This window comes from Athene cunicularia (genome assembly GCF_003259725.1).
Source record: "Athene cunicularia isolate RWA chromosome 5 unlocalized genomic scaffold, athCun1 chr5_part1, whole genome shotgun sequence".
Taxonomy (NCBI): domain Eukaryota; kingdom Metazoa; phylum Chordata; class Aves; order Strigiformes; family Strigidae; genus Athene; species Athene cunicularia.
Genome location: NW_020799101.1, coordinates 5,216,231 through 5,351,131, shown reverse-complemented (window position 1 = coordinate 5,351,131; position 134,901 = coordinate 5,216,231). Strand labels below are relative to the sequence as shown.

Sequence of the window (134,901 nt, the reverse complement as noted above, 5' to 3'; positions counted from 1 at the left end):
GCCCTGCAGACCCCGCCGGCTTAGCCCGGGAGGCTCGGGACAGCCGCTCCCGCGGCCGCTGTGGGGGTCGCGGCCTGGCCGGGTGAGGCCGGCACTGAGGTCAGGCTCGGGCCTTGGGGCCCGCTGGGCCTCGGCCGAGCCCCGGTGCTCACATTGTGCCTGGGCGTCGGAGTTGGTGGAGGCAGGATACATCCGTTGCACCGATGAATACGCATGGCGGCATCACTGCCCTCAAACGCCTGCCTGTGCTACCTCCCCTGCCCTCGCTCACACCCCATGAGATGCGCACGTTAGTGTTTGTGCTTTGTTTTTGATCAGTCCAGACCTGACCAGGCACAGGCAGTGCCCACGAGGACGCTGCCAGCAGTGTTTAGTCTAGGGACAGGCACCAGCGATGTTTTGGTGACACTGTTGCAGATAACAGCGCAGGAGTTGTTGCTCTTTCAAAAGCAGTGTGAGGGACATAATTCCTTGTCTCGGTAGGCAAAGGCAGGCCTTGGGCTGCCTTGTACAACTGATAACAGTGGAAATGCCACAAGGCTGAAAAAACTACTCTCAAGCAATCTCTGCTGCTGTTCTGCGTTAAATAATCTCTGTTATAAGAACACGTTACTAGATACCACAGCAACAACAGGTCCTTTAGATGTGAGGATTAACGTGCACTCATTGCCCCTCAGAATGCAGAGAAATAGTGGGTTTGTCCTCACATGAAAACCTTGCCGGGCTGTTTTAGGACTTCCTCATTTTCATTTGCTACAGTTATTTTTCAAGGAAGTGACAGGTCTGGACTTAAAAGGAAAATCCAGCAACTACTCCACAAGTCCTAACAGGAGGATTCTTTAATTAGGAAGAAAATAGACTGTGGGGTTACAGGCTTGTGTTTATGAATTCCTGAGTTCTGAAGTAAAGTAGGAAAAGAGTAAAATACCTATTTGAAAGTGAGTGAATTACAAGGCTTTTATTCAAAGTAGTTAATGATGGAAATACTTAAATTCTGAGAATAAAATGGGTCTCTGTATCCTTTTAGATTTATTTACTCTTTTCCAAGATTCCATTCAGAAAGATTAATGCATTTTATCTCTATTCATGTTGGCTTTATGTGTCCTGCAGTTGCTTTGTTTTCAGACACTTTTGTCTGCTCTACAAAGGTATTCACATACACAATTTTTTCAAGGGTTTAATGGGGTTTTGTGTGTGGTTTTGGGCACCAGAGGACACTTGTGGGCCTGGTCAGAACTGTTCTGGCACACTGGCAGTGCCGTTAGGTTCACTGATCTCGGGTAGTTTGAAAAGAGCAAACAAAGGCCTTGACAGTTTAGGGATGGCCCAAATTCTGTTCTCATTTGCCATGTTGTGGCAGTGTGACTGAGAGCTTCTGAGCCAGGTGTTAAGGTGATACATTGTTAGGGTGAAAATGATCGAACTTACCATGAAAACACTGTTACCTACAATGAAGTTATAAGTACCATGGAAAAAAAACCCTTTTGGGTGCACTCTAACACACAGGTAACATTTTGAGTACCACTTCTAATACCTGTTGAACCACTTCCAAACTCAGAAGGTCCTAGTTCTGATGTTGATCTTAACAGTTCACTGCCCATAGCTAGAATCTGTCTGACTAAAGATAGACATGGGTAGGGCAGACACATCTGAGCTGGTTCCTTTGGTTCCCCTTAATGTCAGTGGAGAGGAAAAGGCACTCTGGTGGTGGGATCCAGCTCATGTTAAAGTAGATTTCTAAAGCAGATCAAGTGAAATGTGCTTTGGAGGTGCCATTAAATAAAACGGCATAATTAGTTACTCTCAGGCGGATACCCCCACTGCCACTCTCTGCAGTTAGGTGGCAGTGGTCCTATGGCCACTGTTGAGATATTCTCAGTCTCAGTGCCTACTGCGCCTCTTAGTTGTCTTATTTCTCGTCTTTGTTATGAGAACAGATGCTTTTTAAACAGATGTTCTGGACCAGAAGCAGCACCTTCTTTTTTAATAGCCTTAGGTGCATTTTATTCCTTAGATTTCCTCTCACTGCTTTTTGAACCTCCAGCAGCCCTGAACGCCCTCATGCCCTAGCAAACCACACCTCCTGAAGGAGGGATGGGCCTTGAACACAAGCCTCATTGTTTCTAGTTCTTTCTTCAGTAGCTCTGTGACCTTGGGGTTTTCTATGGCTTATTTATTTGATAAATAAACATCACACACTTAGGAAACTTAGTTCCGTTATCTATGAAAAGAAAGGGAGTTGTAGATGTCTTTCCTCTTTTTCTCTTAAGTATTTAAGGGAAGTACCTACATGCTGATTTAACTTCACAGCTGCTCTGCATCAAATCTGAACTCAAGGAATCCTGGGTAGAAAATGGACATCTAAAGATGCCACATTTCCTGTCACAATAAAGGTGACATCCCAGCTGCACCAGAAATAAGGATGTTGGAGACAGAATATTGAGATGTACTTCATCTGTGCTATAAACAACAGGAACAGGTCAATGCTTCACAAAGAAGTGTTGTTGCTGTTTTTTTCTCAGGAGGTAGTAGTTTGACATGAATGTTTGACATGGAAGTAAAATTCCATCCAACTAAAATGTTCTCCATTGTTTTCCACTTATCAACAATGATTCTTTAAAAAAGAATGTAACAGTGACTGTGTTACTTGAACTTGATCGAGTTCAGCAGCAAAGCAATAATAAAATTACGTCTCTTTTTCCTTTCCACTTGTCCAAGTCAAAAATAAATTAGATATTTTGGAATCTGATTTTTCAGGTAGGCACATGAAAGTTTTTCATGGGCCTTGTCAGTGTTATGGCCCTTAGGGCATTGCGCTTCCTGGGCATTTGCCCCTTTGGGCTCAGGGACAGCTTTGCAGTCGATGGCTGACCAGCACGACTGCTCCTGCTTCACCTCGCATTGCCCCCTCGCCATCGCCTTGCCTGCCTGTCTGGACTCTGCTGAACCTGGTCACTGTCACCAAAGTGTCTCTGCTTGCTTTGCTCAGGCACAGCTGGGCTGTGCCTTTGTCGGGGAGATCACTCTGCTGTCCTCATCTCTTCCACCCAGCCCACTGTGCTCAGTCCCCGGCCCCCCTCCCTTCTGGAGCAGCGTCCCACACTGCTGTCCCTCAGCAGCTGTGTGTGTCAGCACACCTGCACCTCACGACGGAGAGCAGGGACCCCCACGCTGATCCCCTTGTCATCTCTGTGATGCTTTAGGGATAAGCAGAGATTATGAACAAGTGCCCAGGGTGTGCAGATTTGTGAACCCAACTGAAGCGGGGCTAAATGTCCGCAGCTTTAGTAATTTGGGTGCTGTTCTCATGCACCTGTCCTGGGTCAGGAGCTGGTCTAGCATCTCCCCAGGGCTGCACCGGCTGCTCTAGCTGAGCTGTGATCTCTCCAGAGATCCATGTGGGCAAAGATGCTGTCATTCAACTAAAGTGGCTTGGCTTTGGTCCTTCGCAGCTCAAATAAATACAAGGTGATAGCAAAGATGTGCATCCAAGTCTGAAATTTCTGCACTGAACTCTGCTTTTAGAGAGGAGATGCAACATGTGCTGGCAGAGATGGAAATACCAGGTCTGTCCAAGTTCCTGAAGCAGCAAATATAGAATCATACAAAAAATTATGCAAGCTTATAGGCACAAGAGGAATTCAGTAAAAACAAAATGCGTTTGTATGTATCAAAGAGTTTTGTTCAGTTCGTACTGAGGAAGCTGGCTGCTTAATGGTAGGATTCGTGCTCAGAGAGGGAAACTTGCATTTAAAATGGTCAGTCTGGAAAAACTGGTTTACAAAGTGTTGTAACAAGAGAAATCACAAGGGGGTAGTGTTGTACAGCGCTCCAGCCTCTCTGCCATTCCTACAGCAGTGACCCTCTGCCGTAAACCAAGTTTATTTTACCAGAGGAAGATACAAAAGTCAGTGCCTGCATCTCTTCTGACAGCAGTCCCTGGGAGGATAACATATTTCTCCGTGCGAGACAAGGACTTGTAGTGTCAGGATCGATACAGCAGCAGAGTTGCCATCTCGCCTTTGTAGCTACATTGAAACCAAGTGTGAAATGACAATGAGAGAGGTTTGACAGGTTAAAAAAATCCCCCAAAACCCAACAGAGATCTGTGAAGGATGTCAATCATGACAATATTTATTCAATTTCTTGCTCTTACCTTATATTTTTTTCCCCTACTATAGGTGAAATCATGTTACTCCTTCATAGCTAAGGGTGACTTCTCTTACCCACGCCTGCTCTCAGCAGCAGGAGGAAATCATGGCTCAGCAGGAGGAGTAAAAGGTGTGCCCGTAACCTCATTCAAGAATTCTTCTAATAAGGAGCTGTTGAGCTTTTCAGGAAGAGTTTTTTTTTCTGCTAAGACTCCTCTCCATCTCACGGGGACACTGCAGCCCTCACTAGTATTGAAAGAAAGAACATAAAGAGCAGAGGGAATGTCCCCACCTTTCTGTTGAACCCAGGCTTGAAGGGTGCTTAGAAACCCAGTGAAAATGTACTTAAGAGCAGAGATGCTTATTTAGAGATGATTTCACAGAAGGGGATTGATTCCACTATGCCTGGCATCTGGGGCTAATGGGGAATGATTCATTTAAAATGATGTGCTGCTGCACTGTGAATAGCCAGAGACAGCTCTTCTTTTCCCAACCCTTTATCGAAAAGGGGCAGAAAAGGAAAGGTTCAGGGGGCAGTTGCAAATGTGATGTACGGGAAAGCTCAATGTATGGCTGCAAAGCTAAAGTCGGTAGCTAAGATCTCCACTGGTGTATATAGACCCAACTTCACTGAAAACAGTCCCTGGCACGGAAGGGAAAGTGCTGTGAGAATTACGTGTGTTTGGCTTTCTCATCCAGCTGGTTGCTCATTCCATCATTGTTTGGTGCTCTCAGTATTGCACAAGTTGATATTTTCACTTGAGCAAGTCAATATGTTGATCTTGTTGCATGAACTGCTCACCCACGCACTCTGACCCATCCCACTTTATTGTGTGAAAGGAGCACACTGGCAGGAAATTCAGGCATACTTTCTTGCCATAACACCCATCAACAGTTTTAGGCTCAGTTTGACCACTTCAGCTGGCTTTGTTTTATAGCTGTCAAGCAAAAGGAGAATGTAGTTACAGCATATTAAAAAAATCATGTGACTTTTTATGTGAGCTTGCTGAAAGCTGTACAATAGAGACACATCAAAACTATAGTTTTTTGAAAGAAACAGTAATAATGTACCTAAAACTGTTTAAAACATCATTTAGCATGTTTGGTCATTAAAGTATGATAATCTTTTTAGAAGGTCCTTTGCTAGTTGCTGTTTTGCTGATAGATTCCCTGTGGTATGAAATATTTGGTGGAATAAGTACCTTTAAAAACTGTGGAGGATGTAGAAGACAGGGATGGAAACTTACTGAAAAAGGGGAGTGTTGTAAGGAGGAGTTAGGGAATTATAGACACGTCAGCTTATCTTCAATTTCCTGAAAAATCCTGGAACAAATAATCAAACCATTTGTAAGCATTTAAGAGAAAACAAGGAGATTAGTGACAGTCAGCATGGATTTGTCAAGAACAAATCATGTCAAACCAATCTCGTTTCCTTATGTGGCAGGATAACAGGCGCTGATATAGAGGAGAAACAGCCCGAGTCATAAGTCTTGACATTAGTTCGACTTTTGATGGAACATTCTCATAAGCAAGCCAAGAAAACGTGCTATATATGAAGTTATATAGGGCTGAGTGCAGAGTGTTTCAGAGAATAATTCTCAGTGGTTCACCAGTAAAGTGTAAGAGACATTGTGTGAGATCTGGTTTATTACTCAATATTTTCAATGGACTAGAGAGAATATTTTCTATATTTGGAGGCAAAGCCATGCAAGGATGGACTACAAAGACAGGGCCAGAGTTGCAAAGGATCTTGAGAAATACAGAAAGACACTTTGATAAGGACAAGCACGAGGTGCTGGGCTTAGGAAGGAACAAAGAGCTACACAAATACAGGCTGGAGCTCTTTGGAAAAGAGCATGACGAGGAGTCCTTTCTCTCCCCTTAGCTGTCAGGAAGCACCAGCTGGAGCCCAGCTCTGGGCTTTGCTCCAACGATGGGGGCTAATTCAAAAGTGTGCAGAGTAGCACACAGCAATGAGCAGAGGACGTGAAAACAGGACCTGTGATGGGAAAATGAGCATGCTGGGGTTCTTCACCTTATGAAAGAGTCAACTAACATGGGAGACCATCATCTTTTCTTCATGTCCATGGTGGACAGGACAAGAAGTACTGATCCAGAAAATGATGAAAAAATATGTTAACTGTGTGGGCGGGGAAGACTTGCAATAAGCTCCTGGAGAAGGTTATCATGGAAAGCTTTTAAGAACAGACAAAGTACAGCTGATCCAGCCTTGTTACAGAGGAATAAATTAGAGAAGGTTCTTGAGGTCTTTTTGTATTTTGTTTTTATTAAAATACTTTTATTGTCAAAAGTGGATTTTACATCCCAGACACGTGTGTCAAACGGGAAGCTAACATCCCACCACTCATAATATTCAGTGGCAGGGCACTGAGAACAGAACTAGCGAAGTATTTTGTGACTGCTGATCTAATTATATTAAAAGTTACATTACACTGAGAAACAAATGTTTCAGTGTAACGTGGTGCATGACACTGTTGCTCTCTTCTCACATATGACACTACAAGGGACAAATATCCCCTTTAACAGGACTCCCTCAGGGAGCAAAGGGGGAGAATATCTAGCCTGGGATGTGAAACTCCCACTTGCTCCACACCACGCTGCAGCAATGCTGATCTTGTCACTCTCTTTTCATCATGGTGTAGATATTTATGATAACTAGAAACAGAGACTCCAAAATGCTGCAGGGAATGAAGTGACTTAAAACATCATCCTTTTTAAAATTTATTACTGTGCATGCATAAACCCATTTTTATTCACTTAAGACTAGTACATCCAGTACTTGTATTTGATTTGGGACTATTCACGATCTTAAGCTTAGATGTGGGTTTAAGGACATTGCTGGCTGGGATCTCATAGTTCTGCCTTGATTTTTTTCCCATTCACACTGAATCAAATCCTGATGCCACTGAACAATAACTCAGCTCTGATTTCCCTGGGGCAAGAATTCAACTCATACTGCCTATTCTACACTGAGGTTTAGTTGGCTCATGCAAGGCCAGAGATAGGCAGTGGTATTTTGCTTTTGGTGAGGAAATAGAAGTTTCCCCATTCCTTTCTGAGGCAGAAAAGTGCTGCCTGCAGTGCTCAGAATAGTTCAAGGGATTTTTTTTTAGTGCTTTCAAAAATATCCTCCAAGTGAGCCTTGGCAGTATCTCCTGCACCACCTGCTACTGATACTCAGGAAACCAGGAGCGGCTGGAGGAGGATGGCTGGAGTAAAGTTGCCTGGGAACGTCACCTTTAGACTTGTTTTGATGGTTGGCAGAACAAAGTTTCAGATTTAGCTGAATGTTCTATCTTGTTTTGTTGTATATTTTCCCTGAAAGGAAAATAACAGGACCCCTGATGCTCTGAATGCTTTTACTCTGTTCTTTCACTGATGCCCTGTCATGACTGTGGACAAAACTGTTTCAATTATGGTCTTGATCTAAAAGTTGTGCATTGGGAAAAACAAAAACAGAAACAAAACAAAACCAAAAAAGTCTGGCTGCTACAGCCTTTGCAACAAACAGATGACATTTAATGGTAAAACTGTCAACATGGCAGTGGACTTCTACAGTGGAAACCTCTTTCTCCATGACGACTGCTGGTTTTAATCTCTTCCCTGTCTTTATTTCTTCTTTCCTTTAAAATGGGGACAGTGACTTCTACCTTCTTCATGGAATTTTGAACATATATTCCATGTTGCCTAAGCACCGAATGAGCACTGCTAGCCAAAACCAAAGCCGTGGGCATTTCAGGGGCAGACCCTGGAAATGTGATGGGGACACATAAAAGGGGAACATAGCTCGTTTTGGCCCATGCTAACAATTACCCTGTATTTGCGTAGAAAACCTCCACCTACTGCTCTCTACTACAGCATGCATCGCACCCTCTAATTCAGCAGAAGATTAAATAAACAAAAGTCTGACTAGAGAGGTGTTTAAGCAAAAAGCTTCAGGACAGAGGATGGCTTCCTGGATGATCTCTCGGTACTGGCTCTGTTTTGTGCAGACACAGAGTAACCATCTAGCACAGGTAGGGCAGTGCTTCTCCCCAGAACATGTGAAACACGTGCCCGGTGAGGCTGAAGGGCAGCGGGCAAGCTGTGAAGCTGAACTTTGTTGTCTTGGCTCAGCAGGCAGGAGGTGGGGCTGAGGGCATGTGTGGATGGAGAGCAGCTGTTGGTTAGAGGTCACGCTCAGTGTGGAAGCTGGGTACAAGTTTGTCAGGATCCTTCATCAAGAGTAGTTTGCAGAAATCCCATGAAGACCTCAAAATCCAAGTAACTGATAGTTCCGCATGGAGAAAGAATGTACCTTTGAAGAAGTGGTTAGAAGACAGCCTTATTCCAGAGGTAGAGATCTCTTAAATCCCTCTTCTGTAATTACAACTGGGAATACAGATTTGGATGCAAGTTGGTCTATGCATCATTTTCACATTTTCAGGTAATGATTATTCTGTTCTGCAGATGTGCATAATGATAACAGTACCTCTTGCTCCGTGGCATAGCAGGAAGTCGTCACACAGCAGATATAGCAGAACAAGGGATAATTTATCCTGCAATATAACCCGCTTACTGGGAAACTCATTGTCAAAGTCTCCTTAGATCCACTGGGAGAGTGTGGAGGAGAACTTCGCAGGCAACAGGGTTGTGGGACTGCTTGAGTCTGTGTGATTCAGTACTCACCGCCGGGTTGACTGGAGGGAGCCTTCAGGAGGGTTCAGGCTGACATCCGGGCAGCGGCAGTGGGAGCCCTTCCTCCCTCTGCCCCACCACTCTGCAAAGACAAAGATTATGGATGGATATTTAGATCAGCCCTTTCTACTCAAGGCTGGAAGACGGGGCTTCCTCCAAACAGATCCTCATTGGGGTTTATCCTGTGGGATGTGCTGAAAGGGGAGTCTGCAGAAGCTATCCTTGTGAGGCTTCAGTGCATGTTCTGTATCCAGTGTAAGTAATTAAACTCCAGCACGACACAAGATAGGTTTTACCTGTGCCTATGTGATAACCTTGCTTACACTACAAGATAGCAGTCGGTCTGGCTTAGGCCACGTATTGACTATTATTTGGCATGGAGATGCCTGAGAATATTTTGAAGTGAGATCAGGAATTGCAATTTCCTGACAAGTGTAGGGTGTCCGAGCGCCTGCATCAGGACTGGCCAGGCAATTTGGCACGATGAAGGAGCATTGGATGCCCGAGGCACCGGCCCCAGCTGCACAGAAGCTCTCAAATCCTGTGTCTGCAGGCTCACAGCCCGTCTGAGCTCGCCCCAGCCGCCGTGCTGAAGGATCCTTGATTATTGCCTAATTTGAGCCTAGGGAATCAGCCATAACGAGTAGGTGATTGAATGAATCATGCCTCGCTTTCTTTTCCCCAACACAGCAATTCACCCACATTTGTTCATTACTCAGACTTGTTTGCCAAATAATTTATGCACATAATTTCAGGTCGGTAATTCATTCATATGCAGCCCGGGTGAGTATTTAGCAATTGAAATGAGAAAGTGAAGATGTTTTGTTTGGGCTCACAAGTTTTTGTTTCTTGATTAAACTCTCAGAATCATGTTGTAGGGGTGAGCGCTCGTGTCAGTGAATTCAAAATGTAATTTCTGCATTTATCTGCTAATACACACATATATTCACGATGTCTTCAGTTGCTAGTAAACATATTGATTGCAAAGCCTGTGAAAAGAAAACACAAAAGGAGCCTAAATTAAACTAATTATTTAAAACAATAAAACATATGCAAAACTAACCTGTTTTATGATCTTTTAATTTTGCATGAAAGAAAAAAGGCTACACTGAAATATGGCCAAAATGTAAAGTGATAAAATAAGTACTGGATGTTTTCCAGCCTCCTCTGAAACATTCAGGGTAGAAAATGTCAAACTTCCTGAATTTGAATCTTGCAAAGAGAAAAAATAAGCATCAGAAATGTAAGCAAAAAATGTTATGAACACAGTGATACTTATCAGAGGAATGGAAAGTGGTAAATGTGACACCAGATTTTAACGTTGTTATGTCATAATGTAAATTCATGACTCACTCCATCCTAAATACCTCAGTTCTGGTTCCTTTATGGATATAGAGCAGGGTATATAGATGTATATGTGTAGAGGGGTGGTAAAATGCTATAGATAAAGTGGAATTGTGAATGACAACAATTTATGTGGGTTCAAGTGGCTGGAGAAAAGCATCAGCTGACGGTTTCTAACTGTCTGCAAGCATCTTTGGCTCAGGAAGTTCCCAGGAGGCAAACTGTTGGAGACTGAGATCATATCGGCGGAAACATCGCTTTATGCTCATCCTGTTCTTGTACTTTTCCTAGATGTTCGCTTTGGCCAGTGCTGGAGACAAGATAAAAAGCAAGTGTGGGTTGAATCAGTCTGATTCAGTGTGGTTATGATGCTGGGTGATGCAAAGGGTACCCTGGAAACCACAGACTGGCAGGTCTTGTTTCTGTGGCAGACAAATTGGCAAGACATATCATCTAATATTACACTAGGAAGCTTGGAAAGATTGGAGACCGGGGAAGATCAGTCACTACAGAAAGCTTTTTCGCAGGTTTATTGTAATGAATTTTTAAAGAAATGACATTATCGTACGGTAAAAGGGAAGCTCTGTCAGGAATTTCTAGTTGTTTAAAGAGAGGAAAGGAAATATAAAAATAATGGTAATTTTTCACCACAGAGGGGTTATTGAGCAGCATCTCCTAAAGGCCTACTCAAATTATTCAGGAACTGGCCAGAAAAGGATTTCCAAGGTGCTGCAGCTTGCTGGTAGTACACAATTACATGGGGTAGTCACAGCTAAAGATTTGTGTCAAGGGAATAGAATAGATCCCAATACCTAGTGACTGTCGGGTACACTCCAGGGAAATTCCGTGTTGGTAAGTACCAAATAATAAACATGGGGAAAAGTAATTAACTATATATATATATATATGTAATGCTAGACTCTAATGGCTATTACCTGCTTGGGAAAGAAATCTGGGTGGCAGTATTGATAATTCTATGGAAACAAGGATTCAATTCCCAGCAAAACTCAAGAAGATCGGTAATACACTAGGCAGACAAAGAGAGGACAGAACCTGTGTCCTCACTTATTTGTCAGCCTCGTTTATATTCCAGACGCTGTTGAATATAACTGTTGTTCTAGTTCAGTGCTGTTGACAGCAATACCTCATCTGTAAGGTGTAATTCAACACATTTGAAACTAATGTGTACTTATTTATATGGAAGATTTTTTTTTCCACTACTTTTGGTTTATTGACTACAATATTTGGCTCTTGATTAAGTGGGATGAGGGAAAGAAAAATTCTCCAAATCCATCTTTTGTTGGAAGAGGCAGATCAGAGCTGGAAAGCCTGGTCAGAATATGGTCGCCAAGTCTGTTGCACCCCAAAATAGAAGGACAGAACATTCAAGTGCATGCACAGAAGCCATCTCCTTTCACGAAAGGCCCACAGAAAAAACTCTGCTGAATTAATACAACAAAAGCTGCGGGAGAGCTGAGCACTCACACGACCAATGTGATCGAGCAATGCCCGTTTATTACAACTAATTCAGCCCTTTTATAACGTTCTCCCGCACACGTGAGTAACATGCACTACAAGTCCTCAAGACTGGACAGTTAACTTAGCCCGCACTTTAAACCTTCTTATGATTGAATAAAAGGTGCCACATCAGCCGTGCCAGGCTTCCCTCCTTGTGTAACTGCCTCTTCCGTCCCAACCCCTTCCGGGGGTTGTTTGTCTCGTTGAGTTTCTCCCCCCTCATTCAGGGTCACATCCTTATCGCATTCTTGCTCAGGCTGAGGCTCTTATCAGTCTTGTTCTCACACAGGATTGCTCACGTGTCCGTTCTCTCGCAGAAAGCCCTCTAGAATCCCAAAAAAAAGCTGTTCAAAATGAGCTTATTTGAGAAGGCACATAGATGGGGAGCCAGGAAACAACTGCTGATGAAATAGCCAGGTAGCTTCCAAAACGTTCTTTGCTCTCAGGTTTTCATAGCATGTTCCATCCTCCCACCTAGAGGCATAAGAAAATGTGATGTCAGGACCAATGAACAGGTAGGGGAGGCCACCAGTCCCACTTTGGAGAGGTTAGACAGTGGACCAGGAGGTACCTTGTCCTTCAGATGAGCAATATGTCATTTTGCTCCTGGTAGGCTGTGAGCACTTTTTGAACCAAATGTTTATCTTGGCTGTCTTATTTTGACTGGGTCCCATGCAGAGAAATGGCTGTGTCCAAGTCGGCTGACACAGATGGCAACTGCCGGCAGAGTTTGGTCTTCATTCACAAATGGAAAATGACACGGAGCTACTGCCAACCCGAATCCATCTTCTCCATCACCTTTGCTTTGAGGGAGCTCGGCTTTGCACCAAGCCCAAGACTTGGCAGCTTGGCTTGATTCCTACAGTGGCTCCGAAAGAGCTCCATCCAAATACCCATGGACGTGGGAGTGTTCAGCTCCAAATCAGACCTCAGATCCTCAGTGTGAGCCCACCATATGGAGCTGGGTGCTGTGAAAACTCTCAACCCTATGGAGGTCAGCGATCGCTTTTATCAGTCTGGTACCTACGTCACCGTGAATTTAAAGGCACAGAGCTTTACTCCAAAGCTCATCTTCTCTCTCCAGACATAAACCTCTTGCCTATGTGTTGGGACTTGCAGCTGGTGTTGGCTGCAGAAGGCTGCCCATCTGTGCAGAAGATGAAGCCATGCAGCACTGACTCACCGCTTCATCACCTCCTACTTTTGGCAATAATCAGCGCAAGCCGATTCAGAGGACACTGGCAAAACAGAGCGCTTGCAGTAAGGGGTTGGAGTTGATGCTTAAATGATCTGAGATCAAGCCATGCTCACAGCAGTCATTCCCAAGTAGGTGAGTGATATACGGATATGAACAGTCCTGCACGGAAAGCAGGTCTCAAACAGCAGGAATGAATTTCCAAATCAGTTTGGCTTCCCCTAAAATAATCCCCCAGGTGATACCTTACCCCAAAGTGTCATACAAACACATATCATTTCTAGACAGTGGAGGTGAGATTTGCTGACCAAACACAATGTCTGCAAGTGCTATCACCTAGAGCGGGACTAGTGGCTCCCTTTACGTTGGCTGAATTATGCTTTTTATTCCTGCAGTCCCTGCTCATCCTACAGCCACTGACTGAAGCCATTCACATAGGTCTTGCCCTAGAAATGCCTATTTCTTTTCACTGTTTAAAAGAACCTGAGCAACCAGCTCAGATGAAGTTAGCAGTCAGGACACCCCTTAAAAAATGATGAGAACTGCACTCTGCAGACACAGGGACTCATCTCCAAAGTTTACAGCTTTAAATATAAATGTCCTTGGGGCAGAAAACCCCTGTCCAAATACATGACAAAAGATAGTGCCTGCTCCAAACTCCGGGTTCTTCTCTCCAAGCCTAGAGAGAATCATAGTTGGTCCATGATTAGAGAAGGACCAAGACTCTCCAAGGACACCTAGACCTTGTCTTAGTGGTTTGGGCAAACCCCACACTTCCAACACCCAGTTTTTCTGGGGGCAGAGCAGGTGAAGATCGGGGAGCAGTAGTGGTTGGGGGCTGGGAGGAGCAGGGTGGCTTCCAGAGAGGACAGTGGTGTTTTGGGGGATCCCGTGTGGCTAGGAGGGTAGAGACAAGACCCTTCTTCTTGCAGCTGAGGAGAGGTGTTAGCATCATCATAGCAAAATGCTAACACTTTCCCAAAACTGTGGTCCAGGCACACTCTTGTGGTTATAGAGAGCTAGTGCACACTTGAACGAGGACATTTCTGCACACAGCAGCCCAGAGGAGCAGAGGTGGCTGGCACTAAACTCACCCCTCCCCGAGAAGGCACCAGCTAATACACTTCAGCCACTGCATCTGTAATGATCAAGGCTATTGCAGCAGTCCCCAAAACGCTTTAAAAGCCTGCGTGAGTGCTTTTATCCAGCTTCAGCTCAGCTCACGGCGTGTGCCCTGAGGTGGTTAATAATTCAGCACTGCGGATATTAGCCTTTCTGCAGGAATGAGCCTGGTTCTGGGAAAAGGGACACCCCAGCTCTGGATGGAGGGGTGAAGGTTTGGGGTCCCCACTTGATTAAGAGGTTCAGGATTCATGTCGCCCTGCATAGGGCATCCTGGATGACTATCTTGGGAACAGGCAGCTCTGCCAATGCATCCTCCCCAGGTGAGCAGCTTTGGATGCTCTCCATCTCGTACCCCGTGGCCTTGGCAGTTGGCCTGGCTGCGCTCAATCTCCTCCACCTCTGCTTTTTCTGGTTTTGCTGAAAGAGGCTGCTGCTTCACTGGCAGCCTGGGTGAAGCCCTTCAGCCCTGCTAGTACCTGAGTGATGAAAAAGATGTCGACACTTGGCTGTGAAAATCAGAAAGTCCCAAAATGGTGCTGAAAGTGGATTTTTTTTCTTTCCTTTTTGCTTTTTTTTTTTTTGGCTTTACTGTCAGGACATGCAGGTGCCCTCCAGGAGGCTCCAGTACTGTGCATTGCCTGGGGTCCTGGCATCCATCAGAGAAAAAGCAACAACGACCACACTGAGTTCTCTGTAGTCTGAGCAAAACTTCCTTTTCTCCTGCTTTTTGGGAGTGCCCAGGGTGAGGAGGACTCCCCTTGGTTTGTTCCCTTCTGATCTGCTTGCCTCATCTCCCTGTCATCTGGCACACATGGAGGCTGTGGCCCTGCCGTACTGATTACGTGGGCTGTGCTGCTCATCCAACCTCTCTGCTTCCAAAGACCTGTCTTGGTATAGCTCTGATCTGTGGCTTTTCAGAGCAGCCAGTGTAAGGACAGGGATCCCTGTGAGATCAGTGAGAAAAGCTGTCTCATGCATCCAGTCTGAGCTACATGAAAAGAGATACATGAGTGAAATAGCTGGGATTTTAGTGTCTTTAATTCAGCAATATCTCTACCCAGTCGTATTGCTGATTGCATCCTACCTGTGTTTTACAGGTAACCCCAGATAACCCCTGAGGGTTTGGGTGGAAGCTGCCCTGACTTCCCCAGCACACGGCCATTGCCACCAGCTGCTTAGGGCTGGGCATAACCCTGCTGTGCTCTTAGCAGGGAGTTTAAACCTTCCCACACCCTTCCCTCTGCTTCCTCGCTCCCTCCTGGGTCTGGGATGAGGACCTGTGCAGTCTGTCTCTGCCCTGGGGCCGTACCTTTTCTGACCTGACTTGCTGTCACAAGGAGAGATGAGAACCACCGAGTCCCACTGCTCCTGGGAGATGCCGTCGGAGCGGGGCTGAGATGCAGCAGCGCCCAGAGCAGAGGGCAAATTTGGGGTCCTTTAGCTCTGCCCCATTTCAGACCCAGTCTTGGTGATTGCAGCTCGGGCTAGAGTCACCCCCCCCAGCTCTCCTCCCCTAAGACTGACTCTGAATTACAAACACCAGCATTAGTTATCTGCTTTAAATATATTCAAATATATACTTCAACAGCACGTTGCTCTCCTAGAGACCCCTGGGGTTGTTTCCCTGTATTGCCTTGCTCCCGTTCTGCCCTGACACTGGAGAGGTCATTTGAGAAAGTTGCAGTTAGAAATCACCCCCAAAAAATAAACCACCCAAACTCAAACCTGCCCCGGACTTTTTGGTGGGACCGTAGGACGACATTACGGAGAAGTGGTTTGAACAAAGACTGGACCGGTGCCTTGCGATGATACTGTCAGAAAATCCCAGAGACCATGGATCTCCTGTAAGGTTTCTAAATATTAATTTTTTATTTTCTTGCTGATAGGAAACATGGCATATTTGCATTTTTGAGCCTGAATAGTTTTAATTCAGTTTTTTATTGTACAAGCTCAAGAGGAACATTTACTTTGTTTTCACTGATTAGTTATACAATTATTCCTTTCAGATACCACATGAACCATGAACCATAATATTGTATTCTTTGCTAATACATTTTGGCAGAGGTATTTACATGAAAACACAATACATAAATGTAATGAATTTTTCAAATGAACACATTGGTAATATAAAGTAATTTTTTTTTTCATACACCAAAAATTCATTAAACTTTTCTCAATTAGCAAACTGACTTTTCTAAATAAGCTGCTGATTGAGCAAGAGCCAGTCACGCAAACCAGCTGGATTTGATAACGTTGGATGGTGCGTGTCGCTGGGGAGCACACGAGAGAGAGATTAGCTCCGGCGGCTGGAGGCAGACAACTTCTGCTGGATCTAACACCCGTTGAAGGGGGTACCACTTCCAGCTGCCCAGCAGTGAGAAGTCAGGGTTAGCTGATACCTAAATGAGAATAATCTGTCTAGGAGGTGAGATGAAGCCCTGGGCAGTATCCAGCCTGTAGGCTTGTATCAGCATCTGTGCTGCGGCCAGCCCGGTCAGGGAGAGGACGCAGTGGAAAATGAAGGAGGAGAAAACCTGGTTAGTTGCCAGCTGGATGAGGGGGCACATGGGGCTGCTCACGTCCCTGCAGGGGCAACAGGCAGAGTGAGGCCCAGACACAATGCAGGTGAATCTTGTGTACTGCAAAATCGTTTTTCCTGGATTTATGAACTTGTAAAAGTGTTAGATTTTTTTTTATTATTTTTTTTTTTTCCCAGCTGTGAGTCTGAAATGCATGATCATCTGCTCTTTGCTAGGCTGGGTCTGGTAGAACAACAGCACTTCTGTTCAGTGATGACATGAACTGTTACAGTTTGGGGAAATAAACCCATCCTCTTTCTGAAGTTGTCACTGTCCTCTAGCTTTTATTTATTTATTTGTTTCGTCTTTTTTCCATACGTTCCAGAGAGAGCAATTCCTTTCGTGGACTCATTAGAATATTCTCTGCACAAACTGGTGAGTGATGCTGAAATCTTGGTCTCACTGAAGTTAGTGGGGAGCTTGCTGCTGGCTTTGTTGGGAAGATTTGACTCTGGTTGTGTCTCTTCGTATGAAGAGGAATAAATCTGTCAGGAGTGGAGTGTCTCAGCACAATGAACACCTCCCAGTGCCTTTTACATAGATCGTGCTGTTATATCATGTGCCTGACCTACTTTGCTTTAATAAGCTCATCTGTGTGCAGTGAAAGATAAGCAAAACCACTCTTCTGACACCGAAAATCCATCCTGTCTGTTGATATGTGTGTGCTGCCATTGGTAGGGGTTGATCCTACGCTGATAAGGGCTGGTTTTCCCTCTCGTGCAAGCAAAACTTCCACTGGCACCTCTGACTGGGAGGACTGGACCCTCTTGCAGTGGTAGGCAGGACAAACAGCCAGATTTGGGGCCTGGACAAAGAAAGAGGAGTGGGATCAGTGGTGGGATTTAAGAAATACGGCAGGGTAGTCCCTACGTTGGGGTACACAAGGCTCAAGAGGGGATTTGCAAAGACCACAGGCTCTGTATCCATCTCCTCCTGCATGGGCCATGTGCCTGTTTCTCTTTGAAAACTTTGTTTTCAGGGTATGACGCCCCAGGGCCACCGTGGCTCCTGCTCTTGTGGGACAACCGAGCCTTCTGCTCCTGCGGAGCATCTACACGCTTCAGCTTCCCACCACATTAACGCAGGCTCCAGCTGAGCCCAGGAGACCCCATCTCCAGCATCTCTGCCTCTGGATGGGCAGGATCTCCGATCCTACCCAAAGATACGAGGTTCCCTTTGAAAATCCCAGCCTTTCTTGGGAAAGCTTCCACCGGGAACTGCGCTAAATATGTCAGGGTGGGTGTTATGGCTCTCATCGTCAGAGGTGTCCCTGAGACAACCCGTCCGAGCTCAAAGCATTTCAGCAGCTGAGGAAAGCTGGTTCATCTCCCAAAATAGCTCTCGCACGCGACGTGGCGAATGGCAAAGCTCATTACCTGGGTCACGTTCCCAGGCATAGCTGGTAAATGCCTCTGCGAGAGAAAATTCTGCCTGCTAAGAAATGCCCTTGACCAGATCTAAACCTGCTTTTTCTGGGCTGGGAAGAGCTGGGTGCAGGATAGACCTGCCTGAGCAACACGAAGGTGAGCAGGACTCTTGTTGTAAGCATGAATGCATAAGCAGGATGCAAATATTTAGTATTTCTCCCCCTCTTTCTTTTATTTTTGCTTCACCAGTGGATCTGGGTCAGTACTTTTTTTTTCCTTCCCTCTTTTTTTTTTTTCTTGTTCTCTTCTTTGCTTCTTTGCAAAGCAGAGAGAAGATGGAAAATTAAATAGATAAATAAAGTAGCGTGGAGGAGAGAGATTTGCTTTTCATGTACTGCCTATTTTGGAGACACAGGGGTTTCCCAGTTGTTGCTTTGATTGCCTCAGCCTTGAGGATGAGAGATGGAAGAAAGAACATCACCCACTGAAAAACAGATAATTGTAGAGGTCTGTATTAGCTTCGTTCAGGCTCTGATCCTGCGCTGACTTACACCACTACTTACCTTTATTTATTTTTCTCCGCCCTGGGTGATGATGGAGCAGCAGTATAACACAGTGGCTGCTATGACACAGTATAACAGTGTGGCTCAAGGCCTGATCCTGGCTCTGTTGGACCCATTGGATAAGCACCTTTCCATAGGCTGTTGCAGGATGATGCTCCTCCAGCCTGGAGAGCTTCATGGCTTGCACTGACTCCAGCGTTTTGAAAGGTCTGAGGCTGCCTCTGTGAAAATGCTGGTCTGTGAGTGAACAGAAAGAGCCTTCCTCTAGAGCTGGGGACAAGAGGAGCAGCAACTTCTAGATAGGAGGGACACGGAGACATAAATTAGATCCCTGACAGCCTCAGATGGAAATAGCTGCTTGCAGGGTGTCATCCACGGGAAAGCTGCATCTTTCAGCAACCTGGCAACAGCAGTTGTGACCTACAAGCTGCTTCTGGATCGTAACAGTCACTTTTGGGAGGAAGGTTCAGGTTTATGCATACGAAACCAGTTTGGGTCCCTGTTCAGCAAAATCCCAAAGCGGGAAGTGAAAATTAAGTACGTCTTTATGTGCTTTGCTGAGTGGGGCTGGAATATCACCCCTCACTTATGGACTCGGCTGCATCAAGACCTCGTTTTCTCACCAGACTATGGTGCAAGGTAGTGTGGTATCTTTATGAAGATAGCCCGGTCCATCTTCGCCGTTAATTTGCTGAAGCTTCTCTGGGGATGAATTTAATCATTTGTGTTTTACCAGTGAGATGAGGCATGCCAGAAACCGAGGGAATCCACAAAGGCTGGTCTTATTCCTGGGAATAAGATACCAATGTATCTTCGGGGTCAACAGTGCCTTTGTTTGCTGTTACTGATGTTAATATTTGGTCCTGTGGGACATCTTGGGTTCATGTTCTTTCTAGTTAATAACAGCCTTTGTGTAGTCTTCCCTTTGCTGGGGGGAAAGGCTAATGCAATACTCACTGCGCTACAGCTGCTGGCTGGGAATTGTCAATAGGTCATAAATAAATCTACCACCGCACAGGAAAGACAATGAGATTATACATCCTCCTACTACTGCCAATTACAGTAAGAGCAACAATTATAAGGTAGCACTCCTACAGCTACCCTAGGGAGAAAATGAGAGGAAAATGTTCCATTAGCCTAATGAAGAGAGTGTGGTAGAGCTACAGTCAAATTTTCTCACTATTAGCCCTGACTGCATGCCACTAACACACAAGGGAAGCAGGACTCATAGGGTAACAATTAAAGTTTCTGACAATTAACCCCTACGATGTACATGCCTCTAACCTGATGAGAAAATTAAAAAGAGGCACGGTTACATTTTCTCACCATTAGTCCCCAGAATGTACAATGTGGCATTTGCCGGTGACAATGAAGGTTTCTCACCACTGAGACCTGGGAAATGCCATGTGTGTTGCGGATTTGGTGTTAAATGCTCTTGGGAGCGCTGGGGTGATGAGAAGGCATGCGGAGACGGCTTAAAACCCCTCTCTTTTAACGCAGAGGAAAGAGTTACTGGTACATTTCCTCATTAGCCAGAGGACAGGATGGATTCGCTGTGGGTAATTTTCTGGTGTCCAGCCTCTGCGATATCCCCAGAGGAGAAGAAAGAAGAAAGATCAGCTTTGGAAGTAGCAATGGGAACTATAGGAAATATCTTGTTGGATTCCTATAGGCTAGCAGTGCAAAAGGACAACTTGAGCCCTGGCTTACAGCAGCCACTGGCCTCACTAAGAGCTGCTCCATTTCTTGTGGGGTGATGTGGTCAGTGCAGTTTAAGGACTGCAGTCCAGTATTTACCAAGGTTTACTGCACCGTGCTACCTGAAATATTGCCGTTTTCATGGCTTTTTAAGGCAAGGGAAAGACTGTGGTGTCTTGAAAACCTGCCTGTAGCAAGTGTTAGGTATGCTGATTTTTACTGGTGATTCCTAAGGTGTATTGCAAAGTCATAGATCAATTTTCACAACAAAAGTTCTGAAGCAAAATTCAAAACCTACACTAGTGTGGACCCAGGCCCTCTCTTCACATTTTTCAGTTCTGCTCTTGCCTCTGTAACAAGTTAATATTAGCTTGAGGATCACAGTCAGGAGCCAGATTGGCATCTGGCTGAGGGATTTGGCCTGGGCTGTGGATTGGCTTTATTTCCACACCCCATAAAATGTGAGAAGGGAAAAATCTGTTTTCGGACCTCACACAGTCTTGTGGTGCTAGAGTATCTCAATGCCACCCAGCTTGTAACGTAATTATCCTCATAAAGCCCCTCTGTAGAGGATGTTGAGACTTTCCTGGGATCACCTATAGATCCATCCCCTCAGGGATACAGCAGCCACCCCTGTAGCACGGGGACTCCTGGCTGGAGGGACCTCGGGATATTTGGTCTGGAAGCCACGTCCTGGAGCAGGAGCAGACATTAGTGAGGCTTAGCACTGTGTTGATGGGTCTATGGGGTCTCTGCCTGCAGCTGCCTCCTGTCCAACCTGCACAGGTCTATTCGCACTGAAAGTCTTGCCCCGCATCTCAGGGGGGTTAGTGGCACTTTCCCAGCTCTGGCTTTTGAGCTTGCCATTTCTGAGGGCTGAGCTAGAGCTCAGCTGGGCCATCCTGGCTCTGCCATGCAAGGGGGTTGTAAGGGCGGGAAAATGAGCCCTTTTTTGCTTGAGCTGGACACAGTTTCTGGACACAGCCCAGTCCCTGGAGCTCTCAAGTCTGCTTGTGGGTCTCCTCATACCACGTGTGGGACCCTGGGCTTAGACTGGGGCCAGTTGCCCTTTTGCTGCCAGTCAGTCCAGGCAGTGAGATCTGCAGTGCCAGAGTCTTCCTCACTGGGGCTGAGATAACCACCCCGAGACGGCTCCTGCCTTGCCATTTTGGGGAGCAGCCATGGATTAAGACATGCTAATTCCCTTGTACAGCTTTAGATCATCCTCCCTGAAGCTACACTGAACCACAGTTTTTCTAACTTGCTGATCAGCGAAAGGGCAAGTACAGTTTTTGCAGCATTGTCATTTCTCTTTGCCATGCCTACAGACACAGAAAGACTCTCCATCTCCCTCTTTCTCTTTCTTTCCCACTGTAAGCTCTCTGCCTTCCTAAATGTCCATCATTGCTACAGATTTACTGTATTTTCAGGAACTCATTTCTGAGTCTAAAAGAGAACTTGGCATCCATTCATTTATGTGACATTGGGAATGAGAATCAGGAAGGGACTTTCAAAGCCAGCAGAGAGGTTTAGAAGCACAAAAGAATGATAGCTAAATCCTATGGCTGCTTTCAAATTACCTGATCAGAGAGTATGTCCCAGCACATCCCCTGGATGACTTGCTACCAGAGTGAGACCTGCCTGAACACTGCTGCTCTTGAACCTAATTTTGATGGGAGAAAGTTGAAATCCTGTAAAAGAGGTGGAAGCCTCATGATCCCCAAATTTAGCCCAGTCAGGATGTTGAGGATGACCATGCCCTAGCGCAGCATGGCCCAGCACAGAACATGGGGAAGTGTAGGTCCAACCTGTGAAATCAGCTGGGCTTGGCCAAACTGAGAGCTCCCCTTGCTCTGTGGGTGGTGGCGTTGCCCGTTACCTGCTCCTCAGGGCTAATACCTTGAATCTGTCTGCTTTAGAGAAGGCTCTTTTGCTTGACTCCCAGTACTCCTAGTGGAGCAGAGGGATACATTAACAGCAGTGGGAGAAGTACTAAGGTGGGAAAATCTCAAATATCCACCCAAATATCCCATTCACTGACAAAGAAAATCATAACAGGATGGGAAGCTGGAGCAGGAGGGAACCGGAGGAGGAAGATGATGGCTATGAGACCACATCGGTCTCTTCCAGAGAATCCTTTCCTCACTCTTCACGAGTTAGAGGTGGTGGGTCTAAAAACTTCACTGCTCTAAGTGATTTGTGTAGTAATTTCAGAGCTGACAAGCACTACATGGCAAATCTGAATTCCACTTTTAGCCCTGTTAAGAGATAAGGAATAGTGATTATTATAATTATGATGTGGTTACTTTATTGGTTAAATTAACATTTCGTTGTTGGGGTTGCTGTGCAATATACAATATTATTTTACCTACTGTGCCTTCAAAGTCATCTTGTCACAGCAACAGCATGGCAGCATGGAAAAAGCCTTTTAACAAGTAGGTAAATACATGCCTTTGGGGAAGTCAGAGCGATAATTATGTCAGCTTCAATACATTTGACAGCAAAAAAAAAGGCTAAAAATAAGTTGAAATAAAAATGATAGAAAATATTGAATGCTTTAAATAAAGTCACAGGAATTAAAAAGATGCAAAGAATTTAATAAAGTGACCTTACTCTTTGGACCAAGTGTCAGTAGTCCAACTATTTGTACTGCTAGGATCGCTATAGGCTTACAAGGGTGTGTAAAGGGCTCCTACACACCTTCTGTGTGGATAAATTAAGATTTATCACTAATTCCATCTAGAAAAGGTGGAACAGTTCCTTCCATACATGATTATGCTTTTGCCAAAGAAAACCAGTGGACACCTTTCCTTTTCATCCTTCCTTAGTGCACTATGATGCTCCAAGTTTCACTGCAGAATACACTTTAGCTGGACACTGACAGGAGCACCTGTAGATTTTTGCTCGAGCAAGTTGTTTAAATTGTGCTAGTGTGAAACTTGCTGGTAGCGTTGTGCAAGACACAAAGCGAAGATGGTCCTTGCTTTGGGGCTGCACCATCACCCAGATACAGGAGGGGAAGAAGGAACATGGAAGGGCAGTGACAGAAAGGGTATTCTATGACAGTTTTGGGCCATCAGAAGGAAAACAAGGCAATATCTCCTTTTAGGCACACAAGTCTTGCAGCAGTAGCTTTGCTGGGCAGAGTGCTTCCATTACAATTCAGTCTGGTGCAGCTTTGGAGATCACGATGGACCCTGGCCATCATCCCAGGCCTTAGGACTGGCTGAGCGTGGCATCAAACTTCCAGCACAGGTTGGAGTTGTTATGGCTTGTTATAGCCTTCACTGCCTAGGAAGAACCAGGGTGTATGTGCATGTGTTTGCTGCAAGATGCACCTTGCTGGATTGTATTTGGACTTACTCTCCCGCTGCTTCTGGACTGTGGGGCAGGAGAGATGTTGTGGCCCAGGGAATGCCTCCCTTTGGGATCTGTAGGCAAAAGATCACCCCCAAAATTCTCTTGCCCTTCATGACTGTGTTGCCACAGCCCCATGACCAAGGCAGGCTGAACAAGTGTGGCTTCTCATGTTGGGGAAGAAGAGCGTTGGAGGCTCACAGCTTTCTAGAGAAAGGCAGGGCCTGGGCATGCAGATCACCCGCAGCCTTGATGGCCAAGAGCACCCAATGCTACGCCTGGGGTCTGTGCTGAGCCTGGGAGTTGGGCCAGCATTCTCCTGATCCAAGGATCAAAGACTGACCATTCCCCTCTTTCTCGTCTTTCCTTCCACTCGGCCCCAGATGTCAAGGAGAAGAGAAGGAAACCACAGAAAAATTGAAATATCCTCCCATGAACAAGCACTTCCTTGTCTGTAGGCCAGCAGGCACGAGCAGCAGGAGAGAGTAAAAGGATTTGGGGCTTAACTTTCCCAAATAATTGACAAGGACAGAGCTGGATTTGAGGTCATTACTGCGAAAAACATCAGCACCAGACCTGCTGTCTGCTGTGTGCTCATCAGAGGAGAGCCGAGGAGGAAGGTGGCAATAGATATCATTCATCCATAGCAGCAGGCCCCAAGATCTTTAGGTCAGACTCCCAGAGATGGTGCCCTCCTCTTGGATATCTGAGGTCAGAGCCCTCCCCAGAAACACGAGCCCTGGCGTGGGACCCGCTGTGTTGGAGCCGGTGCTGCCATGAGAGAGAGGAACTCACAGCTTAATCGGATATTATTCTTCCAGTGGAAACCATTCACTTGGGGTCTAACTGGGCATGTTTCCCTTTTCTTTCCCCCAACATTTTATTCTACAGATGCATCAGTGCATTATTATCTATAAAATAAAATCTGGGACATAAGTCAGAAGATAGATGTTTCATGATGTGCATATGATTTGTTACTTGTTCCCACTCCCCCAGCTCAGCTTACCCCCCCTCTCCTTCTCCACTGCTTATTTAAAGTCAAAAGGTTCAGTGGAAATTGCAGCTATGAACATGCAATTATTCTTTTTACAAGCTAACGAATATCCCATGCATATGTGATCACTATATTCAATTACACAACCACTTAAACAATACCCACACACTAGTTTGCATCTGTATGAAGCTTTGATTGGACACTTTGAACAGATTGTTTGCTGTGTACCCTGGTCTCCACGAAGGAAAGCAGCAGGACTTCTCCATAAAGCACGTGTCAAGTCAGCCATATGCATAAAATGACATTATTTTTCAAGAGGACTTGATTTGGAATCAAGAAAAATCCCCCATACTGTGCTTTTTCCTAAAAAGAAGGAGTCCTGGGGGACGAAAGCCTTCTCCTGAGTGTAATCTTCAAAACCGGAGTTTCCTTTCATTGGGCTGGGAGTGGGAAATCTGATTTTTTTTTTTTTTTCCCCCACAATAAAATGCTTGTTTCCACTAGTCTTCCCTCAGAATGGTGCAGTCCATCCAGAGCAGTTGAAGATGAGACTAATCTACCTCCAACACTTCAATAAATAAAATGTAAATGTTTGTCATAATAATGCCTCCATTGTCAGCACCAACCCAGGATTTTTCAACCTCTGACTCCCGGCAATGACCGGCTGAGTAGCAACAGCCGAGTGCTGAAAGAATTTTTCAACAGCAATTTGCTTGTTCCAATTTGCTTTTCAGGGCTGCTGATCAGGATTGCTGGCCAGGCTGTAAAAGGATCTCGTCCTATTAATTTGGCCCAGCTTCTCCTCTTGTTCTCGTCATATTTAGTTTCTCCGGTAGTTCCAGTGAGTAAGTTAATTGAATTAGAAGTGCCACCAGGAGCTTGCCTGCAGATCTACGGTTTCATGTAGGTAAGCGGCTCCCTTCGGCTGCAGAAACAGATACGTGCACCTGTTGAGAAGGTGAAGAAATGTCTAGAGATGACTTATTCCCTCAGTGATAGCCCCCAATTCTCTTCTCAAATTGGTTGGACAATAAACCTCCCTTCATCTGGCACTGGTTATTCTCCAGCCTGCTCCTTGGACAAACACAAATGAGATTGAGAAGCATAATCGATGCATTAAAGCAAGGACTGGGAGTGCAGCAATTTGAAAAGCGATTTTGTAGGAATGGATTGATGTGGTTTCACGCTGCTTGTTCTCTCTGTGACTTGAGGCCAAATGTGTCTGTTTTAGCAATGCAAAGCATTATTTTTCTAATTGCTTCATCTGCAATCTCAGCTCACCCACGGGTATCAATAAATACAGTGGTACCAACTGGAGTCTGACCTTGGTTCTACTGGCTTTCAGTTAAGCTCAGGGTTAATATGGACATGCTTTTTCTGCCAATAAGTAGATAAATGGAAACAAAATCATAGTTCATGCTTACTATTGCATTTTTAATGGGTATTAGACGTGAAGGACCCATAATATTGTGCTCCCGAGTCTTGCAGAGGTGGCAGCTGGAAGAAACCTTGTAGAAGTCTTGCAAGTGGCAAAGTGATTTCATAGCAAATTGAGAATACAATACAGAGCACATTTCAAAGCTTTGCACAGATTCTTGTAGTCATCAGAGTTTTTCCCAGCACAATATGCCTCTGCTCACCTGGACCACCCGGAGAGCTGTGGTGGCCCAGGCTGAAGACTGGTCTGCTCTGGACTCGGAGGGGTCGGGACCTGCTGTGGCATTAAGCTGAGAATGAGCCTAAATAATATTTGAAAAGGCCAAGCTTCGGTATCAAAGTCATTCCTGACTCTCTTCCATCCCCAAAATTAAGCTACTTCTAGCCAGACTCTGAGGAAACACCAACCTAGAGGAGCAATAAATGAAAGACTAAAATAAAAAGGGTGAAGACCAGGATGGCTGCATCCAAGGCAGCAGAGCAGAGGAGTTTGCAGTGCTCACAAGATATAAGGGTGCAGCAAACCAGTTGCACCAGTGAACTACTGACCTGCCGGATAACCCAAACCACGGATATAAGCAACATAAATAAATGACAAATAAGAAGCCAACCCTCCCGGCAAGGCTGGCTTTTACAGCTGAAGTGCTGGTTTGGTGTCACCACCGGGGGGCAGAAAAGGCCTTTGAAGAACATTAACCTTGCCCACGAAAACTGCAGCATCGCTGAAGTAAAGCAAGTTCTTCCTTTATTAATATATCCCTGCCCTTTATTGAAATTAGGAGGTTGACCTATTGTACGTTACATTTAAAACAGAGCTCTGTGCAGTGCTTTAAGGTATTTGTCCTCTGGAATATGCTGCTGAGGGCTAAAAAGGGAAATTATCTGTACACTGGGGATGTTGGAGGATGTTGGAGATGCCTTCTGGTTTTGAACAAACCCCTATGTCTTAAGAAATCAAGCAGCAGATTACTATGATTAATTAGGAAATAGATTTTAATGTAACCCGAATAGAATATCATCCTATATTATGTATCTGATGAAAATTTGTTATTGCTCGATGTGTAAAAAACATCCAATGAAACTAGTAAATGCCATTCAGATATTTTGCCTTCAGATATTTCCCATCTTATTTACACCATGTACTGACACATGAGTATATCGTATAGACATGAACGCAGATGCATACAACCACTGCAGAGAAAGAATACCCCTTTCACATTTTTCTTTTTTGCTTAAAACACACGTGATGCAGTCGAGGCATTTTCTATATCTCATATAAATACAACCCAATCTTCCTAAATAATTTAATGTAGTCATTAGCTAAATCGAGTCATCAGTTATCTATCACCAATGAGGCAGTACGGAGGCCAGCATGGGGCTTTGCTTTGATTGCTTGTGGTCACTGTGTCGTATTTTTTATGCTATAATTTTAGGCAGAAAACAGTTTGGGCTTATTTTCAAAGCTTAATTTCTTTCCTTCACTGTCTTGTTGTGGAGCTCATATAGTCAATAAATACAGAAAATATTTTTAAAGCTTCCCTTTTTATTTTAACCGAATCATAAGTACATGTAATATTATATTTACCAGAAAGACCCTAAAGCCTTACAGACTATCACGTTACTCCAGATTTTGGCATTTCTTAAAAGGGATTTCTTTCTTAAACCCACTACACTGTAATGGCTCTTAAGAAGCTGTTACTGTCTCGAGTGCAAATCCTTCTTAGTTTGTGTATTATTGACCTGATCAAGTGTGATGGGGGCCTGCGATGAGCTTTTGGGGGGATTTTACGGCTGTTGCGGGCAAGGAGTCCTGCAAAGAAACTCTTTGGAAATTCTCATTGGAAATGGGAGTAAATGAGGAGGGGATGCAGCCAGGGTGAAGGAACCCCAGCACAGGTTACATCCCCTTCACATGCAACTACTTATCCAGTGGAGCAGCTTTCTGAAAAAAATTAAAAATATTTAACATAAGGGAATAAAAAAAATCAACAACGTACCTGTACGATGGTTGAAAGATTGCCTGTGGAATGGAGAAACGACCAAATACAGCCCCAATTCTGCAAGGATGTATGTACACAGTTTCTCTTTAGGAGGTTAATTTTAATAGATTCTACAGACCACAAATTTGTTTGAGTAATTGCCTAATATCTCAGGATGGGTAAAGTCCTAAAAGTGGAATAAAATAATTTTTGTCCCCTCTCTCAGGCATATTTACATACAAAAAACCCTCTAAAATGAGAATTTAGAGTGACAATGCTGGTGGCCACTGTAACAAAAAAAAAAAAAAATATATGCAAATGATATTGTTCCACCTTTCCACTTGCAATAAGAAAATACAGCTTTATGTCCAATCCCATCATCAGTTTCTCACGGGCTGACCCAGCTAAGCCTGGATCAGGACCGTGCTCCCATGGTGTGGTCTGGGTCGCTGCAGCATTTTCGTGCTTTACGCTTCTACAAAATGATGTCATAATTCAGTAAAAAACCAACATATTGGCAAATTAATAAGCAAAGAAAACACATGTTACTTCAAATGTCAGACAGCCAGAGAACAGTTGCCTGAAATTTTTATTTTAGTGAATGATTTCTGTAATCTGTCGTGATGTATTTTCCTTCATGAACAGGTTTTGGCACAAAAATATTGCACCATGCCTGTATTGGCTGAAGGAGTAGAAAAGGGTTTGTGGTTTTTTTTTAACAAAAAGCAAGGTGAATCGAAAGGAATAATATTGAACAGATTAAAACGGGAAAATGTCATGCCTTATCTGCTTTTTCAAAAGCAGAGATCTTTTACACGCGCCACACGCTAAACTGAAATAAAGAGGCAGCTTTGTAAGAGCGAGGAAAAACCTGGCTGCAAAACAAGGTCTGGGGTAGGTCATAGCAAAAATCACAGTTAGTGGGAATATCTTGGTTTTGAAGACGATGTCTCAGCCATTTGTCCCGTTCCGTCAGGACCAAACACCATTTGGTATTCAATTGACTTTCTAACTTAGGAGACAGGACTTTCCATCTTCAAATACTGAAAATAGATTGCATTCTTGGCCCTTTGCTTTGAATGGTTGGGGAGAATAAACGCACACCCTGGTCGTGTTCTAGTGATCTCCCTAATCTCGGTTGCACTTTGTCAGGACGAGGTAACTGGTAGTTAAGTGAAATACCTTAGATCAAAGGGGGATTAATCGCCAACTGAATCCTTGCTGAATAAACCTGTCATTCAAGAAAATTATTTCCACTGAACTTAGCAGAGGATTGAAGGTATTTGCATAACAGGGACCAACGTACTTCAGCCAGGTTAAAAGGTTCAGAATTCAGGCAGTGTTTAGCTTTTTGGCTCCTTTTCCTTTCAGCGGCCCTGTACAATGGTTTTTAATCTGATAATACAGCTAACTATCTAAATGATGTCAGAACAGGAAAGTATTGCAAAGTTTGGCTGAGGGATGGATCAATTTCACTTTCAGTAACTCCTAAATCTGATTTGTTGGAATTTAAGATGTAATCCTTAAAAAAAGTCCCTTTAAACCGGAGGGCTGTTTATTAACATCCTTTTTTTATTTGACCTTTGTCTTAGAAACACCGGGTCTTGCCTGCTGCCTTACCCGGGGTTCTTCAGGAGCGTTCCGTAGGGGTTTATAGCAGTGGCTGCAAGCGATGCCCGTGGATCGGGTGCCCACCGCGCGCGTGGATCTGTGCAAACACACGCACACAAGCAGATTTCTCAGGCTTTTTTTTTTTTTTTTCCTCTTTGTAAGCCTGTCTTTTGGAGGTCACGCTGAATTCGAATGTAAGTGAGACGGAGATAATTAAATAACGGGAACCAACAGGCTGCCATCATTTTCTAGGATCAGCCCTCAGAAGAGATTTAAGCACCGCAGCCTTGTTCAGGGTTTGTTGTGCAGTTGTAGCAACAATTTTAAACCACACAAATTATCTCTGGTTTATGGCAGTCGCTTTTTGCTGTGACTTTTCATGGAGAATTCATTTCTTAAAGAGAGAAGAAGGGCTTTTCCAGGGCTGGAAGGTAACAGCTTTTTAATCTACACTACAAAAATTGGGAAAAACGATTTTTTAAATGTAGGTTTCTGGAGAATGCTTTATGCCGTCTCCCTCCCCAGCCTTCCCGGGGTTCATTTGCAAGTGCTTCCACCTCTCCTACCTTTCGGGCGCATGGAAGGATATCAAACTACATGGCGGACGTCAGGTTTCATAATCAGATTTTGACAATAAATGGAATTTAGCCACTTCTGCATCTAGCCTGCGCCTGACACCATTCATTCTTTCGGTGGGCGCAGTTCATATTCATCGCAAACTCAAAGCATCTTTCAAGTTAAAAAAATCGCAAAGAATGGTTATCAAAGAAAATGAATAAAATCCATATTGAGATAATTTTTTAGAAAATGATTGAAGTTTTAACCCAAGAAAGGACTCTTAGAGTTTCTTATAGCTTAGAATAAGAACATGTCAATCACGATTAAGCTTCTGGAATTGGAATCCCTTTGAAATGCAGCTGTTTCTTCTTTAATTGTGGCAGCGGACTCAAAAGAAAAGAAAGGTCCAGCCTTAAAGATGAGTAAGGAATACAAAATAGCTCAGGATTAGTTGTGGAGTTCAAAGGTCGCTAATTACACTAAGGAGTTCCCAGACACAGGGAAAACATTAAACAGGTCACCTACCAAACGGGAAACAGACTTTGACTTCAAAAAAAAAAAAGAAAAAGAAAAAGAAAAAAAAGATCCTGAAGAGATAGGTTTCTAGAGAAAATCAAAAGCGACCAGCTGATCTCATTGGGAAGAAAATGGGTTGGGTTTAGTTCTTTGCTGTTACATGTTGCTACAGATGGCATTAGGCTTTCAAAAAATGATCTAGAGCTCAACCGGGTTTCTAGGAGACTCCATGAAAGAGACAAGGGGGAAAGGGGGCAGGCCTTTGCCTTAAAATAGCTGATTTTTAGTTGCATTGTGGGTGTGGAGTCCTTGAAAAACACTCCGTGAGGGTTGAGACCTCCCCATTAGTATTTGGCTTGGTTTGTTGAGGAAGAGCCGTGTAGGTGAACAGACGCATGTTGGATGGGAAGCCTTTTGGGAGAGCCCTACAGCCCCTCTGTGGGCAGTGAGGTTCGGTTTGGGGTGCAGTGGGCCATCCCTTCCCCTTGGAGAAGCACAGCTCCTCGGCTTTCCAGCTCCTCTCTGGCCCCATTGACTTGGGGTGGACTGGTGGGGCTGCTGTCCTTCCAGCACATGCAGCACCTCCTTATGGATCAGCACTCGAGTTCCAAGGATGACGGTTTCTTCCCAAAGCCTCTTGGGACCTTGCTGCTACTTGTCCTGTCTCCTGGAGGGCTGCAGTAAGCCGTGAACCTGTGGTGTTTTAGTTCTGGATGTGGGTGGAGAGAGCCAGTGGCTTTATTGCCAGTCTGCTCACAAGAGAGAGAATTCATATTTTTAGGAGAACAAAGCCTTTTTTTCTATCAGATCCATCTTCCCTGCATGAATCATCATCTTATTCCTGCAAAAATTGGCAGATTGGTACATCTTAGGTCAACATGAAATTTGTGGAAATAAGGAAGAAAACTTTTAGATAATCAAGGACATGCACCCATCCAAGTGGCCTATGCTGGGCCCGCACAGGGTCCTGCTTGTGTCTAAGGACTTCTTAGCATTGATGGCAAGGGGACTCAGACTGAGAGTTAAAACTATTCTCTGTTCCCTGCACCTGAATAACTTGGAGGGATGTATTGGGTTTGCCTGGCAAGGTTTTGGTGGCAGGGGGGTTACAGGGGTGGCTTCTGTGAGAAGCTGCTAGAAGGTTCCCCCATGTCTGACGGAGCCAAAGCCAGGTGGCTCCAAGATGGACCCACCGCTGGCCAAGGCCGAGCCCATCAGTGATGGTGGTGGCGCCTCTGGGATAACGTATTTAAGAAGAGAAAAAGTCGCTGCACAACAGCAACAGCAGCCGGAGAGAGGAGTGAGAATATGTGAGAGCAGCAGCTCTGCGGACACCCAGGGCCGTGCAGGAGGAGGGCAGGAGATGCTCCAGGCCCGGCGCAGAGGTTCCCCTGCAGCCCTGGGGCAGCCCATGGGGAGGCAGCTGTGCCTGCACCCAGGGAGCCCACGGGGGAGCAGATTCCACCTGCAGCCCGGGGGGACCCCACGCCAGAGCAGGGGGATGTGACCCCCTGGGAAGCCCACGCTGGAGCAGGCTCCTGGCAGGAGCTGCGGCCCCATGGAGAGAGGAGCCCACGCTGGGGCAGGTTTGCTGGCAGGACTTGTGACCCCACAGGGGACCCACGCTGGGGCAGGGGAGGGGTGTGAGGAGTCCTCCCCCTGAGGAGGAAGGAGCAGCAGAGACAACGGGATGAACTGACCACAGCCCCATTGCCCGTCCCCCTGCACCGCTCAGGGGAGGAGACAGAGAAATCGGGAGTGAAGTTGGGCCTGGGAAGAAGGGAGGGGTGGGGGGAAGGTGTTTTAAGATCTGTGTTTATTTCTCATTATCCTTCTCTGATTTGATTGGTAATAAATTAAATTAATTTCCACAAGTCGAGCCTTTTGCCCATGGCGGTAATTGCTGAGTGATCTCTCCCTGTCCTTACCTCGACCCCCCAGCCTTTCTTTATCTTTCCTCTCCCCTGTCCACCTGAGGAGCGGAGTGATAGAGCAGCTTTGGTGGGCACCTGGCATCCAGCCAGGGTCAACCCACCACAGGTGGCCTGAAGGGATGGAGTGTAGGAACAACCCCATGGTTCCCCTATGGCATTCCCACTAACGGCCATAGGGTGCTATACCAGCTCTTCCAAGGAAGCTTGCACTTCCCAAATTGGGATCCACAAAACTCTCATCTAATGGCTCCTTCGGGATTGAGGGCTGCAGGGATTTCCTGCCACGGTGCTCTCAGGATGGACACAGCTTCAGATGGGCTTGTTTTTCTCCACCCTAAAAGGTGGTGGTGGTACTACCAGTCCATGCTGGCTGTTCGATAAATTCTTGCTGCAGATACAGTGTGGTCCAGGTTCAGACCCCAGTCTGGGGACTGAGGGGGCAAAAGATGATGGTACAGCAGGAGGCAATGTAGGAGATGATGACAGTAAAATAAAGCTTAGAGAGCTCCAGCCATGGGAAAATAGAGGAATATGACCAAATTTCAGTATGTTCAGAAAGTTGGTAAGTGGGAGCCAATGGGCAGTAAGTCAAAGAGACAAGGCTGCCCAGGGGATTGGGTATTTTCTAAACTTGCCATCCTCTAAAGGCTGGGAGAAAAAGGTGAATGAGACAGCAAAAGTAGTGAAGGATAAACATGGACTTACATGCTCTTTTGTGACTTCAAATTCAGCAGGGCTTGTACAAATAGGACAAAGTGTGGCAAATTTCTAGGATAGCGTGAATAAATAGAGGACAACTGCCCTTGAATGTTTAATGCCTTGTTGTTTCAATGTTTACTTGTTAACAAATGGCCGAAGTAGTTAACACTGGAAAAACAGGATAAAAATGCAGAGGAGGGAAGGGCTAAATTATGTAGAAAAAGTAGCTGCTTGCAAATTATCTGAAGTAACAGGATTTACCCCGAAGCACTTGAAGAACAGCATGTCTTGGAGCTGTCACTAAATACCTTAGGACCCTGGTGGGAGGAATGGGCTTCCAGAAAACTATAAACCATGCCAAATTACTGAGTAGCGATGAGTAACAACCGGCACAGATTTGACATCAGACTGTGATAGGTGGAGTAATTCCCTTCTGCAGTGAGAGGAACAGGCCCTGTGACCTTGGGGGTGACAGTTGTCTCACCCATGGACACTGGTGATGCTTTTGACTCTGCCTCCCAATGTGACAAGGAGGTAAGAGGTGACTGTGGTGGGAGGCTGTTCTCCAGCAGTAGTTACAGTCAGTGAAAAGTGAGCTTCCTGGTCCTGCTTGCTTCTGGTACAACTCAGGGTTTGGAGGGGAGGAATGCACATGAGACGCCTGAAGAGAAGTCTCTCCTCGCTGTGGCACCTCGGTACAACCCTTTAGACACAACACTCGGAGGGAGAAGCAGGCTACATGGTGGGTAGCAAGGGGTGAAGAACAAGGGAGATTTTGGTGAGCAGCTCAGCAGTTCTCAGAAGCTTCAGGGTCTGGACATTTTTCTATAAAGGGGGCTGTGTGGGTTGGTGAGAATCACACCAGTGCCAGGTGTTCCTGGATTTTTGGCCCTTGTGCATTCGGTGAGTCTGGTGCTTTTTGGTCACAGCAATGCACACCTAAGCCACATACCAGGCCTTTGTGACACTCCTTGCTCTCCTTTTCCTCTCACCCTGTATGAACAGCATCTGCTCTCAGATCCACACCCGCTTGTACTGGAACATCTCCTTTAATTTTTTTTACTTTTTTTCTCCCCTGACACATTCAAACTGTCAGGGTTTGAGTGAGGGCTTCAGCACTTTCAGTAACTGCTGCTCCTCAGCCACTGCACCCACTGCGAACTTCATCAGCGCAAATTCCCCATTTCCTTCCACAAAGTGTTAAAATAACACAGTCGGGCTCCAAAACATGTTTGATGATGGTTCCCCATTGCCACTGCACATGGAAATGCCACCTGGCTTTTACTGTGTTTAGTGGTTATACATGAATTTCACATTATTTTAATTTCTTAAAGGTCTGTTACACCAGTTCTCTTTGCCAACTAAATCTGTAGTCTCATCTAAAAAGTTTGGCAGTGTATATTTACTTTAAATTCATGTTAACTGGCCTGATGTACATTAACCCAAAATTTTAATAAAATGAAACAAATTCATTTTATTAATGAAGTGATTTCTGTATTAACTTCATTCTTATTTATACACATTATTTTGTCTGGGAAAAACGTCAGGTTAACAACCCAGTATTTAAGTCCTTACGTTTATTCTTTTCAATCATTTGCATGCTAGTTTTCTTCTAGCCTTCTGAAGTGCAATACTAAGTCTGGAGAACTCTTAGACCATCTCTTCTGAAAGTTTTTGTGCAAATCTATCAGCTTAGATCTCATACAGTCTATACCTGTGATGAAGTGAATACAAGCCCTTCAAGCAGCAAGCACTCTTGTAGAAGAAATTGTTGAAGAAATTCTTCTTGCAGAATTATTATTTCTTCTCTTTAACACAAAGTATTTCTAAATAAAGTGTTGTATTAAAAACTTGATTTTTTTTAAAGAGCCAAAGGAACACCACTGACGTGGGGCTTAATCACCTTTAGAGCCCACCAGAACTACTGTTAGATACCACCTCTGCCATGGAGTCCTCAGGCTCACGGCACCTCTCAATCATATCTTCAGTTTTTTGAATATTTTTTCCCTCTTAAAACAGGAAAAATGGTCAGAGCACATCAACAGTGAAATTGGGCAACTACCAGGGAACACACAGAGATGCCCAGAAGGGTTTAGTCATTTATAACTCCCTGAACTCTGGCTTCCAGTGTCATCCCCACAGTGTCTCCATTTGCTGCCCAGGCCTGGAGGGACCTGAAACCTCTATGCGCATCACTCGTTTCTCTCCATGCCTTGTGTTCTGCAGGACATGCCTAAAGGTACGTCAGTTGTGAGAGACCCGCGTTGCTAGCCGTCCAGTTTACTAAGTTAACTTTACTAGTCTAGTAGCTTGCTAAGATTTATGAAGCATCCATGAGAATGGGCCCTTCCCAAAGACAAGCGTAGTTGTCACGCCAGGAGAAAGGCTTCATCTGACTTTCTCCACCAGCGTGGGTGGCTCTCAGCTGCTGCACAACTGTTGGATTAAGGTGTGTGCCAGTTTAACCTGATCTGTTTTGCTGTCTGACTCATTCACGGGTGCTTTCCAAAAAACACGACTCGCTGCCTACTCAAGCCTGCCAGAGTGACCTCAGCCACACTTTTTAAAAAAACCTCTTCCCCACTTCTCTTACTATAGAGCTGTCCCCAAGCAGGGGCAGAGCACTGCAGCAAGAACTTGCTAGAGTTATAATCCAGAGATTTGTGGAACAAAATCTCATAGTAAAAACAGGTTCATGAAGATGTAGAAAACTGCTCATGGAAAACTGCTCAGGTTTGGGAGCAACCTGCATTGGTAGGTGTGTGCAAAGTAACCTAAAGCAGCAGCCATCCCTTCCTGAGGGCTGCAGCTCTCCCAGCCTGGAGAGACTTAGAGACAAGGACAAGAGGGAAACAAAAAGGAACATGATTCCAGAGGGACACTCTGCTATTAAGTGCAAAGTGATTCTCTTCTCATGTGCTGTGGCTTTTTACAGTCCCACCATTTCACAGCATTTCTTGGGGAAATGCTGCAAAGAAGAGAAGCTGTTCCTCCACTGTGCTGCTCCCATTTTCCTCATGGGTAGGGGAAAAGCAAACACTGAAATCCTGTGGTGTGGGCCCAGCATACAGAACACGATCTAAACCCTTCCAACAGAGAGACCCCTGCTCTCCACTCATGCTGTGGTGTCCAGGCATGTGGACAACTGAAACAGGTAGGGGCTGGCTTCTGGACAAAATCATTAATTCACCTTTTGCCTGCTAACCAAAACAGACACGTCACCTGTGCGAAACAGGCCATAGCATAGCTGTGTTTTATAAGTTTGCATAGTTGTTTCAGCTGAACGACACGTTTCACATGAATTAATCCACCTTTTAGAACATTTAACCAACCAATTAGATTACTATCTCAATCTAAGCATTTTTTAAATTATAGCTTAAAACTTTTCTCCTTATATAATCACTAATCTTATTTCTCACACAGCGTACAGTTAAACAAGAGGTACGGCAGGAGCAGGCGGCGTACTTGGTTATTAGATGGCATTCTTCTCTTCTTTTGTACTGCTCTCCAGGTTCTCTCAGTTTTTCACCAGCCTTTCAGAATTTGCTCATTTCCTGATAACTCTCTTAAAGTCCATTTCCTGTGTTCCTGCAGACACCAATTTTCTTCTCAGAATTAGAGGTCTGCCTCTGTAAACTGAGTCCTTTTCCTTTCCACCTAGTTTTCCAGGGAAAACGGCTCAGTGATGTTTTTTGGAGCTTCCAGCAAATTTAGCTGGTTTTGCCTGCTCAGAGCTAGTCCTGTGATTTGAAAAACCCGGTTCACACCTGAGGATCCTCACTAACACTAGCTCACCACTTCTGCTGACATAAACTCACCACTTCTGCTAACAGAGGCAATAAAGACTCCTTTTCGAAGCACCGCTCATGCCATACTCCTCTCTTAAAATTCTTGTAAATTATTGACACATATGTATTCTGTACACATCTCGTGAAAATAACAGAACTCTTGCTTTTAACTGTCATGTTAATCTGGGGCTTTATCAGATTCTTGTGACTGCAGGACAGGAATAAGACACTGACAGCTTTCACGTCCCCTGAGCTCTCTGGTTTACAAAACCAGTGAAGTAACTGGAAGTCCTCCTGGAAGACACACTCGATCATACCAGTCTGTATCTGTATCACCAGGTACTTATTTTGTACCAGTAAATGCTAGAAGGGAAAGTAAAAATGACCACGCAAGCACATTTCCAATCGTCTTCTCTAAGCTGTTATCCAGGACTAAACAATTTTAAATCAACTTACGTTTTTAAGAGAAGCAATCTCTTTTGTTTTTCCTCAACGGAAATTTTTAAGCTATCATACAAAGTACAAGTGCTGGAGAACATTTATTTTCATTGTATCATGACATAACTCTCATTAGCTGCTTTGTTTAAATGTAAGTACCATTCACAAGCAAATTAGTCAAATAAGGTTTTGTACACCATAGGTGCTGGTGCTTTGGAGTTCCAGATGTAGTAATCAGAAGAAATCAGTTCCTGGGCTAAAAAAAAAAAAAAAAAAAAAAAAAAAAAAAAAGATTACAGAGAGCCTTACAATCAGACATTCCTTCATCCAAGTTAAGAGACTACTAATCCATCCTTACTAGTTTACAGAAAAGGTATAATGGCCTCTTTAAACTGTAAGACTCTTTTTATTATTTGAAAATCATTTCTGATAATGAGACATTTAAAGTCTCAGCTTCAATTACCTTACTAATGTATCAGTCACGAGCTTAAAATTCAAACAGAGGTGAAGTCAAAAGCAGGTGAATGGCTTGGGTTTTGTTCAATGAATATAAATTGCATACTCGATATAAAATATACAGTATGAAAATGTTGCGCTTTTTTGTGTTACAATTTAGGACTGAGTGTGACCTGTCACAAAATTAACAGCGTAGATCACAGTTTTCAAAAGGCATTTACAGACTTCTGCTAACATGACTGACAGAAGTTGCAGCAGATAGACAGCAACAAATAAAAATACTCCCATTAGACAGTACTGCTCAGATTTAATGAGTGCCTACTGTGCCCCCAATTAGTGTATTTTTGGTGCAGACTTGGAAGTAGTCATGTGTTAACTCAAGAATAAGCAGATTTGATTTCTGCTCCACAGATTTAATGTAGAGCCACATGTTGGTGTGATGACACCGACAGCAACAGCCTCACCTTGCACATAAGGAGTTGACTTCTGTACCTGGGTACTGCCAATCCACATATCATGTCTCTGACAAAAGTGTCCTAAACAAGGGACCAGACTCCCGAGAGGCATCCTCTGCCCCTCCAGTTAAAGTTCTGCCATTATGCAGAGCAAAGGGGAGAGTGCCCAAGAGAGAACCCAACTTTGTAATTGAGTAATGAGCTTTCATCTGAAAGGGAGATGCCAGTCCCTACTCCAGGGATGCTTTAAGCATCACAAAAAAAACCCCAAACAAAGCAGAGAACGAAATTGCTGGGATGTCCCAAGCAAACCAGGAAAAACCTTTGTCTAACTTTAGCTACATGATTTTAGTCATTGACATCCAGTTGATAACTTCAGTACACAGTTTCAGTTAAATAAATGACATTTTTAGCAACTCACATGCAGTAATTTTGGGTTTTCCGGGTACAAAGATCTGAATAGAATGCTGGTCTACATAACATCCAGTAAGTGCAAAGTCTGGGATCCTAAAATACAGCTATAGAAAGAGAAGAGAAACACGATCAGATGCATACTGTCGTGCTTGCTGCACAAATACTGGCAATCTATGTTACATGCTCTTGGTGTGCAAGTGTACTCCAAAATGACAGGATGTCAAATGCTGAGAACAAAGAAGCTGATAATTATGTCTGATTTAAAATCAACACATTTTCATAAGCAATTTAAGATAATAAAAAAGTGACTACAAAAGTCTCTTTTCACACACAGCCTGTGACTTACTTTCACATATGCAGTGTTCCCAGTGCAAACATAATCAGTTGGGTGTTCTTTGCCTGCAGGGCCAAAAGACACGCTTCCAGTCAGAGAAACTTCCAAAGATTTAGGGAACTTCTGTCCTAAAGCCAGAGACAGCATCTGTAAGAAACTATACAGCCCTGCCTACACTATACAAAACAGTTGGGGAGGGGAAGTAAGAGTGCAGGGGGGTATTCTGCTTACCGATGACCCAAACCAGTAGGCTCTTCTCTCGCAACAAATCCAGTTGGCCATAACTAGCTTTGTACTCTAATCGAGTGATTGGGCCCCTACAGTATGACAGAGGAGGAATAAAACCATTGGAATCAGTATGATTACTTGTTAACACCCGTTTTGTTACAGAAAGCAACAAAATGCTTAAAGACATTATTTATGAGCATACAGACAAATCGTACCTATCTGCACACACTGCTAATTTATGAAAAAAAATTACAGAGCTGGAGGAGATCACCATGGTCTCAACCCAGTAATCATGAAAGACCTGTTGATATTTTACTGTCTCTAGTTCACTGATAGTGTTTTACCAACACTAGCATCAGCAACGTTTTATCATCTCATCTTTAAATTTTCATGATAATTATGTGACAGCATAGTTATAGCACTTGTCAGGGGAGCTTAAATGAAAACTATCGTTTTAATTTTAAATAACTATATTTTTGATAAACTGATCCGTAGCTAGGATTAGTAGTCTTAAGGAAAGAGTAACCCTGACTTGGAAGTGATCTTGAGACTTAATCCACCTGGAGGATTGTGGTAGTGCTTCATGTGAAAAAGTACCACAAGGAAACAGGATGTGCAACAGAACTATTCAGAACATTATCGAATATTCTGGTACAATTCTGTATTCTGGAAATTATGAGAATTCCAAGGGGGCTTCCTGACATCTCCAAGATTAGTGTCCACTGGTAGTACTTTGATGGAGCATAATCTGTTAATATTGATGCCCTGATGGGTTCATTTCAGGAAGATCAGAGAGTAATGGAAGAAATTTCTTTAGGATTTCTTTATTCTTACCTGTTGAAAAAAGGTATACGAGCTTCACAGTACTCAAAAGAATTCTTTATGCTCTCATGAAGCTTTAAATTAACTGTTATTTTTAACTGTGATCCCTCTTCAGTGAGTTGATAACATCCCAAAATTGGTGGGACAGGAACCTGGAAAAAACTATATTCATTCTCAAGATAAGTTAACACCATCATCGTAAGATCAGTTATATACTGCTTTCATTGCTGAAGTACTTTAAAAAATAACACGCACATATTAATTGCTGACTCTTCAGGCCGCTTGCAATACACAGATTTGTGTTATATGCACTTGACCTCTCAGCCTGGATTAATTTTGCCTAATTCAGGCATTTCATTTAAAGGAAAGAGCAGCCATGCCAAGCAATCAAAGAGTACTGGCACCTCCTAAACGTGACTCAAATGACTCAAGTCCTGAAGTGCCCTCCAAGCAGTTTATTATATAAAAAGCATTTTAACCACCTGTATCAGATCAAAACTAATTCAGACACATTCAACAACACTAGTATTTTAATTCCCATTTGAAGACTGGAAAATAACAAGGGTCAGGAATGTTATTACCTGGGAGGTGTAGTAACACAAGTTGAATGAATCTGAAGGAGGAACAAAAGGAAATTTGTAAGGTCCATTATACACAGAATCATCCAGTGGCTCGGCACTACTGGACATCAGCATGGCAGGGTCAACAGAAGTCACACAATGATGGACCACGATATCTTGGAGCGGAGGGCCGTTAGTCGGGAGATTCAAACTGAGGGTTACGTTTGGTGCAGATCCCTCTATGTCACACTTGAAAAAAATGAAGAAGCGATTCTAAAGTATCACCCTCAAATCAGAAGAAGATGTTCAAAAATCAAATACAAGCATTAAAGAGAATCATACTAAAAATCTTCAGCTGGCTTCAAACATTAGCACTGACAAATACTTGCAAAATAAAGTCCCTTTCCTATTTCTATACCTTTCCCACAGTAGGGATACTGATGCAGTCTTAGCTAAGTGTCTCTTAATTGACAAGTACTCTTTAGCAAGAAAACAGCAGATAAGCAAACCAAGGACTTAATGTACAGCTACATCATTATGAATGTCGCATAAACACACTTGGTGATAGTCTAATTAATTCAGATACTTTTACAACATCTGCTTAATGGATTCAAGCATGGTATTAATGGCCACTGTGGTCCCATGTCAGCTTTCTCACACAACCACGTGCAGTACATCCATTGTCTCGTCCCTCCGTGTGCCAGCTCAGCAGTGCACAATTATACCAGGGTTTTCTTCTTATGTAAGGCCATCCACTCTGCAAGATGACCTAAAAACTTGGCCCTCAGAGAACAGGAAGCTGTTCACGCAAATAATCCCTACCAGCACGGCTAGTGGGAAATAACCCAGTCTTTGGAAGTGCAGTACTTGGGTTGGCTTCTTTTGGAGATGAGTATCCCACCTCTTGCAAATAATTAAATTACCACGATTCACTTTATCAGAAGGTCTTTCTCCTCTTAAAACATTGGCATTTACAAATACACTGTGCTGTTATAATATAGTGTGCTTCCTGAGCAAAGAGTATTAAATACATCAATTATACATCAATTATAGAAAACACAAATTTTAATGTTTCATAATTATTATGGATCTCTTTAGTCAATATTCCCCAATTTTTAATATTAAACTATGAAAACCACTGGCACATATGAAAACATTCAAAATAATTATACAACCCGTTTCTTTCACCTGATTCTGTATCAACTGTTCTTACAACAGCCAAACCAATTTTGTGGATTCAAAATGTTTTTGTAATAGAATAAAGCAGGATAGAAGAGTAAACTTTAATTTGGTAGAAAAATTAATTAAAAATGCTCACATAAAGACACCTGTAGAAGACTCATTCAGAAATTCTGTTGCTAATCATTATTTAACACATTGCTTATTAGATAGAGGAAAAGAAAATTGGTCTTGGCACCACTATTTCTTAGTCTCTATGTGCAAAGACTGTATGAAATTATTCCTCTCTATTTCATTTAAAATAAGAAGAATTTGGGAAAATACATGCAGTCTAGCTACTGCTGGAAATTTAAGTCCCCATAAATAGTTACCGAAAAAATACATGAAGCATGCAGGAGAAAAACAGTAAAGATCAAAATAAAAAAACTACTACAAAAGTAATGGTTTGTCTAATATATGATGGTTTGTTACACTTTGAAATATTACAGTGTTAAAAATTCACTGATCACATACCAAAGTAAAATGGTATGAGTATTTACTTTCCCAGCACACATGAAAAATACTTTGGTCCGACTCGCACATAAAATGCTCTCACCTTGCAATTCACAGCTCCGTAAACCTGCCACGTGTCCACAACATCTCTTTTGTCATACTGCATACACTTCACTTTTTCAGTGATGCAGACATTAACCTGAGGTTTGCCTTTATACGTGTTGGATCTCCAGGCTGGTTGATTCTCATCCGTAGGCATTTCCTGGATGTCATCAAAGGAGCTGTTTAAGCTGCGTATGTTCGTGTTTAAGGGGGTGCCAAGCGGACAGGCCTGTATAAGCAAATGTCGAAGCTGGCCTAGTTTCGTGCTCATATCAGCTTCATTTTTCTGACTTGGAGAAATGTAGTCTGCAATGCCTAACAGCAGAGCCAGTCCTTGCGAGAGCCCGCTAACGGTAAGGAGGGGTGGCCGTGGCTCCAAGGTCTCCTCAACTAGTGGAAGACATGCATATATCAGACCACTCTTCTGAAAAGCAAGCACAGGCCAGAGATCCCCGCCTTCGGTGCGAACGGAATACACCGACGAATGATTGATTTGAGTACAAGTATCTCGATGCTCCACAAAAATATGGTCATCTATGAGTCTCATTTCAAACAACAGGGCTTTAAGAAAAGCACTGTCGGATGGTACAGGCACATGCGTTGACCCGTTGAAGCTCTCAGCGCGTATTTCAACGGTGGGGAAACGTCTGTGACACGGAAATAAAAGCGTGTGTTAGTGCTGCTCATCTCTTCCCACCCAAAATACCCCAGCAACAGAGTTCCTAGAAGCAGAACCACACAACCCCTTCTCTGGCTGCCAGAGAATGCAAAAGCATTATCAAAATCTTTGGAATGTTGAAATAATCAAGGATGGGTTTCTCTTAGCTGTTCAAATAACTCCCAAAGGCCACCTGGTTCTAAAAGTAACCTTGTGTAAGTGGAAGCCAGCAGCATCCTCACAGAAACAGTGACGGGATCAGAATCTGAAAAATAAAACTACTTCATTAGTAGTTAGGATTCATTCTAACAGGTGAATTTTTACTGGAAACTTTGAGCAAATACATCCACTCATTTTTTTTAATAAAACATGAATCTGTCTACCCTTCCTGTTGCACAAAGGTATAGGACATTTAAATGATGCTAATGAACCCAAGCATGACTCACACCAGTGCACAGCAAAATATTTCTAAGCGATGAGAGATCACACTGAAGACAAGTTTTCAGACATTTAAGAAAATGGATGTCCCACGTAATCAAATTCTGCCACAACAGCTTTATGCCTAGATATCGTATTGGTACTGCTACAGCTTTGCTACTCTGCTAAATGCTGTATTTACAAGACAGTATAATGGAAGTTACTTATATACAGGTTATTCTTCGCTGTTCTGAGCTTACCCAATTGATCTGCAGCAGTTGCTTTAACTGATTAACAAGATTAACTAAAAATCTTCACATTATAAATACAAAAAGATTTCACTGTGCCTAACTCCATTTTTTTCCAGCAAGAGCCGCGAAAATTTTGCAAGCAGCAAAATGGGTTCCACGCTGCAAGTGCAATATATGTGACTTCATCATTTCTTTTTTCCCAGTCTTTAAGATGTAATCATAACATCACAGAGATGCAAGGGTTTGTATATTTTAAAATTGCAATAATGCATCAATTTCTATATTTGATTTCAAATCTCCTAGAGAAAATATTTGAGAAAAATCACACTAGCTGTTTAATGCTATGTCTGGGATTTTTTCTTCTGAAGCAGTATTATTTTTTAAAGAAGAGAGGGGTGAATTTCTTTTCAAGCTAACCTAAATTTATCAAGAGGAACTGAAGATTTGTCTTTTAATAAATAGCCAAGAAAAGAAAAATATTACTTCCACTAATGCATTGGTTTTAATCCTTTTTTTTGGAACTAGAGACTCCCCTGAGTCTCTCTTACATTAAGTTTGGTAACAGGCTAACTTTTCTACATTCTCTTTCATGGACTCTTAGTAGTTATCCACAGACCCTCAAAGTACATATCAGAGGTTACTCACCAGGTAACTAGTTAAATGACTAAATCGATCACCTTGTAGCACATCTGTTCTCAGGCTGCATGTTTGTTTGTGCTCAGAGATACACTTAAGCACAAACATGGGAGAAAAAAGGCAGATCTATAAATGTTCTAATTTATTCCCTTTTATACCATCTTTTTAAATACACATTGAGAGTCTGTTTCTTAAATTGTCATGGAACTTGTAATCCCAGCAATGCAGTACTTTGTTTCATCTCTGACCTCCCTATGTAGCACTCCCCTTCTGCTCCTGAACACTTGCATGGTTCTTACCCTGCTGCCTCTAAGTCCCACCTACACCATCTTTTCTTAACTGAGCAGCAGAGTCTCTTGCTGCAGTCAGCTATGCTTCCTTAGGCTTATCTTCAGTGATCGTGCTTTTTTCGTTTCATTCTTAATCAGTCATCTACAGCTTGTTTTTTTGGTGGTTTTTTTTGGTTTGTTTTTTTTTTTTTTTTTCCCAGTAAGGAAAAAGGAAGCACAGGCAGAGAGAAACCAGAGCTACAGGATCCGTAAACAGGATACAGACCACAGTAAACCACTTTCCTAGCTTTTGAAGAGCAAGGAACAGAGTGGTTTTGCTGCTTGAAAATTTATGAAGACTTCCACAGCAAGGCTGTCGATAAAAGGCTATATGTAACCTTGGTATGCATCTCCTATTTTTGGTTGACGTTTTACAAAGGAAGGGGAGTTATTTCAGTCTAGTTTTGTCTTACTTATATCCCAATCTGCCAGCTCCATTTGCTGAAGCTGTCCCCACGCCACAACAATCTTCTCCTCCTCCCACTAAAACTTCCGAGCTTTAGCTGAGTCATTAGATGATTACTTAGCCTTTCAGATCTGTTTTTCAGTATTCCCTTCTAGAAAGTCATGAAAACTTAAAAAGATGAAAGTTTCCAGGGATGAATGAGCTTTGGTAATTCAAGAGAGACCATACTTGTTGCCTGAATTAAGTTATGATCAGCTCAAAAAAACTGGAATGCTTTGATGTCCCAGATGTCTTCTCCGAGGTTAAAGATCAGGGCTCACGTATCTCCAGCTGAGTGCGTAAGTCCCGAAACCAACAGTTTCCATGTGATCCCGCATTCTTTATATTGTCTGTGCGCTTTGTTGAATTTAAGGTCAGTTAGGAGGATAAACTTGGGGTTTCCACAGCCCTATTATTTCCTCTGGGAACTTGAAAGATCTAAGTGTGGAAATCACTTGAAGTATCAAGTATAGTTTGCCCTTTTCAAAGGAGCGCTATTCCTTGTCTCTGCCACTTACTGTGTGACAAGTTACTTCACATATCCCTGTCACTAGCCCCCCCCCCCGGACCGCGGGCTGTTATGATGTGTGACCTGTGATCAAAGAGAGTTTGCCCCCACTTGCTAGTGCATTGTTACCTGGTATCTTGTATTTGCTCTCCCAGTTGCTCAAGAGCAGGTTGTTCATCTGGTGTGTTAACACTGGGACACCCTTTGCCCGGCCTGCAGGAAAGGCCTTCCCGTTTCTCTGGAAGATCTTCTATCTGTGACTTACATAAATGCATTGTGTGCACTTGTATTTATGAATCACTCCTATGACACATGAGTGTTATGACTCACATCATCTGGCTTGTGTGGCTTAAAAAAATGGCAAGACTAATATACCATGTTGTGAGTAGCTCTGTACCCCCAGGTTTTATACCCTCTCTGCACCTCTCTAACCGTCCTAGGAATCTGTTGATTTCTCAATGTGATAACAGTGTGGTTCTCTTCTTTGTGGGATGCTGAACGTGAGATAACTTAAGATGTGGAAAGAAAACTGCTTTGGGTCGTGTGACAGTTTGTTCCAGTTTGCAATAGCAAGAAAGATGCAATTACAGAGTAGGTGAGACCTTTGCCTAGAGATAGGACGTGAAATTATGCTTTTCAATATGGAAGCCAGTGTATCTCTCCTGCTTTCACTTCCCTTTCACTCCAAAGGCAAGAGAGGTTTTGTTGACGTTCACTAAATTAATTTTGTCTGCTATGTTAGTTTGAAGTCACTGCCATATAGGTTAGAACATGAAAGCGTGCTTGTTATGGGAGTAACCCTTAGCTGCGTACTGAGGGTGGCATTTGATTGCCATGTTTTCATGAACGTGTACTTGCAAGTCATTTTCAGTATAGATATGTGACATTGTGTAGAAGGATCTGTGCTGAAAATGGGCACAACGTGGACTCAGTTCTCCCTCATACAACTGAAAGCATAATTTAACAATGATTACTTCTAAACTGGCTTTTAATGTGGATGGGTCCAGTTTAGTTTCATTTGTACAGACCAGATCAAACCAGGTTATCATCCACTTTGGCCATATCTGTTATTAAATCAGTAGTATTAGCTGAATGGATAGGATCACGTTAATTCATCTAGAGCTAGAGGGAAGTTCAAAGCTGTGAAGAAATTGACTGTTGAGGCTCATCTGATAACAGGCAAAGGACTTGCAAATGACATTTGTAATAGCTGGTTTTCAGCAATTTCTGCAGCACTGGATAGGAGACTTCAAATAGGAGTTAGACTGTCAGCTACAGGTAACCCTATTATCAAGATGGCATTAAAAAGAGCAAATGTATGTGGAAGATCCAATACAGAAACAGAACTAAAGTTTTGGATTTGCAGTGGAACCATGTCTTAAAAAGACACTGTTGAACTTAATTTATTCTTTATAAATCAAGTATATTATTTTTAGCACACCCTTTGTGAAAATTTGGAAGAAAAAGCTCATTTTGTTTTTCTGTTGGTCAGTATTTTGTGCGTAATAATATCCCCTGCAGTTACTGTTTCTTAAATAATACAGAACAGGGTTTATATGATTTAAAAAAAGTGTGGGTCTCCTGTCTAAGTGTTCTTGAAAAACAGGTATTTTGCAGTTTATGCCTCTTACACCTGCCCGTAGCAGTGATTCTGCCATCATTTAGGTCTAACAAAACTAATTAACACTCATTGTTGACGTGTTAGGTTGTTAAAACAAAAGATTATAATTTTTGCAGAACAGCAGATGTTGCAGAAGGGGAGAGGCAGACTGGGAGTCGGGGTGAGCACTGCGGAAGAGGGGGACACACGTGAGTGCCCACGCTGTGGGAAGGGCAGCGGAGGGGACAGGGCTGCTGCCTGCTCAGTCTGGTCTCATGGCTGATCAGGTGGCACCGAGTTTGGGGTCAGCCACAGTGCTTGTTGCCTTATGCCCAGCTAGATTTTTGGGGTGCAGGGAAGGGAGCTGCAGGTACTCTGTGTACACATGCGCTCGAGGGAGCTCTAGATGAGTATAGAGGCGAATGGCTAGAGCAGGACTGGCATTATAACTTTATTTTTGAGAGTTCAGATTTCCTTAGGAGAGGAGGCTTTGATAGGCTTGTAGAAAAACCTCTGTAAATGTTTTGGGAAAAAGAAAAATCAAGGTCACTACGTGTGTGTATGTGAATTATCTTTTAGTGTGAACATCTAAAGAAAGAGACAAATTTAGAAAATGTTATACACACACACAGAGCATCAGTAAACTGTGCACCCTTTATATGGGGTCCTTCCATAGCCCTGTGCTTGGTGTTGAGATCCTTGTAACTAGAGTGGTACTCCAGCTGAATTATGGAATCTTCAGTGGAAAGATTGTGGTTGTGATTTTCATATAAAGGGGAAGTGTTGTGAAGAGCCATAAGGTAATTAGGAAGTTGAACGACTCCCCTGTAGGGAATGTTGCTGTGTTGAATGGCTTATTTCACCTGTAATTAAAATTGGAAAAATGTTCCCAAAAATTTAGATGTGAAGATGACATCAGGAGAGAATTTACACTTGGTATGAAAACACTGCATTATAACTTTTGTTGACGAGGATTCACAGAAAGGAAAATAAACATGGTGTATCAGGAAGAACTGGGTTAGAGATGAGTGACCTGTAGGGAGGTGGTTTATATGTGGTATCATCTAGTTATTTTGAAGCTTAAGCAAGGAGGTTGAGCGAAACACAGTTAAATTCACTCAGTCTTTGAGTGAGGAGTTATGGGATCATCTGTTTAAAGGGTGAAACTTTTATTTTGTCTAGCATGATTCAGCATGTTGAGGTATATTTTAAAAAATTGTATATTTCTGTTTAATAGCTGGGCCTGACTGGATAGAGCATAATGTGTTTTTGAGGAATGACAAACCTTGAACTGACAATATTTGCTTTCTAACCCTCGGTTTTAGTTATTAAAATAATACTATAATGCTGTTTTTTCCCTCCCTATTACTTCTGACAAGGTTTCAGACCTATTGATACAAGAACCAATTTGGTAGTTGTGGGGATCTGTTTTAGTATTTTTCTTTTTTTTAAACCAACTTTCTCAAAAGCAATGGTGGCATGTTCACATGTTTCATTATCAGAAATGAGTTGTGGCAAGTACCACTACTAACCAGAGCCACTTCTGGTTCTGTGCTGGGTTGTGTTTTGCAGTTTTAGAACCATTGCTTTGTATAATTTAAACGCTTTCCATGAAATTCTGGTGGTTGTGAGAATACTTTGCTTACTGATCTTAGATGTGCTGATGTTGGCAGCTTAAACAATGCTACTAGATTACCAGTGATCCTGAAGTGATAAATTCTAGTGTTTTAAAATATGGGTGTTGAGCTATGTTTTGGGTATTTAATGTTAACCGTGTGAAGAAATGTTTGAGCTGGTTTAAGTATTAGGCTAACCAAGAGAGGAGCTTTTGGTTTTATAATGAGTTCTCTGCCTTCAGAAGGCTGCTGGGTGGAAAAATAATCTTAACTGTTCATCATTGTGTGGTATTTTTGTGGAAGATCCAGCAAATACTGTGGAAGAAACTTGAGTAACCTTGTGTTTTTAGCATCACTCATGCCCTGTTTTTCCTCCTTGGGAAAGTCAAGTCAATTACCTGTTTTTATGCTTGCTTTGTTTGTTTTGGTTTTTTTTTCCTTTTTATCTACTTTGTTTCTGCAGCTGCAGTTTGATGTTGCACAGTGTCCAGTGGCAATCACTCACTGTTTTTGCCACAGGGCAGTGCCTTGGTCAGTTCTGCTTGTGATGCCATGTTGTGAACTGCATCAGAGAGTTGAGTGACAGCAAAGAAAACTTACTTTGCCACATAATTTTTTAGACAGATCAGTTCTCCCACTTGATTTGCTGCACAGCTGATGGCTGGGTGTCGTGATGTAATACCTGAAATCAGTGTGGCTGCTGCATGGTTCAGACGCTTTGCACTGATGAGCCATAAACTCACCTGGAAATAAGGACAGATAGTTTAGAGCCAACTCGTCACAGAACTGCAGCAAATTCTTTGCTAGTAGTCTGGCAATCTACAGACTAGATGTTCAAACCCACCATATTAAGAACTGTGTTCTTTATATTAAATATATAAACATAAGAGGTGATGGGGTAATTGTTAGCACTGTACTTGCTTTTGATGGTAGTAAAGCTTCTAAACGCTTTCAAAATGTGTAAGCAGCTGCTTAAGGAACAACCTGCTGTGGCACATCGTAAGGAGTTTTTATTCTGTGGCTAGGAGCCTTTTGTGGCAGATGAATACATTGAACGCCTGGCATGGAGAACACCTGGAGGAGGTTCCAGAGGTGGAGAAGCTTTTGATCCAAAAAGGTAAAATAAAATTGCATAATGGTCAAAGTGAATGTATCTCTAATTGCACTGTTTTATTACACATATAACAAAAAAAGCCTGTATGTAGTGTTGGTGTTTGTCCAAGGAGGTTTTCATTTGGGAGAATTGCTAGAATTTGTGACCATGAGCCAATTATTCTGAACCAATTATTCAGTAACAAGACTAGGGAAAGTCACTTTCTGATTTAGACCTTTTGAATGAAGGAGAATTGATGTTGTTTGTTCTTGTCAGACATGAATGTTCCAAAGCACTAGGTTTGCTGGATTAAAGCATAATATGAGGCTTCACTGCTATGATAGTTAAGTCAATTTAATGAGTTTCTTGCTAGTTTAGCTCCCAGAGCTGGCTTGTTGTAAGACCCAGTAGTTCACAGTCCTGGTGCAAACAAAAGGCACAAACAGGTGTGGTGGGAAGAAAAGCAGGAACAGGGCAATGTTGGCTTATATTGTTTTAAAATGAATTTGTGTGGTATAGTCCGAATCAAATGAACAGCTTGCTGCTGCTGAATGGAGATGGGCTTGTGCCTCTCTCCCTTGCTCTTAGCTGCCCACTGTGATGGCTCATCTTGAGCTAGCTGTAGGCACGTGATCTCATCATAAGCTAATCTAATTTACTGAAATGCCAGAAAACTAACCTGACAGGAGAAAAAAAAAAAAAAAAAAGGGAAATAACTTTTTGCCTTTTTGGGTTAGCTGTTTTGGGGTACTGGAAAAGCCTGGGAGCAGGTGAAAAGGGAAGAGGTGGTGTGTGTGTGTGAGCTGGTGGTGAGAAGGAACATGGGTGTGCAAGGGAGAGCAAAGCTAGGCTAGGGGAAGGAGGAGGGGGTGCAGGACTTCCCCTTGTTTGTGGTGAGCTGGCTTGGCTTTGTTGGGAAACCTCACCCTAAGGAGGCAGCTCTCTGGTTACTGGGCTGGCATTGCGTGGTTTGTTGGCAGCTCGGATGCACAGTTTTGTACGGCAGTGTTCAACATCTGAGCTTCTCTACTCCAAACCTCTGGATCTTTTGTTTTGAAAAGAGTGACTCACATAGTGCTAATTTTTAGCTTTTGTCCAGTATTAGTAGTTTTTCTAGAGACATAATTATCTTAAGTGTTTTCATTTTTTACACAATTATAACTTGGGAGATGAGGAAGTGCAATAGCTGTTCCTTAGTGACTTTTCATCCACATGATCTTACTTTAGCTTGAGATTGTTTGTAGTAACACGAGCTAGAACTAAGAAGTGTAGAAATTGCTAACTTCATAGACAAGCTGTTACTCAAAAGCAAATATGAAATGCTTCATTAGCAGGGTCAGAGGACATTCCTTCTGGAGTAGCCTGGCTCTTTGGAGGCATGCAAGAAGAGGAGTGATATTATTGGAGTTCCAGCAAGATGCTGAACCCTTGACATTCAGTGTGGGGACTGTCTGTATCCTATGCCTGTGATTTAAGCAGGAAAAAGCATGGAAATACACGGCACTGCTTCCTCTGCCTTATGTCTACAGTTGTGCCTAGTATATGCTTTAGGATAGTTAATGATTTGTACCAGTGCCAACTCATTTTAATCTATCTTCTGTATTTCTGCTGGTTTTAACTTCTGTGATGCACTTCCATATTTTTCAGGACAAGTGGGAGACAACAGTAAATATTTTTCTTGTGGGATCTTCTAGTATTGGGCAGGGAGCCAAAAAGAAACAGACCTTTTGGTGTATGTTTTTTCTTTTCTGTTTTTAAAAGATGATTGCTTTTGTTTGGTAGGAAGAATGTTGGAGTCTTTATTCTGAGAAACTTGCCCAGCAGCTACCTCTTCTACTGGAGCATTCTTTCCTCTCTCACTATATTGAGTACTGTTGCTGAATAAGTGCTGATTGGCACAATACCTGTTAAAAAAACCAAACACTAAACTGAACTGAATCAGCTTGTTGAGATGAATAGAAACTATCTGCACTTCTCTAGGCTTTTGTTTGAAAGTATGCTTTGTGTCACTTACTATCATTTAATTTTAAAAATACTTCTGTTCCTTGTGGTTTTCTGCGGTATCTAGTGCAACGTGCTTGCTCTTGGGTTTCTGGCAAGCAGGAAGTGGAGGAAAGATGTTAAAAACATCTGCCCCAATCCAGTTTTCTTTAATTTGTGCCTTTAAGGCACTTACTGTTGTAAAAGATATAACTTGAAATAGGTTTTTAGACTAATACAGTGGGCAAAAAGGCCGATCACATGCTCCAAGCGGCAGGGTAAAAGCCAATCAATAAAAGCAGAAGTTAGAACTGAAAATGCAGTGATCCTCCTTGCAACTAAAGAGAATCACATTAGTATCACTTAGGTGTTGCTTAGAGAAAGCTCTAGATGTTGGCCAAGAGAGGTACTGTAGTTGTTACTGGGAAGGAGTTGTGTGAGGTTAGAATAATACGTTCTACTTTTCCCTTCTGGTTGCTGAGAGTCTGTAGTAGTCTGTGCATGGGGAGCCAGGAGAGGAGCAGCGTGCTCATTCTGCTGTTGAGCAGCACTGCAGGTTGGAAGGGCTTCATGTTCCCAGCATACCTTCTGAACTGTATATGTGCAAATGCAGGTTCCTGAGTAGTCTAGAAATATCTCCCTGGAAGGGTTTCCCACTTTCTCTCCTTTTCTGCTTTGACATTAAACGTGGACAGTAGAGTTCTCAAATCTTTCATATGTTTTCATTTACTAGGATGAGGTTTATGGTTGAGGAGGATCTGGGAGTAATTCATTCCCTGAGCATCAGTGACTGGGATGTTTAGAAAAGTATAAACTGAAAAGGTGACTGGAATGGGACAGAATGGCCAAAAGCAGGAATGAGAAAATGAGAAACATTGAGAATGGAATGAAAAAGAATAGAGGAAGTTAAGAATGCATTCAGAAGTACTGTGTTTGGGAAGAGTAAAATGTGAGTCTGAAAGAAAAATCAAAGTGCTGGGAAAGGGCAGAAAAACCTTAAAATGGTTTATGTTATAGGAAGAAAAGAAGTGAAGTCAGGAAGCAACTGACTTCAACAACAGGTGGTTATAACCAAAACAACATTATGAGACAATATGATTGTATTAATTACCTATTAATAGGATGCTGATTTACAAGCTTACAGTGACATGTACAGTTAGAAAATGCTTTCCTGTTGTAGCCCTTACATTGAAGGGATGTACTGGCCTATTCTCTCTTTGTCCTGATGAGACTTATTCAGGGAAGATGAGGACATATGGACTTCTGTACCTGTGGCAGAGCCACATTCTTGAGCAGTTGTTATTTAGGTATTCCCTTCTCCCCTGACCTACTATTTACGTGATCACATAGCTTTTCTGTAGGCATGGAGTTCTATATGGCCAGGGTAGTATAGTTTAAAACAGCATTTGCAAGTTCGGCATGATTATATCAGCCTTTTAGACAGATTGGGTTTTTTGAGGTTTTTTTAAACTCTCTGCAGAAGACAATGTCTTTTAAACTAAAGTCTGTATTTTATTTTAAATCAGATTATTGGAAGAATTTGTAAATCATATCCAAGAATTACAGGTAATGGATGAAAGGATTCAGAGAAAGGTGGAGAAACTAGAACAGCAATGCCAGAAAGAAGCAAAGGAATTTGCCAAGAAAGTACAAGAGCTGCAGAAAAGCAACCAGGTAAAATCTAAAGAGTATAGTCAGTGCTAAGCTGTGCAAATTTTAAAAGCATCATGTGCTCTATTAACATTTCTTGGTGCAGCGTGCTACTGTTTGAGATAAAAATAAAGAGGGTTTGATGGAAAACAATTTCCCCTGTCAAAGGGGGCTTATCTGCATGTTCCATTAATGAGTGTTCGCTATTCTGAAAGTAGTGAGTCTTCACAATTTAAAGACACTAAATGTTAAGCAGTTGTGTGTACTTCATTAGTGGTTCTGAGATACAGCACCTGGAAAGCTGATGCCCTCATTCACCGTGCTGCTTGTTGAAGTAAAGCTAGAATTTTCTTAAGTACAGTTAATGGAAATTATAAGTTTTGTGTCCGTGCCTATATTCTCCCAGGTTGCCTTCCAACATTTCCAAGAACTAGATGAGCACATCAGCTATGTAGCAACTAAGGTCTGTCACCTTGGCGACCAACTGGAGGGGGTAAACACGCCACGGCAACGGGCTGTGGAGGCTCAGAAGCTGATGAAATACTTTAATGAGTTTCTGGATGGAGAGCTGAAGTCTGATGTTTTTACAAACTCTGAAAAGGTAAGAGCTGTCAGCGGGATGAAAGCAGTTCAAAGCAATAAGCAGTACTGCCCTAATTACAAGCTGCTACCATGACTTACCATGGTCAGACTTCAAACCAGTGAGTGACTGACTTGTTAAAGTTTCATTGTTCTGAAATGTAAATTAACAACACTAGGCTGCAGATTGCTGATAAAGCATTTGTATTCAGTGATGCTTAATGTGGCAATGTTGGCATTTTTCATTTTATGAAATTATCAGAGATTTGAGAAACTCTGGGAGGGCAACTTCAGAGTGCATACAATATCTGCCTTTTTCCTTTGAACCCCTTGCCTCAGATCCACCCTGTAATGCAGAACGTTTTTGAATACAACTTCTTTGTGAAACTTTACTCTGTTGGGTCAGTCCACTGGCCCTGGATACCTTTTTGTCACAGCATGCCTTTGGTCTTTGTATAGTCCTGTGGTTATGTCTCCACCCTCTGAATTTAGAGGAACCGGGCAGGAAAACTTCAAAGAAATGTTCAAGCATTTTGTTTTTGTTATGCTTTAAGAGTATGTTCATGAAGCAAATATAATCTGAATGGTGTGGCTAATAGAAATAAACTGAAGGAAAAGTGTCCAGCTTTTAGCAAAAGGGCACATACTAGATTTCCCTATGTGGTTTGAAAAAATAAAGTTGTTAGTTTGTTGGGGGTTTTTTTGAGGTGTCTTGAAGAATCATTCTTCTTAAATTCTGTGCAGTGGTATGATTGTATTCAGGAAAAAATTACAGTATGTGGGAACAGCAAAAACTTGGTTTGCATGTTCAACTAAAAATACGTGCTTGAAATGCAGCTCATAAAGAACCCAAGAACAGGGTAATCAGTGATCCCCTCTCTACTGATCTGAAGGTATCTCTCAGGGAAGTGAATTGAATCATCTCATATATTTGTATTCCCAAGAAGCATAGTGACTTTCAGTTCATGGTCTGGGGATATATGGTAATTACCAGTCGATAGTTTGCCCTAATCAAAGACAAAACACAAAAAAACCTTATCTGACTTCCAAGGAAAACAGAAAGGTTTTCAACATAACAGAAGTTCTTCTGTGATCAGCCTTTTCCAGATCTGTGTGAGGTTTGGTTTGTTGTTTTTTTTTTCTCAGTAGAAATAAGCCATGCATTTTAAAAACACTTAATGGTAACATGGTAAATAAAGCATAAGTTAGAGAAAACTATGTATTGTTTGCTGAAGAGTCTCATGTAGAATTCAACTTTGGCTTTACTTAAAGTTTCATAGTACTTTTTCTGGGAGAATCTGAAAAAGCTGGTAGATAGATCAGGTAAACCTGGAAATCGGTAAACAAATTGGTCTTTATATACCCTGAAGAATAATAAGATATTCAGCAAATCTGGAGGAAGACAAATGTAAAGGCTGGAATTCTAGTGCCAGTCTTCAGAGGGAATGTGTGGGAACACAAACAAGATTTTTCTGGATACGAGTTACCTTACAGAGATTAGTTTCAGTGAAGGTGGCTTAGTACTGTTTTCTGTAACTTTTTACCTCCTAGTTGCAATAAGTAGAATCAGTGTTTATAAAACAACCTGCCTAGACATGTGCTATTGCATCTTAATGCGCCTTTGAACTAAAAATAGTTCTAAGGTATGAGATAGTAACAAATATTCTTAAATGTAAAACCTTAATGCTTTGTCAGTCATATGATCTTTGAACTGATGTGGGTTTTAGATAGTGTTTTGGAAGATGTTATTATTTCCTTGTACTATGCCATCCGTCACAAGTGTGGGTTTTTCTTTGAGATCTGAGGGCAGGGCATACTGTGAAAGTAGAGGCAAGAAAGGAATTATAATGCAGGTATTTCCTATGGCATTCATGTTTTTTCTCAGTAGTGTCAGTTCTTAAAATCTGTTGGATTCATTTTTTTTCCTACACTCAAGTTGCTTCCCACGTTACTTTTTCCTAGCTGTACTGAGCAATCTCACTTCTCTGTGATGGTTTTTCCTTGCTGTCTTGTCCCATGCTATAGATTGTGTGTCCTCATCCTCTGAATCCTTATAATTTCTCTTGCACTACCAGTAATCAGTCCTCCTTCTGTACTGAAAAGTCTTGAAGTGAGCAAATCATTCCAGTTAAAACAATTAAACTGTCAAAATAATCTAGTAGCTCACTTGTTTATCATGCAATAGCATTGGCCTGTGTTTGTGTTTACTATTGTTCTTACATCCTTTTCTCCATTTATGTTCTAAACTCAACATTATTCCATTATGCCTTTTAACTTGTTCATAAAAATATTTTGTGTTAAAATTATCTTTTGACATATATTTGTTCGTGATTTTTCAGGGTTTTTTTCCAGATATCTTATAGCCTTTAAGTTGTATTTTACAGAATCTGTTTATTTTGATTTAATAGTTTATAGAAACCTGATTCAATTAAAAATTAAATATGTCCAAAATTAAGCAGAAACCATGGAGAACAGATTTGTTATGGCTTCTTTTGTGCATAAGAAAAGACCCTTGAATTCAATAAAATCTAAGAATCAAAGTTAGTTAACGGCTATTGCCTGAAGAGGAGACAAAGAAAGTACTGTGTTTGTGGGGTGTCTTTTTTTGTAACATTGATGAATAACTGCTGATATATAGACTTTTAATGACATCAGTATTGATGACAATTGTTAGGTATTAAGGTTACTGTAAGCTAACAGAAATAACTGCTGTTTCATTGGATTTATTTGAGGAGCGTAGCTGCTTTTGACTTAAGAGGCTATTGTAAGCTGACAGTTCAAAACATAAGCTGCTCTTAATAAGCAGAATGGATATACTTTGAGAGCCCCTCTTTTTTCTGAACATCCAACCTAGCATGATGCCCATGCTCTCTGTATTTTTACCTGTGTGTCTTGTTCTGTTCTTGAAAAGTTTTAAGCCCAACCTGCTCTAAGTGGTGGGAGAATAGGATTTCATTACTTCTTTTCCTTTCACTCCAGTTCCCTGGAACATGGTTAACAGGAAGAACAGGATAAACTGCACCTTCTCCATTGTGTCAACTTACAAAAGTTTTCCTTGAATGTAGTAGCTAGAGCTTTCATCAAAGGAGGCCTTCAAGTTGCCATCCAGTACCAAGACAGCATAATAAAGCATGTAAAACCATCCCAGAGCTGTGTGTGGTTTGGGCCAGTCAATGCTGTGTGCTTAAATCCACTGAGCTTCGGTTGCAACCAACTGCATTCCCCACATTTTCAAATTGGTGTTCCCTATAGTTTTAGTCAGCCAAGTGAAACAGTCACTAAGTGCTACGTAAGTGCACTTCCCATGCTGATTGATCGTGGAAGAATAAACAATATTTTACTATTCTGCTCTGTCCAGGACAGAGCAGAAATTTGCATGCCATGTTCATTTCTTAGCTTTTGTATTCATGCCACTATTCCTATTTTGTAGATGTATGATTAACTGGCTTTGATCTTGATCTTTGCTTTCAACCTCAGAGTTTATAATTTCTAATACAGCTTCCATTTCTCCTTCCTTGGAGAATGTGAAGTACTCCAACTGTGCTCTGTTTTGATTTGCTTCCTTCCCGTTCTTCCCCTTGCTATGCTGAGTGTTGTCATAGGTTTTTTGGATAATTTCATCAGCTGCCGAGAATTCCCCAGTGCTTTTCCTGACCTGTCTGAAAGGGTTGTTAGCCATTTCACTTCTGAGCAAAACGGAGATCTCTTCTGGTTGGGTATGAGTCAGTATGACTTTTATCTAATCACTTGTAAAATATAATGGTGTAGTTCATCCAGCTCTGTGTTAGTTACATGTTTTATCCCCAGATGGAAAATTGCAGATTTTCATGAGATTAGATCAGAATGCAGCTAGAGCAGTCCAGCCCTGAGGAATCTCTGGTCTGTGAGCTGTATAGCTACATCAGTGTAGTGCAGTGATGAGATACTTCTCCAGGCAGCTTGCACACCTACACAGACACGCCCAGTGTGAACATATAACAAGATTTTTTAGCATGCTTTGACCTATATAACTTTACGTTTAAAAAAAGTACCTTAAGCATCGTAGAAGTACATACAGGAACTTTAAGGAGCTGATCTCTTCCATGGGTATATCAACTCGAACCAGCTTTAGAAATAGAAACTACGTGTATCAAAATTGAATGGTGGAGGGGGAGGAACAGAATAGCCCACAATCAGACCTTTAATAATTGTGTCATGTTTTAACAGATTAAAGAGGCAGCTGATATTATCCAGAAACTGCATTTGATTGCACAGGAACTGCCTTTTGACAGGTAAAATTCTATCTGAACATCTTTTTTAAAAAATAAAAGCTCTTCACATAGCTATAATTTTCTGATGCTTCACTTGTCAAGCAAAACACCAAAAAAGCTGACAATTCATGTAGCTTTTGAGATGGATTGTGTGCTTATTTCTCTCTCCCCTATTCTCAGATTTGTGTTCACGCACTCATGTTGTAGGATCATCTTTACGTACACATCCTAAACTGCTTAACAGACTTTTAATGGGATAATTTTGCTGTGCTGACTTAATGCTAGATTTAAATTAGATGCTTGTAGGTTTTTACAGATATAAAGCATGTAACTTTTCTGTCGTCTTTGTGTTCCATTTTTTAATATTTAAGTAGAGTGCTTGTTGCTCATGACCTAGGATGCCTATGATTTCTCGTGATGTGGATTTGAATTTAATCATGCTATTTTGTGTTGTTAACAGGTTTTCTGAAGTAAAATCAAAGATAGCAAGTAAGTTATCTATCCAGTTCAATCCATATTCCTATATTTGAATTGTTAAAGATGATTAAAGAAGTTTGCAGTGCTGTCGGTATTACAGTTTTCGTCAGTGCTTGCGTTACGTAGCCTGATGGATTTTTGTTGTTATCCCCTTTCCTCTCCAGGTAAGTACCATGATTTAGAGTGCCAGCTAATTCAAGAGTTTACCAGTGCACAACGGAGAGGCGAAATCTCTAGAATGAGAGAAGTAGCAGCAGTTTTGCTTCATTTTAAGGTAAAAATTGAGGGGTTTAATATAAGTGCATAAATAAAACAGTACACAATAGAATAAGCATCTGTTTTAAGTGAACATATTTGCATGGGCACAACCTCTGTATCAGATAACATGTATAACTTTAAATATACCACGATGTTCCATCTGAAATCAAATGCAGGGGAATAAAAAGGCAAACGATGGGGGATTGGAGGCAGTGCTAGTAGAGACCATTCTAAGATAATCTTTTCTTGTCTGTGTGTGAACTGACTTTCAGGCTTGAGAAGGAGTGTTGAAACCTGTGCTGTATATACCTGTAGAGTGGTGATAAGTGAAGTTATATTAGGTTTTTAACAAAAATGGGTTTGAAAGAGTCTATATGTTCAATGGATCTATTTTTTTGGCAGTAACTTTCCACAAGGATTGTATTTCCTCGATTTCATTCTAATCTGAAAGTGTGGACAACCTGCTTTAACATTGAGTTGTTTTGCTCCTTCCATAGGGCTACTCCCATTGCGTTGATGTGTACATAAAACAGTGTCAAGAGGTAATGCATTTTGTTTTACGAGTATCTCTTTGGGTATTGATTCATTTAGTCATATAGGTGGCTGTAAATATATTATGAATTGTGCTTCTAAAACCCTAGGGTCCATTCCTGAGGAATGATGTCTTTGAAGATGCAGCCATTCTCTGCCAACGAGTGAATAAGCAAGTTGGAGAAGTCTTTAGCAATCCAGAGACTGTGCTAGCCAAACTCATTCAGAATATCTTTGAAGTTAAACTTCAGGTATTTCAAATTTTAATGTGTTGAAGTTCATTGAGGAAACTTCATCCCAAAATATTGTATCTATTAATAAGAATTAATGAGAATTTATAGTACTTGTAATCTTGTGTAAGTAGGTAGAATCATAGCTGATTGCTCTGTAACAATTCGGAGAGATAATCAAGCCTATATCAAATAAAGCTGCTTGTGCTCTGAATACAGCGTGACTGAAAACACTCAAATTGAATGTGTAAAATTATAAGGAAATTGGTATGTTCATTGGGTAATTCATAAGATGTCATATGCATATTTAATTTCTGTGTGCCCCCTATCAAGAATATGTTGGGAAAACAAGTTTCCCATTCAATAAGTATCTTTAATCTGTTCGTTCTTGGAATTGGTTTTCGTGTGTGAGGTTAGCATTGAATAGGTGAAAATAACTTATGTTGTGAATCCTGTCTCACAGCTAATGCAATATTTATATGAAAGTCTGGAATATTTTAAAATGTTGTTTTCCATCCTGCAAATACACTCACTTAAGTGTGTAAAGTCAACAACATGACTGTTCACTTCAAAAAGCAATTTCCCTATAGATGTTACTCTCCTTTATAGTGTAGAGATTGAGCTTGTGTTTCAACTCCAAATTTCTGTGTCAGTTTTGACTTGGTATTTTATGGTAAATGATATTTTGTCCAAATATTCAATGACAAGAAGACTCTAAGCTTGTATCTGCTTTGTGTACGTATTATGATAAGCAAATATGTAAGTATCTCCTTTGCTTACTGTCAACTGCAGAAATGCCCCTAGGCCCCCAGTGCTTTTGATTCTTAAAAAGGGGGATTTTGTGTTTGTTGGTCAAACACATTTTCAAAGCAATCTGTCTTTTGTCTTTGCTTCACACACTACTGCTTTATATTACTAAATCATTTTTCTTCTGAAAGAAGCATTTAACTCTATCTGTGGATAATTCAGGATCTGTAAATTACAGTTTCAAACCCAAAGAATATATAAATTACCTGAAGATAGACACTTTGCAGTGAACTACTTATAATTCAGTAAGTAGTGAGTATGACCTGTGGTTGCTTGTTAATCTTCTAACAGATGTACCCAAATTTTACAGAGTTATGTAAAGGACCAGTTAGAAGAACACAGGAAATCAGATGCAGAACAATATCTTAAGAATCTCTATGATCTATATACAAGGTATTTATATATTGTTGATGAAATTATTGTTGTAGATATTCCCTTGTAATAGATTAATTTATTATCAAGACGTAGGAAGAAAAGCCGAGTATGTAAACTTCTCATAAAAATTGAAAAAAAAAAATTATGGCCATTAACCTTTTACGATGATTGTCTTCCTAAAGAAAATTTAAAATTGCCATTCCTATTTTTAATGGGAAGTATTTAGTATAGTGATCTTTGAGAGTAATTTTAAAACTGTGCAAAAGCCAGTCCTTGGCATCTCACTGGTGACTTACTTGATTGCAATTGCACTGTATGTAATTAAACATGAATTATGCGAAATTCTTTACTTAAATGTAAAGCTGCTAGAAGTCTTAATCGCAATCAGGATTCTGTTGTGCTGTGTACTTTATAAACACGTAATGCTGTAATTCATACAAATTCAACCTTCTCCTCCTCTCTCCTTCTTTGTTTCTTTTGCATAAAGAACTACTAATCTGTCAAGCAAATTGATGGAATTTAACTTGGGTACTGATAAGCAGACTTTCTTGTCTAAGCTTATCAAATCCATTTTCATTTCCTACTTGGAGAATTACATTGAGGTGGAAATTGGTTATTTGAAAAGTAGGAGTGCTATGATTCTGCAACGCTATTATGATTCCAAAAACCACCAGAAGAGGTCCATTGGCACTGGAGGGTAAGTTTCTGTGAAGCTTCTTGCTTTTAAAACGGAAGGGAGGTGGTAAGGGGATAAACATAGCGTTTGCCATGTCAGATGTACAGTGATGAACTGCAAAAGAGCCAGCTTTAAATTGACCTACAGTTATTTTATAATTTGCTGTCACTTTATGTTAACTTCTGCTAAAAAGTGTATTGCTCTTGGTACATGTGAAAGGTGATGCATGGTATTTATACGCTCATGGGAAATGAAAAATACCAGTTAAACCTATGTTTCAACTTAGGATCCAGATCCACAAAAGGACTGAAGCAAAATTAAGGTACCTAAAGCATGTATATGTGTGTATCTAAAAGCATACATTTTTTTTCACCTGCCCAGGTCTTGTGGTCCCCTCCCAAGACCTAGGAAGGGGAAAAGACCATAGCAATGTCAGTGAGAAAGCTCTTAATGAGCCCAGAAGATGCAATGGACTTAGAGAAAGGTAAAACAAGACTTCATTATCCTCAGGGTAGAGAAACTAATAAAGGACTAGTCAGAAGTGGGAAAGGAAGAATTAAAACTTGTGTGAAGCAGAAATTATAAGACTACTGCACCTTTCAAAGAGCTACTGGGTTCAGTGTGTCAGGAATGAGAAGTGATTTGGAGAGAACGCAACAACAAAGTAGTTAAATGAATTAGAAAACCAGATGAAAATTTAATTTTCTTGGGGAAAATTAAATTGGTCATAGTGACTTTATGGGTTGTTTTATGCATGGAAATGTGTTGGAGCATGCTTGACTGGATCAGGACCACTGAGATAGTGGATGAGGATGAGAGGATTTGTGGGCGTGGATGAGATAGAAAGCTCTCATTAGTGTTTTGAAAGTGCAGTGTGACAGAATGTATGGAGGCTAAACTGTCCGTAGAGCATAAGTGTCGTAGGATTCAATTGAAATTACTCTCGCTCCACAGTGAGGAATAGCTGGTCCCATGGTGTGAACATGCTGTGGTAGAACACAGCTGACCATGGGATCAGAGGTGGTAGTTTTGCATTTACTGGCAATTTTTTTTAAGCTTGCAAAACTTGTCTTAATGCTTGCATATCCTAAACTGTGTCTTGGGTTCTGTTTTTTAAATTAACAACTAAAATATTCTAAATAACTGTTGAATTTGAGCTTCAAAATTTCCATCCAGTGAAATCTTGTGTTGGTATGTCTTTATTCTAGTATTCAAGACCTCAAAGAGAGAATAAGGCAACGTACAAACTTACCTTTGGGGCCAAGTATTGACACGCACGGAGAAACTTTTCTGTCACAAGAAGTGGTGGTTAACCTTTTGCAAGAAACTAAACAAGCTTTTGAAAGGTGTCACAGGGTAAGTTTGCTCCCTGTGCTCTCCATTAGTGATATAATTTTGTGTGTGAAATTAAATCTTGAGGTTCAATTTTCAGTTAAAGGAAGAAAGGAAAGACATTAAACAAATTAATTCTCTTTTGTATTTTTCACTGAATCAGGGTCATGATGGAGACTTAAGGATTTGCTTTTTAAATGTTGATCTAGTTGTATTTTGTGGCTTTTAATACTGTCTGTTTTTTGAAAAAGTGTGGAGGATTAAACACTGCTTTTCTTACTAAATTAGGCCCAAGACTTTGAGAAGCCTTTAGTGTAACTTTTTTTCTCCTTCTTTAGTAATATAGAGAATAGTTCAACAGATGTGTTCCTGTGTCAAGTGCCATTTCTTCTAACGTTAGAGAATATCGCCAACAAAAAGCTTTAACGTGATTTACTGTGATAACCCTCTGCTGTTCCTTAAATGCTTTGGTCTGACAAAAAAGTATGTTTTCCTTCTGATTACATCGCTGGTTATACTGCCTGTCAGTTATTGTTTCTCTGATACTTTAGTGTAAAGGAAAACCCTTGAAACTTAATTACAAACTTATACGCTAGGAATTTTTTTGTCAGCTAACTACGCTGATTTTGAACAAATTTTAATTCCTCTGGCATTCTAAATTAGTGCAGAAAACATTAACAATTTATATGTTTAGAAGTTTTAATATAATACTTAGAGGGGCCAAAGATGTAAGAGAATACAGGTACAGCACTGTTACCTGTGCACGCTGGGATGACCACCTTCCTAGTGGTGAAAGTCAGTGACTGCAAGACAGGCAGGTTAGATCATTGTTTTTCTCAATATGGTAGTTGCTAGAAATGATCGTTAAACTCATGATACAAACTAACTTTTTCTAAGTGTGTCAAACTAGTTGTTTTTTTTTTTTTAAATCTTTCCTGTGGGGAAACACAATTTTTCATGCAAGGTCTGAAACCAGTTGTATGTGTTAGTGGGAACCAGTGCTAAATAGATCTCGGCATATAAGGGGATTTTTAGAATTACAGGTGTATAACTTCTCTGTTATCCTACGTGCTGCTAGGGTTTTGTTTGTGGTCATGGCAACTCACTTTGCAAAGCAGAAGTTAAACGTGTCCCTGGCTAACTAATTGTAGTATTTATGTTGCATGACAGATACATGCAGATACACAGTCTGTCCCAACTGTGACTGCTTTAGGAAAAATAAGTTGGTAATTCTGAACATAGCCATCTATTGAAACATTTCAGTGTTTGGAAATCTCTGTAATGGTATTTTGTTGTTGGGGGGGGAGGGGGGTTGTTTTGTTTTTTTGGGGGAATACAGAAGCAGGACACAGAATGCAGAAATCTTTGGGTGTGCTGTTATGAAAATTACAATCTTTCTTACTCATAGCTTCATAAAGTCTTCACATAATTCCTTAAAAACCAAAGCCGTGTTTCTTATGTGCAAAAGCCCTGTCCCTTTTTTCTTTAGAAAAGGGATTTACTGACAGGTTGCTGTCTGAAATCCCATGTTGCTTACAGCTCATGAAGGTACAGATGCTCCCTGTATATGTGGGCATTACTTCACTTAATAAAAATTTTCATGCTCCGTTGACTCCAGCTGAACTGTGATAAATGTAGCTGAGGTTCAGTCTGTATTATTTTTTCTGCAGTACTGTGACAGTGATAAAAGAAGCTGCACTGGGTGAAACTGGAGTTCCATCTAACCCAGTGTCTTGTCTCTGACTGTGGCCAGTGGCAGAAGCTTAGTAAAAGAGAAAAAAGGCAGGGTATGGATAAGGTCATCCCTTCTGTCTGCATTTGCCCAGCATCAATTCAGTGGTATGCAGTTTAGGTAATTCCTGAGATGACATTTGGACAATTGTCTTTTAAGGACTGTTAATATCTTCCTTTAAATAGTTTCTAATAATATACTTTTGCTTTTTGTAGCATCCTGTGGCACGCAAGCTTCAGTTTACTTGTTAATAGTGAAGGGTTTTATTGATACTAAAGGCTCTTCCTGAATAGTTCTCTGTATGGATACTTTCATTTAGAATAGAATTCTAGTGATTCTGGAATACTAGTTACATTTTAAGCTTATCCCCTACGCAATATCGCATAAACTTTCAAATGTATGTAGAACTGACCTTTAGGATAATTTTTTTTCTTTTTTTTTAAAGCTCTCTGATCCATCTGACTTACCGAAGAATGCTTTCAGAATTTTTTCTATGCTTGTAGAGTTCTTATGTACTGAACACATCGATTATGCATTAGAAACAGGCCTTGCTGGTGAGTGTAATATTTTCTGAGCATTTCATCTCTTTTGGCACAGCTGATCTTTGCGGGTCCTTGCTGTGCCTTATTGATTGGCCTTGTTCAGAATGTATTGGTTAAATTAAATTTGTTTTGTGTATTTGGGAGTCAGCATTTAATGTCTTCTGAAGTGTAACTTCCGTTTGGGAAATTGATGCGCTGATGGAAACGTGCTACTGTCTTCAGAAACATTTGTGTCACAGAAATCGGGATATCAGCATTCCCTAGCTCATTAATTGTTCTCTGTGCCATAGCAGGAGAATATTTGTATATTAAGGCTTAGTGTCTTACATTTTATAAGAATTCCATCTTTTTTTTGTGTACTTGGGCATTTTTAAAGAGTGACAGTAAATAAGAAATCTGCTTGTATTAAAGAAGCTAACATCTTGATAGTGAGAAACTCTTTCCTACATGAAAGCATAAAACGTGTTCTGAAGAAATACTTAAATTGTCTGTTCCATTTGGCTTTCAGCAATTTTAAAAGCAAGATATATTTCTGTGCTTATGGCTATTACCTGATAGAGCTATGAGAAGTATTCTATATATGGCACCATGGTAAATTTTTGAAACTCTAAGCCTGTGATTTAAGCATTCATGGAAAAATTCTGCATATTTAAAAAGTCATCATGCTAATTACAGGAACTGCATATCGTTATAATTCTAATGAAACCTTCTTTGCTTTAGGCATTCCCTCTTCTGATTCAAAGAACGCAAATCTCTATTTCTTGGATGTTGTCCACCAAGCCAATACTATTTTCCATTTATTTGACAAGCAGTTCAATGATCATCTGATGCCATTGATCAGGTACCTTTAGTTTGATTGGTGTTTCCTTTGTGAATGTCATTTTTGGTGAAGAAAGCAATTTTTTCAAGCTTCATCTCTGTTAAGAGGAGTTTATTCTTGGGGCGGTTCAGCTTGATGATGTGCGAAGATAAAATGTCATAATGGGAGGGGGAAGAAGGAGAATTAAGTCAGTACCTTGGAGAACTAATGGGGGAGAGAGTGAGCACCAAGAGTGTTGATGGGGAGGAGGCACAAATTGCCCCTTAGACCTCACTGCTGCATTATAGGCCAGGACTAGAGGGGATTTGTGGCTGCACCTTGGGGTGAGCTGGCGATATCAGGGCTGCTGGGACTCCTGGGGGTACCTCACAGGCTCTGCAGGGGGAGCAGCTGGCCATGCCTTGAGAGCCACAGGTGAACTCCATGGAAGCTTTGTGTTGCTGGGAGCCAGGGGTTGGATACGCTGGAGGTGGCACACGCTGACGTGCTGGCAATTACTGTGTATGAAAAGCTGGGTTTGCTCGCTCACCTGCCGGGGCTGGCAGGAGCCGAGAGGCACTGCTCAGTAGCACAGTGCTGCCCAAAGTGTGTTGCAGTCCTGCCCTTTGGCGCCCAGCACATCCTCCTCAGGGTCTGGTGGCTGTTCAGGCTGTTGATTTGTTGTTCTGAAGCCAGTTAACTCCATCTAAACTTGTCCTTTCTGATGGGATGGGAAATTTTCACAAAGTCCTGTTGTAAGTAGGAGACCCAGCAGAGAAATTTGTTACGATATTTTGAAACTGTCACACACCCAACCCTCTGTACTATTGCAGTTCTTCTCCTAAATTATCTGAATGCCTTCAGAAGAAAAAGGATATCATAGAACAAATGGAAGTAAAGCTGGATATGGGCATTGATAGGCAAGTAGAGATTTAAACTTTCTGTTAATCATTAATTCTTGTAAAACTCCTTTGTGATGTTCATTAGCTTTCCTTTTAAGGCTGAATTATTTCTGAATGCAAAATTGATTTTTTTTTTTTAAAACATTTTTTAAATCCATAAGTATGAAATACTGTGCATAGGAAACTTAGATTTTTTTTTTTTTTTTTTTTTTTTTAGAGGGTCATGTTTTCCGTGGCAGATTTCTGACCCATTAATAGTTCTGGAATGACTGAGTGCAGTAATTCAGTTTTGCCTTATTGTCTCAAACTACTTTTTTTTCTACATTAAGAGAAGGAGAAATGATGATTGAAGTAGGTTAAAGACTTGCAGGATTTTCCATTAGGAGCAAACTTTGACAAAAATAGGTTAGATGATTTGCTTCAATCTGTGCAGTGCTGTGGATTAGACCTAGTCATAGAAGTCTCTAGACCTGGAATAATTTTGATTCTGACATTGACTTGCTTTGAGGTTGTGACTGACTCATTTAATCTTTTTTTTTTTTTTCTAGTTCTCCAAATAAAAATGAGTGGATAGCTATAAAGATTGTAAATTAAAGTCATAGCTGTTTTGCAGCAGAGGATAATAAAAAACTAACATGCCTGGTATTAGCAATTGTTGTTTAATGCCCTACTTTGGTCTGGGAAGCATGTAGTGTTCACATGTTTTGAGGTAGCATTAGTCAACCTAGGACATGTTACCTAAGCTTTCTGTGCCTGTTTTCTCTCTGCAGTAATGGAAGTAAGCCATCCTGTGTATAACAAGAGCTACTCTGGAAGTTATTATTGAGGTTTTTTAAGGATCACACCATACTGGAGAGGGATGAGAACAGCACTGTGTAGGAAAAACGAGCATTGCATTTGTGTCTGGTTATTTTTTGCAGAGAGATGAGGAAGAGATTTGATATAATAATTGCACCTGCGTTTTCTCTAGGTGCAAAAAGAAAGGTGGAGATAAGTGGATGTGTAAGTGGCAATTCAGATTACTCCTACTGGGAGTAACCTTAGAGGTTTAAACACGCAGTTTGAAGTACTTAAACCATCAAGGCCAAAAGCTTAGATCTAGACAGGTTGGTCATCAGCATTACAGTAGTTTCCGTCTGTTTGTGTAAAATAATTAGTCTCTTAAAAATCAAAATAAGGAGAACAAGTCCCTGTTGAAAAACGGTATGTTCACAGGTTTGTAGATAGAATTCCAAGAAAATTTGTGCTTTGGCATATATAAAAGATTAGTTTTGAGATGAATGTTGTAAGTAAAATGTGTTTGTGTGCCTGCTCACATGCTGCTTTGTGGTGCCACTGTTGCTGTTGAGAACTGATTATCTTGCTTAAAGGAGTGATTGTGTTTAAACAACAGGCAAATTTCTACAAGTTGATAGCTTCAACATTATCCAGTCTGAAAAAGTCCAATAGCAGCTTCTTGAATGCTATTCATAGCAATTGTCTACCTCTGTAAAAATGATTTATTAGCCAAACAAAATTAGTTCAACTGGTTTCTTTCAGTGTGTGTTCTGTGTAAACAGCCTTCCGGAAATGTTTATTGAAAATGGAAGGAGAATGCAATATATGATTTCTTTATATTCGTTATGATATGTGGGTTGTTGAATGAAGTACACCTGGAATGCAAGTCTGAACTCTATGCATAGAAAATAAAGGAGTTTATTCAGTTTTTGGATATATACTTTCTCCCCTTCATCCCAACTTGAATCCTTCAAGGCCTGTAGTAGCCTTGACTCTGTTTTTGTCGGGGAGGTTGGAGGTTTGAGGGAAGTGAAGAAAAGGGAGAGGAAAAATAAAAGGGGAGGGGGGAGACAGAGGGAGGTTCCTAGCAAAGGTAGGCACTGAGAGGTGTGTGGCCTCTCTCAGCTGCTTTGCTGTTTGACCTTTGGTTTGGACTTAAAGTAAACCAGGGCCTTGACCTTAGGTAATGTTCTGAAAAGATAAATCCTATAAGGGAGAAAGAAACGACATAGTAAAACTATTAAATTTCTGAGAACAGAAATACTAAGCTCTGGTGAAGGAAGAGGTTTTTCCTTTTTTTTTTCTTTTTTTTTTTTTTCATCCTCCTTTGTTTTCTAAGAGTTTTCCGAATCTTGCTTCTGAGTAATACACGATGTGATCTAATTCTGCTAAACTCTTTGGAATGCTTCCTTTGGCTTTCTAATTCCCTAAACGCTATCCAATTTCTCTGAAGAGCTGGATTTGAATGGATTACCTTACAGTTAATGTGTCCCCTTTAAAACCACCTGGCCAACATGCTGAGTGCTGTGCTCCAAGACACTGAACTTGGCAGAAAGTTTTTAGTGTTGCTGGGGTTGTTTTGGCTGATTCTCCTTTTTCTAACTGCTTACTTAAAATCAAGTGTATCTTCTCTATAGAATTACACTGCAACTTCAGTAGAGTGTGCATATATGTGTGTGCATGTCTGTTAAATGAAGTATTTCCTTTGACACGTCCTAGCACCCCTTGCTTCTTAAAATAGATGTTTGCTTTTAGCGTGTTTTCTGTAGGTTACTCAAATGATAGGTAGTGGGTATTTTTCCTCGTTGCTTTAGGATGCTTATTTTTGTATAGAATAATATCAGTATATGTAAAGATAAAAATCAAGGAAATTAAAATGTTGCCTTCAAAACCCAATCTGTATTTGTAACTTTAAAGGACATTGAATTGTATGATTGGACAGATGAAGCACATCTTGGCTGCAGAGCAAAAGAAGACAGATTTTAAACCAGAGGATGAAAACAATGTTTTGATTCAGTATACTAATGTAAGTAAACTAAGTCCCAGCTCGTAGGTATAGCTCCAAATGCTCATGAGTGTTATCAGGTACAAGATGTTCCTTACCAAAATACCCATTAGATGACATGCCCGTTTAATTAATTTACTTAGCTATTCCATTCTGCACTAAGCACCTCCAAGCTCTGTTGTGGACTATTTTCTCCAGCTGAAAAGGAACATTGGCAGTTCTGTATCTAGTGTCAGACACAAATCAGTAGGTGCTGGACAAACTGTCACAGTCGTTCCCCTCCCAAGAGGCCCAGATTTGGAACAAGGTTTTTATCTGATAATTAGCTTTAAGCTATCGGTTTCAGAAAATCAGTTATCAACTTCTCTCTAGTTGCTGGGTGCTTTTTCCCCTTAGAATGGCAGGAGCATGAGAAAGCATCATGGGTATGGCACAGACAGTCTTTGCTGCAGAACAGTTTTGTCTACCACCAAATCTGTCTGAATCCTGGGCTGTGGGAGCTGTGCTGCTGCGTTCAGTTAGGCTCCTGTTAGGGGACAATGCAAAGAGTAGAGAACAAACTACAGGCAACGGGAAGAAGTGAGAGCATTGCCTGAATGCCTGCAGCCAGGTGGGAGTGGGAGAAGTGGAGCAGTAGAATGTAGAGTCTAGATGATGTGGGAAGGGTGAAGATGCCTGTATGGCTGGTAATTTGGGTTTATGTTGATTTAGGTTTCTTGGGGCAGCTGACGAGGTTTTTAATCACTACCCCTGCCACCCCGTGGTTGATCACTTTTTGAATTAAAAGCCTAAATTAAACTGTTCTATTCTGAACTGATACAAACTATAACTTAATTGAATATTGTCTTCTATCCATCTTTCTACTTGCATTTTTGCATCTTTATGCGGCAAATAAAAGACTGTTAGCAAATTATTACTTGGAAAATGACTAATTTCAATGATGTGTTGTGGGAATTTTAAAGACTTAATGACTGATATTCAGCTTATGATGTGGAAGCCACTTTGAGAAGAACAGATTTCTAGAAAGTAAGTTACCTTTTTTTTTTTTTCTTTAGGCTTGTGTTAAAGTCTGTGGCTATGTTAGAAAGCAGGTGGAAAAGATCAGAAATTCTATGGATGGTAAGAATGTGGACACAGTTTTGATGGAGCTTGGAGTTCGTTTTCATCGACTTATCTATGAACACCTACAGCAATATTCCTACAGTTGCATGGGAGGCATGTTAGCTATTTGTGACGTGGCTGAATATAGAAAGTGTGCCAAAGACTTCAAGGTAAGTGTGTACGGTTGGTGATGAATGGTCATGTCGAAATTAGTAGCAGGCCTCTTATTTTTAAGCAGACTTTTTTTCTTCATAGAAATAGTTTATTTCTGTTTGAACACCACCATGTTATATACTGATGTTACACATTCTGTTACTATACCAGCAGTTCTTTATCACATCCTAAAGAGCAGTTTCCTGATAGCATTTTGTTGCTTGCCAGCTACATGTGTATATTAAAGAAAAGCTGAGTTTGCATTATTTTGTTCTACATATAAATTTGCCTCTCTGTGTGCCTGCAGATGTATATGTGTGTGTGTCTACATATGTTTATGCATGTGAGGAGGCAATGATGGATGTGAATCCTCTGTTGGGAGGGAGTATTTTGAAGATCTAGATGAACATTGTTTTATAAGACTTGAAGCAACTCTTAACTCTTAATACCTGTTTTTTTTTCTTTTCTCTTAACCACAGATTGCACTGGTGTTACAACTCTTTGATACCTTGCATGCACTTTGCAATCTTCTTGTTGTAGCCCCGGATAATTTAAAGCAAGTTTGCTCAGGAGAACAACTTGCTAATCTGGACAAGAACATCCTTCACTCCTTTGTTCAGCTGCGTGTTGATTATAGGTCTGCTCGTCTTGCTCGTCACTTCAGCTGAGAGCATGGAAAGAAAATTTGTACCTTTGGGCAGGCCTCAGTTAGAAAGCACAGGGAATGATTTCTTACCAAACCATGGTTGTAGCTTTTGTGGGATAATGAGTGTTCAGAATAAAGCAGCAGCCATATTTAAACATGACTGTGTCAAAGGTGAGCAGGTAAAAATCTGAATGGTATTTCATGTAAGCTAAAGTTCTCTGAAGAACTTTGCAAATCTACTTGCTACTGAATTTTTTTATTGGAAACATGTTGGTGTAGGAAAGCAAGTGGTGCATTGAAAGTATTTTAGTCTGCAATATTGAATTATCAGATACTGTTTGTTAGACTTGAACTACAGAGCATAGCGTAGGTAATGGATTACATAGAATAGACCAGTGTAAAAACATTCTTCATCAATTTTAATGACTTAGACTTCAGCACAGCTAATCATAATCAAATTATCTTTGATTGGTGTTTCTAAGTCGTTTCTTTCATTTAAAACGTTATCCTGCTCAATGTAATTTCTTGCTCTAATTAATTAGCTTGGAATTTCTTTGAGATGTAGGAGTAAAAGCAACACTATCCCAGAAAGATGTAATTTATTCATTGTGTAGCATTCTAAACAGAACTAAAGTGGTGAAAAGTTTTGGGGGGTTTTTTTGGTTCTTTGGATTTGGGGGGGTTTTTGTACCTAAAAATCTAGGGCCCACCAGAATGTATTGACATTGTATGATCTGACATTATTGTTTCTGTTTGGTACCGGCACACTGAATTTTATATATGCTCCTAAAGTAAATGCAGCTGCCTTGCCTAAGGCCGCCTTATTACAAGGTGAAGGTGCCCATTGTTGGGTTAATAGAGCTTTCTCCTGCCTCGTGTTTTGTATATAAATAAATTCAAACTTATAACAAAATGAAAGGATGAAATGTAGCCCAGTTTTTCATACATGGAAGAATGGACACCGTCTCTAGCAAAAACATAGACTTGAAAGTTCCCGTGCTGAAGGTAATTGATCCTTAGTGCCTGAGCAATATAAGATGTTGAAGTGTGCAAAAGCTTCTCTTCACTGATCATAATTTTAATGTTGGAGACAGGCTACTTTCATGTCTGTTGTGCTCCAGCATTTATTCAAGAGTTTCTGAGATGGATCCATAGTGTGCATATAAGTGAATTGAAGCAACAGTGATGTTTGAAACATCTGGGGGCAGCGTTTCCACAAGCAGTTGAAAAATGTTGTAAATAGACCTTTGTTCAGAATGAGCTCTTGTGGAAAGCAGGTTGGAACTGCTGCGGTTTGTGTTTTCAGTCTGACTTACATCGTCCCTGAACAAATCATCTGTAACACTTTATTTCTACTGTGGGCTTAGTGTATGTAATGGAAACTTCTTTCTCTCCCATCTTCAATTTCTATAAATTTGCTTCATGGGTTGGTCAAATAAAATTATTTTCCTCTTTTGTTAATGAGTTACCAGGTGGAGTCAATGTTGACAGACTTGCGTGGAACTTGGTTAGTTGAGGTTCTTCTGCTTCATTTTATATTTAGCAGGGCATTATGTCAGTAAACAAGGGAACGGATGCCAGACTGTCTCAAAGTATTCGGGGAGACTGGCTGCTTTGAGCTGTGTAGCTCTATTCCTTGGCCATGGCAAAGCCACAAAGAGTTTTGGACACTGGAGGAGGCACATGCTTGTACTGCTGCCATTTTTTTTCAAAAGCTCTGATGTGAGTTCAGATGATACCTCTCTGTTACCTCTGTAACTGAAAGCCAACAATTTTAAGGCTGTGGTTTTATTAACCAATACAAAAACTTTCTACAAAAAAAAAAAAAGTGTCAATTTGTAAACGCTTCAGAACAGTGAACATCATCTTAAGATTGCAGATCACAGAAGTGCTTCAGAATTTGTTGATTGTTTGATTGTATGATTGTTTGAATTATTTTAAGGTTGTATGAAATGTATTTACCATACTTCTTGCTTTATTAGCTGTGTTTTCCATGCATATGCTCAGTGCAATATTTTCATTATGCCTGTTAACAGGAGGCAGCAAAAAGTAGGTGAATACTTAAACTTAGATATGTAAACTCTTCCTCAATAAAAAGAATTCCCTTCAGACACATTTTTCTTTTCATTTCCATGTTCCTCAAATATCTTTATACTCAGTTGTATAAGCCCTTCTATTTAAAACAAAAATAAAGTAATTTTACTGACCGAATTTATCACTGGTATGAACTTTCCCTTTCCCCTTTGTTCAGAAAACATCCCCATGCACACACTGAAAGAGTTTCTATTTCTAGAGGAAACTGTCAGTAAGTTTACTTTACAATACAAGTTGGATCAGGATGGGCAACTATAATTTTCACACATTTTTAAGTTTAGAGCTCTTACAGCATATAATTTATGAAAATATTTCCAGTGGCTTCTAAATACGATAAAGTACTATTCAAAATACAAATGCACCTTTTAATGTTCATGTAATGAGTTGAAGTATTGCCTTTCTAATGTTCACTCCCAGAATGTAGGCATTTAACAGGCTGGCAGCCAAACGAATGCCTGAGAAGAGGTGTCTGTGTATGTGTGTGTCATTTGTCTACAGTTGGAGAAAATGGACTTGCAGTAAACTACTGCAGGCTGGAAATTAAGCTGTGTTTTTACAAGTCCTGTAATTTATTAACGTGATTTGGTATTGTATTCTGTTTGCATATGCAGAGAGGGTAGGAAGGAGTTGGTGTTCTGTAAGAGTCCTTCTCAACACAAAAATATCAAAAATTGGGTAATGGAAGTGCTTGGAAAAATAAGATTTTTATATTGAAAATAATGACATGAACTGAAAGGATATGGAGAGAACAAGCAGTTTTAAATGGAGTAGCATAGCACATGGAAGGAGGAGGTTAAAATGTGATGAATAGAAACCTGACATACACATCCAGCTAGGAGAATAAGCAGGATTGGAATTAAAATCTCCACAGCCACGTCCCACCCTGAAATGAAGTGAGCTCGAGGAGAGGGACTGGCTAAAATACTTCACCGTGGAGCTGTTCGTTCATCTTCAAACTTGGCTTCAACAGGAAGAGGCTGTGCGTACACGAGTGTACATCTGTGACGGATGGGTAGTGATGCTGTGCACGCCAGCACTGCTTATTTCCAGCGTGAGGGGTTGAAATGCATCAACAGTACGCAGTCTGAGTGGAGGGAGAAGAATTTGCTAGAGCTGAGATTTTTTTATTATTATTATTTTTTTTTCTTTTGAAGACTACAGTGATCTGGAGAATGGTAAGTGACTGCTTGCTTTGAGAATGGCATGGTATTGGCATGAGGCAGGTCAGTTTATCTTGCAATAAGAGAACTTGGATTGGGTTTTGTGTTTGTTTTTGGTGTTTTTTTTCTCTTAGCTTTCACAACTGGTTGCTTCAGTGTTTAACAGCCAGGGATAACTCCCAATTTCAGTTGCCCAAGGAGCAATCCTCCGCTGTTTAACTGGCGGGATGTGATTGAGTGTTGTCTGAATTGATTGTTCCGTTTCTGTAGAAAATGTTTGTTGCAAATATGTGGCAAAAATGCTGCATCTTACAAAGTGCCCTGACAAATATGAGGCCTGTTTGGTTCCTTCACAGGTTGGGTACACAGTGGCTCATTTTTCAGAAGTCTGTACCTCCATGTTTCTCAACTCAGTGTTGTCCATGACAGGAAACCTCATGTACTTGGCTTTAGGGGTCATGACAAATTCCAGAACACAGGAGTGCTCTTTGGATTAAGTTTTCATGGCAAGAATTGGGATTAGTATTTCAGTTGAACTGATCACGCATAGGGAAAGCAGACTGAGGTGATGGTTTTTCTTATATGAAGGAAGCAGATATCTAAAGAATTTCTTGTCTAATTCTAGATGCAGATAGCAGCTCTTCTTTTTGCTTCTTGTCCTAGGAGCAGTAGGAAAGATAAGACAGCCATCAGCACCAAAAGCTACTCTTCTAGAGGACAACTGAAAGGTAAGAGCACCTTTCCTGTCCTCATAGTCTACTGGATCTTGGCTTCTAGGCATTATTTACACCACCTCTGTGCTAGTTGTAGAGACCTCTGTGCTGTTGGGAGACAGATTTCTGTTGTGCTATCTGCATTGGAGTATTTTTTTCTCTAGACATCAAGGCTGGCACATTATTTGTTTTTTCTTTCGCGATGTTTCTACACCTGTTTTAAGGAGGGGAGGGAGCCACATCCCCTGCTCAGTCGTGTTCACTGCTTTGCTTGTCTTTTTTTTTTTTCCTCCATTCTAATTTCTTTTGGTCGTAGGAGATTTCTATACCATGTCTTCTGCTTATCTTCGAGTGGGGAAGCAGCTGTGTTTGCCTGTCGTCTTTTCTCTTGTATGGGGCACTGCTTGCTCTGTGTCAATACAGGCCTTAGTGTATGTGGAAGCCTTGGTTTCTACTTTTATTTTATTAGCTTTATGTCCCAATGCCCTGTTTTCCTTTCCATGCACTATCCCTTTCCCTCTGTTACCACACTACCAGAAAGAGAAACCTTTAACTTTGCAGAACAGCTTCTAGGAGACATTTACATACTATCTAGTGTTCATCCCCATGCAGCCTGATAGCAGGAGGAGTTTAGCTCCTTTCTCTTTTATTTCTCTACCTCTACCTTTCCCATATTCTCTCATCCCTCCAGGTCTCTGTTTCCACGTGCTCTCCCCTGACCTGGCTGTGCAGTGCATTGTATTGAAACTTCATGTAAGGGACCAGCCATGGGGGCAAAGTGTCAGGTAGCTCAGTTTTAGTGTCCATTAGGTGCCAGGAAAGGAACATGAAATGTAAAGCTGAGCCATATTTGAATAGTATCTTTGAGAACAGCTTAACAAACCAAAATGAATTGTTTTGACACTCGAGGGACAAAGTATCTTGAAATTTTATTTGTAATTTAAGTTCATCCTGATAGGGGATGAAAATAAATTTGAGACTTCCTTATAGCGGTTCCAAATCTTGCTCATCTGCACTGTTGTTTTCCCTCTGAAGGGAGGAGACCTTGGAGCTGCTGGCCAAGCCACAGGCTGTGGCAGCACCTCCCCTTGCCATGCTAAAGCCTGTCCTGGTCCCAGCCAGGCAGCTCGCCCCTGCTGTGAGGGCTCAGCCCTCACGCTCTCTGCCTGCCCTTGCCCTCCCCTGGTTGTGCAGCCTCAGCGTAGCGTAGCATGAGGCTTTTGTGTCACCTTTGTGCTGCAGAAGAGATCTTTTTTTGTCCTGCATAGGCTTCCCAAAAGGGTCCAGTACCTCCGAGCTGTGGTTTGTCATCCTTGGAGGGTCAGAGTTGTTACACCCCAGTTCATGTAATTTTAGAGCATGTGTGACCGTCTCATGAAACCCACAGCTCTAAGTGCTGGCCTGTTCGGCTCATTATCTAACACACAATATTCTTTGAAAGTTGATGTTTAAAAACTTTCCTTCTTTAAGTGTTAAAGCTTCTCTCTTCTTTCACTGCAACCCAAAATTGTCCATAGAGCTACTGGAGCCAGAGCATGAAGAAACAAATGCTGGTTTGGGACACAGGCATCACGGCAGCAGCGGCTGTTGCTGAAATCTTCCCCACACTGGGTTTTGTTGTTCTCAAACCTGAATTTAGTAAGAATAGAGGAGAGAATTAAGTAAGAGGTGTCGGTCCTTTTCAATCCTCCCCGTTGTGTGCATGATGGGGCTCTGTATGTTTTGGGGGCTGTTTCTGCTCCCCGCCTCTTTGTTGACTGGCTGTTTGCACCACAGTCTTCCCTTGCAGTTTACTCAACCTCTGGATTGCCCTTGTCCTTCTTGGCCCTATCCCGACTTCACTCCTAGCCAAGGGTGTATCCTGGCACAAACGAGCCCTTGCAGTGTCTTGGTTGTACATCTGCTTTTCCCATTTTGATCATCAGTCGTTGGGGACAGGAGCTATTGTTCTGTCAAGCATCCGACCTCATCAAGGCCACCTCTTTTCTTGAAAAGGGAAGTGAGGTTGCGGAGAGAAGATGTCCGCAGCATCGATTTGTAGGTAGATTATGGTATCAAGGTAAATAGCTCCCACAGAAAGATATGGTTAAGGTTCACCTCAGTTGATGCTGGCAGTTGAAGATGGTGATTTTGGACTCTACCCTGTTTTGACATGTGGTATTTGAGTGTTGCAGAGAAGCCAGCTAACATGAGCTTGTGTTTGAAACATTTTTATAACATTCATTTTACTGTAAACAATTCATTAAAATGACTTGCTAAGTCTTAGACAAGTGGATTTTTGAAGGTTGCTCATTTTACTTATCCACCCAAAGTCAATTTGAGTATGAATATATAACATTTTACTCATAATAGCAAACAACTTCAGAGAAGAGACATTTATTTTGGAGGCAGAGATTCAAACTAGACAGCAATGATGCATTACAAATATATAATTATTTGCACTAATATTTGAGCAGGTGGAATGGATTAGTACATGGTCAACATTGCACTGCTGATAACATGTATTTTTCTATATTAATATGTACTGTGCAACATGTATTAAAATTGTCAATAATTCATTTTAACAGAGATAGCAATATTTATATTGCTGTGTTCTACAGACAGCAGAGTGAATTGTTAAAATGTGTAAAGCTGGGCTAGATTTAACTTAACTTTGTTTCTCAGTGTGTGTACGTGTGTGTTTAATTTCTCCTTTAAAAAACCAAAACAAAACAAAAAAACACAACAAAAATAAACCCAACATCTTTCCACCTAGAAAGATTTTTGCTCTTCTGTGGAATTTCTGATCCAAATCCACTCCTGCTTTCCCCTAGCCTATAAGGAAACCTCTTGATATGAGACCTCCAAGACTCAGCCCAGCCCCTTGTATTAATACTGGGATAGAACCTCAGTTTAGGTGCTTAATATGTAGAATAATTGAAGCTCACTGTTAACTTTTTTTTAAGACCTATTTTGTCTTCTATGATGTTGGCTGTTGTTTTCCCTCTTAATGCTTTTTTTTCAGGAAGCCTCTGAGGGTAAAGTTAGCCTACTTTAGCTGGTGAATGTGTCTCCTTTTATAAAGGTGGATCAAGAGGAGAAACTCCTCTCTCCTCTCTGGGCTTTGTCACTGGGAAATCCCATTTCAGAGGGAAAGTGCAACATGGGGGGAGCCACTAAGTTTTAGAGGGATATCTTAAATCATGCTGTCTACAAGTGTTTCTTGACAGGTGTTTTGTTCTGAGATGCAGGTATGGGGTTGTATTTGGAAAAAAAATGGAATTTTGTTGCTTTTCCCTCCCATGGCGGGTTGTCTGCAAGCAGGCAACCAAGTTGCATGCAGCAGCAGAGTTCAATACAGCCAGAATCCATGCATCCATCTGAAGACTTTAAATTGACTTCCTTGTCCAGCCAGACACAAATTCAACTGCACTAGTGAATCCATTTTTCTGTCCTTTTTTAGTACATGCTGATATATATTAATCTCAGAAGTGGCTGTGGGGATGGATTGCTCCTTCTTCTTGCCTAGGTAACTTGTTTATTCTGAAATAGTATATTACATTTGAAAAGCTTCTTTAAAAGTGTAATGGCATCCTTCTGTGGTGTCTGAGCATCTGCCGTAAATGCCTGCGTGAACTGAGCCCCCAGTTGAGACTAAAGAAATGAAAGTCTTGCTTAGCTGTTGAGAATCAACTTGCTGGTTTTTAATTTGCTTTTTTTCTTCCTGCAACAGTGAGAGCCTTAAATAGTAATTTTGAGGCAGGGCTTGAAGTCCAGGTCTTCTGAAGTAGACCAGAAATAGCCGGTTTATGTTCGCTCAACATATAGGGCGCTGTGCCAAATTCACTGCTGGTGTGAGCAGCTGTAACTTTGCCAGCTTCAATGAAAATATGAATTTTTAAAAGTCCATAAGCACGTTAGACACATACCTTTGTCTTTCCACAATTAGTTTTGTTGCTTACATAGCGTGGGGCTTTCTGTAGTACATAATCCAGTGCCTAAATATAGTAATTCCAATGCACTTGAGATCAATTAGATTTGTACTTTTAAACTCAGTTTTGTCTATAAAGATAATGTTTTATTGCTGAAGGGATTTGGTATTTAAAGTGTCTGAACAAGTCTAAGTGGCTCTTGGGCATTATAATTTTTATTTAGCTGCTTTTAGCCCAATCACTAATCAAATTAAAACCTACCATGACTGGTGTATAACTCAGAGCAGACGGTGGAGCGTATTTAGCTGATAGCAGTTAATTTTTTTGGGTGAGTGAGGTGCTAAGGTGGTGCCTTTGTTAGCAACAAAGAATGCATCTTTTCTGAAAATGGAGAAGTAGGTTAAAGTGGCTTTTAGGGGACAAAAAGACATATGTCCAAGGTGGTGGTAGTCCCTACAAAGATGGGCAAAGATTCCTTTGAAGCCTTTACACTAGGAAAGCACTTTGCTTTAAAGGAAATTACTTGATTTGGTCTTGATAAATAATGATCCTGTAAAAATAATACTGCCAGTTGTGTGAAGGGAGGAGGGGAAGAGTGTGAAAGAGCTGTCAGCTTCCCTCTAGGAAATTATTCCAGAACGTACCCTTGGATCAGACCACCAGAGGGAGAATGCCTCGTGCGACAGCGATATGATCCAAAAAGTAGTTTGTTTCCCATTTAAGACACTGCGCATGTTGAGAAAACCCAAGCTATTCTTTGTGCAACGCGTAATTCTCTCCATGTTGGTGTTTTCAATTCAGACCCACCATATGAGGTAACGAACAGGAAAGTGGGCAGTTTTCTGTTTTGTTTCATGTAAAAATGGTACATTTAGCAACATTAGGGGCCTAGCTTATAAAGAGAAGGCAGAAAATAATGATTCAACGGGAGTGCTTAGTGCTCAACCGTTCAGTCATGTTGCGAGGGCAGAAATCAACAGCAATATCAGCTAAAGAAGGGCGTTCATCTTGGTTCTTTATTTCCAGGACTGAATGAGGTCCTAATCGGGCTCAGGAAATGTCTGCCCTTTCCTCTTAGAAACTTGTGAGAGTCTGTCAGCTTGGTTTAAAAAACTGCATGAGTTATAGAGTGTGCTGTCAGATACACTCTTACACTTGTCTTGAACTTTCAATTGAAGTGTACTTTGCTTTAATTTTAAGTGCCAACAAATTGCTTCATGCCATAAAAGACAAGAAATGGCTCTCATTCTTGAGCAGAACTTGCTCTGTATAAAGCAGACGTAGAAAGAAATAGATGTGCTGAGGAAGCTAGGGGAGAGTGACATATCATTTTTAAAATGTTTTGTTTTAATTCAGTGGGATGTTATTTTTTGGATGTCAGACTATGTGGATTCCAAGGGGAAAATGGAACGAAGCCAATTCTGTGATGAAACAAGATTGTAGAAGACAACACAACTACTCTGCACTGCCATGCAAGATGTAACTGGAGCCAAAAGAGGCAAAAGCGGAGCAGTTCTCAAGCCATAGTAACATCATGGGGGACTGATATCACCAAATTCCCATTCTGTGAATTTAAATGTATACTGTGCTAGTTGTGTAGGCTCCCTGTATCATGGACTAAGAGAGAAGGGCACTATTCCAAAGTCTGATTCATCCTGGCATAGAACTAAAGTAGGACAGATGATTTGCTTCCTAGAAGAGTCTCAGTTGCTTCATCAGTTATGAAGGGACACAAGCCATTAGTTTAGACCAGCTAAAATGATATGCCTAAAGAGTAAGATGGCCTCACCTATTTGTAGAGGTCAGGGAAGCCCACTGATACTTGTTATTTTGACCCCTGAAGACTGTCTGTAATGAACTCAGCCCTTTCAGCTGCTTTGGCTCATTGAATTTCATTTTCCTTGGCAAATGGAAGAATCTAGATCTGATTTTGTTTCCTTTGGAAATCTGGTGGTAGACTAGAGAACAGAGAAAGGCAAATACTGCCTTTCAGTGTTTAGTAGTTGTCTGTACGAAGGCTGCACAGTAACTCTGCTTGCTTTGGCACAGCACTGCTTATGGATTTATCTCCAGTGACAGTGCTGTGTGAAGAAGCGCGTTAGTGTACATGGTGATGCAGGCATGAAAACTGTGCTTCCTAAATTGCTTTGATCTTGGTCTCTTTGGTGATCTCAAAGCCAAGGGATGAGTCTCTTCTGGAGGAGCCATTCTGTTGCGACTGATGAAGAAAACAAGCAAATGGAGGAACAAGAGAAAAGAGGTTAAACTGGACAAAAGGCTTGGACCGAAATCTGAAAAATGCTTCCTTTATTTCTCTTTGCTTTACTCTAAACAAGTCTTTGATTTCTTTAATCTGACACTGGCTAACTTCAAACGAAATGAGTTTTCTTCTAGCTTGGTTCCCTTCTGCTTGGCACCTCTCTCCTTCCACACCTGCTGGTCCTTGGCAGAGAAGAACAGGCCCTCTCATTTTGCTCCCCCTTGGATCCCAGCTCTGCCTGCATGAGTGACAGCTGCTGTCTGACCGTTTGGTCGACTGATGATTGTGCATTTGTCTAAGACTGCACAATGAAGTACAGCACAAGTTAGACAATCTACAGATGCCATCCATCTGTTCCATCACTGGCTTCTTGTAGAAATGGACTTTCTTCCATTGTCCTCAAAAGTTTCTTTTCTGGATCTCTTCTTCCACACCGAACACAGTGAACTTTTCTTCATAGGTGAGGTTCTGAAGTGCTGGTCCTGGTCTGAGTGACTTCTCAGGTTTTTTGATATTTCAGAGCTACTCTGGCAGTCTGTCGGGGCGCACCTCATCCCTGTCTGTTTCCTGCAGGGTTCTGTTTAGGAGCTGCCCTCATATATCCTCACTACCTTCACCATCTTGTTTTCCAGGATCCATCTTCTAGCTAGTGTTTGTCGGGTCATAACAGACATAATCTCTGCTGTCCTCCTCAGGGAAGCTGTAGAATTAGAGATTTTTTTTCCCTGTGCAATAATGAATGGTACTTCCAGCCATCATATTTGTCCTTCTCTATGTTAGGAACTGTGAACTGTAAAACATCTTTTTGTCCCACCAAAAGACCACCTGGGCTTCCTGATCACTTTTTTTTTTTTTTTTTTTTTTTAAAACAGTCCCCTCAGCTTAAGGACTTTGAGAGTCCCTAAAGCTGAAGGCTACCACCAGCATCAAGGAGAAATTATTTATCTTCTTCTAAAGAAAACCCTGAGTTTGGCTGGACATCCTCTCAGATGCCCAGTCTCTCCTAGGGTGCTTCCATCTGACCTGCTGTTCTCTTTTGACTCTGCCTTGGGCCTACCTTACCTGGAGGCAGTTTTGATCCTCAGCACTCCCTCTCCTCTCTTCATCCCTCCTCCCAAGCCACCGCACACTCTTCAGCCAAGGCATATTTGGCAGGATAGACAGGAACTATTCCAAGAATAGGATCTTTATCAGTCAAGCAGTTGCTTGTCATCTTGTCCCCTCCTGATTCACAGGTGGCTTTGAGCTTCCCCGTCTGGCAACACAGGAGGCATCTGCTAACGGAGCCTGTTGGATTCAACTCAATAAAACAGAAGAATTTGGAATGACAGGATGAAAGATCACCTTTTTGCACTATGGTACCCTGAAGGCAGGCTTCTTATTCTATATAAATCTTGGAAATTGTGGTTGTCATTGGCTTTGATGGAGTGAAATATGGGTCCTGTCCAGGCCAAGGTTGCCTTGTGGTGTTTAATGTTTGATTAGTTGGTTCATGGCACCACTATCTGTCTCCTGTACCTGTTGAGAGTATTCCACAGACTAGCTGTGCCAGTTTATCGTATGTGAGCTTAATCTTTATTGACTTGGATTTTTTTGTAGTCTAACCTTTGCAGTTGGCCAATTCAACTATGGCTGTACGGCAAGTACAGGTCTTAGTGCTTGTATTCCTAGGTACATGATAGACACAGGGTAATTCAGATTGAAAGATACCTCAGAAAGTCATCTGGTCTCTACCCCCCCTACTTTTAAAGCAGGGTCAGCACTGAATTCAGGCCATAAAACCCAATGGGTTTCACAGCACTGGAAAGAAGGTGCTGATTTGTATGTAAGTCCTATTTTGCCAGGGAAGGGGTGGGGGTAACTGCTTTTTTGTGTAAGGGTTGCTCTTTGAGCAGTGGAGTAAACCAAGTCTGGTTTCCTGGGGAATGATGTCCAACACGTTCCTCCCCTGAAGACTCCTATAACTCCTTAAAATCGCTCTGGATTACCCTCTGTACTGTGCTGTGACCCCCAACTTCTGGGCGAATGAATGGCCATCAGTGTTGTGAATCCTTGTGAGCTATACATTAACATCTTGCATATCTCTCATATATTAACATACATGCTAATTGGACACCAGTTCACACATTTGGACTGGTCAACAGATGGGATAAACAACAAAATACTGCTGAGCTCGCTCTGTAGCCTTTGTTTTAGCGATGCACTTATTTGTATTTTTGAACTTTGTGTTGAATGTTTTGCACAAAGTTTGTTGGAGTTTTTGTTGTTTTTTTTTTAATCTTCTATGCCTCTGCCACTTCTGGTTAAAATGGAGTAATGGACACCAAAAAAACCACCCCTAGACATTCAGAGAGAAGAATCAGCGTGCATATATCCATGGCAAGTTTACATGATGGTTTCAGTTTAGGAAAAAGCTTTATGTATAATCTCTAACACAGGAAATTATGAAGTCTGTGATAGAGGTGACATGCAAGGCATTGCAAGATCTGAATGTTAAGGGAATAACTAATTTACTTCAGCAGGTAACTACTGAAAAGTGCCTTAACTGATGCCGTTAAGTGGTCTTCTAGAAGAAGCACAGTCTAGAGGGCTATTGGATTATGAACTGGAATAAATCACAAATCCTCAGGTAACAACCCATCTCCAATTCTCACCAGGTTTTCCATCTGCCAGCTAGCATCTCCTCACTTGCACCTGGTTTAAATCTTAGCTGATAGCCGTGCTTGCAAGTGAGGTTCAGTCAGACCTGGCTGAAATAATTGGGGTTTCCTTGGCCAGATAAAACAGACATGCTGAACTCCCTGTGGAAGGTCGTACAGGGTTATTCCTGTGCAGTAGTCCAAAGGCATAAATCTGAAGTAACTGGTTCCTGGGCTTGAGGGTTTAATCTTTATTACAGTGTCCCGTAGCAGTACAGAGCTCAGAGTGGATTTGTTCTGCAGATTTTCACGTGAAATTCTTCATGGGGATCCTCTGCTCTGTAGGGTACCCTCCTAAATGATATTTGTTTCTCTTTTCCCAGCATGAAAGACAAAGAATACTCCCCAAGAGTCAGAGGATCCTGGGTTGGATACTCTGTGTGAAGGGCTCATTTGGTGAACAGACTTAATGTGACAGTGAAAGATGTGTTTTGGGGCCACGTCATGCAGAAGGGGAAGTGTTGTTAAGCTGCAGAGTAGGAGTTATATCCTCTAGAAGGATTTCTATGCGAGTGAGGCACTGATGGGAATGTCTCTTCCCTCCTTCCCCTTGCCCAAGTGCAGTCCAGTGCCGTGCTGCTCTCCTGCTTTTTGTCCAGATGGTGAGTGAGTGAGACTTTCTTGCTCTGTGTTTCTGGTATCAGGCTAGCTCAGGTATTGCTTGTATGAAGGGCAGTGCCCTTTTGCATAAGAACAGAAAAATAGCTTTAAAGCATATTTAGAATAATAACTTTATTGTCAAACATGGACACTAGCCATTTCTGAAGATCCTAGGAACAAGGAAGGAAAAGATGAAACACCTCCCCAAGCATTTCAGCCACTTAAGTTCCTGATTCTCCAAGGAAAGCTTTTTCTTTTTCCTATACCTCTGTGAAACTTAACTCCCCCCCCCCTGCCCCAATGTGACTATCATGTGAGGTTGGAGGAGCATGGCTACTGGTCTCTCTTTCCAATACACAAAAGAGGGAAGGTGCCTCACTTGTAACCCAAGCAGAGAAACAGTTAAGCATCTTAAGCTGCGTAAGCAAAAAACAGAAAAAAAAAGTTGCCAACATATTTTTGACAAAAGACAGGAAAATGACAGGCTGTTTGGGGTATGCAAAAAATTTTTCCTTTCATACATATTGACAGTCAGAGGGGGGTTATTATTGAGAATATGGGTAAAGTTACTGCCAGTTTCTGCTGGTACTCATGTTTAAAAAGAAACTATGGAAACCAGGAGTAGGAATATTAATTAAGTTCAAATTTGGAATGCCTTTGCCAGGAGTGGCTGCATGAATTCAATGAAGCAGCCTGTTGGGTTGCAATTCACTATGTTTGCAATTTAATAGAATGCTGAACTTTTCCTAAATTAACACGTTGTTTCAATAATCTGATTAAAAGGTTATATGTTGATAAGATTAGCCTTAGCTGAGGGTTTTTTCCCCTTCTTCCTTAAAGAACTAGTGTATATTTTCTTTAATCAGCATGCAGCCATAAACTGTACCTTTAGGGGCAAGATCATTGACTCTTTTAGATTGTGGAAGTGCAGTTGAAATCAGTGTAGCTGTGACGGTTTACACCAGCTGAGGATATAACCCTTGTCCCTAGATTCTGGTGAGCATCTTAGTTATAAAGATGTTCCCAAAATACTGATTTTGAAGAAGGTTTTGATTAGCTGTGGAAGTTGATTTAATCCTATTTTTATAGAATAGGATAGACGTGAAGATACTTCATTCTCTTCTAGTTTATTTTTCTTCATTATAACTTGACTTATTACATACTATATGTTTAAAGGTGTTATGAACATACATGTACATGTGTATCTAAATATATTTACAGAGAGAGAGAAGGGGAGACACTGTCATAAACAGGTGCAGGAGGAAAGTTTCGCTTATGGAGGATCATCCCCTAGGACATTTGAGGTGTCTGCAACGGAAAGCTGAGTCGACTCAACACTGAAGCATCCAGTTTAGAAACTTAGAGCCACAAAAGTATCAGAGTGTCTAAATCCCACAGTTTTGAAGAGGCTTTATGTGCTTGAATAACTTTAATAGGTCTGTGCCATGATGTGGCACACCCTAGTGCTCTGCAAGCATCAGCTGAATCCACAAGGATGGATGAAAATGATGGGATGTATGTCGTCGTCTCTGGTAGTAGCCAAAGAAAGGGAGGCACAGAACTACAGATGGAATGAAATGCCTTCAAACAGAGCAGATAGGTCCTTGTTCATGTCGACAACTACCCTCTCTGCCTGATTTCCTTGTCTATATTCTCTCCTACATGGATTTAACCGCACTTGAGTCCCACAGCTGTTTGTGTCCAGCTCTCCATATAACTTACACGTGCAGGTGCATCAGTTGGCATGACAGTTGTTGAGCAGAAATAACCAAAATCCCAAGAACTACCTGAATTTTACACCCAATAAGGAAAACCACTTACCTGTTTGCCTGAAAAATCTGGTGCTAAGTGATGAATTAGGGGCAAAACAGAGCAGCCAGTTCTGTTAACTATTCCCATAAATTATTCCCAGTTTATGACCCAATCCTGAGCTCAGTTTACTGATCTGACATACATATTCAACGTTAACATTTGTTGACCAATTCCATCCTCCATGGCCTTTCCTGGCAGCGAAGGAGAGACTTTCAAAGAGGCAGCTCTAGCTTTGTAGCTCAACCAGAGGAACACAGGAGAAGTAACAGAGTAGGAAGGCTGAACGTTGCCTGTCTTGTGTGCAGGAGGACAGGCGGAGTTATCCTTGGGATGCTGCTCTGTTTTTAGGAGTACAATGAAATGCATTCCAAGTAATTCTCTCAAAAACCCTTCCTGTGAAAGGCGGTGATTCAGGAAGGCTGCCAGTTCCGTATAAGAATAGAGTAGCTGCTCTGGTTTTTAACTGCCTTACATCTTTGTGATAAGAATGGCGACTGTGTTCAGAAAGCACTTATTAAGCCAAAAATAACCCCCCATTTTTCTGTGAAAAGCGAGTTATAAATATAATCACAGTCAGCAGTAGATCTCAAATCTAAATTGTATGCTTTGCTGAGACTTTTTTTTTTTTTTTCCCCCCCCCCAAACAGAGGTTAGCGGATGGTAAAGATGCACTTCCCTGAGATGGTAGAAGGGAGGCAGCCTTGTTTCAAGTAATGCTGTTTCTGGGCGATAATCCAAAATGCACAGTAGGCAGAAGTTAAAAGGAAGTGCTTGCTTTTAGGTTTTTAAACTATATCCCTTAATCCTGGGTGATGATTGACAATCATGATTTAGAGTACGAGGTGCCCCTTTCTAATCCGGCAAGTTTGATGTTATTTGCGTATCTAGTATGGCTTTATTCAACTAAAACTAAATGGGAGCCTGTGCAATTGATGCCACATTTCAGAGATGAGTCCTGGACTGGGAGTCTATTTACAGATTAGTGGATACACAGTATCCATAGTACTGGCCTTTTTAAATGTGTGTATGTGTAATTTAAAGACTCCAAAAGGCAAATTTACAATTAAAATGTTTCTTGCTGGGTAAGATTATTAGTGGGAGACTTTTTACATAATTTAATTCACCATGAAGGGAAGCAATATACAAGATTATTTTAATCCTAGTTTGATAATTATAGTAAAATAAGAATACATGTTTGTATTTAATAATGATTTAAAAAGCTATCATTTATTTGCTTTGTGGGGTTTTTTATTATATGTGCTTGATCTTAGTTTCAACAGAAACGCTTTTCCTCTTGCTGAAGTTTGCAGTAACGTAAAATGAAGAGGACCAAACAGTTAATGAGTATTAGCCCATGGTTTGTGATTTGTAAAGGTGAGGTGACACTTCCTATCTTCTGTGATCAGCAGCTTTTTAAATCAATTTTGCTTAAAGAAAAGAAGTAATAAATCACGATACATTAGAAATGGCAAATAGAGGAAGCATTTGGAAAAAAAATGGATATAACTTAAGTATGTAAAGCTTTGCTGCATCTTCTGCATTTTATAGGGTTTACTGTTGATTTACCCAATACAGTCTATCTAAGATGCACACTCTTGCTGATTGAAGCTTGGCATGTATATTTAGCATTAATCACAAGCAGCTGTGGTGGAGGGAAACCTTCTTTCTAGCCAGCCAGATTATATTAGATTAAAATGATCCATATGTAAGGTGTTGCAATACCTACTACTGGGGCAGGAGGGAAATCACATTATACTTGCAACTAGATTAACACAGGGATTGAGCTGACAAATAATTCTCTCCTGCTTTTTATTTTGTCAGGTGGGAGAAATAAAATGTTGCTACATCAGTGAACTGCCTCGCTGAGGCATGTTTCTGTAATTGCTTTGGATGCACATGCCAGCTCCTCAAGTCGACAGAGGATCCCAGCAGAGCCCGATGCCGTAGGATATATGTGTGTGTTTAAACCCCAGTTACACAACCCTGTCCGCAGGGAATGCAGCTGCCTGTAAACTGCGATGGGCCAATTAGTGGATGATGTTGGGTGCGTAGTTTTGCACCTTGGATGCTGGAGGAGCTGGCTGTCAGCTGGCTGAGCGGGGCAGCCCACTGCTGGGACAGTGCCTGGGGTAACATCAGCTGGGGAAACAGCCTGCACTCCATCCCAGTCTGGCTCATCGTGAGAGTGTGCTGCCATGAATGGGGCGTAAGCACGTGCTGTGTGCTTGCAAAACTCATCTGGGAGGGCAGGAATATTTTCCTTTGTGGCTTGAGACTGTCAGTGGAGGACAATACGTGATGTTTTCTGTACTGTCCTAGAGAAACAATAGCTCAATAAAATATTGCATAGAGCTAAGGAGTGGGGGGCAGGGGGGCTGAGCTGGATTTGCATAACGCCAGTGTAGGAATTTGGCTGCCAGCGGGGCGGGGGGAAGCAGGGGGCTATAGAATTCACTCTCTTGATCGTGAATAGCACCAGGGGCTCTGCGCTGAACTACTGGGATGGAGCCGTGGTGGGCCTGGGCATGCTTCCAGCACACTCTGTCGCAGAGGAAATTCCTCTCTTCAGTAGTTTTGTCTGAGCAAGGAGGACAAGGCCAGGATCCTGATTGTCTGGGACTCTTGAGGAACCCATCTATACTGTTGTCTTGTTACAAATTTTGCTGATTTACTTCCCCCTGCCCCACCCCTCCCTGTAACCTCTAACGGCGCAGGTTTTGGGACATCATTGGACTCTCTGAACCAGGTCTAAGGCTGTAGTCTGACATCCATTCATTCCTATGCTAAGAGCACCTCCTTACTACTACTGCTCTGGTCTCATGCATTGAATGTGAAGCTCAGAGCTGGCTCCTACTCTCTGAAAGCTGGAGTTTCATACACTTGCAGTGCTGCTGCTCTGTACTGCTTTCCTACCTCATGAGCCAGCTGTAGCTGTCTTGAGAGAAGGATCTTGGACTCTGAGAAGGGCCGTGGGGCTGTACTGCAGCTTGGCTCCTGTGTCCCTGCAGCATCCTGTGCCCTCCCTGAGAGGCACATATTGCTGGGTTACAGCTCAGCACTAGGCTTTTCCAGGTCCTCTAATTCCACCAGTGAGATGTCATATGTTGGGAGAGAAAAGTCCTGAGATGTCTGGCCTGGAAGGAAATAAGGTCCAGGTGTCTGTGGAATGGGTGTTTGCCATCCTCACTGAGGTGCTGGGGTAACAACAGGGAAGCCAAAGGAGCAAGGGGACTTGGCCAGAGCATACCCAGCTGCAGTTTTGATTTTTGTTATTAGACCTTGATCCCTGCATGCAGGGTAGAACAACTAGGATGTACAATTACCCCTGGCCCTCTCCTGGCTCAGGTGGAGAGTGTGTTTGGGCCACAGTCCAGCGCTTCTGTTCTGTGCCTTGCCTCCATGTTGCTGATAACAGACTTTCTCTTCTGCTCCTTTTCTCTTCTACTGGTTGGCCAAAGGGTGACCTCTTCACCCAATAGCAGCTTGCTTTCCTTTTTCTTTTCTGCTTTTTGTTTGTACTGTGTCCCCTCTCTCATTGTCAATCCACTTCCTTCATCAGTCTGCTTCTCAGCTGATTTTTCATTTTCCACCTGCCTTGTGTCACCTAACATCTGGTGGCTTAAGAAGTTTGACTCCTACCACACTCAGATTGCTCTGTCTGCAGTTGTATTATTGTACCCTTTCTAACATAAGGTCTGGATCGTGTATCTGAACAGAGTAAGGGCTGAGGGTTGTCTTTATGCTTGCAGAGCTGGTACAGTCTCCAACCAAATCCTCTGGGTGATAATGCTCAATTAGCAGTTATTTTATCTTTAGTATTCCATACACTAATGTATTTAACTGATGTGACAAAAATGTCTGGGTGGGAATTTTTAAAATGTGAGTCTTGCAGAGGAGGGCTCACTTGGAAGCTAACCAATGTGTACTGCAATGTATTTCAGATAGATTCTGGCCTTCTTCCTACCTGGTCGTGTTAAATATGATACCATAGGACCATGTTTGATGGCTCAGGCCATTTGCATGTGAAAAATGTGGGGACTACTTTGGTTTATACCAGGATTTGGATGTCTGTCATTTTTTTTCCAGACAGTGACTCCATTTTCGATGGGATCTCAGGCTGCATCTGCAGCATATTGCTGCAGTATCGTTGTTCGGTAACAGTGCTGCAGCTGGAGTCAAAGCAGGGCAGGGACTTCGAAGCATTTTCAGTAAGTCAGGAGTGGAAAGATCTGAAAGGTATCAGGGTTTGGACTCCAGATTCCACTCAGGAATCCTTGAAAAATAAATCTGTTGAGCTCAATTAAACCCTTTCCTATTTAATGAATACTCTGTGTACCTGAAACACATGCCAGTAAACCTTAATAACATATTCCACAGCTTATGGCTTCTTATTATCTTTCCTTGTATTTCAGAGTATGCCAGCAAGCTATTGTATGAAGGATCAGCTGAACAACTTTGAGGTAGCATTACTATTGAGGTATGAAATCAGAAAAGCCGTTCAAATGGCGCCTGTGAAACCTCTGTCCCTGCAATTACTCTTTTTGGTTTAAGATGTGTATTTCTCAAGCAGAACTGGTGGAAAAGAACTTTCATATTCCTATTTTTATTTGGGCTGGCTTTAGGTATGTAGCTACCTATAAAGCCACATGTCCTCGTACCATAGGTGCCGTGCAAGGGCATCTTCAAGAGGATTGAAGTGATAACTACAAGTGCCCAGAGCAACTTTTACAGGTTATAATCCTGCATATTCAGGAATCTGATCTCTCATAGCCTGGCACATGGGTCCTACTCATAAACTTTGGTAATGTGTTGAGAAAGGCCAACTCGATGATGAACTGCTGTTTTCTCCATAGGTAGGTCATAACTTAAACAGGGCTGTCACTTCACTAAGATTAAATGTTGTTACCAGTCTTCTAGGAAAACTGGTTTCCACCCATGTGAAAAACATCTGTTTGTTGTAAATTTGTAGATTTAAGCAGTGCTTGTTTGGACAATTGATGTCTTTAAAAGATGTCTTATTCAGTACGTCTCAATGAGATTTAAAAATCAATTGAAATCTGAAAACTATACTCTCCACAAACCTAATGAATGCACGTCTCTGAAATTGCAGCTTGCATTATATTTTGAATTAATTGACAAACAGTTACATAAAGAGATCATATTAAGGTCTCTGAAGAAGGAAGCTGGGTTAAGAATGAGCTTTCATCTTTAAATCTGCTTTTTCTGACTTTTTAAAAGCTTGATTTGTCAAGATGTAGTTGACTCTTCTGTTCTGTGTATAGATTTTCTATCTTTGTTTTTCTTCTAAACAAAGCATGTGGGGGGGCAAGCCAGTATAACATCAAAGCATTTAAAATAAAGAGCTTTAAGGGAAGGAAAAGGGAGATGTTAAGATTAGGTGAACGAGGGAAGGCAAAGGTATGGAGGAGATATCAAGTAAATAAAGATATGGCAGTGAACTGCTCTAATGAGACACAGGGCTAATTAAAGAAAAGGAACAGATTTAATTATTCTCAGATATTTTACAAGACATGAGAAATAGGCTGGCTGAAATCCCAGTCCTGCTGCAATTCCAAATTTTTTAATTTTTTTTTTTAATCTTCCCCTATTGAAGGCACTGAAAACCTCCTTGAGACTTGGCCTCACAAATCATGTGCTGTTTTACTTGTGTGTTATTTTCCTGGCTCCGCTTTCCACTTGAAGTTTAGGGAACCATATTTGACACTTGGGTTTCTAACAGTTTGCAGCCTCTGCTCCATGAGAGTAGAGCCCTGGGTCTCACATATATTCCTGGATGAGCCCTATTTTAGGACTCAATTTGTGGGCCATAGCATCTTTTCCTGTTAATCTGAGCCTACCTAGAAATGAAGTGCGTGTCCCTGCTGCATCCCTGCTATCCTGGGTGGAGGTAGCAGCTTGAACCTAGCCTGTAACTCTCAGGCTATAGACTGGCCTACGTGGATATTGTTCCTTGATTAATCTCATGAAAGGATGGAGGAAAATGGAAGTGTGAGTTATTTGGACCATGCTGAATAAAGGTGACAGAGCGACTGTTTTAAGCATGAGCTGCAGAAGCTTTGTCAGCCAAATTCAGAGGCCTCCAGCTCTCCCTTTCTGTTGATAAAGGAACCTGGGTGTGCACCACGAAGCTGTAGAGTCTCTTGGGATCAAGTGCCTGGATATTAGGCTTTGTAACCCCTAATTCATCAGTGCATAAATGCTGCATTGGGTCAAATGTGCGAAGCCTAGGGGTGCTTGATCTGCCTCACCTGAGAAGGAAGCACTTTCTAAAGATTATATTCTGAGAATCAGGCACATTCACAGTCAAGGTGGGGAGCGTGTGTGCTCGCCACACAGCAGCCTCTGCAGAAGTTAAAGACAAACCTTCTGTTGCTTTCCGTGGTCCAGATCATTGTTGACCTGTTCTGTTATCATCAAAAAAGAGCGAACTCTATGACAGGTTCAGCTTTCAGACAAGATGCCTTTTTTCTTCCCCCTCACCCCTCCTCCTTCATTCCCCTCATCCTCCAAAGAAAACTTGTGTGCGCTCGCCTCTTTCGCTGCCTTGGCACTGTATTAGAATACTTGCAGCAAAAGGAAAGAAAGGAGAAATCCTGAAAGCCATGCTTTTCCCTGTAGGTTGGCACCATCGCTTCAGCTTTCATCAGCGGGAGCAGCATGCCAATCTCACGCCAGCACAAACAGATGTGACTCTAGAGCTTTGAGTGTCCAATGAAAGAGGCATTACTCGCTGAACTACGCTCTGAAAGCGGCCAAATGTACCAGCCTTAGGATTTTCCATTGAGACAGACGGTTTCTCAGAGCTTTGCTTCAAGGTGCCTGGATTTTGGTTCTATTTATTTATTTATTTTCCCTCCCTTTGTGCGCTGACATTATTCCAACGTTCAGCATATGATTTCTGTTTCATAAGAATGTTATCAGACCAGGGTAAGTGCATGGGAAGGCTGAAAACCACTCTCTGAAAACCACTATATACATAATGGAGGTCTGTATATATAGATGGGATGAAATGTATTCCACATGCATTGGGAGCTCACGTGCATTGAAAACTTGTGCAACAGATAAACTGTATTTTAATTTCAACAAAACCAGCCAGTTTTCATGCTATTTGAAATATATAAAGCAGTAAAATACGAACGATTCAGTGCGCTCCGCTGAAGCAGAAAAAGGAGGTGCTTAGTTGGCAAAACCACTTAATCCAGACATCTACAAGGGAAATCATGTAAGTCCAAGGATGCTTAGTGGCAGTGAGTGCCACTTAATAGGGATTGTAGTTCTGCTTAACTGGGACACCTCCAGATTCTTTAGTAGGCTTAGTGGAATGGGGTGAACAATTTGCAGGCTGTATTCTTCCGAAAACATCCCTTTTTCTGTTATGAAATAAAAAATAAAAAAAATCACTGAATGGTCTGCAATATTTGGGATGATATTTTCTCCTCAGGATCTTACGAAGGATACCCTATGACTGCTCTTCGCGTGTCCTGCGTGCTGATACAGTAAGGAATCACTTCTTGCTCATGAGCCCAAGCTGACAGTTGGCTGCAGTGGATTAGCCAATTTTTTGTAAGACTAGCAGCATCTACTATGATCATCTGTCCTGACATCTGGCCTATATTAGCCAGAGAATTTCGTCCTGAAGTCTCTCTATCAGGCCCATCAATTTTAACTTGAAATGTAGTTCAGCTTTTGTCAGGGTAGGAGTCACAGAACTGACTTCCTTCTTCAGTGATGCCTTCCTGGTGTTCATGCAATAAACATTAAATTAGAGATGAAGTCCCTTCAGACCCAGGAGCCTCATACCAGAGAGAGAGAAGAAACAGTTCTGAAGTGGTGAACCATACTGATAAGCAATGATGTAGCAGATCCATGGTCTTCAAGACAGGATCAATTTTGTTTAAAACATTCTGGAGACTTTTTTTTGTCTAATCTGGCTTTAAAAGCTGCATACACCATGATATCCTTTGGCATTAGTTCATTATTTCACTAGATGTCACTAATATTGCTACACTGCTTAAGGGCTTCAGTGGCATAGGATGTCCTGCTCCACAAAGCAAAAAGTAAATATATGGTAAGAAACTATTTCCTAAATAACTTAGGATCTTGGAGAGGCTAAACAGACAACCAAAAGCAAGTGGTATTATCCCCATTCTACATATGGAAAGCTGCATCTTGGAGGGATTAAACAAGTTCCTCAAAACTCAGAAGCAGGATCAGGGGTTGAACTCATGTGACTTTGCAGCCTAGTCCTGTCTTAACTGCAAGACTAGCTTCCTCCTGAGACAAGGAATGCTCAAGGTAAGATTAGATTCAGAGACTGGAAAGCCAGTTGAATGCTGAGCTGTATGACAAGATGTTCTTGTGAATTTTTAATCGTTGGCTGTGTGGACATGTGTGTAAGGCAATAACCTGAGGAAGTCTGTCCTACATTTTGGAAACTGTTGTAGTTTTGCAGCTCTTGAAATGAGTCTCAAGTGAAAAATCTGTTCTGTTGCACATTCCCTATCATGTTCCCTCTGGATAAAGCTTTAAACCTGTCAACTTAGTGGCTGTTATTCCAGGAATTTATCCTTGGAACCAACCAACAATATCCCTAATATTTGGCTAGAAAGAAATCTCTTCTGGGAAAGACTAAGATGGTGAAATCACAAATTGATAGTTCTCTGTTTCCTTGTTATACAAGTTCAATGCTCTCTGGCTTTTCTACCAGAAGAAAAAAAAAATAGTTTAGCTAGTCCCTTACAAAATAACATTGAATCTTCTAGCAGCTTGAGGATTAAAGTTTCTTTTCTCTTTCATACCTATTGGTTTCTTCTTATAACTACCAGTGTGAGTTTTAGTTTCCTGGAATTAATCTATTTTAACTTGTTTTTAAAAAATACATTAAAATGGAGTTGTACTGCTGTGGTTCTCTACTCCATGGAACCTCCCTGGAGGGTAGGCTGGGATACTAATTCTGTGGAAAGTAGGACTTTTAGGGAGATTCTAGCAATTGGATTCAGCAGAAGAGATGAGCATACCTTAATTTTAAGGATACAAATGGCTTCGGCCCTAATGGCAATATTCATGTACTCTCTGTTAACAGTTATGGTTGGCCAACTAGTAGAAGAGCAAAGATGCTCATAAATTTCTAGGTTTCTTCTTTGCTGTCACCAAATGTGAACACTTGCAGTCCCTCTCAGTGGAAAGTCAAATGGTGGAGTTAACATCACCAGCAAAGTAGCTGAGGAGCATCTTGAGAAGCTGTTCCTCAACCTGAGCTCCTCCTGCACCACCTATGGAAGGTGTTCGCATCCTCTTCCCTCGTGGCTCCCCAGGAGGGCTGGTGGTTCTCTTACCCTACGCTTCTGAAAGGTCTTCAAGCATCAAATTATATATTTGCATTGAGGGTTAACTGTGAAGATGATTATGGAGTTAAGGATCAGGCTCAGACACAAGCTTAACTAACTGTGTAGACACACTGTGAGTCACTTGGAAGCTTTTGAAAATCTCACCTTAAAGGTCCAACGCAACTGCCATTGAACTCCAAGTACTGACTTCAACGGAAACGGAGCTGGATCCTTAGCAGGGAATTTTACACATGTTCAATAGATTTTACACTGTTTGTTTGAAAATCACTTTTAAACAGGCATAATGGGCTGAAACACCGTGTCCACGTGTTTGGAATAATTAAGTGGGAGCCAATGGAGAGCCTTTCTTTCTCCTAAGGAAAGGCAGGACAGAGGAGAAAAGCTTCAGTTAAAACTAATTCATGTTTTTCTATTAATTTGTTCTAGTTCCACATTGTGTAATGTTTTCTCCTGTTCTTTTGTTCATCTCAGGTTTGAAATGGTTCTTAAAGTCTGTCCAGTGTGAGACGAAGTCCGTATTTCTGGAGAGGGATTTTTACATTATGTGTCTTAAGGGCTCTGCTGCTGAAATAGAAGAAAAGTCAAGTTTTGTGCATTGCAGTCTGGAAATTCTTACTCCATAATCAGCTGCCTTCACAACAGACGCATACAAAATGGATGTCTGATGGTTTCTGTGGCTTTGCCCCTTGGGACAAGTCGGGAGCTGGATCTGACTATCAGATCCTTTAAAATTGTATCTAGCTGTGAAACCTGGGGGAGAAATAACTTTCAGAATTTAGGAGCTGGTCTGTTGGAAGTCAGCTACAAACTCAATTTTTTGACAGTGGTGTGGATCTTAAGATGGGTAATGGGTATCCTATAAGGTGTAATTCATTGCTTGTATTGCGCCCTTACCTGCCTGTAACCTCAGATAGAGGGCCTGTATCTAGCAGCAACTTCTGTGCATGGTTATTTGTCCATTGCTTTTCAAGTTTGTAATTTGCTCATTCTGAGCTGGTAAGTGTTTGCTTGTACGTATCTGCATGTATCAGGTGTAGATTCACTCAGAGCTTAGAAACGATTAAACAACCATTATTAGCAAGAGGGACAGTGTGTGTTCGTACACGCTATGACAGCTGAGCATTGCTCCATGTCCCCCTTTCATATTTAGAACGGGGCTGAACCTGTGCATCCGTGTAATATCCAAATGCAGCTGGTAAGGAACCGTGAAAGAACATGTTTGATGAATTTACATTAAAAAAGAAACAGCATTTTCCATTGAATGTATAAGCTATTAACTATGTAGATGTAACCCCCTCTTTTGGAATGATGTGAATTAGTATTATATCTACCACACATTGATGAAGATCTAAGTCACCAACTCTCCGGGGTTGGACTAGAATAATAGACTAATAATGATTAATAGCACAGAATGATTTTTGCGTGCAGGTTGTCTGTTTGGTGGGGAGGAAATCTGAACTGGATGTCGATTCACCAGCAGGATGTAGAAGACCCCGTATGGGACTGTAGCCACTGCATTAGTACTGCCTGGTCAGCCAGAGGGGAGGAATCTCAGAGCCTTATGTTTTCCTCTAGTTCCATCCTTCTCATGGCTGGACCAGTCTAAGCAAAGTTAAATCAGAACCTATGATGGTAACAGTCCAGCTGAAGGCAATAGCAAAATTTCTATGGGTTTAGAAAGGCCAGAAATATTCTGAATCTGATGGACGACTGATGTGATCCCAAAGGTAAATGGAACGCAAGGGAGGGAGGTTACACTGATGGCTTGATTCTCACCTGAAAATGCAGATTTTCTTACCCTTCAGTGTAAGATTTCCACAATTAAGGGGGACAGGTGCATGTGCATGTGTAAGATTACATACTTATGTTTCAGTCCATAGACAATATTGGGAAAAACATGGGTCTCCGTATAACTTCTGGTGCACGTCATGTAATGTAATGTGCAGTTGGCGTTTGATCAGGTTTGATAACAAAAACAGTGTTTTACACCATGATGATCCCAATTCCATAGTTGAATGCAAGGTCTTTTAACAAATCTCACAAGCAGGAGATCTCTTTAATGGCTGTCCCTTTTCTCTTCCTTTTGCTGTTGCTTTAATATGCTGATGAGACAAACTGAGCAGTCAAAATGTGAACTTTAAATTACTTAAAAGTCGATCTGTTTGAAAGTCATCTGCTTTATAAGCCGTGCCGATGAAAGATCTCCCAGTTAGTCCAGAGAAGGGTTGTTGGTTTGTTGTGGTTTTTTTTTGCTGTCATTTCTGTCCTGTTAATTTGAGCAGAAACTGTAATTAGATGTAAGTGGTCTTGTTCCCACAGAAATGAATGGCAGCATCTGGAGAGAGACAACCGTTCCAAATGCTTTTGGCTACCGGCTCTCTACAAGTTAGCAGTATGGAGCAAGGGCCTGAATCCAGACTTCTGTCGGCCTAATTTTATATCTGTGGAAGCACAGCACTAAATCCAATATGCAAATGCCGTGCCATGATGGGTGTAGGACAGAGTACATTCCAGACTTTTATGTTGCCTGCTCCTCTTGGGAGGCCAATCCTCACTGCATCTCCGGGTGGGATTGGATGCGTTTCTCCGAATGACCAGAGCTAGGAAAAGGAGGAATGTTGGGGCAAAGGCGCATTTTTTTTATTATTATTATTTTTTTTTTAAGCTCCCTTTTCCATTTCATTATCCGGTTTGACAGTATCTGGGCTCTACTTCCCCAGACAGGAGTGCGGCTGTGTTTGTAAACAGTAATTGAGTTAAAAGATTTTTTGTGTCAGAGCTGAGCTCATTTCTTTATTTGCTTTCTCTGCAGAAGGGCTGCTCCTGTACGGAAGTGTGGCTGCTGCCGCCGCAAGTGTCTGCCTTGGAGCACTGGGTCTCTGCAAGGTCACGCAGCTCCTTATCGGCACCAAAATACGCCTTCAATGAGCATTTATCATAATCAGCAGCAGGGTGTTGCATTTTTATCAAACTTTCTGTCCCCTAAAGGAGAATCAGACTTGAAGCTGATAGTGCTATTTGGGAGTAAATATTTCCATTCACTCTTCCCAGTTAATTGAAACGAGATGAATATATTTCCTTTCTTCAGCTTTTAAACCTATCTTTCTCATTATGTTCAGTAGTGTAACTTGCAATCTTTCAGAAGGATTTTCATCTCTGGCCAACCACTATATGCAGCTAACTTTACCTTGTACTACATGGCATTGTAACATCACTCGATATCATGTGTGACAGCTACACGTGCAGGACGAATGGAACAGCACTTGTAAGTGCTTTTTATTAAACCTTCCTACCATGCAAAGCCAATTCTCTTGTTTTACCTTGCTAACAGTGATGATAATATAGTCTCTTCTCTGCTTGCTGCTGTTCTCCAGGCCTGCGTCTAGTTTCTGTAAGGAATTTAGACAAATTTTTTGAGAGCTGCCTGAGAGATTTACAGCAACAGTTCCCATGAGTCTAATGGGACTTGTGTATCTAAACCCTTTCAAAACTCTCAAATCTCTGACTTCTGCTGTTACGGAGGCATCAGTGATGGCCCCATAAATGAGGAGAATTGAGATTTACAGTTGAAGGCTTGTCTCAAACTTACTGTTGTGTATAAAAGAAAATACAGTGTTCCTTCCCCAAAGCCAGGGTGCTTACCCTGAGTGCAGAATGAAAGTCTAAGCGTTTACAAGTAAATCTGTTATTCAGTGTGGGAATTAAATTAAATTATTCATCCTTTAAGAAATTTAGGAACATCAGACTCTTCTTTCCTTCATAATTTCAGTAATACAGTGGTAAAGTAATTTCAAACTTGTCATATAGCTAAGATTCAGTGACATCTTTTCTCTGTACTTTTGACACTGTTGACTACACAAAATTATTATGCGCTCACAAATAGATATATTCTGTGGACAGAAATGCAAACTGTTAGATGTAAAGAATAAGATTTCTGTTGCAAAATATTTTTACTGCTGGCTTTGCAGACACTAAAAATCTTTGTTTTTTGTTAAAAGTTGCCCTCTTTTCTCTTTGTCGGGCAAATGCTGGTAGTTCTCTGTAAAAATTCATGGACCTCTGAATTTTTTGTAAATGCTCAATTTTATTTCTTTGTCTTCTGGTTGTTCACTAGGATGAATGCCTGTAGCGTGGCCTTCCCAGAGATGCCTAGCTGGCCTTTCTTCAATCACACTCAGCGTTTGCATGCTATTACTGCAGTTTGGATTTCATTAGGATCACTGTATTTCACATTCTACAGGCACACAGTCTGAACTCAGGATTCCTGTCAATGCTCTATTTTGAAAGGAAGGGGTTTTTTTTACGTAGTATACATCCAGATACAACCATCCATATAAGAACAAGAAGCCCTGCTGTGTTCCAGTTTGCTCTTTTTCTAACATTAGTGATGGTAGTCTGAAGATGCCTGATCTTGACTGGCATTTGCAAGGCCTGCTTAATGATCCATGTGAATCCATGTCACAGGAGGAAGAGTAGTTCATTTTTAGTTCTGCTTGATTGTTAGGAGACTAACTGCTCTTTTTATGTTATTCCTTTCCACAAGTATTATTGGCACGGGGGTGTAAACTACCTGAATTACGACCTTTGGTTAGTGTGAGTTAGACGGGCTTATTCAAACTCTGACCCGTCTTTTCCCGTTTCTTCAGGCATCATCATATTCTGGTGGAGGCTGTTGTGAAGGGCAGGAGAAGACTTAGTGATGATAATAGAGACTACAAGAACAGAGAGATGGTCTAGGTGGCTAGACTTGTAATTATTGTTTTAACGATATGGCGTAAATTCCACTATGAATGGGGTTTCTCTTCATTACTGGAGTAGCAGTTTAGTTGGGTGTTTTTCCGATAACCTGCCTGGAAAGGTGGAGAACCAGGGTGAGGTGTGTCAGGGGTCCCTCATGCAGTTGTTGTGGAGGACAGCAGCTGTAAGAGCCCTGGCCATTTGTGCCGTCAGAGCAGATGCACTGCCAGAGGCCAGAGATGTGGGAATCCAGATGTTTCTGCTGCAGGGGAGTCTGTCAGACCCCAGTGCAGGCTTGCACAATGTGGCCTGAAGCCCTCTGAGGGCCCTGTGTGCTCAGGCTCAGTCGTAGCGTGGCATCCCACCTGCTAGGCAGATGGGGGAGAGGAGGAGCACGGAGAGCACCTGAACCATCATCTCCAAGAGCCTATGAGGATTTGCAAAGGAAGTGATCTGAAATTACATCTGCAAACAAACATACACAAAAGAATTTCCTGGGATACCACAGATAACATCTCCAGCAGCTGTTAGCGTTGTATGATGTATTGCTTCGTTTTCAGTCCTGTCTAGACCAAATATTAATGTCTTGAGATACAGTTCCAGGTAACTTTGTCTATGGTGCTGTAAAACCCGCCCGTTTCAGGATGTCTTAGTCCTCTTTGGCACTTCTGTCATGTTGTGACTGTGACAGAGCAAGGATAGGGGAGGCAGAAATGTCTCCAGTCGTTCTCAGCTGTGGACCTTACTCCGTACAAAATCCTTTGCCATAGTACATGGTAGAGGTGGGTAGGAGCTAAGGCGCTGCTGGTAACAAGAAAATAAGAGACCTCCTGACCCATACAGTGATGAAATGCCAGTCATAAACAGATCAAGGTCCATTTTAATCCTAGCTGGGGTTTGTTTTCTTGGGTGAAGAGGGAGAGCTATTCTGCTAGTCCCCTTAGCCAGACAACTCCATACCCACCCTGATCTTACACTCTGAAACCTTCCTCTTATTTCCAGTCTAAATAAGATCAAGACTCTCTTATGCTCATGTGCATTACTGTCCTTTAGCTTCAGTAGTTTCACCCTCTAGGCATTAAATCTACAGATTTATTTACAGCAGATCTATCCCCTCCCAGCCTTGTTTTGCTAAGGCTGAAGAATTATTGTTTATGTGTTGTCTTGCCCCATCAATCCCTGTGACAAAGACTTACTGGATATCTGAAGCTGCTTTAATAAGAAGTCACTTAGCTTTTCTCTCCACCAGCTCTTGCATTATTCCCTGAACAAAGCCACTTTGGTCTGCGGAAAGTCTAGAATTCGGCTCAATGTCAGAGTGACATCCAGTGGAAGAGCAGTAGAGCATCTCTATAGCACACCCACCTGGCAAAATCTCTCTTGTCATTGCTTTAAATTTATTTTATTCTTGCTCCACTGAGCAGAGCAAAAACTTGCCAAAGTCAACATGTGATGAATGAAATGGCTTTCGTTTTAAGACCTGTCAATACACTTCAGCTTCCTTACAATAAAAGGGTGACTCCTTTGACGTCTGGGACTTGCACCTGTCCTCCTTCTGAAAGCAATACATTCTCGATATGCTGAAATGCCACTCTTAGGAAATCAACAGAGTTAATCTATTGGGAACACTAAGGTCTCAGGGCCAGCTGTTCAGCTTTTCTTAGTATCATAGCTCCATTGATCTAAAGCAGCTCTGATGATACACACTGACTGCTCATACCAGATAAAATCCCTTTTTTAGTTATTTTGTGCAAGGAGAATAGTGATTAAGGCTGATCTGGGAACAGAACAAAATGGATTATCATAATAAGTAATAACTGGGAAAGGGGAGGTCCCTATAGTTTGACCATTTAATATTTAAGTGGGAAGAGGTGGGGGAAAGCAAGGATGCTGTGGATTTTTTTTTTTTTTCTGCTCATATTAACTACGTGGTGGGCATAATGAACCCTTATTTCCCACTTCCGTGTGGTTCTCACGTGGCCACCTTTTTTCCATGAGCCACCAGCATCAGCATCTGGGACTCAGTCCCCTTCCCTCCTTCTACTCGCAGGATTTGGTCACCAGGATATTCCATTCGGTGGGTTGTAATGACTCCTGATGGTGGGCAAAGCAGTTGCTGCTTCAAACCCATGGCAAGCAGAAGGAGAAATGTCAGTTATTGACCCATCTATTGTGATGGGTTTTGACAATCTTTTTAATTCTCCAAAGAAGATGTTTAGCTTGTAGATCCTGGAGAGCTTGTGGGATGCTAGGAGAACCTTTGACCAGGAAGATTTTTCCCCATCTCTTCCAAATGTCTTATAGGCAAACAAGAGAAGAGCTTAATTCACTTGAAGAAGCACCAAGTGTTTAAGGTAATTTGAAATCCTTTATCTGTCAGTATTCTTGACAGCAATCAAGCACAATAGAAAATAAATAAATAAAAATCCTGTAGCCATGGAAGCACACTTTAGATCAGATTTCTATTTGCATGCTTCATACATATACATAAAACATATTTCATGTACCAAGTTAAATAATGCACAATACTTAAACTATTCTTACTTTTTATCCTTTGGTTATTGTAATTACAAGTAATTTTGTGAAGGATTTTCTATTTTTAAGAAATCACACTTTTGTACTTGATCCAGCTAACAGGATTTTCTTACATTACTTCATAAAGAGACCATCTTTAAACTTCTAATGTTATTTCTTATTCATTAGTACATATGCCTGTAGGGTATGTTCATAAATGGGTTAAAGTTACAAAGTTATGCTTATAAAAGCTCATGGTAATTTGGAGTATCAGGAGGATTTATTAATTTTGAAATCTTAAAAGAGCAAAAGCTAAAATGAGATTGGATTAAGTATATTCTTGCATGCAGTTATTCTAAACACCCTTAAGGACCGCAGACTAACTTACAGAGGACATTATGCAAATATGAATATATCTCTAAGTGCCTCATAGGCTTGCTGATGTAATATTTTACATGGTTAGTTAAGTACATCAAGTAAAAGGTTTGACCTTGATATACTGTAAAAGGTACTTATCCCCCAACACCCAATTGTTTTCAGCGCCATTGTGAAATACATCACTCAAACGTGCAATTTTGTGCATAAATCTCATTAAATGTAGCTCCAGCAGCCAAACAGCTGTCCGCAATACCCGGTCTCTTTAGAAGACCAAAGAACTGCTTTATAATTTATCTTTATCAAAAACGATGTTCATATTTATCGACAGTACCAGGCTGTACTTATGTAGGGAGATGACAGTTTCTTATGGGGACAAATAGAGTTTCTAGGCTTATTACTGGCACCTGTTCCCATTACACAGTTTTTTGTTGGTGGGTTTTTTGGGTTGTTTTTTTTTTTTAGGACATACAGAAGGTGGAAGACTACGATGCCCTAAAGTCAAACAACGTTTTGGGTAAGGAAAACAAGTTCCAGTTTTGATCACGGCTCAGAATTTCTGCAGATTCTTGGATTTACTTGTCTCTGATTATGCAGCAATAAGCTTGACTATAGGGACTTAAATGTTACGTTTTCCTGTATCTTCACTCTTCCTGCCCCCACTTCATTCCATATATACTTGTGTATTTATATATATATATATATTCCATGGAGGTGGTAATGAAACAGAATAGAAGAGTGGGTTGCTAAATATTGTGTGTTATCTTTTCTGTGTGTGTATCTGAAGGGAAGATTGGCTGATGTGGCACCTGCAGATTACTTTAGGGTAAATCCTTGTTTGTTCTGTTTAGCATTTTTGTGGTTATCACTAACTGAACTGGAGGGAGAGACTCTGTAGATGGATGGTGTAGGTGTGGATTCCTTATATTAATCAGATGGAAAAAACAGATATTCAGTCTTGCACACCAAGACATCAACCCCCTTCTAAAGTCTGTACCATATCAAGCAGTTCCTGTGGGATTCAAGCAGCAAAGAGTATAATCTCTCTCGAGTCCCTCCAAAGTGACCAAAGTGCTCCAAAACCATTTATGGCACGTGATGCTGGACTGTGAATACCCAGTTGGGATTGCCTTTCTCCTGAGGTGGTTTGATAGTGATCAAATAGTTGGAGGTATAACCAAAAAAAAAAAAAATGCAGCTTTGTTGGGGTGATGTTGATGTTGTGGGATATTGCGCTCCAAGTACTGTTTTTTCATTAGGTCCGTCTTCAGAAAATGATGAATTAGGTGTGAAGTACTACTGAGAATATTTCATTAGTATTTGCCAGCTACCTGGGAAAACTTGAACTGCTGGATGTAGCACAGAATGAAATATTATCCCAGAAAAAAAAAAAAAAAAAACAACAAACCAAAACCCAACAGAATAGTAGAGCCTCGTATGAGTAAGAGCTCTTTCTGTGACTGCCTGCCATGTTGTGGTTTTGCTCAGTGGAAGAAACCAACGGTTTTTGTATCAGATGAATGGCTCTTAGCCCTTCTGTATAGTAGGATGTTACTTTGGAGACTGAGATTGTATTTTGTGGTGAAACATAAGCTCTCAGATCTGTTGGTTTCGGGCCCTCCTGTTTTGAAGGTTATGTCCCCTGAGAGGAGAAGAGTTTGGAGGCAAGATGATGTTCGTTGCTCAGCCTTATTTGTAAGGAAGCCTGTAATGGATATGTATTGTCAAATGGATGGCTCTTGTTTGGCTAGCATTTGAAATTAACCCATTTCCGTGCCACAAAGTCACATCCAAGAGCCTACCCCATAGAGAATAAATGAAATAGAATTGCCATGTATAAATACGCTTACCTTGTGACTCTCTCTTCTTCAGACCAATATTTCTGTGTTCTTACAGGTAATTCTGGTTATCCATTTTTTTCTGTTGGCTATATCTAACCAGAGTAAGCCCCCTTGCTAAAGGATAACAAAAGAAACAATGTTTTGGGAAGGGTACTGATTTATTTTGCTTTCACCTGGGAAATATAATTAGTACAAAGGATGATTTTACTAAATGTAGAAGTTGCCATTGGGATCTGTGAGGACGTGTTGCCTCTGAACAGAAGCTTCCATCTCCGCAGGAGTGGACGTTAATAAGGAAAGGGACTGATCTTTAATGAAGTCTAGTACTTGAAGTAATATGCCACACACATCGTAATGTAGGACCTGATCCGCAGAAGTGTGGTATTTGGATAAGCGGTTGGGTGCCTCGTGAATTTACAAACACAATTAACAGATTAGGCTAGGTTGGTAACTCACTGGAAATATTTGTTGGTTCCTTTTGGCATCCGTCTGCAACTTCGGTCTCCGAGAAACCTGCCTGAATGTGTCTTAATTCTGCATGGTGTTTGAAAGAATTTCTTTCCTTAAGATGAGTTAATTAAGTAGGTTCTTAGCTATGTTTTTTATTTTATTTTGTTTTGTTTTTTTTTTAATCCCAGTGTACTGCTGTGTATGAGCACACTACATTTATCCTTTTATCTACTAAAACCTCATAAACAACAAAAAAGTCATTATTAATACATTCATAATGCACACACATACACAAAACCTGTATAGAAGCACATGCAGCACAGTACGTATGCACATAAAGCAGCAAGTGGTATTCCTCCATCCAGATCTGACTCATTTTAAATTCAGATAGGGGGGAAAAAAATATTACTAGAAAGATAACTTATCGCACTGCTGAAGATAGCTTTTATTTTTTTTTATTTTTTTTTCCCCCCACAGTGCTGAGCGTGTGCACACACGAGCTGTAAAAATCAAACCGAAGCAAAATACAGATCTTTTTAACACAAGAATAAACACCATGTAGTTCTTTAGGGTCCTATAGGTTTTTATCAAGGGTTTCCATGTGTATTCACTTTTCTCACTTTCAAGATGATTGGAGAGGGAAAGATCTTTGTTTTGAACCAAAGTAGAAGACTGGAGGGTGAAAGAATGAGATTCTTCTCCCTATGCCAGAGAGGCAACACAGCTTAATACCCAGGGACCTGGGAGGGAAGGCAAGAGAGCTGGAGTAGATTAACCCCAGGCACACGCAGCTGAGGAAGTGAGTGTATGTGTCGATATGCTGACCAGATCTACACAGCTGTGCTAGTGACCCTGTGGTTCTGGTGGGAAGCAAAGGTGCTTTTAGGGTACAGCTCAGCTGACCAGCTTTGATAGCTTCTTTAAGAAGTGAATTGCACCCTACGTTCCGCTGATTTCATTGACTAGATCTTCATTGGCTTTAGAGAGAACCCAGAGTGATTAACTTGGACATAGCCGTGTACGTACAGGCAGATGAAACACATCACTGGAATCTAATCCTGGCTGTGTAACTAACTTATTTAATATAATCTTACAGTTCCTCCCAACCTCTGCACGTCCTTTATGTTGTAACTTTGAATTAGGGTTCACCTCTGGCACTGTATGAAATATAACACACGATGCTGGTTCCAGCTGGGCTTTCTTGACATTGCTGAAATGCAAATAACTTCTTGTTTTTTGTTTGTTTGTTTGGTTTTTTTTAATAAAATGTACCAAATATTTTGCACAAATTAGAATAACATCGGCTGTTTCCTGGAAGTGAATGCCTGGTATCTGGGACGTGTATAAACTACTAAATGCGCAAAAATGAAAGTGAAGCAAGAACCACCCCCCAAAACCAACCACTTTTCAGGAAAGCTAAATCTACAGCCGCTTTTATTCACCTGAACCTTCTGCTTTTAATATATTAGCAATGCTTTCATGACATGATGTGACGTCTCTGCCTTCTCACCCTGTTGTTGGGATGCTCGTGTGTGGGGGCAGTATGGGAACTTGCTTATCATTCTTGCTGGTAGGAGCTTGCATCCTATCATCAGAAGGTTAATGTATTATACAAAGGAGCTGGCTGGGTCTCAGCCTTATTGAAATTATCGTGGTACTGTACAGCAGTGCAGCTGCATTGACTTGCACCTGCCAAGACTTGGCGCTCCAGAATCTTTATGGAACAATTACTAGGAATATATTAATAATAGATGATTAGGTCTTGTGGAAGGAAAGGGTTTGTTACGCTAGTGTATCAGCTCATGGCTGTGCTTCCAAAGAGATCAATGACAAATCTTTCTGCTAACTGGGATTTGGGGGCAGGGGTTGTTAGTGATGATAACTGAAAATTGGGAAAAAATTTTCTCATCATATAGATGTTTTGAAAATTTTCAGTATTTCAACAAGGAGAATAAAATATCTCTTTAAGTGGAATTAAAGGTCTTTGATCCCTAGCCAATATATCTCAATGTTGTTTGAAGGATTTTTTTTTTTTTTTTACTCTTAGAATTACATTTTTTAAATTGAAATTTAAGTGTATTTTGAAATGGAAGTATTTGGTTTCAAACTGATGGACCAAAAGTAAGTATTTTAGTTTAGAAAGCATTTTTCATCAGAATAATTTTTGATCGTCTCATTAACTTACTGCACAGTTTGGTTGTCCACTGTTTGTCTTTCATGAAAGATGTGTTGTGCACAAACATCCTCTGCCTCTGCTCCTTTCTTCTGTTTCCAAGGTCACTGTCAATGTCTGCAGGTGTCCCTCCTTTTTCTGTCTCTGTTGCCCATTTTCCATTCTCAGATCCTCTTTTGCCAACAAATCACATAAAAGGGTAAAGTTTTTGTCTCTTCAGTGGTTGTTTTGGTTTTTTTTTAACTTCCAGCTTCCTTGTATCTTCCATCTTTCATAAAGTACAGCTGGTGCTGGGCACAGTGTACTGCTCTGTGGCCAGATCCTTTCCGCAGCACATTTTTTGGACCTCTCTTTCCACCATACCTCTCTTCCAGCACATTTTGTTTTACATTCCTTGTCCAGACTTCTCTTAATAGGCCTTTGCCTCTCCTCCAAGCTTCTGTCGATGGCCACAAATCTTGCTGCCTCCCCCTCCCTTAGAACACCCAACTGTCCTTTGGTTTGTCTCATTTTTGGATTCCCAGCTTACCATTTCCAAGCCATACTTTCACCTGCCTGTACTGCAACATTTTTATGGATCAGCGATTTCATAAGCTGAAGGCAGGTGTGGAGAGACGTGCAATAATCTGTGGCCATGGGGATCACACCAAGGACTGCTCTGCAGCCTGGAGAGCAGTTTGGAAGCTGTATAGATACATAAGCATGGGACTGTGTCCAAGTTAGTAAACCCTAATGAGCTAATAAGGCTCCGTGTCCTCTGGATCAAACCTGGCTTATGCCGCGTGAAGCTTGGATCCATCTATACCAGCCTATAAAAACATAATTTTATTTCTCTTGAATCTGTCTCAAAAATTCCTCATCTCCTGCCTATGCTTTTGGGAGCTTTCCTGGTGTGTTCTGCTACAGGCAATCTTTTGTGGGCAGGAGTACAGTTGTTGTCTCTTTCTTGGATAAGATTAAAAAAAAAAAAAGAAAGAAAAAAGTGGTTGTGCAACAGCTCATCTCCAATGAGGGCGAGCATCGCAGATGTGCTCGTGGGCTGGAGCCCTGGCTGCAGGATGTCACGAGCTAGTTGAAAGAATTGGCAGGTGTAGGAGTGATATGGAGGTGCAGCTGAAATTTAATTTCCTCCAGAACCGTTCTCCACAAGCTGTGCAAACTTTCTTTAGCTAAATAAATACACTTAAAGACAAAGATTTCCCCTTTTCCTAGAAATACTCATGGTAACAACTGCCTGTGCTTTCACTCCTGGAGCCTTAACAAACAGTCTGCACATTTGCATTTTCTCTAATAGTCTCAGCAGTAAACTTCCTTCCAAAAAGAGGGGAAAAAAGGAAATCTTGTGTTCCCTGAATGCAAAAAGAAATTACACATTCTGTCTCTGTCTCTCATACATACAGATACACAATTTAGTACTTTACATCTTCAAAGCACTGCTCAAATGGGGACTAAATTGTGTTTGTAAACTCTCGCTTTGGGAGACAAGTTCAAATGGGGCTTAAGTCCCAAATGAAATGTTGATGGTCTCAGTCAAGCTCCTAGTGGACATTTGCCACAAAAGCACAGCATTGTTTGCTTGTATTGATAACAATTAGTATTATTACTCCGTGTTACAGCACAGCCCCAGTCAAAGACATATTGTACGATGCACTGGGCGCACACAAAATAAAAGACCGGCCCTGCCTCAAAATGTGAACAGAAAAAAAAAATTAGGAGAAATGATCTGTTCTTCTGTCTGGTTTTGTGGAGGAGGAACCAGGGGCTGCAGTCCACAAAATACAGTTAAACTGACGCTTACTACTGTCACTATTTATTACCTATTTTGCTAAATCCAAGGTAATATTACGAAGTGGTATGACCATGGTCACGGGGGGAGTCTATGTCAAAGCCAGGAACAGAACCTAGCTCTCACAAGCCCATAGAAATTGTGTTAACTGGAAGGTTACCCTTCCTCTCCAAATGGAGTTTAATGAATATAACACACTTCAATAGGTGTATTCATAAGAAGTTACCCATTATGGATGTAATGCATGAGTTTTTCTCTCTTGAAAATAGGTTACTCTTACTGGCCATTTCCTGGTCAGGTTTTGATGAGTCCCTTTCAGGCACAGTTCCCATTGAAATAGGTTTGCCTGAATGAGGACTTAAGGAACAACTGAATAAAGACCTCTATAATTGCTCTATAATGATTAAATGGTTCCCATGAGCAAGGCAGTTCAGAAAGACGTGCTTTCACTTAGCAACATTCGCGCTGCCAAAATGAAATAGCCACATCTACTGCAGGCAGAACTTAATTCATTATTGTTGCTGCTGTTATTGTGGCAGACTAGGGACTGGACAAGATCAGGCCAGGAGAGTGGTAGACCCTGTACAAGCACACTGCAGTCTAAGTCCACGCAGTCTTGGGGTTCTTGGTCTGCTCCCCTGTGTGCTGATGATGTGCCCATTTGGAACAGCTTCTTTACTTTGCCTTATTTTTGCTCCACTTGTTCTGCTTTTGGAATAATACTTGAATACAGATGTTAGTGATGCCGTTTAAAGGCAACATTTCTTCAGAAGGATTGGGCTGGAGACAAGACAGATACATACATTTTATTTTGAGGTGAGATGCAGACTGTTCCTACAGGAGTGATCAGTTCTTCGGGTCCCATAAGGTTAGCCGAAAAAAATCGACGTTTTATTTTCCCAATCTTTCAGGGTATTTTTCTTTTTTTAATACTGTGACTTAAGAGAAAGGACAAGAATCGTACTGAACTCTTTGGTAATGAAAAGGGAGAAGCAGGGTAGCCTAAGGGCTTGATCAAACACTCATCTTAAAAAGTCCCACCCTTTGGACCTGTGGGTGCTGGATCTGGTCCTAGGAGTATTAAAACACCAAGAGGAGGCCACAGGGACTGAGCAGTCTTCTTGGGGTTCCCGAGAGCACCCTCTTGTTGTGCATGCATCTTCCTTGAGACTTTTGAGGCTGTCTGTTAGGAAGCTGGAGGTTTTCCCAGCTGTTTTTGAAATGCTCAGCCCCGCTTTGGGCACACAGGTCACGGGTCAATATGGCCCAGTGAATGCTTGCACCCAAGAGATAGAAATGACAATGCCCAAAGTCAAACCATTGTTGGAGATTTCCCTTGAAACTGTGGCTGTCAAACAATGGAGTTGAATCTCTTGAAAACGAGGAGCTCATAAAAATAAGCTATGCATTGTCAGCTGTAAAGAGAGAAGAGCGTTTTGTTCCTCAGGGCCATATTCTAATCTCAGATGCACAGTGTGCATTACCATATAGCTTAAAAAAGCAGATATTTCTAAGATGATATGTGGAGTTGTGTGAAAATCTCTCAAAGAAAGCAATATCCTTTAGGAGTTTTTCATGCACTCAAACATACCCAGCAATGACATGGGCCCCTCATAGAGCATCTTTGGTTAAGGGGTAAAAGAGAGGATGAGAAAGTCAAAGAGAAGCGTAGACAAAGAAGCAGAATACGCCAGAATTGGAGCTGGAAGCTTGTGTGCAGCCTTTCACCTCTGAGAGGGACGTGTGGCTGCAGCGTGGTGGGTTGTCCGTCTCATGATAATATAACAAGGCATCAATAGAACGTAAGACTAGAGAATGTGTTGAGTCTTACAGTGGTACCGAGACAGTAAGGGAAGAGAATACATTTTAAAAGGCTGTGGCTTTTGTTTGTTTATTTGGTTTGAGTTGCTTTTGTTGTTGTCACTAGTAATCTTATCTCCCAACATGAACAGATCACTTGGGCCATTCAAGCCAGAACTGATCAGTGTCAACAACTAACTCATGTCGGACCTCAGTCTAGCTGCTGGGAAACGTCTGCCGGCATCGCAAAACCATCCTGACAGCAGGCGGTGGTGGGTAATCGTGGGATGATGGGACCAGAAGGAATCTCAGGAGATCATATAATCAATGAACAGGTGTCCTCTCTGTCCCTACAGGCTGAATGTCAAAGTCTCCACACATAAAGAGTCCCAGCAGGCATACCTGGTGCTGCTGGGAGCTCAGGGGGTGGGGGGTTTCAGGAGTGGTAGGTAGCAATGAGTCCCCACAGGGCCGTGCTGAGAGGTGGAGCTGGGCTAAGCAGGGTTGGGGTGCAGTGATGCTGGGCAGCCTGGTCGGCAGTCCTTGCTAACTTTTCTCCAGGAACGGCAGAGTGGGATCTGCCAAGCGGCCCTTGTGCTGGCACAGGTCTGGCTGGCAGCCCTGGGATGCTGTTGTCCAGGGGAGCTGCTCTTAAGCTGGGTGAGAGCCAAATGGCTGCCCCTGGAAGCTGGAACATCTACTGTTAACAGCCAGGCTTGCAATAGTTAATAGGTGTCCGGCTTAACTGAGGATGCTTGTGATCATATGGTAGCACCTCTCCTCTAGGGAAACATTTGTGAAGCATTGTGTGGGTCTGTATGATGACTGTGAGACATCTCACCCAACAGGATGGGGAAAGCATAAGCCAGGGTGCAGTGCCCTAAGTTTTCTGTGCCTGGGTGGTCAGTTGTTGCTTTGTGCACCTGCAATCTGCTCACCTCAGTTTCATGCTGCATCTTGGGTTACAGGGGTGGTGTCTGAGATGGGAATGGCCCGGTGAATGCTTTGCAGGTTAACGCCTGATTTAATGGGGTGCAGAAACCTTGTGCAACAGCAGAACACTCTGTTATGTTATGTTGTATGTTAACACGTATCAGTTTTCCCTTGGATTTTGGTAATCACCCTTGGGTGGAACAGGAACCAAACACACATACAGCACAGTGGTGGAAGCTCCAGGTTTGTATCTGAAAGGGCGTTTGCATTTCTTGGGTAACCAAAGTGGGGGAAAAAACCTCCCTTCCACATTACATAGGAGCAATAATTAGAGCGCTGTCATTCTGATAGCACGTTGAAGGGGTTGAGATTTTAGGGTATTTCCTTTGCATGTTTTCCTTATCCCCAACATCAGTTCCCGTGACCATGTGTTGGGCCTTAGCCAGCTTCTTTGTCTTTCATCTAAGAGCTTTTTTTTTTTTGTGGGCATCGGAACAACTAGGGGAGAGAAGACAATCCTGGCTGTAATCGGGAAGTGTCACAGTTTGGCAGACACCAACGTCAAATAACATCTCTGAACCTCGCTCCTGGAGCTCTCACACAACCTGGTAGTAAAAAGAAGACACAACTTCGCCTTGTGCATCCTCGAAGAGACAGAACAGATGCTAGTTATGACCCTCCGGGATCCATCTGAGAGGAAGAAGCAAAGCCAACTTCATGACTCCGTTTATCTCCGCCAGGCCTGTAAGATGAATTCAGCCATGCCAGTGTCAAAAATTGCTGTCAGGTCTAGGAGATGAATATGGATATTTGTCATCTCCAGAGCTAGAAGCTTTGCTTGCCCCAGCAGAATCATTCCTGTGCCAGCTGATGATCCCGTGCAGCATACCTGATCTTTGGGAAGGGGATGCAGTCACAGATTTGTCTCCTGACACCACTCAAACTTTTTCCCTCCTGCAAGGTTAAACTAGCATAATCCTCAGTAAAATGGTTCACACGGTGGTGGCTACTCAAACACTGGCTGAACGACTGCGTGACTTGAGAAAACCCGTCTAATAATCTTTTAGAGAGATATTGACCTCTATGGCCAGCAGTGACCTTCTGTTGTGCCATTCACCAGCCAAAACTGGTGCAGTTCTGACCTTCAGATCCTTTTCCATCCTTTCTGAAGAAGTTCAGGGAAAATAAGGATGAAAACTAACAATGAAAAACTAGATTTTGATGGGAGCTAGGGTTCTGCTCTTCACTAAACATTCAAGCAGCTCTCCAAAGTCTTAACTGTGCTTTTCTATGGCTAAATGAAGCCGTGGCAGTGAATTAACAACAGTTATACTGTGCCAGGCCCTGACCCAACGGACTACTTAGGCGAGTGTAACTTGAAGCCTATCCAGTGCAATGCAATCACTCGCAGGCTTAGGCTTGAGCACATCTGTAATGCCTTGCTGGAGGTAGGGTGGTGCTCAGCACTGAAACTCCAGGACATGGATTGCTCAGGAAGGGGCTCAGATAATAGGAAAATAATGACCTAAAACCAGCCTGTTCACTGCAGCCTCTCTGGAAACACAGTAGGCGGGTTTGTGGAGCAAAATGAAAGTGGCAGAACAATAAGCTATTTCAAGCACCTGAAAAAAAAAAAAAAAAAAAAAGAGACAGTGAAATTTCTGAAGCAGCACTTGAGTGAATTTTTTTCTGCTGCTGGTTGATGTATCACCTTTCTAATTGATTTTTTTTTTTTTTCCGCTGAAAATACATATTATCTTCCAAACCTTTTTCAGTGACGTAAATCTAAAATGAAAACAAACCACACATTTGGCCAACCCTGCCTTAAAATTACACATCAAGAACATTTCCAGTGACAAATACTTTCAAGGCAAACAAACTGAAGAGAAATTAAAAAATCTCTGTGGGGCATAAATATGTAATTACACTCACACAGGGAGCATTTTATCAGGTAAACCATCCTACTTTGTTAATTGAAATGCTGCAGCAGAAGGTTTTTTGACAAAGGGGCTGAATATGCATGCATATTTCTCACTGCTGCTGTTCCATTTCTCTCCCTTCTTTCCCTGTGTGCTCCAGCGATGGGGTAGTGATCATTCCTGCTTTCTTTGTTCAAATATCCTAATTTCTTCCACCTCCACTTAATTCTGGCAAGGAAAGTTTTCCTTTCACTGGAGGCACAGGTTTGTGGGGGGTTTTGTTGATTTGAAAAAGAACTCAAACCCCAGAAACCAGAAACCAAGCCTTTTTCTTAAATTAAATTCTCCAGAAACAATAAAACCTTGAGAATTAAAAAAGAAAACAGAAAGAATAGAAAGAACTGCTGGAAGTAGGTGCAGCTATGTGGGACCTAATCTCACTAAAACAATCTTACCAGGGTGAAGATGAGTTATGGGAATTGATGGGAGTAAGGCTGAAGTTTGGGTCTGAAGAGATTTGTGGTCCAGATAGCAAGCCTTTCTTATAGAAGTGTTTGTCAGTATTTAGTGGCCATGGGCAACACTCAGTGAAATATTTATGGCATGATCACTTCCAAGAAGCATGGCTGCTGGCAGGCTATTTAATTGTCTAAATGCAAGCTGCAATGCCAGCTGTGGTTTTGCTCACCCATCTGCGATGACTTTGCCATGCCAGTTCTCCTGCCCGAGAAGGAAGCAGGGCATATCGTCCCCGGGAAGGAGGAGTACACGATAGTCCCGTGCACAAACAAGCTGCTAATGTTTGCTCAGCAATGGTGACCAATGGTGACAACTAGGCGGTGAGAAGACACTGTGGCCAGCCTTCATCTAGAGTGAGAGTGGATGAGCAGCACACGCGTGGTGCTGGTGCTGCTGGTTGTGGCAGAGGAATTGGGGAATCGTTTGGGGTCACGGTGAAAATACTTTAATGAAGTAACAAGTGACAGGCCCCGAGGGAATGGCCTCAAGCTGCCCAGGGCAGGGTCAGGCTGGCTCTGAGGAAGGATTTCTGTGCAGAAGGGGCTGTTGGGCGTTGGAATGGGCTGCCCAGGGCAGGGGGGAGTCCCCGGGATCCCTGGAGGGGTTGAAGAGTCGGGCTGAGCCAGCGCTGAGGGATCTGGGGGAGTTGGGAACGGTCAGGGTGAGGCTCATGGTTGGACTGGAGGAGCTTCAGGGGCTTTTCCAACCCCGATGATTCTGTGAAAGAGCAGAATGGGATGCTGGCATCTCTTCTCCTTGCAGATGAATGGAGAATATGTTGTTCTTCTCTTTTGTGATCTATTGTCTAGTTTGGTGTTTCTCTTGCATTTTCTTTCTCTCTAAATGTGCAGTTCCTAAGGTGCTCCAGTTGCACAGCTTTTAGCCATCATCATGAGGGGAAGCTCAGAAAGGTTTCAATGCTTTTCTTCATGAGTTTTATATGTTCAATATTCCCTTTCTGCCTCATGCCCATCTCTGCTTGTGTGCACAGTCTTCTCTTTGTAATGTCCCACAAGTATCTTCTTGACTCCACTTCCAGTTCTTTTTCTAGGCTCTGCTGTTTGTTGTGAACAAAAGAAGATTGACCTGAGCAATAGAGGGACTGATGTTTCCAGAGGAGGAGGGCTTTGCCATACCTCTCCAGGTAAGTCATCTCAAAAGCACACAGACACGTAACCTCCTGGAAATCATTATAAAAAGACCAAAATATGTTTGAGCAATCTCTTTGTCTCTGCTTCCTTCATCTGGCTTTATAACATGTTAACAACAGTGTGTCTTCTCACAAGTGCTTTGACTGAATAGCTAAGGAATGTGAGTTATTTAGAAACTAAACCACCATGATTAAAGACCAAGAACTTGCCAGGATTCAGAAGACATGGTCTCCCTTTCACGTAACCTTGCCACACAACGTAACTCTTCCCCATGATTTAAGTGGATCTGATGCTAAGACATGTCAGAAAAGGGCTGAAGAATGAGCCAAGAGCTGTTCATCTGACCAGACCTTCCTTTCGTGTCTCAGATGGATCATGAATGGGCTAAGGAACACATCAGCCCCACAAATCCTATTCCCTGAATGGTTTTAACTGAGGAGTCAGTGAATGACACAGGTACATGCTGTGATTCTTTGCAAAGGGCATCAGATTCAGGGAAGGAAGATTTGCACCCAGTTCACACACCAGCATGGAGTCAGGGATGCAGCTGGAGCCTTCATCTGAACCTCAAAGCTGAAAAGGTCCCTAGGTTGCACAGTTTATACGTGGTGCTGCGTTGTCCCACTAAGCTGTAATTGTGGAAGCAGGAAGAGACTCAAGTGAATTCTGCCTTTGTTACTCAAATATCGCAGGCTCTCAGAGTCAGAGGGTGCTGTTGTGTAGGTACTGTATGGGTACAGAACAAAAGTCTTATGCCTGCCCCAAGGAGCTGATAACTTTGGTATAGGAGAAGAGTGGAGGACGGAGCATCGTAGAGAGGCAGAAACAAGAAGGAGATGACGTTGGCTGACAGAGTTGACACCAGTTACAGCAATCTGACAGCTGTCAAACTGTCAGTAGGTTGTGTTAGAAGGGTCTGGGAAGGGTCTTGATGGTAAAAAGCAATAGCTCGTTCCCAACAGCTGGGAAACATCGAGGAGCAGCGGTGGTGGCTTCCTCAATGTCAGGTTCACACGGGTGAACTCTCTCCTGGCACTAGGTACTGGGGCAGGGTGGTCCCTTCCTACACAACACAATGGAAGGCAACTGGGTGGATGTGGGAGCAGTTACCTGAGCTGTGAGGAAGACCAGGGCTGCAAACTCCTCCTAACCCCTTTCTGGAAGGAAGCCCTGGCTGCTGGGCTGTGTTCTGAGTTTAGTCTCTCTCTGTCTTTGCTGCAGAAACTGTTTTGCTCTACATAAATATTTAAATACTCCTTCAGATCTGGCAAATTAGTACCTTCAACGTGCAGACAAGAACTGTCTTCTCTCTGACTCTTGAATAATTTTACACAAGGAGGATCAGGTTCACTACAAGATGTGAGAAATCCGGGGTGGTGTAACAGAACATTTTAACCACTAACATGTCCTCTGCCTTTTCTTTTTGAATGAGTCTCCCTGTTTCCTCTCCAGAAGAATCCAGTGTGAGAATCCCACCAGTGCTTTGCAGGACCTGGGTGGGCAGGTGAATGCCCAGCGGCTGGAATTCAGGTACTATGAAGACTTTTCTGGTGGAAACTGGAGTATCCAGAGAATTTCATTATCTTGAGAGTTAAGCACCAACTTGTCAGGGCTTTTAGTCTAGACATCCAAGTCCACTAGTGGTTCTAGGTTTTGGTACACCAGGTATTTTATTCTCGGCCTGTTTCATTAGACAAATGCTTCTGGCAATAAGATATTTGCCATTGACTCTTCAATGTCCTTGGCTAGTTTGTGTCCGTCCTGAGTCACATTCACGAGAATGCTTGCCCATCTTTTTCTCTTCCCTTTCTTTGTCTTTTGAGCTGTATGGTGGATGTTTGCTCAATAAACAGTGTTTGAAGTCAGTCATCTCCAGGTATCTGTGTTGACTGAAACCACTGTACTGTAGCAGAGCGCAAACAGAGCAGCTTAGCAGATACTGTTATGGTTCATGTGAAGCCCTCAAACACGGCTGATGAGGATTTCCTTAGTGACAGATCAGTGGATGCTTGAAGGAGTTTGACACTGCATGATTTTTCTATTTTATTACCATTATTTTCCTAAAATACAAGATTGGCTCACTTCAGTTTATATAAAATGCAAACAAGACATCTAGCATCAATCTGACTGGGAAGCTGGTTATTCACGCATTCAACTCTAACTCTCCACTTGATATTTTCTGAGAAACATCTTTCTTGGACATTTCAGTATCTCTTAGAAGATCTGCAAAACAGAGCAGCCCTTCAGACAGCCACAGCACCCAGTGCTGAACTGTCAGGGATGGGAAGGCAGGGGCAAAGGCGTATTGATGATATGATACCATGGGTTTGTTTATCATTTAAAAACCAACTTGGTATCATGCTAAAAAATTGGAACACTAACTTCAGCCTGCGGTCTTGCCATGACAACAGCAGACGGTTTGGCCAGAAATTTCCAAAGGTTTTGATTGATACCTTTCTCTTGTATTTTGGTAAAAATATTATGCTCTCCCATTTCCTGCTTGGGCTTTTTGTTATTTCTGATGGGTGAATCTGTATCTGTTTCAATGCCTGCCTTTTCTTCCTTATAATGTTAATTAATAAATCCAGGCTGGTTTTGCTGAGAGCTGTAACGCTTGCTCCTGCTGGTGGGTAGGGCGTTCCATTAATCCAAACTGTGATGCCAACTAAAAGTTCACCTGCCTGTGGTCCTTTAAAATCCCTCAGTGATTTTGTAAACCAGATGATGAGACCAGGAAAGTGTTTGCCAAACTCAGATTTAGTCTGTGGTGCAGTTGTAGCTGGACGAAGTGTTGAATTACCAGTTGGACCGTGTTATTTCCCGGTAAGTCTGCCCTGTCCTTTCTGAAGAATTACAGAAACACCTCAGAAAATGGAAAATTAATTTCCCACCTTTTTATGAAACATGGAAATTCCTTCTATAAGACGTTTTCTCGTTATTTCAATGAGCTTTTTTCTTTTGTTTCGTTTGCATCTGTCACCAAAACAGGCCACTCAATTATCTTCTTTTTTACTGCCTTGAGAGCATGCTGCAGACCAGAAGTGGATGGAGGCAGCAAGAGATGGGAGGCTTACATGGTGAAGCAGGCGGCAGGCCAGAATTCCTTTTAGCTGCACTCCATGGACAGGGTCACAGGCTGGGTGGTAGGCAGAAAGAGGCAGTCCTGACCATGGAGTCACACCGTACAAACATGTGAGGAATAGCTACAGCTGCTGGAGAGGGGAAAAGACATTTGTATGAGCATCTTGCTGGACTGGTTGTATAAAAATCCCGTTTCTTCTCCTCTCCAGATTCACTGCAGGTATTTCTTGAGTAGAAATCAAGAGAGAGATGGGAAAAATCTTCAGCCAGTTTGCTGGCCTGCATTGTCCAACTCTTGTTGTTAACTGAACCATCACATGTATATTAAAATATTTTTCACAGCTTTTCCTGAGCCTGCATTGCCTGGGAGTAAACAGTGGTGATTCTTAAAACAATTGCCTATTGCCTATATATATTTTTTTTTTCTGTTTTGTTTTGGTTTTTTTTTTTTTATCCTGCTGGCTCCTCTTTTGACTGCAAAAGCATTTGCAAAGCTTTGCTGACATACATTAACTCTTGTTCCGTAACTTGTGAGCAGGTTCTCATACAGATCTGTGGTGAAAAGCCAGGCAGCAGTCTGTGCTAGGATGAGTAACCTTTGCAGCAGTGTTGCTCTCGAACAAGGCTTTGATGGTTCCATCTGATGGCCTTCACCTCTCATGAACCTTGACCACCCCATAAAAACCCTGGCTGTTGTCTGAGGTTATCTAAATACACCTGGAGTAGAACAGAGTACATGGCATGTGGATGAGCCCGAAGGATGCTGGAGGGCTCAGGCATTCAGCTCTGATCTATCTCGGTGTGGGCTGTGTTTTCAGCCTGGTTAGAAGAGCTGGTCAACCCAGCAGCATGGGGCATCCTCTACACGTCTCAAAAATGCTCTTATATGGTGTCGCTTTGCTTCCTGATCTTGTAGACAATTTTTTTTTTTTTCTGAACAATGTAGATGGTAGCTTTGAAAGGATATCTGACCCCTGGCCCCCCTCATAAACAAATCCAGCTTCATTTTTAAAACCCATGCATGTTCTTGGCCCTGCAGCATCTGTCAAAGAGCTGCTTCAGCACCTTAGAGCTTGGGAGCTGTAACTTAACTTCCACCCTGAAACTATTTGGCTTGTTCTGGTATATTCTTGTGCTAATGCCAGTTTTCTGTCTAAGCAGGCTTTTCTTTGTTGTGCTTACTTCCCTGCCATATTTCTACTGGAAGAGATGAGTGTTTTTGCATCTTCTCTTGGAAGACTGAAATTCAGGTCTCTCTGAATCATTTTTCTCTGTACTTGTTGACATGGTAGGACCTCTCCTGAGTGAGGCACCCTGCTCTACCACTGTCCCTGGAGAGGGTCAGTGGCAATTCCCCAATTCTGTTGGCTATATCTGGCTGGATGTACCCTAGGACTGCACTGCCGCAGGATGCTGGGGTCCTGTAGGCACCCTGGTAATAGCATATCCCAGTTTCATGTGTCTGTTTTTCATCAGCTAAGGGGCTTTTCTTCAAGTGGACTTTAAACTACTCTTACATCTGTGACTCCTGAGATCACCATCATGTTGCCACAGGATTTCCACTTCTCGTAAATGCTTCTCAACCTCATATCATCAGCAAACTGAATTTGTATTTTCCCATACCTCTCCCCCCTTGAAGAAATACTTTTCCATTTCTCTTTACACTCAGGTAAACATTTGTTGCTTCATTTCACTTGGACTCCTTTGCCTGGGCAAAACCTAGAGTCTCTCCATGAGGCTGGTTAATGTGATGTGTCAATGCGAAGAAGTGTCCTTGCTTGGCCATCTCTACGAGGACTTGCCTGCCTGAGCTCTGCAATTATGTGATTTTAATTGGCATTTAATTTGGGAAGATTATATAATATACTTAAATGAAAACCACAGAGGTGTTGTTAATGCGTAGGTTAGAAATTGCAAACAAAATGATAAGTGACTGAATTGCTTCTGAGCTCATACAGGCAAATTCACATTTACTTTCCCATGTATTTAATGTGAAATATACCAGAAAGTCCATAATTAGAAAATTATAAGGATTTAAATCCTATATTGCAAAAATACATTTCTGTAGCTCTGGAGGTTGCAAACATGCTTTCCATGTAGAGCTGTATGTTACATTTATGCTGATTTAATCATTCATTAAACATTAGTAAGAGGCCAATTATGCTGTTCAAGAATAAGATGTTTTACGAGAAAATGACAAAAAGATACATGTAATCATTGAAATGCCAGTTTACAATCAGATAGGATGGGAAATAATCCCTTTAGCAAGCTTAAGCTTTTACATATTAATGGCAACATTGGGGAGAGTGGAAAGAGGGCTTTAACAGCCTTGCGGCCTTCCGGCCCTAATCAGAAAGTGAGTGCTTATGATGCTCTGGACAAAGATTTAATGCACTGTTTTATTCTGTGGCAGAGATACCATGAGACATGCTCTTTAATTGCCCTATCACTAGTTTAGCAAGTGTGTGTCTACATATAGATATATAAACATAGACAAAATAGGGACTAGAAATATTATTCTGACTCTTTGGAGAGGTGAGATGTTCTGGGGAGGGAAGAGAGTAAAGATCCGCTGGGACATTTCCATACTTATCTTTCTGAAGGCCTGTGCCAATCACTTTGTGGAAAGGGGAGGAGGATGGAGGGAGGACACACTGGTAAAATCATACCTGTGAAATCATGGCTGCTGTAGAAGCAGGGAGGGACAGAAACTGATTTTTCCACCTCTCTTCTAATACAGGACTTAGGGACACCGTACAAAACTCTTGGGTCGTAGGTGGAAAATAAACAGAAACAAGTGATTCTTCGCACACAGCGTTGTGAAGTGATGGAACTCCTTGCTGCAGGATCTGGTGGATGCTCTAAGTTCACATAAATTCAAAAAGCAAGCAGATAAATTAATGGAAAGAGAGTTATTTGGGAGCTATTGAGCACCATCTTCCTCTTGCTCTGGAAGTTTTGCGACTGCAAATTTTTGCACATTTGGAAAATGTGCTACTGAAAAATCAGTCTGGTTCGTAAACCTGCCCTTAGCCATCTGCTTTCTGTGGCTGTTGGAGGCAGGATGATGTGTCAAATGGACATTTTAGCTCAACCATCACGGTCATTCTTAAGCTTTCGTGTGTGTGTGTGTATACATCAGTAAAAGATATTTTTTAAAGATCTCTTTTTGTGACTTTGCACAGACTCTGGTGAGAAAATAGTTCAGTATTATTTCTCCCCCATATACCATGTACCAGAGATCTAAAGAAGACAACATTCAGAAAACCACAGATTCTGCTACTGAAAGGAGTGAGACTGTTTTGGTCTGTATGAGATCAGAAAGCAGTAAAAGCTACACCATGCCAAAAAATTGCAGAGGTAAGCTAAAAAAAGAAGAAAACAAGACAATTGTTATTTTTAATGTTCCCATGAACTCTGCTCCAAAGTGACTCACCTTTGAAGCTCTCTGAGTACTTTCTGTGTCTGGAAATCTCACAGTTCCCAGGTTTCCTCCAGGATCTGAGCTCTCCTGTCTTTTCCTCTAAGCACATTTGGATTGAAGGCTGAGTAGGGTCGGGCAAAGAAACTCCATCGTGATCCGAGCAAACAGTCAATCCTCATGAAAAATCAAGGACAGGAAGCCCAAAGGCATGGGGACTTGTTTGAAATGAAGAAAATGGATGCTGGGCCAAGAGGTCCTGGGAGAAGAACAGAAAAAACAGGGAAGACCCAGGTGAGCAGAAGATGGGTTCCAGATAAACTTCAGCAAAGCATCACTCCAACTTCCCAGGGCCACGCCAAGCATTGATGTTCTCCGACTGCTTTACTGACTCGTACATCTGGCTGCCCAAACACACAGCCCTCCTTTCCCAAATCCAGTTGGTCAGCTGTCCCCGTTGCCATGCCGGCCTCTGGGCAACGGAGCCGAGCGATGCTGTTGAGAGGGAGAAAAATGTATTCCAGCGATAATATTGAAAGGTTACAGCTGCCAAACACACTGTGTCTGTGGAAACACCTGTTGAGTAGCTGTTGCAGTGGGAAGAGCAAGATGAAGAAAGACAGCTGTAAAAGTGCCAGCAGCAGTAGGAAGCTCTACCAAGACTGCTTTGTGCCAGTTAGAGATGTGCCAAATTATTTGGCTGCATTTCAAATATCTGGGTGTCCACTACATTTGCCAGCTCGTGCTCCCAGGGAATACTTCAGCATTAACACCACTACTGCCACGCTCCCCTTGCTCTTCCACTTTAATTTCAGCCTTTACGTTTCTGTATTTCTTTTATTTCTAGTTACTTCTAGTGCAAAGGAAAGCCCAGTATCGCAGTGCAGAGCCCAAAATAAGGGCTGGGATCTGCAGCTGGTAGGAAGACAAAGCATCACTGTAAAGGTTTTTGGCAATTGGCTTGTGAGATCTGCTGGGTTGTTATTATTTTGTGTCTCTCCTGTTGTTGTTGGTGGTTTTTTTTTCCCGAGAATAATAATTTTATCTTTTACAAACAGTTAGCTAACCTGCACACTTCTCCTGCCTGTCCATCTAGAAATCCTTGGAAGCGAAGAGCTCAGCTTTGGGAAGTTTACAATGGGAACAGAACTGAAATTTGAAAGTTTAGGTGGGCTAGACAGGTGCTAAGGTGGAAATACAATGGCAGAATGCTATAGGGAAATATTTCCAAATGCTTTATACCTATTCTGGAGTACTTATGTGCCATCCATAGCACTGACCATACCCAGTGAGGAATGGGAGAGCTCACAGCTGGCAGGTGATTTTCTTTCTCTTTTCAGAGACAAATGTTTCATGAAGTAAAAGCGCCCCTATACAAACAAGGAAGGGAGAGAAGATGGAAATGTAAAGAGAAATCTTCCTGACTTCCCCTTAAGCCTGTCTGCATCGCCAAAGCCCTGCAAAGAGACCACAGTGTAAATCCTTCACTTGTCCACAATAAGACGTAGTGCCCAAAGTTAAGCTTGTCTTGTTAAGAGTTTTGAAACCTAAACCGAACAACTAAATCTCAAAGAATGAAATAGTTGATCAAATAATTCCTGTAACTCCCAACTTCTCATCTTGCCCCAGTGAATACCAGACAGGCCAAGAGACACCCTATTTGCAGTGCACTGTTGTGCCTACACCACTGCAGCAGTTTCATTGCTTTTCTGTTTGATACAATTGTCTGTTTTCATCTTGGTTTTAAATTCCAAAATCCTAAGAATCATCAAAATCTCCCCTGGACCAAGGAGCTAATACTTTTGTTCAGGAAGCTTTTTTATTCCTAGAAATTTTTTTCTGTTAAGTGTTTGTGGAAAAGTTCATCTTCATCGGTCTATTTATTCCTATTTCTGAGATATTGTTATCCATCACAGTTGATGAGCTCTCGACTTGGTATTTCTCTATGAAGTATCATTGCTTTGCTGGTTGCAGACAGAGATGGAAGGGTCTGAGCTCCCAACCAACAGAATCGTAGTGTCCTACCCATTTTGTGTGCCTTCCCTCAGCATGTGGTAAGCCTTCTGGGGTAGAGATTCGCTCCTGTTGTTCATTTTTTTTTTACCAAAATAGGATCCTGTTTGAGCTGGGGTCTCTGGACCTGACCATAAAGCACGTAACAACCAAAAAGCTTTCACATGCCTTCCCTCACAACAGGACCCTTCTTGAGAATAAAGCTCATTTAATAAAAATCCACCAATCTGTTCTTTTTGAATGAGAGAGAGAAAAAAATCACACCATACAAATTGGCAGAAGACCAACTATGCCCAGGACAATTTTCCCTTTTGAGCTGCCTTTCCAAACTCTCTTTGCTCTAATAACCATTTTCTTTTCCCAAGGACCAGTCAACCTGTTCCTCTTCTGGATTGTTTAGGCCAGGATTAGTATACATATGCCTGACTTATTCTGATTTTACCTGCAGGTGCAGGTCAAAGAGCCAGCATTTGTACTTTAATAGGGCTTGCAAGACTCCTTGGTTAACCTTTGCTTCAAGACAATGGGGTTGTTTTACAGAAATTCCTGCCACTCTGTTCCTGTCTCTGTGCTAACCAGTGAAGGACAGAGCTCTTTTTCTCTGAGCTTTCAGATGTCCAGTGGAACAAGAAAGCTACAGCCTCTTGAAAACTCTCTGGCTGGATATCATAAATAATGAGAAAAGTCTCTGACTGTTGCCTTGGCCATGTCAAACTTCTCTTCAGACAACCAGAAAATTCATCTTTCCTATTAATCTTCCTGACTTCGATGCCAGATTCATGGGTTATGGTCTGTTCATCCTGAGAAAATGTTATCCAAGTCAATATTTAGACAGAATAAGCCTTAATCACAACATAGTTATGCTTCATTAAAGAGGTTTTCCATTTGCTTCATTCGGAAAATAATGCAGAATGTACCAGAAGCAAACAAATTGGGTAGATTTCCTATTCATGAAAACATTTCTTTCTTCCATAGGAACAAATGGCTAATTACTTGTTCAGAAGCCTTTCTTTTCTTGCTTCAGAGGAGGAATAGGGACACATTTCCTTCACCTTTCTTGTGTAGATAATGATTATTGGGTGGTGCCCAACTCCTCCTGTTGCTGGTCAGTAGACCCAGAATGACACAGACTGTTGTCCTCTTAATCCTTCCTTTAGGTACCACTCAAAAATGGTGTTCGCCTATGATCATTCTGAATGATCACAAAGATCATTCTGAAAAAACTACTTTTAGGAGTGACCCCAACCTTGGTGTACTCCCAGGTCTCCCAGGAGTGTAGCTCCTCAGGCTGTCTGTAGATCCCATCTCACCTTCAGATGGGAAACACGCAAGTCAGTGTCCCCTGCCTGACACCTCCCACGTCCCCAGGGCTTGTACCAGGTCTTTGGCCCCATGGCAAAACCACAGGGGCAGAGAAGGTAGATGGAGGGGCTGAGACTAGTCTAAACAGCCGATCATTTCACAGCTGGACACATGCTAAAGGGCAGATCTCAGGAGCAGGACTATGTGGAGTAGAGTGTAGGTATGGCAAATACGGTCTTGAAGCCCCTCTACACAGCCATGTGGCTGTATTACCATAGTAACTGACCATGCAGCTGTCCTTAATGTACTTTTTTTTTTTTTTTTTTTTTTTTTTTTAATCCTCACAACATCCTGGCAAGGTAAAAAAGTGCTTTTGTGTCTGTGTTGCACAGAGGAACCTGTGTGCAGCGGCTCACCCAAGGGCACGCAAGGAGGCTGTGGCAGAATGATGCTGCCTTGTCTCCCGCAGCCTGGGGCAGCACAGAAATGATGGTATTTTCCTGCTTTCTTGTACTAAGGAATTAAGTTCCAGTTCCTTCTTCAGTTGTCGTTACCCTCCGCTCGTGAGCACAACCAGACTAATGGGGGGAGGTTGCAGGGAAGCCAGTGGTGGAGGGAGGCCAAGCAGTGTGTTGGAGTCCATCCCCTTCTCCAGGGCATGGAGGAGCAGATGATTTTGCCTGCAGTGCTCATAAAAAAAAATTGATTTCTTTCATCTCTTTCCTGAGCAAAGGCCAGTGCTGAGCCTAGCAGATTATTCAATAACATCCAATAAAAATATTAAAGTTCTATATTGGAACCAAATTAAAATTGTATTTCATGATGTGAACAAAGGTACCCAAGTCGATTTCGTCTCTCTCTCCCTCTTTTTTTCAAATTTAATATCACACAGAAGAGAGAAACGAAATCTGTATTTAAATGGCTGTGGAACATTGTGCATTTAAAGTGCACAGCAAGTCACTCCCTAAAGCACTCCATATGATATGTAAATCTTTTGATCTTTCACAAAATGCATGAGTTCCATAAAGAATAATGAGTACTAGCTTGGGAAGTACAATATTGACTGTCACTGTAGTGCACTTAGCCACAATTATTATTTGCATGGCTTTTGCAACATAACTGGAGGGGAGAGTCCTGTGAATATTTTTAATGCATTCTAATAGCTACTAAAAGAGATTTTATTTTATAATAGATGCATTCTTTCTTTTGGGTCTACAAGCATTTCTTTTTTTTCAATTTATTCATTACATTTTTTTACTCTTTATAAGAAAGCATCTGTGGGGAAAAGCAGAAGAGCATACAAGTCCTGAGGAAAGAAACAATTGATACCCTGCCCTACCATTAGCTGCAATAAAGCAGCAAAATCGACCAGTAACGTTTATTTATTCTTTAAGCCAATGAGTAAAGTTTAACTTGATAAACGATCTTAGGGATGACCTGCCTGAGGGAGCCTGAAGTGACAGTCCCCCTTTGAGGCGTTTCTGAGAACTGGCCAGCTATTCTGCAAGGTGTAACTGCACCCAGATCCCATAGGATCAGTTTGCCAGTGACCACTGAGGTCAGTTGAACCTTTGGCACCAATCCAGCGTGTTGCCTCTGACTTTCAGCATGGGAAGGATTTACATGCACCGGCCTGGTGGCAGTTGGTGCTCATTTCCAATACTAGCGATGGAGAGGCTGAGCCGCGGCATTCCGCATGCTGAGCCTTTCATGTCTGTCTTTCCAGCTCTCCAGGGATGCACCAGCCCAGACCCCTCCTGGAGGTGGGGACCTGAACCCTCTTTTGAAGAAGAAGAGATTTTTCCCATCTTTCTCCTGGACACCAGAATCCTGTTTTTTTCGACCAGGAGATGAGAAGACCACAAGCTCCTGGTGCAGGAAAGCGAGGTAGGAATAAGGGCTATCCTAAACACGACATTGAATAAACTAAAATTAAAGAGGTAACGTATAACACCTCTGCTTTTGATTCCCTTCCTGGAGCTCTCAATAACTCTCTGAAGGTCTGTTCCAAGTAGCTCCATGCATTTTTTAATTTGCGTTACAACAGAGCCCAGAAGTTACAGAGCCAGGTTAGAGTTGGTTGGGCTGGCAGGGGAATAGATGGTCAGCGCTCCCAGGAACACAAAACACAGCAAATGAGCATGGATGGCTCTGGTGTTCTTGGGTTCGATAGGAAAAGGCAGATGATGAAAGATGAGAATTTCTTGTAACACAGAAATGATTGAGTGGTCCAAATGGACACTCCAGAAAGTTCAGTGCTCTTTTACCATTGACTCCTCAGGGAGCAGCGTACCCGTACATGTGGCAGATCGTGTGCACGATCAGGCAGTGACCACCTGACACCTCTTTGGTGCAGTTCACCCAGGCAGCAGGACACGTTTACAGCTGAAGAAACAACACACTCATCAAAATCAAACCTGAAGATCGGTCTGCGTCCCTGGTGACCTCTTGGTTCAGAGGAAAGGCCTTTCTTGGTATCAGGCAACAATGATTCTTAAGTTTGCATTGATCTGGTCTCAAGGCCCAGTCTACGTGAAGAAAGTAATGTTTTGTCTTTTTTTTGTGTCTCAATTTCTCTGATTGTAAAAACACTTTGAAGGCCGGGGAAGAAAACATAATTAATGGTATAGCTGAAGAGTGATAGAGCACTGTAATAGGAAATTGGTCCCCTGATTTGAAGCAGGTTTTGGGAGACCAAGGTAGCGAAAGACATTTTCTGAGCTCACTGCATAATAGAGCTCATTTTCATCCAAAACCTGGAACGGATGCAGGACGTGAAAAGTTAGTTCTGCCCATGGCAAGAAAGCATCAAAATACCTTTGTCTGTTTGACCGCTTGGTTTGAACTCTGACACATCACTGGGACACTATGTTCCCAGTTTTCATTGCTCTTATCCATAACGGCTGGACTAAGTGATCTTCAGGGTCTTTTCCAGTCTAGATGATTCTGTGAAGCTTTGACTCCTGCTCAGAGCTGATCATTCAGTTCACCTTTAAAGGACTAATGGGACTAGTGCAGAGGATGATCTAGACTTTGTGGAGTGAGCTAATTCTGTTTTATTTCTTGGTGCTGAATTATCCTACCTTTTCTAGTATAATCTTTAGTTTCCCACCTTAGAATCATCGTTCCATACACAAGACCATCTTTAGTGGTGAGAAAAAGACAAATGAGTTCAGATTGAACAACCATAATGATGTCTGTAGAACAAAAACCAGATTGTTGATATTAAGGATTTCTTTTTTAAGCCTGGATCATCAGGATCATTTCAAAAAAAAAAAAAAAAGGAGTCCTCTATGAAAACATTTGTGAGAAGTAAGCTGCACCAGCTCCCAAAAATCTACTGAACTTGTTTACCTGGTAAGACTTGTAGTAATTTTCCATAACATATTGCCATTTATTATGCTCTGGAAAGGCACTATAGTGATTTCAAGAGGAGAAAACCAAGAAAGATTATTCATTTCACATCCTCATGCAATTCTTTTGTAGGTGGCTTTCAACAAAGGGTGATATTGGATTACATTCATTTTGGTTCTTAATAAACTAGTAAATCTCCCATTGTTCTATGTTGTCCAATTATAAAAGCAATGAATATGAGACTAAGCACTTCAAGATAACCATAGCTTTAAAGATAGACAAAAAGCTTTATAGATTAGGATCAGAATAAAACTGCCATTTTTGTAGCGTTTTGATGAATAATATTTTATGAATTAAAACGTTCTCTCTTAGGAATGTCAATAAATTACTCTTTAAGTAGGAACCACTGCAAATCTCAGGAAGAGTTTCTGAATATCTAGGGTACTGAAAGCGAAAGGAAGTAAATCCTTCCTAGAAGTCGTTTCCTTGCTGTCTGAAGAGGTGATTATGACGGGTATTTCCTGAGGTCTGTTTGCCTGTAGGAGTGATCTGTTGGGATTTTCTTGAACCATTTCTGTTGCCTTCCCATTTAGGATGTGGGGCCTTTTCAAACACGTTTCTTAGATAGTGTTTCAAGAACTGAATCTCCAGTACTTTGCAAAGGCTTAACTGGCAATAAAAATTTGCATTTTGAACTCAGGATTTGCTTATTTTGCTTGGTCCAAAGCAAGGGTTTCTGAAGTCGTCCAAGAACTGCTTGTGCAAGGTCTCTGGAGGTAATGAAGAAGAACAACATTGGCAACTGGTTTGAACACACTGGGCAGGGGCTGGACCACTGTAGTAATATTTTAAGCATCAAAAGTTGTGAAAAAAAGAAAGCTGCAAACCACAGCGGTAAATACCACAGACCAGAGCGCTCTGTGGGCTTGTGAACCGGGATCATTGCCTTACTCAGTGAGATTTCATGAGACATTTACAAAAACATCTATTAATCTATGAATTGCCAACAGATTTCTTTGTCAGCAAATCCTTAATGGAAAGTAGATCCCTCCACCCCTTTAATTCTCATAATCTTACTTTGCACTCAAGTTGTGATGTGGAATGACTTAATGCTGTAAATTTGTCCATTGACAAAGAAGGAGCAATGACATATGGCTCTCCCGTGGTGACACAGGATAAATATCCCATCCAATTGCTCATTCTAGTTGTATTTTAAAGTGCAGTATAAAGGCAATTTGCACCACGGATGTCACTTCGGTAGAGAAGAAAATACATAATGAAGAGATGTAGAAATAGGCACGTGGAGAGATGGGGAGTATGTCTAGATACCTGAGCATTAAGCCTTTGTCTCATCTACATGAAGGACCAGCACCCACCCCTTCCCTTGGCTTGGGCTAGGATGAATTTTTGCATAGGGAAACTGCTGCAGCCCCAGAGAGAGCCCGAATCCTCTTTGAATGCAGCCTGGGAGGGACGCCATGCTTGGCAGCTCTGGCAGCAGTGTTAGTAGCATAGCTCAAAGGAGAAATGAAGGGTAAGAAGAGGCTTCCCTGCATTCAATCCTCTCCTCACATCCTTGCCCTCTCACTGCTTCCCAGGATTTCAAGCATCTTCATCTCTTCCAGGATGTCTCTTCTATTCGAGAGTGAGCTGCTGGGTAAAAATAATTCTTTCGCTCAGGATTGTCAGTCACATCATGGGACCGTGCCTGAAACTGCAATCACACTTTTTGATCAGTTCTGCTGAAACAACCTGTTGTCTTTTATAATAACATTCCCATTGGGAATATTCAGATGCTGAGGCTAAAAAGAACCATTTCATAGCATACAGACAACTACACACGCAGTGACTTTGCATTTTTATCTTTTTGATTTTCCAGTGGGTGTATTTGCCTGGGTTGTTTTTTTTTTTCACACCACATCCATCTGCTTCATAGTTCTTACAAAAGCTAGTTTACATGCAATAATTGCCATTAAAAATGTGGAGAGAAAGCTCGTTGCACAAATGCATTGTTTTGCTCCTTTTAAAGCACACAGAAGCTACAAAAATACATGAAGCTGATTGATAGACGGGTTTATTTAATTATTACTTTCAGAAACATGTTCTCTATCTTGCCCATAGCAGGTGCAGGCTGTGACGTGGCATTTGCTCTGGTAATTATGCAGTTTTTTGTAAATAGCAGAACAAGTCAGGATGAAAGATAGCAGTGCCCTCAGGTTGTGGGAAATTATTCAGCTTTCTCTTTACCAAGTTTCAAATGATATGTTTAAATGATAAGGTTGCTTTGATTCCTGTTGCACCTCCCTCCGCCCCCCCTTACTCCTATGACATGAAACTGGGAGATAGAGAGGGAGTGGGATGGAGGATAAATACATGGAAGGGGTAGTTTGTGACAAATGTTGTTATTGCAGTGAGTTAGTGCGGGAACCGGATGAATGGTAAAGCTGATTTGGGTACCCTGTGCTGCAGTATAGCCTTAAAGGGCACTGGGATGTAAGAACTGAAGTGGTCTTTTGGTAAGGCTCGTGCTTTCCCAGGTGGGACACTGCAGCTAACATTCCAGCCATGTGCCCACAGCCTATCTTACTCCTGTCTCCTGCAACATCCTCCATCCAGTGCTTCATCCTGCTCTTTTTCTGTGTTTGAAGGAGTCTGTACTCAGAGTTCAGGCCATTCTCCAGCATCCCCATCCCATGTTTCTTTCCCTAAGCAAGGGATAAGTAACAGGTACTGTGCAGACAGATGGGTGCACTCAAATTCTTCTCTAAGAGGAAGACAGACAACAAGGAATGCCAAGGTAATCATTCCCCCAGTCACCAGGAGATCCTTCCACAGAGAAATTGGATCTCCAAAGAGCCTTTGTCATCTTCTGCCTGTAAACTGTTCCCTGAACCTCTCCTCCCTTCGGGGTCCAAGAACAGCGTGTGGCTCGTGGCTCTCAGCTGCATTCAGATTTGGAGCTGGGACTCTAAAGGAGTAGCTGCCCCCTTTCACATCGATTTAAGATAACAGGAGATCAGCAGCTAAAGCCTGTTCCTGTAACCTGCTCAGTGCAGATCCACAAACAGCTCTTTTGCAGTAGTGTTGACCTTGCGTGCCTCCCAATAGCTTGACCACTGTGTGGACATATAAAATCTCCAGGCAGTATTTCCCAGCTTTCCATCAGGGCCAACATTTTCCAAACCAGCTAACAATCTGGTGGACTTCTTTTGACTATTCAGTTTGGTCCCTTTGAAGTGGCTCAGCTGGGTTGCCCAGGATAACTACCCACCCTGGGTAGGTCCTGGATCCAAAGCCACATCTGGGAGATTTGGTATCTTAGCATCTCCATTCTCGATTTGTGCTGCTGTGAGCTGCCCGATGTTTTATCAGATGTACTTGTATACTTGGACTTCGCATTGAAATCAATAGGAATTGATGGTGTTTGGCACCTACTGAAGACACAGTGTTGCTTACTGATGGCAGTGTGTAAATAACAGGTTCTGAAATAGGCACCCTTTGGAAACGTTAGCTTCTCTGCTCTCTATCAAATGTGCAGTGAGATGAGAATAAACCTGACAATGAAAATGTGTGTTCAGTTTATATAAAAGCTTAGCTGAACAATATAATGTTTCAATGGAAGGTGCAGAACACGTATATGAATGAAAATCAGTTGATTGTTACTACGTGTCTATCAAAATGAAAATAAGGTCATTCACAAATCTTAACATTTTATAGAGAGGAGGAATATTTTTTTTTTAATTAGGATTAAAAATATTATCTACTTAAAACGTGCCCATGCATATAGTTCTGGCATAGCCTATGGCAACACCTATAATTTTAAAATAAAACTGTTTTTTCCAAGAAGGAAGTAATTTTGAGTGATAACTAATTTAGATAGTGCTAATTATATTGGTTGGAACTTGCAAGGGAGTCAATGGATAAAAAAGTTGATTAAAGCGAAGTTATAAAACAACAATAAAAAGCTCTAACTCTGCTCTAAGATGTTCTGAACATTTTAATGTTTGTTCCTGCCAGCTCTCTTAGCTGGACTGGAAATTGAACGTTTCCATACACCTGTTTGAAATTAAACAAGAGGAAACAGTGAGGCCTTTTCTGTCAGTTTAAGAGCAGGGAGTGTATTCTACACCCCGAAATACTGCTTAAAAGGATGTAATAAGGTGCATAGCAATGGAACTTATCTGATCTTGCGGCTGTCTGTGTTTTGAACCGATGCTCAGTGTTACTGTGGTTGAGACAAGCAAGGAGGAGTAGCTGATAGGATTTGTGAACATTTCTATCTCTTGCAGCAGTGCAAGACATTGCTTGGGGTTGCTCACTATAGGTTCTTCCAAGTGCATTGGATGTCACAGAATCACAGAATCATCTTGGCTGGAAAAGCCCTTGAAGCTCCTCCAGCCCAACCATGAACCTCCCCCTGACCGTTCCCAGCTCTCCCAGATCCCTCAGCGCTGGCTCAGCCCGACTCTTCAACCCCTCCAGGGATCCCGGGGACTCCCCCCTGCCCTGGGCAGTCCATTCCAACGCCCAACAGCCCCTTCTGCACAGAAATCCTTCCTCAGAGCCAGCCTGACCCTGCCCTGGGCAGCTTGAGGCCATTCCCTCGGGGCCTGGCGCTGGGGCCTTGGCTCCAGAGACACATCCCCCCTCTCTGCCCCCTCCTGGCAGGGAGCTGGACCCTACATTTATGTAATTTCTTGTGGAAGTGTTTTCCCTAGCTTGGATCCCATAGACCAAGAGTGCCTCATGTCTACCTGCAGCTGTTTCATCTTTGGTTTTACATCTGCAGTGCACCCTGCAGTGTTTCTGGTTCATAGTTGGATGTAGTCTCTAATGTAGGAATGGACAGATCCATTCACAGCTTTGTGGCCGTGAAAAGCACAACCTTGACAGCCTTGTCCATGGTGGAACCAGTCAGGGTTCTTCTGCCCCGGCTAAATTTCTTCCTTTCTCTATCTTCATGGTCTTC

The 134,901-nt window shown here is 41.8% G+C and overlaps 2 protein-coding genes across 2 annotated transcripts; one reads left to right on the top strand and one right to left on the bottom strand.

Moving 5' to 3' along the window:
- Positions 1–37,631: 37,631 nt before the first annotated feature.
- AP5M1 (adaptor related protein complex 5 subunit mu 1) lies at positions 37,632–44,508 on the bottom strand. Its single transcript, XM_026849202.1, has 8 exons — positions 44,489–44,508; positions 42,593–43,238; positions 40,840–41,067; positions 40,271–40,410; positions 39,440–39,525; positions 39,221–39,336; positions 38,882–38,978; positions 37,632–37,805 (listed from the first exon to the last, which is right to left on the bottom strand). Exons 1-8 carry the CDS (start codon positions 44,506–44,508, stop codon positions 37,723–37,725), a joined length of 1,416 nt encoding a protein of 471 aa, XP_026705003.1. The 3' UTR covers positions 37,632–37,722.
- Positions 44,509–50,078: 5,570 nt separating this feature from the next.
- Positions 50,079–74,153, top strand: EXOC5 (exocyst complex component 5). The gene is made up of 17 exons (XM_026849532.1): positions 50,079–50,168; positions 53,651–53,798; positions 54,181–54,375; positions 58,560–58,624; positions 59,064–59,092; positions 59,245–59,354; positions 59,836–59,880; positions 59,980–60,120; positions 61,217–61,299; positions 61,769–61,978; positions 63,166–63,313; positions 65,467–65,575; positions 66,284–66,404; positions 67,196–67,282; positions 69,959–70,067; positions 71,102–71,317; positions 71,780–74,153. Exons 2-17 carry the CDS (start codon positions 53,694–53,696, stop codon positions 71,966–71,968), a joined length of 1,962 nt encoding a protein of 653 aa, XP_026705333.1. The 5' UTR covers positions 50,079–50,168; positions 53,651–53,693; the 3' UTR covers positions 71,969–74,153.
- Positions 74,154–134,901: the final 60,748 nt, after the last annotated feature.

Bases quoted from the DNA above. Each gene is read 5' to 3' on its own strand.
- AP5M1 (XM_026849202.1), bottom strand. From the start codon at position 44,508: ATGAAAGAGAATGTAGAAAA. The intron at 40,411-40,839 runs GTAATAACATTC...AGTTTTTTCCAG, and splicing joins TGTGTTACTACACCTCCCAG to GTTCCTGTCCCACCAATTTT. The intron at 37,806-38,881 runs GTGAGTTGCTAA...TTTTTTTTTTAG, and splicing joins AAAACCCAAAATTACTGCAT to CCCAGGAACTGATTTCTTCT.
- EXOC5 (XM_026849532.1), top strand. From the start codon at position 53,694: ATGGATGAAAGGATTCAGAGAAAGGTGGAGAAACTAGAACAGCAATGC. The intron at 60,121-61,216 runs GTATTTCAAATT...CAAATTTTACAG, and splicing joins TCTTTGAAGTTAAACTTCAG to AGTTATGTAAAGGACCAGTT. The intron at 65,576-66,283 runs GTGAGTGTAATA...TCTTTGCTTTAG, and splicing joins ATTAGAAACAGGCCTTGCTG to GCATTCCCTCTTCTGATTCA.